The 144,179-nt window shown below is 42.2% G+C and overlaps 1 protein-coding gene across 2 annotated transcripts; it reads right to left on the reverse strand.

The window, feature by feature from the left end:
- Window positions 1-16,238: 16,238 nt before the first annotated feature.
- On the reverse strand, window positions 16,239-98,721 carry LOC139413193 (protein TMEPAI-like). 2 transcript variants are annotated; one of them, XM_071160293.1, is made up of 4 exons: window positions 98,356-98,721; window positions 23,885-24,039; window positions 22,159-22,212; window positions 16,239-21,405 (listed from the first exon to the last, which is right to left on the reverse strand). In XM_071160293.1, the coding sequence occupies exons 1-4, from the start codon at window positions 98,459-98,461 to the stop codon at window positions 20,812-20,814; spliced, it is 909 nt and encodes a 302-aa protein (XP_071016394.1). In that variant the 5' UTR covers window positions 98,462-98,721; the 3' UTR covers window positions 16,239-20,811. The 2 variants fall into 2 exon arrangements, with proteins under 2 accessions (XP_071016394.1, XP_071016393.1); XM_071160292.1 differs by having other exon boundaries at window positions 20,739-21,402; window positions 98,356-98,684.
- Window positions 98,722-144,179: the final 45,458 nt, after the last annotated feature.

Below are 144,179 nucleotides of genomic sequence, written 5' to 3' on the forward strand. Positions count from 1 at the left end.
GATGTGATTTGAGAAGCTATAAGAGATAATTGTTTTTATAACTTTGCACAGTAAGTAGTCACCGTCCCTGAGTGAGGTCAAAACCGCCCCTTTCCTGCAAACTATATAAATGATGGCTTAAGAAATTAACATACCATACCAGAAAGACGTGAAGCTGCACGTTTAAATTGGTTTGAACTTTGAATCTCAACACGAGGTGGAGGCGATAAACTCCCCTCCCGGACAATCACTGTTATGGCTGATTAGCTGTCCTAAGTAAATTATATTTGAAAGAGAATTTAAGTAGGACCATCCTGTTACTCTGCTCAAACCATCGATGTGGCTGGCTAGTCTAGTCTATCTTCAAATAAACCTCTTCAAGAGTGAATGAAAGGAAAGTCAACTCTGTAGTTCTGTTCAGGACTACATGACAAGTCACCGGATACTGGAGAACTACGGAGAAGGTTGGAACCATTTTGGACAATTAAAGCCTTACAAGCGTGCCGTGAAAATGCCAACTCCCTTTCCAAGTCTGTCCTGTTCACCGAAAGAGATCCCCGGCAAACCCAGGCATTTCACGTAAATACAATCATGATTTCTTTCTCAAAGCAGGAGGTGGTTCATGTGCAAAGTATATGGTTACTGTAGGTGAGTATTTTCTGAATGTACCAATGTTAAGTGTCTATGTCCCTCTCTCTCCCTCTCCATCTCTTCTTTAACAAGCAGCCATGTTGTTGTCTTTCCGCTAGGGACCTGTTTCCAGCGTATTGTCTCCAGTCAATAACCAATGCAAAGTATGTATGTTTATCCCGTGTTCGCATTTAATTAGCTAGTAAATAAATAATTAAACCAATTTGGGTAGTACTGAATCATAAGTAAGGCTCGGGTTTTTGCAGATGGAAAGAGGTTACGACTGTTCAGAATGATGATATGATACAAGGTTATGATTAATAAGTTGACTGTTTATAGATGTGATAGGTAAAGACCTTTTAGAGTTTAATTCAGGAGATGGTAACTCTTTAAAGAACCACTCTCGTGGTGCCCCAGATCCTAATGAGTTAGTTACATGATTAATTTAATCGGGTAACAATTAAACATATTTAATTAGATAAATAATAGTCTTCAGATTAATGTTAAGGTCAAGTCACGACAGAATATTTAAAATGTTTTATCAAAAGCCGAGGGGTCAGCAGACTGTTTCCGAAGTGTAAAAGAGTCCTTAAACTTGTTATTTATTAGGTGGGGATCTATTGTTGCACCTGTAGGCATTTGAATGATGTGTTGAGCAGAGGAAGACTGGTGAAGTGGATGATAAAGCAATTCACTTGCCTTGTCACCATACTCATAGGGAGTATGTTGCGACTTATGCAGCTGCTCCTCAATTTGACCTGTTGACAAGGTATCGAATTCAGCTTGTAAAGAGAGACGATCCCTGTACACATTCGGGGATGGTGAGGTAGCGTAAGTATTGTCTAAATGCAAAATACTAATTGTCAGTTTAGAGTCTCTTTTTTCTTTCAAAACTAGTATATTTTTTATATTTTATTCATTTAATTTAACATTTATTTAACTAGGAAAATCAGTTAAGAACAAAATGTTATTTACAATTTGCCTACCCTTGGCCAAGCCCTAACCCAGATGACGCTGGGCCAATTGTGCACGAGGCTTAGTCCCACCAGCAAACAATAGCTCTAAAGTCAGAGGGGTGTTTTTTTCTCACCTTTATTTAAACAGGTAGGCTAGTTGAGAAAAAGTTCTCATTTGCAACCTGGCCAAGATAAAGCAAAGCAGTTCGACACATACAACAACACAGAGTTACACATGGAATAAACAAACATACAGTCAATAATACAGTAGAAAAATCTATATACAGGCAATAAATAGGTAAGTAATTACAATATAGCAATTAAACACTGGAATAGTAGAATGTGCAAGTAGAGATACTGGGGTGCAAAGGAGCAAGATAAATAAATAAGGTATGGGGATGAGGTAGATTGGATGGGCTATTTACAGATGAGCTATGTACAGGTGCAGTGATCTGTGAGCTGCTCATACAGCTCGTTCCAGTCATTGGCAGAAGAGAACTGGAAGGAGAGGCGGCCAAAGGATGAAATGTTTTTGGGGGTGACCAGTGAGATATACCTGATGGAGCGCGTGCTATGGGTGGGTGCTGCTATGGTGACCAGTGAGCTGAGATAAGGCGGGGCTTTACCTAGCAAAGACTTGTAAATGACCTGGAGCCAGCGGGTCTGGCGACAAGTATGAAGCGAGGGCCTGCCAACGAGAACGTACAGGTCGCAGTGGTGGGTACTATATGGGACTTTGGTGACAAAACGGATGGCACTGTGATAGACTGCATTCAATTTGCTGAGTAGAGTGTTGGAGGCTATTTTGTAAATGACATCGCCGAAGTCGAGGATGGTCAGTTTTACGAGGGTAAATTTGGCAGCAAGAGTGAAGGATGCTTTGTTGCGAAATAGGAAGACGATTCTAGATTTAATTTTGGATTGGAGATGCTTAATGAGTCTGGAAGGAGAGTTTACAGTCTAGCCAGAATCCTAGGTATGTGTCGCTGTCCACATATTCTAAGTCAGAACCGTCCACAGTAGTTATGCTGTACGGGCGGGCAGGTGCAGGCAGTGATCGGTTGAAGAGCATGCATTTAGTTTTACTTGCATTTAAGAGCAGTTGGAGGCCACGGAAGGAGAGTTGAATGGCATTGAAGCTTGTCTGGAGGTTAGTTAACACAGTGTCTAAAGAAGGCCCAGAAGTATACAGACTGATGTCTGCGTAGAGGTGGGTCAGAGAATCACTAGCAGCAAGAGCGACATCATTGATGTTTACAGAGAAAAGAGTCTGCCCGAGAATTGAACCCTGTGGCACCCCCATAGAGACTGCCAGAGGACAACAGGCCCTCTGATTTGACACACTGAATTCTGTCTGAGAAGGTGTTGGTGTACCAGACGAGGCAGTCATTTGAGAAACCAAGGCTGTTGAGTCTGCCAATAAGAATGTTGTGATTGACAGAGTCGAAAGCCTTAGCCAGGTCTTTGAATACAGCTGCACTGTACGGTCTCTTATCGATCTTAACAGTACCACCGGGAAACGAATATCCACAGAGCTGTGAATGCAATGACTGACAGTCCATGAGATCAAAATTATAGTTTTAAACAGATTTTGAAGCAATATATTTTATTTACAAAGACTCAAATGACAACAAAAATATTAATGGAAGTATACAACTTTTGGTTTAGGGTTACGATAGCCTTTAAGAATCACCGGTATATTGTCAATATGGCATAGACTAAGGTACAGTAGAATAGGACAGGATACAGTATATGAAATGAGTAATGCAAAATATGTAAACATCATTTAAGTGACTAGTGTTCCAATTGTTAAAGTGGGCAGTGATTTCATGTCTATGTATATAGGGGTGAAGCCTCTAATGTGCTAGTGATGGCTATTTAACAGTCTGATGGCCTTTCCAGTCTCTCGGTCCCAGCTTTGATGCACCTGTACTATCTCACCTTCTGGATGATAACGGGGTGAACAGGCAGTGGCTCGGGTGGTTGTTGTCCTTGATTATATTTTTTGCCTTCCTGTGACATTGGGTGCTGTAGATGTCCTGGAGGGCAGGTAGTTTGACCCAGATGATCCGTTGGGCAGACTGCACCACCTTCTGGAGAGCCCATGGTTGTGGGAGTTGCAGTTGCCATACCATGCGGTGATACAGCCCGACAGGAAGGTCTCAATTGTGCATCTGTGAGGGTTTTAGGTGCCAAGCCAAAATTCTTCAGCCTCCTGAGGTTGAAGAGGCGCTGTTGCACTATCTTCACCACACTGTGATGGTGGACCATTTCACTTTGTCAGTGATGTGTACGGCGAGGAAATTGAAGCTTTCCTCCACTGCGGTCCTGTCGATGTGCATAGGGGGGTGCTCCCTCTGGTGGTTCCTGAAGTCCACCATCAGCTCCTTTGCTTTGTTGACTTGGGTGAGAGGTTATTTTCCTGGCACTACACTCCCAGGGCCCTCACTTCCTCCCTGTAGGCTGTCTCGTCATTGTTGTTAAATCAGGCCTACTACTGTTGTGTAGTCAGCAAACTTGAAGATTGAATTGGAGGTGTGCGTGGCAACGGAGTCATGGGTGAACAGGGAGTACAGGCGGGGGCTGAGCACACATCCTTGTGGGGCCGCAGTATTGAGGATCAGCGAAGTGGAGGTGTTGTTTCCTACCTTCACCACGTGGGACGCCCCGTCAGAAAGGTTCAGACCCAGGGCCTCAAGCTTAATAATGAGTTTGGAGGGTACTATGGTGTTGAATGCTAAGCTGTAGTCAATGAACTGCAGTCTTACATAGGTGTCTAGATGGAATAGGGCAGTGTGTAGTGCGATGGTGATTGCATCGTCTGTGGATCTGTTGGGGCGGTAAGCAAATTGAAGTGGGTCTAGGGTGTCAGGTAAGGTAGAGGTGAAATGATCCTTGACTACTGTCATGACTTTGGCCTGGGGGGTAGGTTTATGACAGTCATAAATACCTCTTCCCCCCTTTTTCCTCTCCACCCTACTGAGGTTACATTTGCAAAACCCTTGGTTAACATAGAGATTCTGGGAACGTCAGAATGTGGGGGGAAATGAACTATATTCTGGTAATCCGAACAATTGAACATATGCGGTGGTACTTAAACCCTCTTGCGACGAGCAATCCCGTATCCGGGAGCGTAATCATAGCCTCAAATGCATTAGCATAACGCAGCGGACATAAATACCCCTAGAAACTTTTCCTATTCATGAAAATCACAAATGAAATGAAATAAATATATTCAAACACAAGCTTAGCCTTTTGTTAACAACACTGTCATCTCAGATTTTCAAAATATGCGTTACAGCCAACGCTAGACAAGTATTTGTGTAAGTTTATCATGGCATAATGCTATGCTAGGCTCTGCTGGCAGCAGGCAACATTTTTACGGAAATAAGAAAAGCAACCAAATTAAATCATTTACCTTTGAAGAACTTCAGATGCTTTCAATCAGGAGACTCCCAGTTAGATAGCAAATGTTCCTTTTTTCCCAAAATATTATTTTTGTAGGCGAAATAGCTCCCGTTTCTTCATCATGCATGGCTGAGAAATCGACCGGAAAATGCTACAACTATAAAGCCAAACTTTTTTCAAGATTTGCTCCATAATATCGACAGAAACACGGCAAACGTTGTTTAGGATCCATCCTCAAGGTGTTTTTAACATATATATTCGATAATATATCCGTCGAGGCAATTGGTTTCTCATAAGAAGCGATTGGAAAAATGGCTACCTCAGTATTTTACGCAAGATTTTCTGCGGGAGACACCATGTGACCACATGCTATATATGGTCCCTTACAGCCATTCTTCAATGGAAATGCCTAAAAAGATGTCACAGTGCTGTAGACACCTTGGGGAATACGTGGAAAACGTAAGCTTATTCGTAGCTCATTCACAGCCATATAAGGAGTCATTGGCATGAGGCGGTTTCAAAAGATACGGCACTTCCTGGTTGGATTTTTATCTGGGTTTCGCCTGTAACATCAGTTCTGTGGCACTCACAGACAATATCTTTGCAGTTTTGGAAACGTCAGAGTGTTTTCTTTCCAAAGCTGTCAATTATATGCATAGTCGAGCATCTTTTCGTGACAAAATATCTTGTTTAAAACGGGAACGTTTTTCATCCAAATTTTTAATAGCGCCACCTAGTCGCAAGAAGTTAATGAATATTCGGTTGTCATCGGTTGTCAATATTCTGTTGTCATCTCATCAATGATAAGATGACATAAACTCTACAGTGGAAAGTCTACACATCAGAGTTATCGGATTCACATGGAATTGTTGTTCAATTTAAATGTTTGAATATGAAATTATTTGTGATGGGATGAAATGTGATTTTAGCTTCTAAAATGTGAGATGTGGGTTTTCATACGATATTGCTGCTCACTCAGTGGCCCGCCCATGTGAAGAGACAGAGGTTGTAAACTATGACACACACCCCTTTTCTCCCTCCCTATATAAAGGCTTGACGACAACATAACTTCCTGTTCCGATGAGGTAGGATGACGGTCCTATGTCAGAATGGTTCAGATAATAACTACAGAACGAAGCCAACATCAGCATGAGCTTTGGTTGCGAACTTTGAACTCTTATTCACTATAGAAGTGATACCTCCTAGCTGTTGAGTTAGCGACCGCAGCTGCTAACGCAGGTTAGGAAGGAACAGACAGAGTATCCCGTCTATCACACAACGACGTTACTAGAACGTATTCAGTTGACACCAAGGAACATTCTTCAGAGACCTCGGTTTGACAACACGGCCTTCCATCTACCACCCACCTACTGAAGCGCAGCTCAGAGTAAATATTTATTGCAATTCCTTTTCCAAATGGGCGGTAACTTAGAATGCATAAGATACTGTATTTACGATAGCACAGCTTCGCCTTTGTTCCTGTCTTCCCGCTCTTTCACTCAACCCAGCCCCTTTTCCTTTTTGTAACTAGCTGTCTTATCTGTTCCGCCCGCTAGGGACGTTTTCCTTTATGACGTAATTTGTAATCAAGTTATGATTAATTGTGTGTATGTGAATTCTGTGCGATTAGTTAGGTATTTAGTAAATAAATTATTAAACCCAATTTTGTTTTGCTGATTCAACTTGTTAGCCAAGGTTCTTGCAGATAACCAAGAATTTTCAACTTTCAGATGAGACTGAAGTAAGATTAATGTTGACTGCTATTAATGTAAAATATTACTAGGTCTTTATTCGGAGTTTATTCGGAAGATAACAGCTCTATAAATATTATTTTGTGGTGCCCGACTCTCTAGTTAATTATATTTACATGATCAGCTCAATCAGGTGATATTAATTAATTATTTTATAGAATAGCATGTCATATCACTTAATCCGGCATAGCCAAAGACACGACACTAGTCTCTCAAAGCACTTCATGACAGACGAGAGCGCTATGGGACAATAGTCATTTAGTTTGGTTGGCTGGGGAGCAGGGGCTACAGGTCAATTTGGAATATAATCCTTTGTCTCTGTGTAGGCTACTGTGTGTGGTCTATTTATAATAATACATTATAAAAGCCTACCTACCTTCTGTTGGATACTGAGCATCAATGCCTACACCAGAGAAAAAGAGGCAAAACGAGAGGGATAACTGTGCCCAAAATCTGTCTTCTCCTGCAGGTGGCGTTTAAAACAAACGTTTCGCTTACCAATCAAGCAGTTTTTGTATGGTCAATGAGAGTCAAATTTTGTAAACAAAAAATGTAATCGCTTATTTGCCAAGTGTGGCTTATTTAATCAAATATACGCTTCGTTATGCTTAAGTTGTTACGAGTGTACTGATATAAGTAGGACACGTGACATCCCGGAAACTTATCACACTTGTATCTACCCTCTCATTGAGGGTCCCACCTGATCTTGCTTCCTCCCGACTGGCTTTTCATTGTTAGAACGGCCAATGGTGTATCTGGTCAACAAAATTGATAATCTGTATCTACACAAGCATGGTGGGAAAGCTGCAGTGGAGTAATACTCCAACAAATGTGTATGACTGCCATCTTGTGGTAGTACATTTTCACATTTTAGTCATTTAGCAGACATCTTTGAAGATAGCTACAGTAGGTGAGACAACCACATACCACAGAAAAGACAAGTGTGCAAGTATTTTTTTGTAGTATTTACTATCACTATTAAATGAGCAAGACTTTTATTAAACAGGTTGAGTAAAGGACTTTACTTATATTCTATAGCGTCTGAACAGTGAAATGCAACCTGTGAAATTGTCAGCCCATTCGAATAATTTAAGAATTCTTATATGGGTACTCCTGCAACATGTAGTAAGAACCATAACTGGTATATGTCTTAAATGAAGTAGGCCACATTCATACACAGCCATAATATAAGAACCATATGTTTTCCTTATAATGTTATCACATATACAGTGAGCTCCAAAAGTATTGGGAGAGTGACAACTTTGTTGTTGTTTTGGCTCTGTACTCCAGCACTTTGGATTTGAAAGGATACAATGACTATGAGGTTAAATGTGTCACTCTCCTATTACTTTTTGAGCTCACTGTTATGACAAACATAGGAATTGCATAATAATCATATGTTGTGTTTTCTTATAGAAAGACATAATCATAACATTTACTTTATAAAAATATATGTGAATTCTTTCCATAAGGGAGGTTGTACATTGACATTATGCGTCATAAGAAATTGTGTAGTTGTGGACTAATGTATGTATTTTACTCTTCATGGTCAGTGAGAGAGTAAAAAGACAAGCAGACAGTTTTTATAAAATGTTTTTATTTGTTTAATTGTGGTATAATTGAAATGTATCAGATTCATAGCATGTTCTGTAATAGACATTGTGTCTTGTTCTTATCAAATATAGATACAAACCCAGCAACACTTTAAGGATCCAATATGCAGTACCAGTCAAAAGTTTGAACAGTTTGGACATACTCATTCAAGGGTTTTTATTTATTTTTTAAAACTATTTTCTACATTGTAGAATAATAGTGAAGACATAAGAACTATGTAGTAACCAATATATTTTAGCGTCTTCAAAGTAGCCAGCCTTTGCCTTGATGACAGCTTTGCACACTCTTGGCATTCTCTTAACCAGCTTCACCTGGAATGCTTTTCCAACAGTCTTCAAGGAGTTCCCACATATACTGAGCACTAGTTGGCTGCTTTTCCTTCACTCTGCATTCCAACTCATCCCAAACCATCTCAATTGGGTTGAGGTTGGGTGATTGTGAAGGCCAGGTCATCTTGTGCAGCACTCCATTACTCTCCTTCTTGGTCAAATAGCCCTTACACAGCCTGGTGGTGTGTTGGGTCATTGTCCTGTTGAAAAACAAATGATAGTTCCACTAAGCACAAATCAGATGGGATGGTATATCGCAGCAGAATGCTGTGGTAGCCATGCTGGTTAAGTGTGCCTTGAATTCTAAATAAATCATTTAAAGTGTCACCAGTAAAGCAATCTCACACCATCACACCTCCTCCTCCATGCTTCACGTGGGAACCACACATGCGGAGATCATCCGTTCACCTACTGTGCATCTCACAAAGACACAGCGGTTAGAACCCAAAATCTAAAATTTGGACTCATCAGACCAAAGACCGGTTTAATGTCCATTGCTCATGTTTCTTTGCGCAAGCAAGTCTCTTCCTCTTAATGGTGCCCTTTAGTAGTGGTTTCTTAGCAGCAAAAAGTTCTTGAAATTTTCCGGATTGACTGACCTTCACGTCTTAAAGTAATGATGGACTTAGTCTTTTACCAAATAGGCCTATCTTCTAGATACCACCCCTTCCTTGTCACAACGCAATTGATTGGCTCAAAGAAGGAATTACATTCCACAAATTCACTTTTAACAAGGCACACCTGTTAATTGAAATGACTTCCTTATGAAGCTGGTTGAGAGAATGCTAAGAATGTTCAAAGCTGTTATCAAGGCAAAGGGTGGCAACTTTGAAGAATTCAAATATAAAATATATTTAGATTTGTTTAACACTTTTTTGTTTACTAATGATATTTACTTTGATGTCTTCACTATTATTCTACAATGTAGGAAATAAAGAAAACCCTGGAATAAGTAGGTGTGTCCAAACTTTTGACTGGTACTGTATATTAAATTAAACAATGTTGATACACGTAAGCAATTATTGTCGACAATTGTAGGACCTACTTATTTACTGCAATACATCTCGGCATGGAGCTTGTTATAGAATAGAACTGATTTTATATTGACAGTATAGCATTACCTCTTCATCAGTACAGAAAGCGTCATAACAAAATAACCACCAGGATCGTACGTTTTTCTGTACAGTTAATACATTGCTTAAGAGTTTTATAAATATGCTTATACTGTAACCATATGTTTTTAAAAAAAATCAATCATCACTCATTTTTTAAGATGTATTTATATATTTAAAAGTCGCAAAGCAACACTGATTTGAAGGGCAAAACAAACAAAGCAACACTGATTTGAAGAGCAAAACAAACAAAGCAACACTGATTTGAAGGGCAAAACAAACAAAGCAACACTGATTTGAAGAGCAAAACAAACAAAGCAACAGAACAGTTAAAAAAGGGTCAAAACAAAGGAAAAGAGGACAGCCCAAAAGGTTCTGGTTAGGTTTATACAAACAAAGCAACAGAACAGTTAAAAAGGGTCAAAACAAAGGAAAAGAGGACAGCCCAAAAGGTTCTGGTTAGGTTTATACAAACAAAGCAACAGAACAGTTAAAAAGGGTCAAAACAAAGGAAAAGAGGACAGCCCAAAAGGTTCTGGTTAGGTTTTTATTCCTTCTTTGAAAATGCCTTTTTTTTCACTCAAACCCTCAACAGTAACTTATTGAAAGAAATAATGCAAATAACAATCTAAAACAGATGATTAAGTAAAACATGTTATAATGCAGTAGAGGGACATGTATTGTATACTAAGACAAGTTCTGTTTGCTATGTTCTACTGTATATTCATAGAGCTGGGCCCTTAGGAACCTGTCCATCCCATGTTTCTCCCTTTTGGTTTACTTTAGTGCTTCAAATTTGACATTTACTTTTATCGGTATGTATGCAGTAGAGTTGGAAATTATCATCTTATGATAGAACATGGAGTCAATTCTTTATTGTATTTTTTTTGGTATTGCAAATAAGAAGGGTGATTTGTTACATGTGAAAAAGCAAATGAATCCAGAGCCCAAAAAATTGCACTATAACGCATTACAAAAATAGTCTCAACCACAGAAGGCACACATCTAGAACTGAGCATGTGGTGGAGAAGGGAATCTATAGCGATTTGGGTATGTAGACCATTGGGTAATATGGCAGATTTGAACCCAGTCAGGTCCACTCTACAGTGTCAATATTAGGACAGCCTCAATCTCTGCTGTCCTAATATGGACACCGTACCGCTCACACTGGTCAAGAAGAATGTAGTTGGAAGGTAAAATAAAGTTCTTACCCAGGGTGATGCCTGGTTTCTCTTCGTACTCATTTTCAAAATGGTGCCCCCAAAAGCTAGAGAAACACATTCCACATTAAAAAGTACAGGGCATGTTGACGACAACTTAAGGGTGAATAGAAGCAAAGGCATCCTTCTGGCACCTGATCGATCACCTAATAGTACTTCCCATCAACTCTACCAGTTTGACTTAAGTGCAGAAACCTGTGGTCCTGGATACATTGAAACAAAGTGATGCCCAACCTGGTTTGGGCCATTGTCTCCAAAGCCTGACTCACTATGGTAGACAGTATTGCTTGTGAAGACACCTAGTGGTCAAATCATGGAATACATGTTCTGTTATTAATTTGCGAGTTATACAGCAAAACCCTCATATGCATGTGCAATGAATTGGAGCAAAATGTATATATTTTTTTTGAAAACAATCATTACTGACTACATTATCAAAAGGCAAAGATTAGGTATATTGCAACGCTCTCCATGACACCTCTATCAACATTATCATCATTGTTATCATCAACTATAAGTCTCTGTCAATATGTGAATCAGTCTAGAGCCAGTTTAGTCAGATTGATAGTTCAGACAGAGCCCAATCTGTCAGCACAGGCAGGCACACAAACACTGAACATTTTCAATGGGACCGACAGCCAGCCTATGGCAGCACAAGCTGGTCTGTGTGGGACTCCCTCATTAAACACAGGCATCTCTATGGAACAGGAAGAGCTCATTACAGACAGGGAATCGAGTCAACCCAGACAGGGTGATCGAGTCAACCCTAAAGGCACACCATTTGAAATCTTTGGGATTATCTGTTTTGTCTGAGTGGTTCTGTTTTGCTTTCATCTGAGCACCCGGTCTAGACGGTACAGTTCATTAGCGGGGCAAGACAGCGTACATGACCAATGCAAACAAACATGTTATGGGAGAATGAAAAACATTGGATCTTGCAATGACTTAAATTTCTCAATTAAGTACATTGTATTAGCAGATATGTTGAAAAGTTAAGTTCTTAGGAAAAAGTTGCTCTTTACTTGATGCAACTTGACATGATACCCACATTATGTTGTTTTCATTAACATTCCTTAACGTCTGTTGTCATTATCCATGACATTTCATTTCAAGTACCGAAAAAAAGGTTGTTGTAATGAACAGTCATACAATGTTACGACGGGCATAATGCCAAGTGTTATGTCAAGATTACAAAGCAGTATGGTTTGGTATGCCAATAGTGGCTCCTCCTTCTTCATTTCTAATGGGTAAATTCCCACCCTGCCTGCATAGTTATCAGTCAGCACTGGTTTCCCTGAAGAAAAGACTGGAATCCAACCAGGAAACCTACACAAGCTCCCCTCTGAGGTCATTAAACTGCATCATGAGATGTCACCAGGGGTCAGAAGTCAAAGAGCCACACCCCTTAGATCAATCCTTTAGCTGCTTGCGTCAGACATATTTTTTTTTGATTAAGGTATTTGTCCTCAAATTGAATGTAAAGATACAGTGCAAAATAAATTAAGCAGGGCCAATGGGAAGAAAGCGAGAGGGGCGAGTGGACCGCCTTGTCTGGTGTTTTTTTTCGTCAACCTCTGTCCTCTCTTCCCTCCCTCTCTCTTCTTTGCTGTGATATAAGCTTAAGTTGGGATCCCTTGCAGCTTGAGTCTAGCCTCAGAGGAAGAAGTTGAATCATGTCAATAGAGAAGTGCGACCAATGCTGACAGAGGGAGATTGTGGCTCTCTCATTCTTAATTAAAGTGCTAAGAGATGCCTGTTGGAGAGAAGCCCAGACAGTAGGCGGATGTGTCCAGCGTACAGTTGCCTGCTAATCTCTCTCCCTCTCCCTTTATTTTCCTTTCCTCACTACTTCTCTCCCTCATCAGCATCTTGGGGCAATTTCACCCTACTTCTGGTCAGACCATCTGGGCTCTCTGCAGATAAAGGACTTGAACTCGAGTTTAAAGGTTGATGGCTCTGTCATTCATGATCACACATGTACACAAAACTCCAGGAACCTCATTTATAAACATTGTGCGTGTACAAAATACGCATGCGCCAGTTTTCAAGCAAAAGTTGGCATTCATAAAAACTGAACTTGACAATTGAATGTGCTTATCCTGCCACAAACTGTAGACCGTGGGTAAGCACAGTTTTTAGTGGTTGAAGTATTGCATTGCAAGAAGGCAAATGTACCCTAGTAGTCTTGTGCAAATTGGGAACACATAATGACTTATTCATAACAAAAAACCGGTAGCTAAATATAATAATAAGATGCAATCATTTGCTGTTAGTGAGAAGAGCAAAATTCAATTTATTTAATCTTTGCCTTCTAAAATAATCTGAAATCTATTTCCGATTATTTATTTAGTTCCCATGATAATTGCAGAATAAATTTCTCACCTTTTCTGACTGATGGTTTCATACTAGCGAAATAGCCTATAGGTCTACAACAAGATAGGATGGGCTACCATTCGTCCCATCTCTCATTTAATTGGACCACTTCATAATAGTAAAAAGATAAGCTTCCGGTACTTAAAGTATTTTGCTCTATTCGATCTGATGTGCAGTTTAACAGTAGAAGAAGGCTCACCTTTTTCATTGATGTTTGAAGGCTATGTCTGAATACTGTAATGTCAAATTTCTCGAGCAGCTTAAACAATATTTTATTCGTAAAAATGATGCATAATATCATAACGACTGCACCTTTTCTGGCCATGATAGTTCATATTTGTAGCAATACAACAAATGACCATGCACATCTCTCATTTAATTGGGCCTATTAAAAAGGCTATTATAATTTCATTTTTTTATATGTTTTTGCTCAATGCAGCCGAAATGGAGCGCAGTTTATAACATACAGTAGAATTTAACAGGTGAACAGACAGTTAATATTTTGCATTGAAGTGTGTAGGCTACCACTGTAAGTAGGCCTGTACTGTAATGTAAATGTTTTTCAGAATTTGTGGACATTTAGGTTCGGGCGAAAGTAAATGCAAAACATTATTGAATAAAAACGATCTGTTTACAAGTCCACAACAATTTGGAATTGTTTTTGTGTTTCAGAAATGGTCAAACATCAAATGTCACTGGAAAAAAATAAATTTTTGGCAACACCTCCAAAGACATTTGATCAAGTACACAAATGTAGATTTCCTTTAGATATAATGTATTGGCCTAATTTCAATACTATCTAATTATACAGCAAATAAGGCTATTAATGTCACGATAAAAGGTGAATGATGGGTGTTATTCAGGCGCAGTTATAATGCTCGTTCACATGTGCACAGTTTTACGACAGGTCTGATTTTTAATGGGAAACATGCGCATGTATGGTGTCCTCCAAGTGTATAAATCTCAATATTTTTTTCTGAAATAGAGAACCCAGCTATTGAGAGTAAAATGTACGCAACGGTTATAAATGAGGGCCCCACGTTTCCTTGACAATAGAGGTGAAATTTTATTTCTCGTTCCATTTCATTGTAATAACAAATAGTGCAATTCTTTTTAACAATTAGACTATATAAATAACTCTAAAATTGCCATTTCTAAGTTAGTTTATTTGTTTCCATATACGTATATACAGTGGGGCAAAAAAGTATTTAGTCAGCCACCAATTGTGCAAGTTCTCCCACTTAAAAAGATGAGAGAGGTCTGCTATTTTCATCATATGTACACTTCAACTATGACAGACAAAATGAGAAAAAGAATTCCAGAAAATCACATTGTAGGATTTTTTATGAATTTATTTGCAAATTATGGTGGAAAATAAGTATTTGGTCACCTACAAACAAGCAAGATTTCTGTCTCTCACAGACCTGTAACTTCTTCTTTAAGAGGCTCCTCTGTTCTCCACTCATTACCTGTATTAATGGCACCTGTTCGAACTTGTTATCAGTATAAAAGACACCTGTCCACAACCTCAAACAGTCACACTCCAAACTCCACTATGGCCAAGACCAAAGAGCTGGCAAAGGACACCAGAAACAAAATTGTAGACCTGCACCAGGCTGGGAAGACTGAATCTGCAATAGGTAAGCAGCTTGGTTTGAAGAAATCAACTGTGGGAGCAATTATTAGGAAATGGAAGACATACAAGACCACTGATAATCTCCCTTGATCTGGGGCTCCACGCAAGATCTCACCCCGTGGGGTCAAAATGATCACAAGAACGGTGAGCAAAAATCCCAGAATCACACGGGGGGTCCTAGTGAATGACCTGCAGCGAGCTGGGACCAAAGTAACAAAGCCTACCATCAGTAACACACTACGCCGCCAGGGACTCAAATCCTGCACTGCCAGACGTGTCCCCCTGCTTAAGCCAGTACATGTCCAGGCCCGTCTGAAGTTTCGTAAAGAGCATTTGGATGATCCAGAAGAAGATTGGGAGAATGTCATATGGTCAGATGAAACCAAAATATAACTTTTTGGTAAAAACTCAACACGTCGTGTTTGGAGGACAAAGAATGCTGAGTTGCATCCAAAGAACACCATACCTACTGTGAAGCATGGGGGTGGAAACATCATGCTTTGGGGCTGTTTTTCTGCAAAGGGACTAGGACGACTGATCCGTGTAAAGGAAAGAATGAATGGGAAGATGAAGATGAAACGTGGCTAGTCTTTCAGCATGACAATGATCCCAAACACACCGCCCGGGCAACGAAGGAGTGGCTTCGTAAGAAGCATTTCAAGGTCCTGGAGTGGCCTAGCCAGTCTCCAGATCTCAACCCCATAGAAAATCTTTGGAGGGAGTTGAAAGTCTGTGTTGCCCAGCAACAGACCCAAAACATCACTGCTCTAGAGGAGATCTGCATGGAGGAATGGGCCAAAATACCAGCAACAGTGTGTGAAAACCTTGTGAAGACTTACAGAAAACATTTGACCTCTGTCATTGCCAACAAAGGGTACATAACAAAGTATTGAGATAAACTTTTGTTATTGACCAAATACTTATTTTCCACCATAATTTGCAACTAAATTCATAAAAAATCCTACAATGTAATTTTCTGGATTTTTTTTCTTCTCATTTTGTCTTTCATAGTTGAAGTGTACCTATGATGAAAATTACAGGCCTCTCTCATATTTTTAAGTGGGAGAACTTGCACAATTGGTGGCAGACTAAATACTTTTTTGCCCCACTGTATATATATATATATATATATATATATGTATATACACATATATATATATAGTTGAAGTCAGAAGTTTACAAAAACTTAGGTTGGAGCCATTAAAACTAATTTTTCAACCACCACAAATGTCTTGTTAAAATTAAACAAACTATAGTTCTGGCACGTCGGTTAGGACATCTACTTTGTGCGTGACACAGGTCATTTTTCCAACAATTGTTTACAGACAGTTTATTTCACTTATAATTCACTGTATCACAATTCCAGTGGGTGAGAAGCTTACATACACTAAGATGACTGTGCCTTTAAACAGCTTGGTGTTCTTCAGCTTGCAAGTCTCCCCCTTTTTCCTCCAAACATAACGGTGGTCATTATGGCAAAACAGTTCTATTTTTGTTTCATCAGACCTGAGGACATTTCTCCAAAAAGTACGATATTTGTCCCCATGTGCAGTTGCAAACCGTAGTCTGGCTTGTTTATGGTGGTTTTGGAGCAGTGGCTTCTTCCTTGCTGAGCGGCCTTTCAGGTTATGTCGATATAGTGCTCGTTTTACTGTGGATATAGATACTTTTGTACCTGTTTCCTCCAGCATCTTCACAAGGTCCTTTGCTGTTGTTCTGGGATTGATTTGCATTTTTCACACCAAAGTACGTTCATCTCTAGGAGACAGAACACGTCTCCTTCCTGGCTGCGTGTTCGCATGGTGTTTATACTTGCGTACTATTGTTTGTACAGATGAACGTGGTATCTTCAGGCATTTATAAATTGCTCCCAAGGATGAACCAGACTTGAATAACGGTCAAATTACTTGTCATGCACAAAGAAGATGTCCTAACCGACTTGCCAAAACTATAGTTTGTTAACAAGAAACTTGTGGAATGGTTGAAAAACGAGTTTTAATGACTCCAACCTAAGTGTATGTAAACTTCCGACTTCAACTGTATACACACAGTACCAGTCAAAAGTTTGGACACATCTACTCATTCAAGGGTTTTTCTTTATTTTTTATATTTTCTACATTGTGGAATACTAGTGAAGATTTCAAAACAATGAAATGACACATATGGAATCATTTAGAAAGCAAAAAAGTGTTACAAAAAAATCGAAATATATTTTAGATTCTTCAAAGTAGTTACACCTTGATGACAGCTTTGCACACGCTTTGCACTCTCTCAATCAGCTTCACCTGGAATGCTTTTCCAACAGTCATTGTGGCATCTTCATAATGCCAAGAGTGTCCAACTCATCCCAAACAATCTCAATTGGGTTGAGGTCAGGTGATTGTGGCGGCCAGGTCATCTGATGCAGCACTCCATCACTCTCCTTCTTGGTCAAATAGCCCTTACACAGCCTGGAGGTGTGGTGCGTCATTGTCCTGTTGAAAAACAAATGATCGTCCCACTAAGTGCAAACCAGATGGGGTGGCGTATCACTGCAGAATGCTGTGGTAGCCATGCTGGTTAAGTGTGCCTTGAATTCTAAATACATTACTGACAGTGTCACCAGCAAAGAACCCCTACACCATCACACCTCCTCCATGCTTCACGGTGGGAACCACACACACACAGAGATCATCTGTTCACCTACTCTGCGTCTCACAAAGACACGGCTTTTGGAACCAAAAATCTCAAATTTGGACTCATCAGACCAAAGGGCAGATTTCCACCTAATGTCCATTGCTTGTGTTTTTTGGTCCAAGCATGTCTCTTCTTATTATTGGTGTCTTTTAGTAGTGGTTTAATTGCAGCAATCGACCATGAAGGCCTGATTCACACAGTCTCCTCTGAACAGTTGATGTTGCAATTTCTGAGGCTGGTAACTCTAATGAACGTATCCTCTTCAGCAGAGTTAACTCTGGGTCTTCTTTTCCTGTGGCGGTCCTCATGAGAGGCAGTTTCATCATAGCGCTTGATGGTTTTTGCGGCTGCACACCACCCCTACCTTGGCACAACACAACTGATTGGCTCAAACGCATTAAGGTAAGAAATTACACAAATGAACTTTTAACAAGGCACACCTGTTAATTAAAATGCATTCCAGGAGACTACCTCATGAAGCTGTTTGAGAGAATGCCAAGAGTGTGCAAAGCTGTCATCAAGGCAAAGGTTGGCTACTTTGAAGAATCTCAAATATAAAATATATGTAGTGTTTTTAAACACTTTTTGGGTTACTACATGATTCCATATGTTGTTTTGATGTCTTCACTATTATTCTACGATGTAGGAAATAGTAAAAATAAAGAAAAACCTTTGAATGAGTAGGTGTGTCCAAACTTTTGACTGGTACTGTTTATAGAACACACACACACATACATTGATACATATATAGTCATGTCTAAAATGATTGGCACATTTGATAAAGATGAGCAAAAACCTTAGTAAAATAAATAATACAAATAATACAAAAATACAAAAAAAATTGGGAAATTACATTATTTTATATTAATACAATTGCTCAGAGATGCAAGATAGGTGTCAAAATTATTGTCACCCCTGTTTTCAATACTCCGGCACCCTGTTTTATGAGGCTGGAGAACACATTGGGAGGGATCTTAGACCATTCCTCCATACAGAATCTTTCCAGATCCTTGATATATCTTGTCTGTGCTTATGGACTGCCCTCTAATTCAAACCATAGGTTTTCAATGGGGTTCAAGTCCGGAGACTTTTATTTCCATTGTAAAATTTAGATTTTCTGGTCAATTAACTACTTCTCTGTGGATTTTGATTCGTGCTTGGGGTTATTGTCTTGCTTGAATGTCCACTTGCGGCCAAGTTAACGTCAAAGGCCCACCACCATATATTACAGTAGGAATGAGGTTATTTTCTGTATATGCATCCTTCTCTCAATGCCAAACCACCACTGGTGTGCTTGGCCAAAGAGTTCTATTTTCATGTCATCTGACCATAGCACAGGTACGATTCTGTGACAATGCCATTTAGAAAATTCCAGGCGTTTACATTTGTGGGTTGCTTGCAATAAAGGCTTTTTTCTAGCAACCCTTCCAAAGACATTTTGGCATGGAAGTGGCATTTAATTGTAGATACGACTAAGTTTTGTAATTCTCCAATTTTGGCATTTAGATTGTTCATTGCCTCCTAAACCATCTTCCTCACTGTGCATGGGGACAAGATACACATGCATCCAATACCAGGCAAGTTTACCATTGCTCCAGTGGTTTTAAACTCCTTAATTGTTTCCCTAATAGTGGTAAGTGGTATATTTGTTTTTTGTACCCACTGCCTGATTTATGCAGGTCAACAACCATTTGTCTCTTTTCATTTGTGAGTTCTTTGCCTTTCCCCATGGTGATGGATGACAAAAGAATTTTACATGCGTGTTACCTCATTTTTATACCCCAGTGAAACAGGAATTCATGGAAGGCCATAATAAAGTTCCATAAACTGAGATTAATTTTAAAAAAGTAGAATGATATAACAGATAAAATGTTGTTTGTTTTTACTTATTTGCTTATCTTTATCAGGGTGCCAATAATTTGTATATGTATAGATAGCACAAAGTTAAACACGTTTGAGTTGGCACACCAACAGATTACTGTTTCTACCTTTTCTTCTAGAGCAGGCAAAACATTTAAAAAAAAAAAAAATCTTTAGAATCCATTTGTTTACAAAAATACCGCTGCTCTCCTCTCTTATGATACATATTGCAGATTGATTTTCTTTTTCTCCAGATAAACAGTCTTGAATCTTGTGCAAACATCTCTTTAAAAAAGATCATAATAAAAAAAACAAGAAGAGTATTCGCACACAGGAACTCCTGAACTTGTCTGGCCAAAGACCCACAGACATAACTAAACACGAATAGACAAAGAACTAAAGTACAGTACTAACCTCAGATGGGTCTAGATAGTACAGCACGGTGGATATATATGACTTCAGTGGGCACAGTGCTGAACTCAATTGACCCAGACTCAGGACTCTACTCCAGTACTCATGTTGACACACATGGCCTGACATCACAAACCCAGTCAGCTGTCAATCATGTGTTTCCATAGATGCCAACGTTGACCACCGCACCCTCTGATGCGGATTGACGGGGAGTGATGGGGATCTGTCGGGCAGTGAGGCTAACTGGGTCATGAGCTGAGAGGCTAACTCGGGCTAACGTATGAATCTCAATCTTGGATCCCGTGAGAGCCTGAAACTGTCAACCTGTTACAAGAGTGCTATCTATGCCCTCCCTGTACAAGCCAGGTACACGGACAGTATTCAAAGCCAGAAAGGGGTTCGGGGGAGACTCACTAAAATAACCATCTGCATCTCAAAAAAAGGAAGACCTGGTCATTCTGAAAGACTTCCGGAGGAACTAAGGATAAACTACGAGGAGATAAGTAACTAGAAATTATGCAGACAAAACAAAATCAACCTAAATACTTGGAGAGAATTTTGTTTTGTTGTTTTTGCATTTGCCTGTACAGAAAAAAAGCTGTAAGCAAGGAAAAAAAACAAGTAAATATTTATACAACGTAAGTTTAGGGGTGGCGGGTTTCAGTAAGACGGTGACCGGGGGTAAAGTTAAGAGGGGAGTGCAGTCCTTTTTCTTTGTGCGCCTGTCCCCCACCCCCCCCCCCCCCACCACTGCATGTCACCCTCTCCAACCCTGCTTGCCACCAACAGTTCAGCTAAAGTGCGCGGAGAAGGAGAAAGCAGCCTCGGAAAACAATGCCCGAGACCAACACTGTCGTCACACCTCTTCAGGAGTCTGCTTCTCCTTTTTGTTGCGCACATTCCTGCTCTCCAGGCTGCTCAGGTGGGCCTGCTTGAGAATCCCGTGGAGTAGCAAGGACGGCGACGAGGGACCCGGGGCTCCTAACCTGACTTCACGCCCTGCGCCCCTGGAAGTCTGGTGGTGGTGCCTGGGTAGTGAAGAGGGGTGGTAGTAGTGCCCTATCACCTCGCTATAAGTTGGTGGTGCCCCTTCCACTCGGCTGGAGTAGGCCTGGGCAGCCGTGGCTACCGTGGTAGTGCTGACCCCGGAGTTGAGGCTGGGCGGTGGGCACAGGGAGGTGTCGAGGAGGTGGCTGTCATAGACTGTGCGGTTGGGGGGCGCGCGCACCGACTCCCTGTTAAGCTCCATCTGCTGCTCGGGGTCGCGGAGCTGCAGAGTGCAGGGGCCCTGGTAGGGAGGAGGCTCTTCGCCGTCCGACAGTGAGATGGTGGGCGGCAGGTCAATGATGGGGTGGGGCAGGTAGGGGTACGTGGGCTGGAAGCGGGCCAGACGCTCCCTCTGCAGATAGGAGGAGACGCGGTCCGGAGGACGCGTGGTGTACACCTGCTGCTAAAGGGAGGAGGACAGGAAGAGTTAGCGCACACATTTATATTTGGTCATTTATCTTTGTGAGGACAACACACGAAAAAAGTTTAACAATGTATTCCCATTGTCAGAACCCTCTTTTATCCACAGTGACTTAGTGTGAAGGTATATTGATACAGCACCATTGTTGTCATCGCTATGCTATGAACGTCAATAAACACTCATAGCCCATCTGCTCTAATATCCAAGGACGAATCCATAATTAATTTCCGGACAAACACAAGTAGTGTTCCCGGGATCCTGGGTAGGTTCTTCAAGTCTAGGGTTACGGCCCAAATGGCACCCTATTGCCTATACAGTGCACTACTTTTGGGGCACCGGTCAAAAGTAGTGCACTTTAAAGGGAATAAGACCTAGACTAGGTCCCTGTGCAGGTCCCTGTGTTTAGGGATGACCCCTATAGACCTAAAGCAGGGGTGGGCAAATATTTTGGCTCGAGGGCCACATTGGGATTTTGAAGTTGGACGGAGGGTGGCAAAGATTGTTTTGGTAACGATATGTTAGTCAAAATCAATTTGCTGTCAGAAAATGTGCAGTTATTTAAAAATATATAGGTCCATTATCATTCCTACATACTTACTATCTAGTTTTAAATGTTCAAGAGTGGCTTGGTATGTTTTTTTGCCCATTATAATCATTCCCCCCCAAAACAAAAACTCCTGTGGGACGAATTGAATGGGCAGTAGTTTGCCCACTCCCACCCATAATCCACTTTACCTCGCTCATTCCACTGGCGGGCCCTGGGCCATCTGAGGACCACAGACTCCCATCCTGTGAGGAAGAGAGACAGAGAGCATGTATCACGTCTATGGATACCATGTTGTGCCACTAGGTGGAGGTCTTCCCTTTCCAGCCAAAGAGCCAACCACAGAGCATAGGGTGGGGGAGATGAGATTAATCCCTGAGCCAATTTGTCTGAACCCAATGGCTAATACTGGAGGACTTCCTGTCCTTTCATTCCTAGCCATGTTCTTTCCACATAGATGGGCTACATGTAGTATTAAAGTGCTCTTCACAGAAGCAATCCCAGACAAACACACAGACTGACACTGACCGAGAGAGAGAGAGAGAGGCGCTCTGTCATCTATGACTCATACCCCCTCCTGCAGAGTACACAGACTTCTGCATAGCTCAAAGGGTTGTGCTCAATTCAGAATTGAATGCCTCATAAATTCCAATTACATTCTTGAATTTGAATCGAAGCAGTAAACAGGATACAAAATTGTAATTTGAATTAAAGGAAATATAATTGAATTCAGTGAAATTCAAATGCCTAGTCTATTCCACATTACGTGTAAGCCTATTGTATTGAAAATTTTGAATATTCTAAGTTATTATATTTCACAAATCACTTAACTTTTGTTCAATATGGGGGAAAGACTACATTTCCCGGAATGCATTAGTTCAGCCCTCAAGTTGACCCTAAAGCCTTCAAAATGAAGCCAAACCAATTAAATTAATGGTGGAAAATTAAATGTACTTTTCTAAGCACTGAGGTTTAAATAATATTTGAACATTGTTTTTGGAGTAAAGTGATATATTATTTGGTTTCTTGAAGTGTAACCTGTCAGATTCAATGAAACTCTCATGTTGTATAACTGAGTGGAATTTCATTGAATTGCACTGAATTCAATTCTATGTCCTGTCGCTTAAACTCAAATTCTACATCCTGTGGGGTGTGGCCAATGCAATTCATGAGTTGAATGGGAGTCAATTCCACAATTATGAATTAAACACAAACCTGATAACACACGCACAGCATCCTGCCCCATATTTCAGATGAATACCGGGATAGGTGATTCAGCAGCAGTATGTGTTTGTGTGTGATTCAGAAAGCAGCAGTGCAGTCATATGGTTCTGGAATCTCCAGATCACTGCACTGAGCGATGTGGCAGACATGTGGCAGACAACCCGTCTCCAGTGAGCCTCTGTCTCTACTGTACATAGTATACAGGTCCAACTGAATACCATTGTCTGCTTATCATATGTGTTTGCATTAGTAAAAAATGATCTGCTTTTCTGACATGGCTAGTTTGGGCCTGCCATGATGTCCAAATAGGACCCTGTACTATGGCTTGCCTATTTCCAAGTAGAAACAAGGGTGGTTTTCGTTTCATATTAAGTCTATGCCCTGGTTTGTGTGAAGGCTGTAAAGTAAAGTCTATGTCCTGGTTTGTGTGGAGGCTGTAAAGTAAAGTCTATGTCTTGGTCTGTGTGGAGGCTGTAAAGTAGTCTACACCCTGGTCTGTGTGGAGTAAATGCTGTAAAGGAAAGTTTACTTCCTGGTTTGTGTGGAGGCTATCAAATAAAGTATATTACCTGTAAAGATGTGTGGAGTGCTTCTAAAGACTGTAACATCTATGTCCTGGTCTGTGTGGAGGCTGTAAGTCTGCATGAAGACTATAACGTTAGTTTACAGCCCTGGTCAGGGTAGAGTACTTACAGAGGCCAGTGGTAGGTGGCGTCTGCGGGCCTGGCTGTCCCTGGAGATGAAGGAGCGTTCTGACAGGCGGTAGTGGTTGAGCAGGCAGGTGATCACTACCACCATCACCATCATCACCACAACGATCACCAGGATCTGCACAAACTCCAACTGGGCTGGAGAGAGAAGAGAGAGAGGGGACAGGTTAGAACTAGTGGAAGACGTTCTGATTGTATCACCTAAGCTTCATCAAAATATCAAATTTTGGAGCTGAGAACCCAAGAGGACAGATACAAGGATGTGCACATTGCACAGTTTATTGTGAAAGGGTGTTTGGGTCATGACGACTTAATCCGATGTTACGAAACGCAACTAGCATAGCAACTAACTCGTTCTTACTGATTGCATAGAAACCGATATTGTAGAAATGATTTTGTAGCAGGCCATGAGTTTTCACAACTGAAATGTAGGCACGTATGGCCAACTCATTCATAATCTGTCTCAGTTCATTGTATGTTATAACTTGTTGTAGGTTTAGCTACATCAATTACAACTACGTAATAAAGCATGAACTAGAGTCAATGTCCGCAACCAGATGGAAAACAAATTAGCAAAAGTAAACATGTCTGTTTAAGCTGTTTTTTTGCATGGGCTGCTTCTCAATCCACCACATTCGTCAGCCTTCTGTGGTGGAATGTGGCAGAGCTACAGTGGTGTTTTTCAGACCATGAGACATCCCGAAAATCAGTCGAACGGTTTAGGCTACAAACTAATACCCCACTATGGAAAGCTGAGACTCTCACAAACACGATGGTCTTTTCCGTGCTCTACGACCCCTACAAGCGTCACGGGACTCGTCAGAAGTTGGTACAGCCGACGTGCCAACTTCTGTCTGTAGAATCCGCACGGTTTGGGCTACAGACTAGAATGGCCCCACCATGGAAAGCTGAGACTCACAAGCACGTACATGTCGGTTGTTTTGCTCTATGACACCCAAAAGCTTCAGAAGACTAGTCTGAAGATAACCCAGTATCGGTTTCAAAAATGTATGGAAGTAAGGCAATAGTTTTTTAAATATGGGTAAATCATTTATAAAAACTATTTCCTGAGCTTTCTTATATTTCACTTCAAAATATACTTTCTTTTGAAATTTTATTTGACTGACTATCTGTTATGCCATATATGAATATGTTATTCAATGCATTTCTATGGGCTAATAACAGCAGTAAGGCCAAATTCAATGTTTCATTAAATATATATACTGTTAATACACTGAGTGTACAAAACATTAAGAACACCTTCCTAATATTGAGTTGCACCCTCCCCCCTTTGCCCTCAGAACATCTTCAATTCATCGGGGGCATGGACTCTACAAGGTTTCGCAAACGTTTCACAGTGATGCTGGCTCATGTTGATTTCAATGCTTCCCACAGTTTGTCAGGTTGGCTGGATGTCCTTTGGATGATGGACCATTCTTGACACACATGGGAAACTGTTGAAAGTGAATAACCCAGCAGAGTTTCAGTTCTTGACACAAACCATACCCCGTTCACCCTCTGAATGGCACATATACACAATCTACGTCTCAATTGTCTCAAATCTTAAAAATCCTTCTGTTTCCTTCCCTCCATCTACACTGATTGACGTGGATTTAACAGGTGACATCAATAAGGGATCATAGCTTTCACCTGCATTTACCTGGTAAGTCTATGTCATGGAAAGAGCAGGTGTCCTTAATGTTTTGTACACTTGGTATGACCATCTTAAAACAATTCCTTATGTTATCTTTGCAGACTCTAGGGCAGGGATGGGCAACTGGTCCGCAGATCAATTTCCAAAGGGGCGGGGGGGGACTCAGTCGGGGTCTCAACTTAATGTTACAAATTTGAACAGTAGTGCATCAGCAGTTGTTTTCTTACGTCAGTCACTGACAGTCACTCAATGAGCCTATGTCAGCAACAACAACAAAAGATTGATAAGTTAGTCTAGCGGCCAGATATCTAAACTTGTAGTAATCATGGTTGAATTACTGACCGGGGGCCCCCATTGATTTTGTTAGTCACTCTCACACTGATATCATGTTAAGAACTGCTAACATTTATCAACACCTACTGGCAAAATGGCTGCCGTTTTACGGGCTCCTAACCAAATGTACTATTTTGTTTGTTTATTTCTCTTTGTTTGTAACTCAATTTGTACATAATGTTGCTGCTACCGTCTCTTATGACCGAAAATAGCTTCTGGACTCTAGAACAGCAATTACTCACCTTAAACTGGACAAAGATTTTTTCTTTAATGAGTCCGACGCGAAGGATATACTGCTTTGTCAAGACAAGGCCCAAATCCCAGTCATCAGCGTCAAGAAAAGATGGAGAAAAAAGGGAAGAATGGCGGGGTGCATTGTAAGAATTCACAGACCAGTAGGTAAACCACCACCCTCTGTATTATTGGCCAACGTGCAATCATTGGAAAACAAACTGGAGAATCTATGATTAAGACTATCCTACCAACAGGACATTAAAAACGGTAATATCTTATGTTTCACCGAGACGTGGCTGAAAGACGACATGGATAATATAGAGCTGGCTGGCTTCTCGGTGCATCGGCAGGACAGAGCAGTTACGTCTGTTAAGACGAGGGGCGGGGGGGTGTGTCTATTTGTCAATAACTGCTGGTGTGCAATGTTTAATATTAAAGAAGTCTCGCAGTATTACTTGCCTGAGGTAGAATACCTCATGATAAGCTGTAGACCACACTGCCGGGGCAGCAGCATAGCCTAGTGGTTAGAGTGTTGGACTAGGAACCGAAAGGTTCAAGAAATTGCTCATCCAGAAGCGGCGCTCCTAGTGGCCGGGGACATTAATGCAGGCAAACTTAAAACCGCTTTACCTAATTTCTACCAGCATGTCATATGTGCAACCAAAGGAAAAAAAACTCTAGACCACCTTTACTCCACACACAGAGATGCATACAAAGCTCTCCCTCGCCCTCCATTTGGCAAATCTGACCATAATTCTATCATCCTGATTCTGCTTAAAAGCTAAAACTAAAGCAGGAAGTACCAGTGACTTGCGCAATACGAAATTGGTCAGATGACACGGATGCTACGCTACAGGACTGTTTTGCTAGCACAGACTAGAATATGTTCCGGGGTTCATCCAATGGCATTGAGGAGTATACCACCTCAGTAACCAGCTTCATCAATAAGTGCATTGACGGCGTCATCCCCACAGTGACCGTACGTACATTTCCCAACCAGAAGCCATGGATTACATACAACATCCGCACCGAGCTAAAGGCTAGAGCTGCTGCTTTCAAGGAGCGGGACACTAATCCGGACGCTGATAAGAAATCCTGCTACGCCCTTGGGCGAAACAACAAACAGGCAAAGCGTCAATACAGGGCTAAGATTGAATCCTACTACACCGGCTCTTGACGCTCGTCGGATGTGGCAGGGCTTGAAAACTATTTCGGACTGCAAAGGGAAAGCCGTGAGCTGCCCAGTGACGCAAGCCTACCAGATGAGCTAAATGCCTTTTAAACTTGCTTCAAGGCAAGCAACACTGCATAAGAGCACCAGTTGTTCTGGACGACTGTGTGAGCTAGACCTTTAAACAGGTCAACATTCACAAAGCTGCGTGGCCAGACGAATTACCAGGACATGGACTCAAAGCATGCGCAGAACAACTGGTAAGTATCTTCACCGAAATGTTCAACCTCTCCCTGACCAAGTCTGTAATACCTACATGTTTCAAACAGAGTCTGTAATATCTACATGTTTCACGCAGCTTTGTGAATGTTGACATAGTTCTTGTGCCCAAGAAAGCGAAGGTAACCTGCCTAAATGATTTCCGCCCCATAGTACTCACGTCGGTAGCCATGAAGTGCTTGAAAAGGCTGGTCATGGCTCACATCAACACCCATCATCCCAGAAACCCTGGACCCACTCCAATTCGCATACCGCCCCAACAGATCCACGGATGACGCAATCTCAATTGCACTCCACTCTGCCCTTTCCCACCTGGACAAAAGGAAGACCTATTTGAGAATGCTGTTCATTGACTACAGCTCAACGATCAACACCATAGTACTCACAAAGCTCATCACTAAGCTAAGGACCTGGGACTAAACACCTCCCTTTGCAACTGGATCCTGGACTTCCTGACGGGCCGTCCCCACTGGTGGTAAGGGTAGGCAACAACACATGTGCCACGCTGATCCTCATCCTGGGCCCCTCCTGTGCTTAGTCTGTATACTTCTGGCCCTTCTTTGGACACTGTGTTAACAAACCTCCAGACGAGCTTCAATGCCATACAACTCTCCTTCCGTGGCCTCCAACTGGTGATTCTCTGACCCAACTCTACGCAAACGACACCATTCTGTATACTTCTGGCCCCTCTTTGGACACTGTGTTAACTAACCTCCAGACAAGCTTCAATGTCATTCAACTCTCTGGTCACCATAGCAGCACCCACTCGTAGCACGCGCTCCAGCAGGTATATCTCACTGGTCACCCCCAAAGCCAATTCCTCCTTTGGTCGCCTTTCCTTCCAGTTCTCTGCTGCCAATGACTGGAACAAACTGCAAAAATCACTAAAGCTGGAGACTCATATCTCCTTCACTAGCTTTAAGCAACAGCTGTCAGAGCAGCTCACAGATCACTGCACCTGTACATAGCCCATCTGTAAACAGCCCATCTATCTACCTCATCCCCATTCTGTATTTATTTATATATCTTGCTCTTTTGCACCCCAGTATCTCTACTTGCACATTAATCTTCTGCACATCTACAATTCCTTATGTTTAATTGCTATATTGTAATTACTTCGCCACCATGGCCTATTTATTGCCTTAACTCCCTTATCTTACCTCATTTGCACTCACTGTATATAGACTTTTTGTTTTCTTTTTTTCTACTGTATTATTGACTGTATGTTTTGTTTATTCCATGTGTAACTCTGTGTTCTTGTATGTGTCAAATTGCTATACTTTATCTCGGCCAGTTCGCAGTTGCAAATGAGAACTTGTTCTCAAGTAGCCTACCTGGTTAAATAAAGGTGAAATATATATATATATATTTTTTAAATATATTAGTCGCCAAACCCACTGGCTCCAGGTCATCTATAAGACTTTGCTAGGTAAATCCCAGCCTTATCTCAGCTCACTAGTCACCACAGCAGCACCCACCCACAGCACGCGCTCCAGCAGGTATATTTCACTGTTCACCCCCAAAGCCAATTCATCCTTTGGCCGCCTTTCCTTACCTTCCTCTGCTGCCAATGACTGAAACGAATTTCAAAAATCACTGAAGCTGAAGACTCATATTTCCCTCACTAACTTTAAGCATCAGCTGTCAGAGCAGCTTACAGATCGTTGCACATAGCCCATCTGTAAATAGCCCACCCAACTCCCTCATTCCCATATTGTTATTTATTTTTTGCTCCTTTGCGCCCCAGGATCTCTACTTGCACATTCATCTTCTGCACATCTATCACTCCTGTGTTTAACTTCTAAATTGTAATTATTTTGCCACTATAGCCTATGTATTGCCTTACCTCCCTTATCCTACCTCCTTTGCACACACTGTATATATACTTTTTATATTGTATTATTGACTGTATGTTTGTTTATTCTCTGTGTTGTTTATGTCGCACTGCTTTGCTTTATCTTGGCCAGGTTGCAGTTGTAAATGAGAACTTGTTCTCAAATGGCCTACCCGGTTAAATAAAAAAATATATAACATTAGTCCCTTCCTGTACTCCCTGTTCACCCACGACTGTGTGGCCAAGCAGGACTCCAACGCAATCATTATGTTTGCTGACGACAACAGTTGTAGGCCTGATCACCGACAACAATGAGACGGCCTATAGGGAGGAGGTCAGAGAACTGGCAGTATGATGCCAGGACAACAACCTCTCCCTCAATGTGAGCAAGACAGAGGAGCTGATCGTGGACTATATGAAAAGGAGGGCCGAACAGGCCCCCATTAACATCGACTGGGCTGAAGTGGTGCGGGTCGAGAGTTTCATGTTCCTTGGTGTTCACATCACCAACAAACTATCATGGTCCAAACACACCAAGACAGTTGTGAAGAGGGCATCTGACCATAAGGCGCTACAGAGGGTAGTGCGTATGGGCCAGTACATCACTGGGGCCAAGCTTCCTGACATCCAGGACCTATATACTTGGCGGTGTCAGAGGAAGGCCCAAAGAATTGTCAAAGATTCCAGTCACCCAAGTCATAGACTTTTCTCTTTGCTACCGCATGGCCAAGTCTAGGACCAAAAGGCTCCTTAACAGCTTCTACCGCATAGCCGTAAGACTGCTGAACAATCAAATGGCCACCCGGACTACCCCCTGTATATAGCCTCGTTACTGTTATGTAAATCTTGTGTTACTTTTTGATTTTATTACATTTTTATTTATTTTGTTTATTTTGTAAATATTTTCTTAACTCTATTTCTTCAACTGCATTGTTGGTCAAGGGCTTGTAAGTAAGCATTACACGGTAAGGTGATATTCAAACGTAAGCATTTCACGATAAGGTCTACACCTGTTGTAATTTGATTGGCTGCTTCCAGTGAAAAGTTTGTTATTTACTTCCTGGAAAATACCAACAGAATCCATTAAAATCAAAGCAAATGTATTTGTCACATGCGCCGAATACAACAGGTGTAGACCTCACTGTGAAATGTTTAATGTCTTATGTTTGAATATCACCAGTGATCATCACCATAGTGATACACTCCAAAAGGTGTTTGTGTACAGTGTGTTTGTGCCTGTGCGTCTCTGTTTGTCTTTCTGTCTGTGCATGTGAAGTGAAAAGAGTGAAGTTAGTGGTCCGCTTAGAGGCTCTATTGATCCTGAGGCAATGGGAGCTCTTTTCCCCAGCAGAGTTCACAACAGTGTCGATGCAGACAGACAGAGCAATCTTTGTTTGGAGACAGGGCAGGACAGCCTGACCTTCCCCTCCCCCATGTGACCCCAGACAGACGGAGCATGCACACACACACACACACACACACACACACACACACACACACACACACACACACACACACACACACACACACACACACACACACACACACACACACACACACACACACACACACACACACACACACACACACACACACTCTTTCTAACTCAGACACACTTTGCTTTGTGACACTTCAGCAGTCAGAGAGAAAGAGTGAGAGAAAGTTCACGGACAGCCCTACATAAAAAACCCAGCAGGGACATTTGCCCCAAGCAACTACTTCCATCAAACACAGACAGCCTAACTAAACAGATAAGCAAAGCATAAGATAACACAGTAGCTTCCGCTGTGAAACAGTCTAACCTATTCTATTCAAGATGACAAAGAGACCAAGCTATGCAAAGAGTGTGCACATAACCCAGATACTGAAATGCTCTCGCAGGCTAGACAGACTTGATAATAGTTTGTTGCAAAATTCCATAACTCTTACCAGCAACTATTACACAACGTTGTCTGACTTTCAGCTGTATTCAAGGAGAGTTTGCCATCCTCAGATATCAACAAAGGCTTTTATCACAGTAGCTAAACACAGACAACCACACAATTGGAGAATAAACTGAAATTCGAGAAAGTCTAGAAAATGAGCACAAAGACTCATCGCGTTACACTTTTGACTTGGGAATAAAAACTACAAATGCATTATGAACTTTACACAATCATTAAAATAGAAGATACACAAATATTAAAATCCCAAATCCAAGAATGCACAACTCACCGCTACATGGAGTTTGAACACAGTTATAGTGGTGGGGGTGACCTCCTGAAACCGGCTGCATCGTGTTACCTACTAAGACCTGAACTTTGGTGAGCGAGACGACACACACACTGCGACTCACAAAGGTCTGCAGCCTTGTCCCCACTTTTTCTCACACACATTCCTCGACAGACACAACAGCTGACTTCCTGCAACCCCCCTCCCTCTCGCTCACAAATATGGGGGGCAAGTAGAGGGAGGAGGCAAGGAAAGAGAACAAACAGACCTAGTTTTCCAGAGGGAGAGAGCGGGTTAGGGGGAGTGGTAGGACAGACCACAGAAAGACAGATGGGTCAAAGATGGAGGGGATAATGATATGAGAAAGACTGAAAGAGAGAGGGATGAGGAGGGTGAAAAAAGGAGAGCTCCAATGTGGCCCAAGCCATTGAGTCTAGCCTCTTTTTTTTGATTGAGTTAATTTTACCTGAAATATGAGAGAAAGGAAATTACCAGAATTACCACTGCAAAGCACATTCCTATATATTTAATAATTTACTGTAAATTACACTTCTTCATAACACATTTATTTACAACCTTAAATACACAAACCTGCGGAAAATACAAAAATATGTTACTAGAATTCCTCAAGTTATTAAAGTCAACAGTTATGGAAAAGAAACACAAATACAGTTCATTCATAAAGTTTGTCCACATTTTGTTGTGTTACAGCCTGAATTTAAAATGGATTCAATTGAAATGTTGTGTCCCTGACCTACACACATTACCCCATAAGGTCAAAGTGGAATTATGTTTTTACAATTAAATAAAAGACGAAACGCTGAAATGTCTTGAGTCAATAAGTATTCAACACCTTTATGGCAAGCCTGACAATTTGCTCAACAAGTCACATAATAAGTTGCATGGACTCACTCTGTGTGCAATAATAGTGATTAACATTTTTGAATGACTACCTCATCTCTGTACCCCACACATACAATAATTGTAAAGGTCCCTCAGTCGAGCAGTGAATTGCAAACACAGATTCAACCACAAAGACCAGGGAGGTTTTCCAATAAAAGGCACCAATTGGTAGATGAAAAAAGAAGACAAAAACAGACATTGAATATCCCTTTTAGCATGGTGAAGATATCAATACACCCAGTCACTACAAAGAAACAGGCTTCATTCCTAACTCAGTTGCTGGAGAGGAAGAAAACCATGAGGCCAACGATGACTTTGAAACAGGGATAGGAGAAACACTGAGGCTGGATCAACAAGATTGTAGTTACTCCACAATACTAACCTAAATGACAGAGTGAAAAGAAGGAAGCCTGTACAGAATACAAATATTGCAAAACATGCATGATGTTTGCAATAAGACACTACAGTAAAACTGCAGAAAAAAATTGGCGAAGAACTTAACTTTGTCTTTATTACTTTATTTATTTAACTTTATGTCCTCAGAACAAAGCGTTATGTTTGGGGCAAATCCAACACAACACTGAGTACCACTCTTCATATTTTCAAGCATGGTGGTGGCTGCATCATGTTATGGGTATGCTTGTCATTGGTAAGGACTATGGAGTTTTTTAGGATAAAAACAAAGATAATGGCTCGGTCTGCTTTCCACCAGACACTGCGAGAGAAATTCACCTTTCAGCAGGACAATAACATAAAACACAAGGCCAAATATATACTGGAGATGCTTACCAAGATGATATTGAATGTTCCGGAGTGGCCTAGTTATAGGACCACATCGCAGTGCCCACTGGCTTGCTTTCTCCCTTTCTTCACCCCCCTCCCTAGGCCCCCTCTCTCCCTATCCAGCTGGGCTTCAGCTCTCCAGCCCAAACACTCACTCTCCCCTTGGGGGTTCCATAGACAGAGCCAAATGTCTGGTTCCACTGACATGTCTATTTGGGATATTATATTATGTAGAATCCAGGGACATGGTGTTATTGGGTACCCTATATCATCGGCTAGGCTTACATCATATCAGCGGCTATATATCAAAGCAACATTGAAGCCAGCTACTTTGTCTACAACCAACATTGTGTCTTGTGAGAAGTCTTTTTGTGTTGGTATTAAATGATATTTTGATTTGATTTATTACGAACCCCATTAGTCGATACCAATGGAGACAGCTAGTCTGTCTCACTGGGGTCCAACACATAACGAAAAAGACATTACAGACAAAATACTTGACAACCGACATACAATAATGCACTTCCAGTAGTCCATTTTCTATCTATCGTTTCTGGATCATTTGAACAGACGAACCATTGCATGAGAGAAGTAATATTGTTATGAGAAAGGCAAGCGAAATGGAAGTTATTCATCTTATTGTTGATTCAGCCGCGCTCCCCTTCATGCTCATGAATGGCTTATCTTGAGGAATGCAAATGCAAATGTTTTTGGAGTCTGGTCCAGGAATGGTTGTTATCCCATAATATTCGGGTGCAGTTGGACCTGCAAACTGTATTGCTGGGGATTTGAAGGACCACAGTCAGTCAATGGGAAATATCATTGTGCTCTTGGGTAAAAATGATATTTTTAGGGTTTATTTTTTCAGAATAAATGTTGCAGATGGGGAGGTGTGAGTCTCTAGTAAGACACCATGGGAGAATGGAGGGATGTATTCCGAGAGGAAATGGTAGAATGACGATTTATTGGGAAACATGGGTTGATCTGTGGCTGTCTGAAGGGTGGAATTGAAGAGTGTTGGAATAATTATATAAATGAATGTACAATATCAATGTTTGAGTTCCTCTAAATCAGGAGTGAGGGTGGGGATGGGAATATTGTATGTTTTGCTTTCGCTATTTATGTTTTATGGTTTGGTTTCATGCTGTGAGCGGTCTGTCTTCTGGTCATGGTAGTTAAGGGTGCGCTCGCTTCCATGCCGGCCCGGACGACGGGTGGAGCTTGGTTTTCCCCTACCTTAGAAAATCCCTTTGGGCTGGGAGCAGGGCCTTGCTTTGCCGGCATCTCTGGGAAGGTGGGAGCGAGCGCTCACCCTGACCAGAACACCTACGGATGGGAGCGGATATTTTTATTGTATGTGTATTGTATAGTATTTTATTGTTGTTTTAAGAATATTAAATAAATAATATTACATATACAGTGCCTTCTGAAAGTATTCAAACACCTTGACTATTTACGCATTTTGTTTCGTTACAGCTTCATTTTAAAATAAATGTCAAAGCAAAAACAGGCTTTTAGAAATGTTAGAAAATGTATTAAAAATAAAAAACATAAATGTTATTTACATACAGTACCAGTCAAAAGTTTGGACACACCTTCTCATTCAAGGGTTTTTCTTTGTTTTTACTATTTTCTACATTGTAGAAAAACAGTGAAGACATCAAAACTATGAAATAACACACATGGAATAATGTAGTAACCACAAAAGTGTTGAACAATGGCAAGAAGAGCTCAAATATGAAAAGAGAAACGACAGTCCAATATTACTTTAAGACATGTAGGTCAGTCAATCCTGAACATTTCAAGAACTTCTGAAAGTGCAGTCGCAAAAACCATCATGATGAATCTGCCTCTCATGAGGATCGCCGAAAGGAAGAGAGTTACCTCTGCTGCACAGGATAAGCTCATTACTAGCCTCAGAAATTGAAGCCCAAATAAATGCTTCAGAGTTCAAGTAACAGACACATCTCAACATCAACTTTTCAGAGGAGACTGAATGAATCAGGCCTTTGTGGTCGAATTGCTGCAAAGAAACCACTACTTACCCTAGTAAAACTGACTTTCCTCCCGATCCTCGACTTCGGCGATGTCATCTACAAAATAGCTTCCAAAACTCTACTCAGCAAACTGGATGCAGTTTATCACAGTGCCATCCGTTTTGTTACTAAAGCACCTTATACCACCCACCACTGCGACCTGTATGCTCTAGTCGGCTGGCCCTCGCTACATATTCGTCGCCAGACCCACTGGCTCCAGGTCATCTACAAGTCCATGCTAGGTAAAGCTCCGCCTTATCTCAGTTCACTGGTCACGATGGCAACACCCCCCCGTAGCACGCGCTCCAGCAAGTGTATCTCACTGATCATCCCTAAAGCCAACACCTCATTTGGCCGCCTTTCGTTCCAGTTCTCTGTTTCCTGTGACTGGAACGAATTGCAAAAATCGCTGAAGTTGGAGACTTTTATCTCCCTCACCAACTTCAAACATCTGCTATCTGAGCAGCTAACCAATCGCTGCAGCTGTACATAGTCTATCGGTAAATAACCCACCCAATTTACCTACCTCATCCCCATACTGTTTATATTTATTTACTTTTCTGCTCTTTTGCACACCAGTATCTCTTACCTGTACATGACCATCTGATCATTTATCACTCCAGTGTTAATCTGCAAAATTGGAATTATTCGCCTACCTCCTCATGCCTTTTGCACACAATGTACAGTGGGGCAAAAAAGTATTTAGTCAGCCACCAATTGTTTAAGTTCTCCCACTTAAAAAGATGAGAGAGGCCTGTAATTGTCATCATAGGTACACTTCAACTATGACAGACAAAATGCGAAAAATAATTCCAGAAAATCACATTGTAGGATTTTTAATGAATTTATTTGCAAATTATGGTGGAAAGTAAGTCAGAGGCCGAGCCTTCTCTTGTCTCTACTCCTCCTGTTACGGGTCTGAGACGCCAAAGCTTCCCACCATTAGCTCTGACAAATTGAAAACCCTAGTCATTGGGGACTCCATTTACCCGCAGTATTAGACTTAAAACGAATCATCCAGGGGGCAGGGCTACTGACGTTAAGGCTATTCTGAAGATGGTGCTGGCTAAAGCTAAAACTGGCGAGTGTAGAGAGTATAGAGATATTGTTATCAACGTCGGCACCAAGCGCAACATAGCTTCAGCCTGTAAATCAGCTAGAAAGATGTGTCGGCATCGAGTAATTGTCTCTGGGCCCCCTCCCAGTTAGGGGGAGTGATGAGCTCTACAATAGAGTCTCACAACTCAATCGCTGGTTGAAAACTGTTTTCTGCCCCTCCCAAAAGATAGAATTTGTAGATAATTGGCCCTCTTTCTGGGACTCACCCACAAACAGGACCAAGCCTGGCCTGTTGAGGAGTGACATACTCCATCCTAGCTGGAGGGGTGCTCTCATAACTCCTCTAGCTCCACAATGAAATAGGGTGCAGGCCAGGCAGTGGAGTCTGCCAATTGCACAGTCAGTGTAGTCAGCTCAGCTATCCCCATTGAGACCGTGTCTGTGCTCGACCTAGGTTGGGCAAAACTAAACATGGCGGTGTTCGCCTTAGCAATCTCACTAGAATAAAGACCTCCTCCATTCCTGCCATTATTGAAAGAGATCGTGATACCTCACATTTCAAAATAGGGCTACTTAATGTTAGATCCCTCATTTCAAAGGCAGTTATAGTCAATGAACTAATCACTGATCATAATCTTGATGTGATTGGCCTGACTGAAACATGGCTTAAGCCTGATGAATTTACTGTGTTAAAATGAGTTCTCACCTCCTGGTTACACTCGTGACCATATCCCCCGTGTATCCCGCAAAGGCGGAGGTGTTGCTAACATTTACGATAGCAAATTTCTATTTACAAAACCCCCCCGACGTTTTCGTCTTTTGAGCTTCTAGTCATGAAATCTATGCAGCCTACTGAATCACTTTTTATAGCTACTGTTTACAGGCCTCCTGGGCCATATACAGCGTTCCTCAATGAGTTCCCTGAATTCCTATCAGACCTTGTAGTCATAGCAGATAATATGCAAATTTTGGTGATTTTAATATTCACATGGAAAAGTCCACAGACCCACTCCAAAAGGCTTTTTGGAGCCATCATCGACTCAGTGGGTTTTGTCCAACATGTCCCTGGACCTAGATTTGTCCCATGGAATAAATGTTATGGATCTTAATGTTTTTCCTCATGTTCCTGGACTATCGGACAACCATTTATTACGTTTGCAATCGCAACATATAATCTGCTCAGACCCCAACCAAGGAGCATCAAAAGTCATGCTATAAATTCTCAGAAAAGCCAAAGATTTGATGCCCGTCCAGACTCTCTCTGCCTACCCAAGGACATCAGAGGACAAAAATCAGTTAACCACCTAACTGAGGAACTCAATTTAACCTTGAGAAATACCCTAGATGCAGTTGCACCCCTAAAAACTAAAAACATTTCTCATAAGGAATTAGCTCCCTGGTATACAGAAAATACCCAAGCTCTGAAGCAAGCTTCCAGAAAATTGGAACGGAAATGTCGCCACACCAAACTGGAAGTCTTCCGACTAGCTTGGAAAGACAGTACCGTGCAATATCGAAGAGCCCTCACTGCTGCTCGATCATCCTATTTTTCCAACTTAATTGAGGAAAATAAGAACAATCCGAAATGTGTTTTTGATACTGTCGCAAAGCTAACTAAAAAGCAGCATTCCCCAAGAGAGGATCGCTTTCACTTTTCACAGCAGTAATAAAATCATTAGAAAGCAAATTATGGACTCCTCTTTAAATCTGTGTATTTCTCCAAAGATCAGTTGTCCTGAGTCTGCACAACTCTGCCAGGACCTAAGATCAAGAGACACTCAAGTAGTTTAGTACTATATCTCTTGACGCAATGATGAAAAAAATAATGGTCTCTAAACCCTCAAGCTGCATACAGGACCCTATTCCAACTAAACTACTGAAAGAGCTGCTTCCTGTGCTTGGCCCTCCTATGTTGTACATAATAAGCGGCTCTCTATCCAACGGATGTGTACCAAACTCACTGAAAGTGGCAGTAATAAAGCCTCTCTTGAAAAAGCCAAACCTTGACCCAGAAAATATTTAAAAAGCTATCGGCCTATATCAAATCTTGAAATCCTCTCAACATTTTTAGAAAAGCTGTTGTGCAGCAACTCACTGCCTTCCTGAAGACAAACAATGTATACGAAATGCTTCAGTCTGGTTTTAGACCGCATCATAGCACTTTTGAAGGTGGTAAATGACCTTTTAATGGCATCAGACCGAGGCTCTGCATCTGTCATCGTGCTCCTAGACCTTAGTGCTGCTTTTGATACCATATATCCCCACATTCTCTTGGAGAGATTGGAAACCCAAATTGGTCTACAGGGACAAGTTCTGGCCTGCATTAGATCTTATCTGTCGGAAAGATATCGGTTTGTCCTCTGACAAATCAACTGTACATTTCGGTGTTCCTCAAGGTTCCGTTGTAGGACCATTTTGCTTTCACTATATATTTTACCTCTTGGAGATGTCATTCGAAAATATAATGTTAACTTTCACTACTATGCGGATGACACACAGCTGTACATTTCAATGAAACATTGTGAAGCCCCAAAATTGCCCTCGCTAGAAGCCTGTGTTTCAGACATAAGGAAGTGGATGGCTGCAAACTTTCTACTTTTAAACTCGGACAAAACAGAGATGCTTGTTCTAGGTCCCAAGAAACAAAGAGATCTTCTGATGAATCTGACAATTAATCTTGATGCTTGTACAGTCGTCTCAAATAAAACTGTGAAGGACCTCGGCGTTACTCTGGACGCTGATCTCTCTTTTGACGAACATATCAATGAAAGCTCTTTTCCATTTCCGTAACATTGCAAAAATCAGAAACTTTCTGTCCAAAAATGAATCCATGCTTTTGTTACTTCTAGGTTAGACTACTGCAATGCCCTCCTTTCCGGCTACCCAGATAAAGTGCTAAATAAACTTCAGTTAGTGCTAAATACGGCTGCTATAATCCTGACTAGAACCAAAAAATGTGATCATATTACTCCAGTGCTAGCCTCCCTACAATGGCTTCCTGTTAAGGCAAGGGCTGATTTCAAGGTTTTACTGCTAACCTACAAAGCATTACATGGGCTTGCTCCTACCTATCTTTCCGATTTGGTCCTGCCGTACATATCTACACGTACGCTACGGTCACAAGACGCAGGCCTCCTAATTGTCCCTAGAATTTCTAAGCAAACAGCTGGAGGCAGTGCTTTCTCCTATAGAGCTCCATTTTTATGGAATGGTCTGCCTATCCATGTGAGAGACACAAACTCGGTCTCAACCTTTAAGTCTTTACTGAAGACTCATCTCTTCAGTGGGTCATATGATTGAGTGTAGTCTGGCCCAGGAGTGTGAAGGTGAACGGAAAGGCTCTGGAGCAACGAACTGCCCTTGCTGTCTCTGCCTGGCCGGTTCCCCTCTCTCCACTGGGATTCTCTGCCTCTAACCCTATTACAGGGGCTGAGTCACTGGCTTACTGGTGCTCTTCCATTCCGTCCCTAGGAGGGGTACATCACTTGAGTGGGTTGAGTCACTGACGTGATCTTTCTATCTGGGTTGGCGCCCCCCTTGGGTTGTGCCGTGGCATAGATCTTTTTGGGCTATACTCGGCCTTGCCTCAGGATGGTAAGTTGGTGGTTGAAGATATCCCTCTACCCGCAAAGTGGGTGGGGTTATATCCTACCTGTTTGGCCCTGTCCGGGGGTATCATCGGATGGGGCCACAGTGTCTCCTGACCCCTCCTGTCTCAGCCTCCAGTATTTATGCTGCAGTAGTTTAGATGTCGGGGGGCTAGGGTCAGTCTGTTATATCTGGAGTACTTATCCTGTCTTATCTGGTGTCCTGTGTGAATTTAAGTATGCTCTCTCTAACTCTCTCTTTCTTTCTTTCTTTCTTTCTCTCTCTCTCTCTCTCTCTCAGAGGACATGAGCCCTAGGACCATGCCTCAGGACTACCTGGCATGATGACTCCTTGCTGTCCCCAGTCCACCTGGCCGTGCTGCTGCTCCCGTTTAAACTGTTCTGCCTGTGGCTATGGAACCCTGACCTGTTTGCTGGACGTGCTACCTGTCCCAGACCTGCTGTTTTCAACTCTCTAGCAACAGCAGGAGCGGTAGAGATACTCTCAATGATCAGCTATGAAAAGCCAACTGACATTTACTCCTGAGGTGCTGACTTGTTGCACCCTCGACAACTACTGTGATTATTATTATTTGACCAAGCTGGTCATTTATGAACATTTGAACATCTTGGCCATATTTTGTTATAATCTCCACCCGGCACAGCCAGAAGAGGACTGGCCACCCCTCATAGCCTGGTTCCTCTCTAGGTTTCTTCCTAGGTTTTGTCCTTTCCAGGGAGTTTTTCCTAGCCACCGTGCTTCTACACTGTAACGGAATTCCTCTTCTTCAGAGGAGGTGTAGCAAGGATCAGACCAATGTGCAGGGTGGTAAGTGTCCTTTACGATTATATTTAATAAATCAACAGAACAATCAACAAAAATAACAAAAGTACAAACAAACAACCGAAACAGTCCTGTATGGTGAAAACACTAACACAGGATACAACCACCCACAAAACATAATAGAAAACAGGCTACCTAAATATGGCTCCCAATCAGAGACTGACACCTGCCTCTGATTGAGAACCATACTAGGCCAAACACATAGAAATATAACAACAGAACAAAACATAGAAAAACAACATAGAATGCCCACCCCAACTCACGCCCTGACCTACTAAAATAAAGACATAAAAAAGGAACTAATGTCAGAACGTGACATACACCTGCATTGCTTGCTGTTTGGGGTTTTTGGCTGGGTTTCTGTACAGCACTTTGAGATATCAGCTGATGTAAGAAGGGTTATATAAATCAATCTGATTTGATTGTTAAGGGCAGCATTTATTCCAGTTCAAAATAGTTTGGCAAAACACTTCCATCAGATTGTGCTGCTTTCCCCTCTTGTAACAATTGCTCAACGAGTCTATGACCACAGTTGCATGATTTTTTTGTTGTTGTTTTGAATCACACGGCCACCAAAAGGTCTATGCACTTCTCATCCAAAACAGTTTGGAACAGAAAGTACATATATTATGAAGACATTTTGTGAAGTTATGTTCATTTTGGTCTTTGGCAAGGTTTTTTTTCAGCTGTTCGTGCAGAAAATCTACACCCCTTCCTTGGTCATTGGTCAACAGTCTTTAAGTGTTTGTTGTCATTCAACAATAGATGACTCGTTTTACATTTTAGTTTGATGAAAAATTGTATGACTAAGATCTCCTCAGTAAAAAACAGATGGACAAACAGTACCTTTTCTCATTTTTCAAACAAAAGTATTTTAAGGGAGTAAGCGAGCACTCGTTCGGTGTTAGGTGCCTGCCAAACCGAAGCATGCAGAGACTAAGAGGCCTTTAGTCGTGGGAAGTTGGGAGTGGCCAGATAGCAGATTGTGTGTGTGTGTACACAAGGAAGGGTGGGGGTTATCAGTCTGTAAAACTGTCTGTTCACATGGGCAAGAAGGAGGGGTGTGTGTGTGCATGTCTGTGTGTGTCTGTGACAGAGGGGGTTGTAGATGAGAAAAGACTGTGTTGAAAGGGGTTGCAATGCTCAGAGCAGACAGGGCACGTTTGCACTGTGCAGAGTCACTGAGAAGGGCAGAGCAGCGAGAGACCTAGACAGAGAAGAGTGATAGAGAGACACAAGGGGGGGGGGGGGGGGTGACAAAGCACATCACTTTTCATTGACTTTGGAGCCACAGTCACACAACCAACAAGTGTGGGAACTTTAGACTGGGTATACTCACACTATTGATACGGGTGAGGAAAAAAAGGAGTGGCAAGTGGGAAGTTGGGCTAAGTGAATTATTTAGCTTTCGGGTGATTTCTCACAAAACTAAAAGGAAAAAAAGCCATGATGTAACAAAATGTTATCCATGGAACAGTCCTTTGGAGGAAGGATTGTTGACATATTTGTGACATTTTGGCCTTACCCAGGCCTCCTTTAAGACTTCATCTGTAGGTGCTACAAAGCAAACATTTATGTCATATGAACCTTTACCGCATGCACTGTAATATGAGTAATATTTTGATTTCAATAACAATTTTGTTTAATTACATTCATTTATGAATAACGGAAAATAAAAACATGCATATTGAAAATATATTTTTCAATATTGAAATATTAATGTAGGAAAATTGTTATTGAAATAAAAATACTCATATTACAGAGAAAGCGGTAAACACCAATCTTTCTAGAACCTACAAACATTATGGAGTTTTAATGGAGGCCTGGGTAAGGCCAAAATGTCACAAATATTTCAACTTCAATTAATTATTTCTCAATTATGTTTTAAGTTACAAATGTCAAATAAGTCAACAATCTTTCCTCCAAAGGGACCCTTCTATGGGTTACATTTTGTGAAAATCAATAAAAGCATGGTATTTTTTGTTTGTGAGGAATCACCTTTTGCCTTATATAGGGAAATTATAGCGTAGATGCTAACACTGATCTGCTCAGTCAAAAATTTGGGAACTTAGAGGTTAGTCAGTAGGGCTGGGCGATATGTCCCAAATATAATATAACAATATTTTTGTCAATTTATACTCAACCAAACTAGGAGAAAACATACAGTGAAGTAGTCTGACTTCTATAACTACATTTTTGTTGGCATTGTATCTAAACATTGTTAAACACTATATTGTAAAAATCAATACCAGTATGTGGAGCTTTCAGTGAAATTCTGAGACTACGCTTTCTCAGAAGAGCCAATTGAACTGCAAGCAAAGCATGCACCACCCAACACCCAGCTTATGGCTGGAGCTTTGGTGAACTTCATAGGTGTTTGTGAGTGTATGTTCACACATGTCTAGTGGGTTAGGTGGTGGGTGGGGGAGAGAGAGAGAGGGTGAAAAGGCCCAACGTAATGGGAAACCTTCCTGTAGTCTTTGTTTGGACAAGTCTTGGGGGGAGAAAATGTTCAATAAACAAAGCTGACTGTGCTTTAATCAAACTCAAGTTATAGTAATTATTTCAACCCAAACAACAGGGGCACGCATGAAGGAGTCTAAATGGATTTGATAGAATGAGCGGTGAGTCCAGACAACAGCTGTCGGAAAACAGGTCTAGTGGAACTATGGTTGTCATCTAGTCAGGAGGAAAGGGGACCATTAAGACAAACAAACCAGAATTGTTGCTCTTTAAAATCTCTGCCTCTGTATTTTATGTTTTCAGAAATAGCTTAACATCTCAGAGCGAGTTTCAATTGCTGCCCGTGTCTGTTACGCATTTCCAGACACAGAAGCAACCCACACCCATTCAAACACAGTTTTACTGAGCTGCTGTATATGAGACTCATAGGCCTAGTTAAGAGGCATTCACAAACACATGTTTACATAAATTATTTTGTAATTTAGCAGACGCTCTAATTCAGAGCCACGTACAGTAGTAGTGAGTGTATACATTTTTCATACTGGTCCCCCATGGGAATCAAACACACAACCCTGGCATTGAAAGTCTCACACTCTACCAACTGAGGCGAACAGGACGCACAGTATGGGAATACACACACACTAAGTGGACATAACACACACAAACACTATAAGGGAGATAAGCAGGCAGACTTGACATAATGATATGGAGTGCACACAGTGCAGTGCTTTTTCAGTTGACCTTTATTTCACCACATTTGTCCCATGAATGGATTTAAAATGTATTTCGGGCCAATATATTTTTACAAGAACGGAATTGCAAAACAGAGAGAAAAACTAAAGCCACTGCAATGAAGCACCAGGAAGGGACTCGAACCATCATTCCAGTCATGTGTGTGGAAGACACTTAGCCATCAAGATACAGGGGTTGTGGGCCCATCCATTAGGCTACACTAACCCTCATGCACTATGCCAAGTTACACCAGGGAGCACACTCTCCCAGTCCAATGAAGGGCAACAAAACTACCTCAAGAACCAAATGAATTGCAAAAAGCAACTGTTCTCCAAAGTGCAACATAGTCTGTCCACAGTAGGAACACAACGCTGTGGCTTAACTAAGAACTGATCCTAAACCAGGAATGAAGGAAATTTATAATTTGAATGTAATAACGGGACAGGTAAAGGCCTACAGACTTTGCAACTAGATAAATAGAGTTTTCTTGATTTCAAGGTACAGCTTAGAAAAAACCCACACAGACTGGTATTAGAGTCGTGCCATGACACCCACCATCACAGATTGTTCTGAAATCATTTCTGTAGTTAGAAACAGATAAGACTAGCATTCCTGCAACATTATTTTCTTTACATTTTATTTGATCTCTTGAGAAATTAAGCTAATTGTTTGCACTCAAATTGGCTCTCGTGATTTATAGGATCCATTTACTATTCACTAAATATAGTACTGAATATCCGAATTGGATATAGTACTGAACATGCGATTTGGACCAAACTTCTTCTTACCATTGGGTAAGACATTAAATTGTCAAAATCCCCATGGACCCCCCACGCCAATCCCACCCCAACAACCAGTATACAGTATTAGTTCTACATGTCTGACAAGTAGTATCGAGCTGCCGCTTGGAGTATTGCGTCTTCATCCTATGTAATGTATTCCCTGTGAATCTGGTGGGTTTTCCACCCTGTTTAGAGAAATTAACCATTGTAGTCGCTTGCATTATTTACTATAAATTATTGTGAAAGTAGGTTTTGCCCACTACAGTCGTGGCCAAACGTTTTGAGAATGAAACAAGTATTAATTTTCACAAAGTTTGCTGCTTCAGTGTTTTTAGATTTTTTTTTCAGATGTTACTATGGAACACTGAAGTATAATTACAAGCATTTCATTGACAATTACATGTAGTTGATGCAAAGAGTCAATATTTGCAGTGTTGACCCTTCTTTTTCAAGACCTCTGCCATCCGCCCTGGCATTGCTGTCAATTAACTTCTGGGCCACATCCTGACTGATGGCAGCCTATTCTTGCATAATCAATGCTTGGAGTTTGTCAGAATTTGTGGGTATTTGTTTGTCCACCTGCCTCTTGAGGATTGATCACACGTTCTCAATGGGATTAAGGTCTGGGGAGATTCCTGGCCATGGACCCAAAATATTGATGTTTTGTTCCCCGAGCCACTTAGTTATCACTTTTGCCTTATGGCAAGGTGCTCCATCATGCTGGAAAAGGCATTGTTTGTCACCAAACTGTTCCTGGATGGTTGGGAGAAGTTGCTCTCAGAGGACGTGTTGGCACCATTCTTTATTAATGGCTGTGTTCTTAGGCAAAATTGTGAGTGAGCCCACTCCCTTGGCTGAGATGCAACCCCACACATGAATGGTCTCAGGATGCTTTACTGTTGGCATGACACAGGACTGATGGTAGCGCTCACCTTGTCTTCTCCGGACAAGCTTTTTTCCAGATGCCCCAAACAATCGGAAAGGGGATTCATCAGAGAAAATGACTTTACCCCAGTCCTCAGCAGTCCAATCCCTGTACCTATTGCAGAATATCAGTCTGTCTCTGATGTTTTTCCTGGAGAGAAGTGGCTTCTTTGCTGCCCTTCTTGACACCAGGCCATCCTCCAAAAGTCTTCGCCTCACTGTGCATGCAGATGCACTCACACCTGCCTGCTGCCATTCCTGAGAAAGCTCTGTGCTAGTGGTGCCCTGATCCAGCAGCTGAATCAACTTTAGGAGATGGTCCTGGTGCTTGCTGGACTTTCTTGGGCGCCCTGAAGTCTTCTTCACAACAATTTAACCGCTCTCCTTGAAGTTCTTGATGATCCGATAAATTGTTCATTTAGGTGCAATCTTACTGGCAGCAATATCCTTGCCTGTGAAGCCCTTTTTGTGCAAAGCAATGATGACGGCACGTGTTTCCTTTTAGGTAACCATGGCTGACAGAGGATGAACAATGAGTCCAAGCACCACCCTCCTTTTGAAGCTTCCAGTCTGTTATTCGAACTCAATCAGCATGACAGAGTGATCTCCAGCCTTGTCCTCGTCAACACTCACACCTGTGTTAATGAGAGAATCACTGACATGATGTCAGCTGTTCCTTTTGTGGCAGGGCTGAAATGCAGTGGAAATGTTTTTTTTGTGATTCCGTTCATTTGCATGGCAAAGAGGGACTAATTGCAATTCATCTGATCACTCTTCATAACATTCTGGAGTATGTGCAGATTGTCATCAAACTGAGGCAGCAGACTTTGTGAAAATTAATATTTGTGTCATTCTCAAAACTTTTGGCCACGACTGTAGATGTCTGCCACACCTTATTATCAATATTGTTAGTCTCTTGTGTTTATTAAATGGATCACAACATTTTCTTTGCAACTTTGGGTAGTATAATGAAATTCAATTATATGGGCACCCTCACAAATCAAGGCATTCCTCCATGAAAGCAATTCAGTTTGTCCTTCTCTTAGGCTTAACCCATGTCCAGGAAACAGCTCCTCTAAGTGTTGTTAATGTCCTTTAAAAAAGGTTTGGATTAGTTAAACCATTAGGCTACAGCAGTTCTAATAGTTTCAATGTTGGCCGCTTCAATGGTAAAAGCACAATCTGAGATCCTCTTCTGCTTTTTGAGGTGGAATGACCCATAAGGAAGAAAATGTTTGTTCCAGTGCACAGCTTGTGCTAACCCACTTTCGATCTGTGACTGTGGCCGACGCTTGTCTGAATCGGTCAGGCTTTGAAGAGTGAATTTTCTTTGGGGGGGCGGACTCGAGTCTCGTCATAACCAGGTCAAGGTGCCAGGGGCAAAACAAGACACCCATGCCATCTTTACCATATTCAGCATGTCTGTGCCCCTTCAAACTCGAGAAATATGTCTGGGACTCACCACTCGCTGACAGTTTGCGTCAGAGGATAAACAAAATAAACACATATTTTCTCTCTCATCTCGGATTCGTCCCAAGGGAGATGTCGCCCCCTCCCCATCCTCTCCCAGACTAGACAGACCTGGCAGCTTCAGGGAATCCTAGACTACATCCCCCATCTTCCGCCCCACCTAATTTCGCCCCTAACTCCCCACCCCATCTATTAGAAGACACGCTGAGGCCTGGCTGGCAAATTACTGAAACAAACAAGTGAGGGGAAGGACAAAGGATGAGCCGGGCTAGTGGATTAACTTGACTACTTCTACAAGAGTGTCCTAAAGCAAATAGGAGTTGGATGGGTGAAAGAGCCCTGGAAATGGGAAGAATAAGGCTGCTTGATTCTGTGGCTACAGTACAGAAAGACCATGGGTTGGAGGGAAGGTTGCCGGTTAGCGCCTTTATAGTCTGGGGTTGTGTGTGTGTACTGTAAGGTATAGTCATACAGTACATACCCTCCCTGTGATTCACCACCCTTGAAACATGGATGAATAGATATCAACATCGCAATATGGAGCTGACAATAGTGGTATTAAACAGACACAAATAACCATCTATTCCTAAAGATTGAAAAGGGAAGCTTAAGAGCTGTCTGCCACGTCTGCTCCCTATGTTTTAAAAGCATCATGGCGGAATCTCAAATGGAGTTTCCTCCTCTGTGCCATCCTTCACAGCTCAGCGGACGATTAGTGCACAAGCACCTCTGCCCACCGCAGGCACGAGTCTGCCTCACCTGCCGGCAGGTACGCACGGACCTAGATGTCTGAAGCGTATGAAAATCTAACCTTGTTATCAGCTGGCCTGTCGCTCATTGTCATTCTAGCCAAAGGGAGCTAGCCCTCGGTTCGCCTTCCCCGGTCCCAGGCTCACCACCTAATTTATCTGTTGTCACCAAGGGCACACATCCGCACCCCCCTTCATTTGAATAAGATAAAAGAAAAGCCAGACTGGGGAGCAAAGAGCAAGTCATCCAGCGCTTGGCTAGCTCCAGCACCCCTCGCTCTGTCTGACAGTCACTCCCGTTTGGGGTGGTGCTAGACATAATTATTATATTGGCTACAGTCTGAATAGGGTGGATCTGCTTTGTCTCCCCTAACAACATCCATACACATAGACATCCAAACCCAAAACCTGTCCACTGTGAGTGCCTCCCTACAATAAATCTTTCCAACGGGTGTCCAGACATAAGACATGACAGGCCTATTGCAGGGAAAACATACTATTACTACTTATATAACCTGGTGTCACACCCTGACCATAGTTTGCTTTGTATGTTTCTATGTTTTGTTTGGTCAGGGTGTGATCTGAGTGGGCATTCTATGTTACATGTCTAGTTTGTCTATTTCTATGTTTGGCCTGATATGGTTCTCAATCAGAGGCAGGTGTTAGTCATTGTCTCCGATTGGGAACCATATTTAGGTAGCCTGTTTGGTGTTGGGTTTTGTGGGTGATTGTTCCTGTCGCTGTGTTTGCACCAGATAGGGCTGTTTTGGTTTTCACATTTATTGGTTTTGTTAGTCTATTCATGTGTAGTTTCTTTATTAAAGCTGCGTTTTGGTCCGCCTCTCCTTCGACTCAAGAAAACCGTTACACCTGGCCATATAAAGGAAGGGATTCTTATGAGAATAGAAAGTTCAAGACTTCAAGTGAAAATGTTTCACTTTCCCTCTGATTATAAAACCCAACAGTCTGCTCTACTGTTGACTTTAAAAGCTTGTTGGAACAGAACAACTAATGACTGCATGGGCCTAAAATGCTGATTAAGAGAGGCCATTTCCAGGTGCTGCTACAGGTGCTAGGTTTTATGTTCCAGGTCTGCGCTGTGTAAACTGTCTCTTGGAGGGAACACAGACGTTTGCTAGCATGGCAGCCTCATCTATAAACAGTTGGCTGCCAAGTTTCTCCAGCGCTGAAAAACGTGCCATGCCTGTCAGCCACAGCTGCAGACAGACTCAACATTTGTCCAGACATAACACTGTGTCTAGAGCGAGAACACCACCACTACAGTCAAACTCGTCTAACTACAAGAGCCCTGGCAGGAATCCGGTTAGTTTTCGTCTGGGGCGGGAACTAGACAAAACAAACCTAAACAAAAACCAAACAAACCCAAACTCCACTAAATTAATGTACACTATAAAAATGAATCTACAAAAATATGGGTAACACAGTAATATTACTGAGTATATTTAATTTCCTGTTTTTTTTATTATTTAAAAACATAAAGTCCAGAGAAATAATAATAGCCATGTTGGATTTACTGATAATATGATTAAATATGTTGATGTAACATAAATATTTAGTAAAAACACAATGTTTAACATTGTTTATTGTATTCAATAATTTGGCATTTAAACTAGTGCAACAATTGTAGAATAAAAATGAAAAACAAAATGAAAAACAACAAACTTTGAACATAAACATTTAACTCTGAATCCCAGTTACCTTTTTAGTTTCCAACATTTTGAGCCAGATTTTTACAGGTCTCCTTTTAAACCAAATATGCTCATGAATATAATTATATATACTCCATGGTTGACTGTTGGGGATAAATTCATTAAGCGCTAATCTATTGACTTCACATGACTGTTGGTCACAGTTACCTTAAAGAAATGGTAGGGGCGTGGATCAGAAAACCAGTCAATATCTGGTGTGACCACCATTTGCCTCATGCAGCACAACACATCTCCTTTGCTTAGAGTTGATCAGGCTGTTGACTGTAGCCTGTGGAATGTTGTTCCACTCCCCTCAATGGTTGTGCTAAGTTGCTGGATATTGCCCGGAACTGGAACACGCTGTCATACACATCGATCCAGAGCATTCCACACATGCTCAATGGATGACATGTCTTGTGAGTATGCAGGTCAAGGAAGAACTGGGACATAGTCAGCTTCCAGAAATTGTGTACAGATCCTTGCGACATGCTGAAACATGATGTGATGGCGGAGGATGAATGGCATGACAATGGTCCTCAGGATCTCGTCACGGTATCTTTGTGCATTCAAATTGCCATTGATAAAATGCAATTGTGTTCATTATCCGTAGCTTATGCTTGCCCATACCATAACCCCACCGACACCATGGGGCACTTTGTTCACAACGTTGACATCAGCAAACTGCTCGCAATCACAACGCCATATACACTGTCTGCCATCTGCCTGGTACAGTTGAAACTGGGATTAATCCGTGCATGGTCCCTAAAAACTCGAGATATCTGTGATGTTGTATTATGTGACACAAATGCAGATTTTAGAGTGGCCTTTTATTGTACCCGCACAAGGCGCACCTGTGTAATGATCATACTGTTTAATCAGCATATTGATATGCCACGCCTGTCAGGTGGATGGATTATCTTGGCAAAGAAGAAATTCCCACTAACTGGGAAGTAAACAAATTTTTGCACAACATTTGAGTGTATGGAACATTTCTGGGATCTTTTATTTCAGCTCTTGAAATATGGGCCCAACACTTTACATGTTGCGTTTATATTTTGGTTCAGTATAATATCTTAAATGCGACTAATTTCCTGAAATCATATTTTAATTTAATTTGTCTTTAATTACAAGTCAAGTCATTAAATGTCATGTGCCTTTTACTGAGGAGTGGCTTCCGTCTGGCAGTCTATCATAAAGGCCTGATTGATGGAGTGATGCAGAGATAGTTGTCCTTCTGGAAGGTTCTCCCATCTCCACAGAGGAACTATGGATCTCTGTTAGAGTGACCATTGGGTTCTTGGTCACCTCCCTGACCAAGGCCCTTCTCCCTCGATCGCTCAGTTTGGCCTTGCGGCCAGCTCTAGGATGAGTCTTGTTGGTTCCAAACTTTTTCCATTTAAGAATGATTGAGGCCACTGTGTTCTTGGGGACCTTCAACGCTGTAGAAATCTTTTAGTACCCTTCCCCAGATCTGTACTTCGACACAATTCTGCCTCGGAGCTCTACGGACAATTCCTTCCACCTCATGGCTTGGTTTTTGCTCTGACATGCACTGTCAACTTATATAGACAGGTGTGTGCCTTTCGAAATCATGTCCAATCAATTGAATTTACAACAAGTGGACTCCAATCAAGTTGTAGAAACATCTGAAGGATTATCAATGAAAACAGGATGCACCTGAGCTCAATTTAGAGTCTCATAGCAAAGGGTCTGAATACTAATGTAAATAAAGTATTTCAGTTTTTTTGTTTTTATACATTTGAAAAATTGTATTGTGTGTAGATTGATGAGGAAAAATGTGTATTCAATCCCTTTTAGAATAAGGCTGTAACATAATAAAGTGTGTATAAAGGGTAGGGGTCTGAATACTTTCCGAATGCACTGTTAAATCGGACAGACCCAGCTGTTTCCTATTTAGAGGTTAGGTAAAGGAGACACACCCCTTTTTATGGGGCCACACACACAAACACACACACACACATTAACATTCAGCACCAGTTTGCTGCATTGTTTACTGCATGCATCAGCAAGAACACCCAGTCGGCAGCCAGTCTAGACAAGGCAGCTAACAATGACCACTTCAGACCAGAGGGTAGCCCCAGCACACACCATCACCAACATAAACATTCAACATTTTCACCACCTCTTCCCTCCCCCTCACAGCCAACTATTAACAGGCTTTAAGATGTGTGTATGTGCTACTATGCTTACCAGGCAAAATGTCAGCTAGATGACAGCAGCCAAACTCTTAAAAAACGATGTAAAATCAACAACGTTTGATTAAAGTATGAAGTTAAATGTTTTACTTCACAGAGGGAACAGGAGTGATACATGCATTGACTTGATTCAATTGACTTCAAATTCAAAATCAATCAACCAGAAAGCAACAACAACCAGATCTAAACTTCTCTCCCTTTGTGACTGTCTGGAAAGTCTATTATAGTTGGCCACAACACAGACTAAGCGGCTTAAAAGTGAGGGGAAATAAGTACTCGATACAACAAGCTTCAGGCCTCCGTCTGCACAGTTATTTAGACATGAAAGTCAAAAGACATAATAAAACCAGGAAAAATACATTTAGAGAGATTGCTTCCTAAATAAACATGCTGTATAATGTTGTCAGCTTTTTAATAAGTTTGAGAGGAAAAAACAGGATGGGGAACTTTACCTTACTTACGCCAACCTCTTTAGGTCGCACATTAGCTGCTGATGCTAAATGCAGACAGCCTAATGATAATTAAAAAGGAAATTCATTTAGACAAAGCCGGCTGTGCTAAAAGAAACATAGATAATAAATGTACAGTTGTCAAGCTAGGACATCGGAGAGCCGGTGCCGTGCAAAAATGATTATATTTGCCATTTCAGAGGACATTATCCTTGGGCGGTTTGAACAACAGTGTTGCACTTAATAAATAATGCAGGGTTAAAGGTTCACACAAGTCGCTTCCTCCAATAGTTTTGAGCAAAGATTTTTTTTAAAAAGGCAATTTGGTCAAAATATAAAGGGTCGTGGTTTTGTTGCATCACTGGAAAGAGAGCAAACCTTCACAAATGGTCAAAGTACACTACCCAAGTGAATCCCATGTACATGTGTATGACTATTGCTAATGAGATTGATCTGTCACACTGGACACAGCCAGCTAAGCATGCTGTTCAGTTGCACTCTGTACAATGTCCCAGTTGGGAGGTTAGGAGCTGGGACATAGACACTCCCACACACAGACATGGACACACACACACACACACACACACACACACACACACACACCTCAGCCCCGCTCTGGAGGCACATCAAGCAGTTTTCAGGAAGAGCACATCAGACCCAGAGGACTGCTTCCTGGGTTTCTACTTTTATAGCGTCATTTGAGCGGAGGAGAAAAAGGGGCTTTACTTTCAACTCTGTCAGCGCCTGAGACTCAGGTTCAGATTACTTTAGTTTTGATGGTGGGAAGTTGGGGCAAAACTTGAGCGACTGACACCAAAATCCTCATATCTCTCGCAGACTAGTATCGAGGAACACTTGGTCCCATGTCATGTATAACTGGCAGCCATTGGGAGGACCAAACCGAAAGGGGCATTTAGTGTGGGGGGGAAGACAGAATGCCTTTTAAATTAGAGTATGTCTGAAATGACGCCGCAATTGTGAGTGCGATATTAATAACAGGGGTAAAAAATGGATGGTGTGTGGGGGTTGTAGGGTTGATTTCAGGCTAGCTCTGTTGTCTTGGGGCAACTGTAACTACCCCCACCACACCAGCACTGCTTGCCCCCACCCCCAGTCTTTGTGACAATGAACCCTTTGCTTTGTGTGCAGGGGTGCCACCCCTTAATAACCAATGACCTTTCCCCTCTGACCTTCACCACTCAGACACCGCCAGGTTGCCGGGAGACTCCAACCGGCCCGTTCCATCTCCCTGCAGATGCACGCCAAGCCTGGTTTCATATGCAAAACCGGATTTACATAAATCTGAATTCCAATCATTATAGTGGGGATGGTGGATGGGACTGGGAGGTGTAACCTGGGGGCCTCCACGCTGGTCTTTGTGACCAGCTGGGTTTTATTAGGTGACAGCCCACAGCCACACATAGGAGAAGAATGTTCACAGCCTACTACACCATATCAGAGTGCTGTAAAACTGGATAGGCCTTATAACTCTCATCTATATGTGTTATATGTGTTATTACTACCATTTTGAGTTACAAGTACAGAAGAACGTGGCATGTACGGGCACACCACTGGAAAATGGATATGTCCTGTGGACTCTGTACATCTTATATACATTCATACAAAGTTATAATACAAAAGAAAAACAGAATTGTAGTAGTTCTGTGTGTGGAGCCAGTTAAAATGAGAGTCGTAACATGTTTTGGACCTCAGTAGTTGTTCTAATCAGGGATCTAAATGAACATGTTTAGGAGCACCAGGAGATATACAAAAATAGTATTGATTGAGATAGAGCATATTGGGCCTATATGAACTGCAGTTACTTTTGAAGGACATGCTGTGCTCTAGAAACAAATATTTAACCCTGTAAAGACATTCGCTTATTATAAAAAGCTAAAATGTTGATACAAAAACCTGTAACTGAAAATACAAAGTAATTTGTGGAATATTAGGCTTCCTGCGACATGGCTGAACAGGGCCTAGAAACAAATGTTTTGGTCCACTAGCCAGATAAAATCTACCAAACAATCATTTTATTCACCATAATAACACCAAAAAACACAGGATTTTTTATTTTTTTTCCCAGGAGTCTTTTTTATAGCTTTTCACTCTCAAAATCAAATTTTCTTAAATTGAAAAACAACTAAATCGAATGATGTAAGTCCACAACAATTCTTAAACCAGGTCAGGAGACACCTTTTGAGGTCAGGGGAAGAAAAAAAAATTGTGCACCTCAAGAGACTGGTGTTTGGCTGGTGGTTTTTCTGTACTGCATGCTCAACAGTAGTTTGCAAAACAAAAGACCACCTGATTGATACAAATCTTCATAAGATCATATCATTCCGCCAGGTAAACCTACTTTGGAGTTAACATTTAATTTGGAAAGTGACTGTTTCGGCATCGCTAACTGGCTACGCAAAAGTGGTAGACACAGGCCATGCCGTTACGTCTTCAGAAAGAAATGCAAATCACTGATGCATTCTTTAATATTCTTTACATATAGGCTTTGGATTAAACAGATCTGCACTCATTTTTTTCTTTAGGGCACTCTGAAACAACTGCACAGTGAAGCCTATCATTACAACAACTTATCCGGGGGATTTTTCATTTTTTTAAATACAAAAATATTTAGGAGCATATGCAGCAAAATGGTTGCACTTTAGCAGGCACGTGCACAGATAGGAGTCCACCTGTGCCCGAGCAGCTGCCGCTTTGCCCTCCCATTCACCAAGTGCCCTTTTGGGTGGTGGCACACAGTGCCTTCAGAAAGTATTTGTACCCCTTGAATTATTCCCAGTAGCAGTGCATGGGTAAAATCACCTATAACCTGTTCATATGCCTCGACACAGTGATATATAGGCCTAAGGCCGAGACAATAAGAAGACACAGTGTCAGAATAAATTAAACCAAACTATTGTTTCATCACAAAACCGGAGAGCATCATCTGTCCAGTGATGTCCTCATGTAACAAACATGACCTACAGCATGGTCAAGCAAAGTAATGTTTCCGACATTTTCATACTACTAAACTATTGAATTAGAACCATGGAGAGTTACCGCAAGTCGCAAAGAAAACAGCTGCTACCTCCACTAATTCAGCTAATACAGTTACAACAAAAGATACCAAAAAAATGTTGTCCAATCAACGTAAGCTAAATATGACGTGGTTGTCCATGCTATGGATTTCTGTCTGTGTGTGTGTTTATGTGTGTGCGTGCATGCTTGCAAGTAGAAAGAAACATGTTGACTCACCCTATTTGTAGAGAAATGCCAGCAATGCCTTTCTCCTCTATCCTGTTACCTCAACCGTCTATGACTCCATACAGTACATGCTATACGTTTTTTTTGTCCTGGGTTACCTAGCTAAAATGCTAGCCTAACTTCCTTTCATGGGCAACGACGCACCAGGCCTACTACCAGGCCTACTACCAGGCCTACTATGTTTAGCCATCCTCTCAGGCCAGGGGCACAATGTGTACATTTATGGTTGGATCAGAATCGGCGTTAAAATCATTGGCCAAATTAAGTAAAACCACAAGCCCAAATACCTATCTCCATCCATGGCTAATTTAGGCATGTGACGATTTTACCACCGGATGCAAATAAAACATGTTTTTTTGTTGTCAATGATGTTTGGATTCTGGTGATGTGATAGATGTGAAAGCTAAAGCCAAACTGGCTTCCCTTGACACTCTTTTGGGGTGAGCCAGGACCAATCACAGCTGAGCTCACTCAGTTTAGCTCAACACTGAGTGGCTATTATTTTATTGAAAAAATTATCAAGGGAGGCCAAATGCTTGCTCGCTTCCTTTGCATTCAATGCTACAGGGGGCAACAATATCATGCTCTTTTTGACCAGACAGCATCAGAAAGATGGGCTAAATATCTAATTTACACAAGTATTCACACATTTTAGAAATCACCTTTAGCAGAGATACCAGCTGTGAGTCTTTCTGGGAAAGTCTCTAAGAGCTTTGCTCACCTGGATTGTAAAATACTTGCACATTCTTTTAAAAATTCTTTAAGATCGGTCAAGTTGGTGGTTGATCATTGCTAGACAGCAATTTTCCAATCTTGCCATAGATATTCAAGCCGATTTAAGTCAAAACTGTCACTAGGCCACTCAGGAACATTCCATTTCGTCTTGTTAAGCAACTCCAGTGTGTATTTGGCCTTGTGTTTTAGGTTATTGTCCTGCTGAAAGGTCCATTTGTGTCAATGATGTGCGTACTGGGAGCGGAGTCAGGTGCAGGAGAGCAGAGAGTTGTGAACAGGCGCACAATTTATTTAGACAGAAGAAACCAACAGACGGACGCCACTGCGTCGAAACCTCCAGCCAATTGGCAAAAGTGCAAAACGCACAAACAGTCACAATAATTATGTACCAAACAAATAAACATACCTTGTGAATAAAACACGGAATAAACGCATACCAGTATAGCGCGTCACAATGGACACGTAACACAAAACAATCTCACACAAAGACATGAGGGGGAACAGAGGAATAAATACATGTAGTGTGATTGGGGAATGAAAAGCAGGTGTGCAGGGAACAAGACAAAACAAATGGATAAATGAATAATGGAGAGGCGATGGCCAGAAAGACGGTGACGTCGACCGCCGAACACCACCCAAACAAGGAGAGGAGCCGAATTCGGAGGAAGTCGTGACAATTTGTATCCCAATTTGTGTCTGTTGGAAAACAGACTGAACAAGGTTTTCCTCTAGGATTTTGCCTGTGCTTAGCTCTATTCAATTTATTTGAATCCCAAAGCACTCCCTAGTCTATGCCAATAACAAATATACCCATAACATGATACAGCCACCACCATGTTTGAAATTATGAAGAGTGGTACTCAGTGATGTGTTGTGTTGGTTTGCCCTGGACATTAAGTACATTTCTTTGCCACATTCTTTGCAGTTTTACTTTAATGCCTTATTGCAAACATGTTTTGAAATATTTGTATTCTTTACAGGCTTCCTTCTTTTTACTCTGTCAGTTATGTTAGTATTGTGGAGTAACTACAATGTTGTTGATCCATCCTTAGTTGTCTCCTATCACAGCCATTAAACTCTAACCGTTTTAAAGTCACCATTGGGCCTCATGGTGAAATCCCTGAGCAATTTCCTGCACCTCTACGGCAAATTAGTCAGGAAGGACGCCTGTATCTTTGTACTGACTGGGTGTATTGATACACCATTCAAAGTGAAATGAATAACTTCACCTGCTAAAAGGGAGAATGTTCTACCAATTGGTGCCCCATACCGAAGCCAAACATACTTACATACACTACCGTTCAAAAGTTTGGGGTCACTTAGAAACGTACGTTTTTTTGTCTATTAAAATATATTCAAATGTATCAGAAATACAGAGTAGACATTGTTAATATTAATGTAATGTATCTATATATGCGTACAAAGGCCCATTATCAGCAACCATCACTCCTGTGTTCCAATGGCAAGTTGTGTTAACTAATCCAAGTTTATCATTTTAAAAGGCTAATTGATCAATACAAAACCATTTTGCAATTAACTTAGCACAGCTGAAAACTGTTGTTCTAATTAAAGAAGCAATGAGAGTATCTGGAGCATCAGCATTTGTGGGCTTGATTACAGGTTCAAAAACAAAGCGCTTTCTTATGAAACTCATCAGTCTATTCTTGTTCTGAGAAATGAAGGCTATTCCATGTGAGAAATTGGCAAGAAACTGAAGATCTCATACAACGCTGTGTACTACTCCCTTCACAGAACAGCGCAAACTGGCTCTAACCAGAATAGAAAGCGTAATGGGAGGCCCCGGTGCATAGAATCTTGTTTCTCATGGTCTGGGAGTCTTTAGGTGCCTTTTGGCAAACTCTAAGTGGGCTGTCATGTGCCTTTTTCTGAGGAGTGGCTTCCATCTGGCCACTCTACCATAAAGGCCTGATTGGTGGAGTCCTGCAGAGATGGTTGTCCTTCTGGAAGGTTCTTCCATCCCCACAGAGGAACTCTAGAGCTCTGTCAGAGTGACCATCGGGTTCTTGGTCACCTCCCTGACCATGGCACTTCACCCTTAATTGCTCAGTTTGGCCAGGTGGCCAGCTCTAGGAAGAGACTTGGTGGTTCCAAACATCTTCCATTTAAGAATGATGGAGACCACTGTGTTCTTGGGTACCTTCAATGCTGCAGAAATGTTTTGGTACCCTTCCCCAGATCTGTGCTTCAACACAATCCTGTCTCGGCACTCTTTCGGACAATTCCTTCGACCTCATGGCTTGGTTTTTGCTCTGACATCTGTGGGACCTTAAATAGACAGTTGTGTGCCAATCAATTGAATTTACCATAGGTGGACTCCAAGTTGTAGAAACATCTAAAAAATGACCAAAAGAAACAGGATGCACCTGAGCTCAATTTCAAGTCTCATTGCAAAGATCCTGAATAGTTGTGTAAGGTGTGTTTTAAATATTTTTATACATTTGCAAAAATATCAAAAAAACTGTTTTTCCATTGTCATTATGGGGAATTGTGTGTAGATTGATAATATTTTGTTTTATATTAATCAGTTTTATAATAAGGCTGTAAGGACTGAATAATTTCTAAACATACTGTATACAATATTTATGAAATATATTTCACTCTCTAACACAGCATGCTGACAAAATGTATGTCCAGACCATACATTTAAATATATATGAGGTCCAAATAAAACTATTTGGACATTAACAATTTTTGTTGTTGTTTTGGCTCTGTACTCCATTACTTTAGATTTGAAATGATACAATGACTATGAGGTTAAAGTGCAGCCTGAATTTGAGGGTATTTTCATTGAATTGCTGGACAATTTGTACATTGACCCCCCATTTTAGTGAACCCAAAAGTATAAGCAAAAATTCACTTATGTGTATTAAAGTACTCAAAAGCTTAGTATTGGTCCCATATTCCTAGCGCGTAATGACTACATCAAGCTTGTGGCTCTGCAAACTTGTTGGATGCATTTGCAGTTTGTTTTTGTTGCGTTTCAGATTATTTTGTGCCCAATAGAATTACATGGATAGAATCTAATATGTTTCTGCAAATGCATCCAGCAAGTTTGTAGAGTCACAAGCTTGATGTAGTCTTTGCGAGCTAGGAATGAGACCAAATACTACACTTTTGACTACTTTAAAAGGTCAGTGCAGTCAAAAACTAGCATACAGTACCAGTCCAGTTTGGACACACCTACTCAAGGGTTTTTCTTTATTTGTACAATTTTCTACATTGTAGAATTGTAGCGAAGACATCGAAACTATGACATTACACATATGGAATCATGTAGTAACCAAAAAAGTGTCAAACAAATCTAAATATATTTTATATTTGAGATTATTCTAAGTAGCCACCCTTTGCCTTGATGACAGCTTTGCACACTCTAAAGTAAAAACCCAAACCAGTCTGTGCATCAATACCAGTATAAAGTCAAACATGGTATACTGCCCAGCCCTACCTGATGCTGTCTGGTCAAAAAGAGTATGACAATTTGGATTTGGCTTCACACCAATCACATCAAAAGCAAACATAATTGACAGAAACAACCTGAATTGTTGCATCTCATTGTGTCGTTGTCCTCCGGTGGATAGATAGCTAAAATTGTCCCTTTCCTATGATTATAATGGTGATTCTGATCCAACCATAAACGCATAAATTGTACCCCTGGCCTGAGAGGATGGAAGTTCAATATGTATCTCGATGTAGTAGGATAATGTTAACTAGCTGGCTCATTGTTGCCCATGAAAGGAAGTTAGGCTAACGAGCAAGCATTTTAGCCAGTTAACCTAGGACAACAAAAAATAAAAGTGTGGTCAACATGAAAGAGAGAAGGATGGCATTGGCGTTTATCGACAAGTAGGGTGAGTCAACATGTTTTTTCTACTTACACGCACACACTTCAGAACCATGGACAGTCACATCATATTTAGCTTACATTGACTAAATAGTTTTTGGTATCTTTTAGTTGTCACTGTATTAGACTAAGCCGAGGAGATTTGATGATATGGAATTGAGACTTGTGGTAACTCGCTGAAGTTCTAAATCAATAGTTGTTTAGTAGTCTTGAAAATGTCAGAAACATTAACTTTCTGTTGGTCATGAAACTGTTTGTTACATGCAATATAAACTTTGTAGACAGAGGTTGTTCTCCGGTTTTGTGATGAAACAAAGGTGTGGTTGAATTTATTCTCGTGTCTTCTTATTGTCTCTGCCTTAGGCCTATATACTGTATCACGGTAGCAAGGCATATGAACTAACCGGTTTTAGAGCAAACAACGCAATTATCACCACACATGGGTTGTAATATGTTTTTTTTCTGACTTGGCTTCCCAAGTGATTTTACATACGCACTGCTACTACTGAAATATCTGCTTGTTTTGCGTGGGTGGAATTTTGGCCTGCCAAGCGACATCACCAGGCGCTGAAATTAATAGAACAATAAAGAGGGTTTCAAACCTCTCTGCCAACAATAGGTCGTTTTCAGGTTATGTATAATTTCAAATCCAAAGTGCTAGAGTACAGTGCCAAAATAAGAACAAAAATGTTCACTGTCTAAATACTGTTCGACCTCACTGTATTTAAATATTTAAAATATTTCTAGAGATACATGAAAAGGCCAATTTCAAGTATGCTCATGTATGTTTGTACATATATTTAAATACAGTGCCTTGCGAAAGTATTCGGCCCCCTTGAACTTTGCGACCTTTTGCCACATTTCAGGCTTCAAACATAAAGATATAAAACTGTATTTTTTTGTGAAGAATCAACAACAAGTGGGACACAATCATGAAGTGGAATGACATTTATTGGATATTTCAAACTTTTATAACAAATCAAAAACTGAAAAATTGGGCGTGCAAAATTATTCAGCCCCTTTACTTTCAGTGCAGCAAACTCTCTCCAGAAGTTCAGTGAGGATCTCTGAATGATCCAATGTTGACCTAAATGACTAATGATGATAAATACAATCCACCTGTGTGTAATCAAGTTTCCGTATAAATGCACCTGCCCTGTGATAGTCTCAGAGGTCCGTTAAAAGCGCAGAGAGCATCATGAAGAACAAGGAACACACCAGGCAGGTCCGAGATACTGTTGTGAAGAAGTTTAAAGCCGGATTTGGATACAAAAAGATTTCCCAAGCTTTAAACATCCCAAGGAGCACTGTGCAAGCGATAATATTGAAATGGAAGGAGTATCAGACCACTGCAAATCTACCAAGACCTGGCCGTCCCTCTAAACTTTCAGCTCATACAAGGAGAAGACTGATCAGAGATGCAGCCAAGAGGCCCATGATCACTCTGGATGAACTGCAGAGATCTACAGCTGAGGTGGGAGACTCTGTCCATAGGACAACAATCAGTCGTATATTGCACAAATCTGGCCTTTATGGAAGAGTGGCAAGAAGAAAGCCATTTCTTAAAGATATCCATAAAAAGTGTTGTTTAAAGTTTGCCACAAGCCACCTGGGAGACACACCAAACATGTGGAAGAAGGTGCTCTGGTCAGATGAAACCAAAATTGAACCTTTTGGCAACAATGCAAAACGTTATGTTTGGCGTAAAAGCAACACAGCTGAACACACCATCCCCACTGTCAAACATGGTGGTAGCAGCATCATGGTTTGGGCCTGCTTTTCTTCAGCAGGGACAGGGAAGATGGTTAAAATTGATGGGAAGATGGATGGAGCCAAATACAGGATCATTCTGGAAGAAAACCTGATGGAGTCTGCAAAAGACCTGAGACTGGGACAGAGATTTGTCTTCCAACAAGACAATGATCCAAAACATAAAGCAAAATCTACAACGGAATGGTTCAAAAATAAACATATCCAGGTGTTAGAATGGCCAAGTCAAAGTCCAGACCTGAATCCAATCGAGAATCTGTGGAAAGAACTGAAAACTGCTGTTCACAAATGCTCTCCATCCAACCTCACTGAGCTCGAGCTGTTTTGCAAGGAGGAATGGGAAAAAATTTCAGTCTCTCGATGTGCAAAACTGATAGAGACATACCCCAAGCGACTTACAGCTGTAATCGCAGCAAAGTATTAACTTAAGGGGGCTGAATAATTTTGCACGTCCAATTTTTCAGTTTTTGATTTGTTAAAAAAGTTTGAAATATCCAATAAATGTCGTTCCACTTCATGATTGTGTCCCACTTTTTGTTGATTCTTCACAAAAAAATACAGTTTTATATCTTTATGTTTGAAGCCTGAAATGTGGCAAAAGGTCGCAAAGTTCAAGGGGGCCGAATACTTTCGCAAGGCACTGTATATGTACATAAGGCTTTATTGAGTGGCACCCCTTTTTGCCCTCAGAACAGCCTCAATTTGTGTGGGCATGATCTCTACAAGATGTGCTGGCCCATGTTGTGTCAAGTTGGCCGGATGTAATTTGGATGGTGGACACAAAGCAAACGGTTGAGCGTGAAAAACCCAGCAGCGTTGGGCACCTACTATCATACCCTGTTCAAAGTCAGTTAAATATTTTGTCTTGCCCATTAACCGTATGAATGACACACATACTCAATCCATGTCTCAATTGTCTCAAGGCTTACAATAGTTTTTTAAACCTGTTTCCTCGTCTGCTTCCAACTCACACTCTCAAACACGTAGTTCCCATGAACGCAGCTCACTTTCCAGCTCACACTCTCAAACACACAGATCCCTGAATGCAACTCACTCTCCAGATCCAGATGACCTGAATTCTGATCACCTGTTCACACACCTGTATGTCATCATCACACACTATTTAGTTCTTTGCACCCCATCATTGTGAGGTATTGTTTGTTTTGTGACACACTTCTACTTGGAGCTCTGTTTTTCCCGTAATTTAATCCTCCTGTGTTTGATAGTTTTGGCCTGCCTCACTAACGACGCCTTTTGCCTATTCCCTATCTGTACTTTAGCCTATTAGATTTCCTGTTATCAACCTATTGCCTGATCTCCCGGACGACGTTACTAGGCTTTTCCCTGCCTGTACTGTTGCCTTTTTGGACCCCCTGTGTATGACCTTCTGCCTGCCCCTGGACCCAGCTACCTGCCTCCTCCTGTGGTCCTTTACAAATACACACCTGCTGCGCCCTGCACTTGAAACCAGCTCTCTGTCTCCCATCGTGTTAATTACAGAGCTACACTGATTGAAGTGGATTTAACAGATGACATCAATAAGGGATCATAGCTTTCACCTGCACTTTCCTGGTCAGTCTGTCCTAATGTTTTGTACATTGCATTAGGAAAGTATTCACACCCCTTGCCCTTTTCCACATTTTGTTACATTACAGCCTTATTCTAAAACAGATAAAATAAATAAAAATGTCCTCAATCTACACACAATAGCCAATTGGGGCGGTAGGGTAGCCTAGTGGTTAGAGCGTTGGACTAGTAACCGGAAGGTTGCAAGTTCAAATCCCCGAGCTGACAAGGTACAAATCTGTCGTTCTGCCCCTGAACAGGCAGTTAACCCACAGTTCCTAGGCCGTCATTGAAAATAAGAATTTGTTCTTAACTGACTTGCCTAGTTAAATAAAGGTAAAATAGGTCAAATAAACAAAGCAAAGCAAAAACAGTTGTTTGTAAAAACAATGTTTGTAAATGTATTAAAAATAAAAAACTGAAATACCTTATTCAGAGTCTTTGCTATGACACAAAAAAATTCGCTCAGGTTTGTCCTGTTTTCATTGATCATCCTTGAGATGGTTCTACAACTTGATTGGAGTCCACCTGTGGTAAATTCAATTGGACATGATTTCGAAAGGTATTCTATATAAGTCCCACAGTTGACAGTGCACATCAGAGCAAAAAACAAGCCATGAGGTGGAAGGAATTGTCCGTAGAGCTTCGAGACAGAATTGTGTCGAGATCTGGGGAAGGGTAGCATTGAAGGTCCCCAAGAACACAGTCACTCTTAAATGGAAGAAGTTTGGAACCACCAAGGCTCTTCCTGGAGCTGGCCACCCAGCCGAGAAGGGCCTTGGTCAGGGAGGTGACCAAGAACCCGATGGTCACTCTGACAGAGCTCCAGAGTTCCTCTGTGGAGATGGGAGAACCTCCCAGAAGGAAAAGCATCTCTGGAGCACTCCCCAAATCAGGCCTTTATGGTAGAGTGGCCAGACTGTGATGGCTTCTGTGTGTAGCTGGTGTAGAGGAGTCAGGCGCAGGATAGCAGATATGAGTAAATAAACGTACTTTACTCAAAATTTCCAAATGCAATACAATAAAGAGAGCCCACATAAACGGACTGTACTACAATACAAACAATTACTCACAAACAGACATAGAGGAACTGAAACCAGGTGTGTAAGACAAAGACAAAACAAATGGAAAATGAAAAGTGGATCGGTGACGTCGACCGCCGAACGCCGCCTGAACAAGGAGAGGGACCGACTTCGGCGTAAGTCGTGACACAGATGGAAGCCACTCCTCAGTAAAAGTCACGTGACAAGCCCGCTTGGAGTTTGCCAAAAGGCACCTAAAGGACTCTCAGACCATGAGAAACAAGATTCTCTGGTCTGATGAAACTATGATTGAACTCTTTGGCAAGAAAGCCTAGCGCCACGTCTGAAAGAAACCTGCCACCATCCCTACGGTAAAGCATGGTGGTGGGAGAATCATGCTGTGGGGATGTTTTTCAGCAGTCGGGAGTGGGAGGCAAGTCAGGATCAAGGGAAAGATGAACGGAGCAAAGTACAGAAAGATCCTTGATGAAAACCTGCTCCAGAGCGCTCAGGACCTCAAACTAAGGCGAAGGTTCACCTTCCATCAGGACAACGATACCAAGTACGAAGACAACACAGGAGTAGCTTCGGAACAGGTCTCTGAATGTCCTTGAGTGGCCCAGCCAGAGCCCGGACTTGAACCTGATCGAACATCTCTGGAGAGATCTGAAAATAGCTGTGCAGCGACACTCCCCATCCAACCTGACAGAGCTTGAGAGGATCTGCAGAAAATAATGTGAGAAACTCCCCAAATACAGGTTTGCCAAGCTTGTAGCGTCATAGCCAAGAAGACTCAAGGCTGTAATCGCTGCCATAGTTGCTTCAACAAAGTACTGAGTAAAGGGTCTGAATACTTATGTAAATATGATATTGAAGTTGTTTTTTTAATACATTTGAAAAACATTCTTAACCGGTTTGTGCTTTTTAATTATGGGGTATTGTGTGTATATTGATTTAATATAAGAAATCCTTTTTTGAATAAGGCTATAACTTAATTAACAAAATATGGAAAAAGTCAAGGGGTCTGAATACTTTCTGAATGCACTGTATCTGTGATTTACGTGTACATAAATACATGCACATATATGTTGTTAAAATTAATTCATTACATCATTTTTCCAAATGGGTGGTCCAATTTTTTCCCCCACAACAGATGCAACGCAGTCCAAAAAAAAAAACAGGTGGGCTTTTTTTTGCTACAAAGCTCAGATACATCAAGCTCAAGTGCAAGTTGCGCAACATATTTTCATTAGGAGAAAAATGTCCCCCCATCCTTTCTCAGGACTAGTTCAAATGCAAACCAGGGCAATATGACACACACAACCCAATGCAGATGACAAAAGTTTACATAACACACAGTCGAGGAGGATTGCCTGTACTTTGTTAAGATACATCATACTTTCAATTTCATGACTCATTAAGCCGGAGTCCTAGACATTGTTCTCTGGGCTTTCCCAGAAGTGAACATATGCACTATCCAGGGCCTTTATGGCTCAATACAACACAGAGAGCGAGAGAGGGGGAGGCAGAGGGACAGACAGCTACCCCTCCCCAAACCCCACAGCCCAACCCCCGACCCTCATGCCACAGTGGTGGCAACCAGTCATGGGGAGTGACTAGCAGAATGGTCTAATGATGGCCTGGTAGGGGGGTTGGGATGGTTTGTTCTGATGGGAAGGTGCCCTCTTCTGTGCCAACATACGTCCCTTCCATCTCCACTTATTCCCATGACCCATTCCACTGTCCAGGCACCACAGTGAATAACCCCTTTGTGAGGAGAAACAACTAAGGTTTAGGATAATATTTATACAGGTGAGATATGATACCTTTTAAAATCATGTTTTCAATGAATGGCGTGACTGACCAAGATAATTTATGACCCGTTAGGAAAAATATGCAGTACACCTTTGCCAAAATCCTTGCTAACGCTAACACAACTTTGATTAGCTTAAGGGTACAACTTACAAAGACACCATACCAAAACTACAACTTAAGTTATTCGTGCCTTATCAAAGATGATGGGAATATCAAATAATATGTTATGTCTTCTTTTTCAAAAGCCTGTGCCAAAACATACCCCCAACTCCAGCCTGTAAAAACCTACTAGGTTTGCCTTCAAGTTGACTTATGGACTGTAAATCCATAGGCAAATGCCAGCATCGAGCTCAAAGTGCTGAATAGCACAGAAACAAGGCTGATCTCTGTGGATTTTTAACACGGGCTGCCAAAAACCAAAGTCACTGGGAGAACAACATATGGCTCAAGGAGGATCTACTACAACAGGGAAGGGAGAGGACGGGACAAACACTAACAGAGAGAGGGAGAAAACGAGAGAGAAAGAATAAGGGAGGTGGTGTAATGAATAAGTGCTCACAATGACGGCACCACTGGGCTCTATTTGTAACACATGGTGTTCTGTTTATAGTGGGGCTAGCTTGACTCAGGGGACCTGCAAACCACTGATTAAGAGGCCAAAGCCTTTGTGGCCGGCTAACACTCAAAGAGGGGAGCTGGAGAGTGTAGCGACACTTAGCCTAGCCATTCTAACTATATGTTACTTGCCACATGCGCCGAAAACAACATGTGTAGGCCTTACCGTGACATGCTTACTTACAAGCCCTTAAAACCAACAATGCACTTTTAAGAAAAATAAGTAAAATAAATAAATACATTTAAGTAAAAATAAAAAAGAGCAACAATAAAATAACAATAAAGAGGCTATATACAATGGAGTACCGGCACCAAGTCAAATGTGCGGAGATTAGGGTTAGTCGAGGTAATTGAGGTCATATATACATGTAGGTAGGGGTAAAGCGACTATGCATAGACAATAGATAATAAACAGCGAGTAGCAGCAACGTAAAAAAAAGGGGGGGGGGGGGGGATCAATGCAAATAGTCCGGGTAGCCATTGATTAGCTGTTGAGCAGTCTTATGGCTTGGGAGTAGAAGCTGTTCAAAAGCTTTTTGGACCTAGACTTGGCACTCCGGTACCGCTTGCCGTGCGGTAGAAGAGAGAACAGTCTATGATTACGGTGGCTGGAGTCTTTGGCAATTTTTAGGCCTTCCTCTGACACTGCCTGTTATAGAGGTCCTGGATAACAGGAAGCTTTGCCCCAGTGATGTATGCACTACACTCTGTAGCTCCTTGCGGTCGGCAGCCGAGCAGTTGCCATACCAGGTGGTGATGCAACCAGTGTGCAACCAGTGTGCAAATGCTCTCAATGGTGGGGCTGTATAACTTTTAGAGGATCTGAAGACCCATGCCAAATCTTTTCAGTCTCTTGAGGGGGAAAATGTGTTTTCGTGCCCTCTTCACAACTGTCTTGGTGTGTTTGGACCATGATAGTTTGTTGGTGATGTTGGTGTTGGACAGCGCTGAACCTGCTCCACTAAAGCCCCATTAATGAGAATGGGGGCGTGCTCGGCCCTCCTTTTCCTGTAGTTCACGGTCATCTCCTTTTGTCTTGATCACGTTGAGGAAGAGTTTGTTGTCCTGACACCACACTTCCAGGTGTCTGACCTCCTCACTATAGGCTGTCTCATCGTTGTCGGTGATCAGGCTTACCACCGTTGTGTCGTCGGCAAACTGAATGATGGTGTTGGAGTCGTGCTTTGCCACACAGTCATGGGGAAACCAGGAGATGGGTTGTTGCCTACCCTTACCACCTGGGGGCAGCCCGTCAGGAAGTCCAGGATCCAGTTGCAGAGGGAGGTGTTTAGTCCCTGGGTCCTTAGCTTAGTGATGAGCTTTGAGGGCACCATGGTGTTGAATGCTTAGCTCACATAGGTGCTCCTTTTGTCCAGGTGGGAAAGGGCAGTGTTGAGTGCAATATAGATTGTGTCATCTATGGATCTATTGGGGCAGTATGCAAATTAGAGTGGGTCTAGGGTTTCTGGGATGATGGTGTTGATGTGAGCCATGACCAGCCTGTCAAAGTACTTCATGGCTACAGACGTGAGTGCTATGGATCGGAAGTTATTTAGGCAGGTTACACAGGAACTATGGTGGTCTGCTTGGTGGTCTGCTTGAAATATGTAGGTATTACAGACTCGGCCAGGGACAGGTTGAAAATGTCAGTGAAGACACTTGCCAGTTGGTCAGCACATGCTCGGAGTACACATCCTGGTAATCCATCTGGCCCTGCAGCCTTGTGAATGTTATAGAATGCTATGGAGAGCGTGATCACATAATTGTCCGTAACAGCAGATGCGCTCATGCATGCTTCAGTGTTGCTTTCCTCGACGCGCGCATAGAAGTAATTTAGCTAGTCTGGTAGGCTTGTGTCACTGAGCAGCTCACGGCTGGGCTTCCCTTTGTAGTCTATAATAGTTTGCAAGCCCTGCCACATCCGACGAGCATTGGAGCCAGTGTAATAGAATTCAATCTTAGTCCTGTATTTATGCTTTGCTTGTATGATGGTTCGTCTGAGGGCATAGCGGGATTTCTTATAAGCGTCCGGGTTAGAGACCCGCTCCTTGAAAGTGGCAGCTCCACCCTTTAGCTTAGTGCAGATGTTGTCTGTAATCCATGGCTTCTGGGTTGGGTATGCACGTACGGTCACTGTGGGGACAATGTCATCGGTGCACTTATTGATGAAGCCGGTGACTGATGTGGTATACTCCTCAATGCCATCGGATGAGTCCTGAACATATTCCAGCCTGTGTTAGCAAAACAGTCCTGTAGCTTAGTATCTGCGTCATCTGACCACTTCCGTATTGAGCAAGTCACTGGTACTTCTTGCTTTAGTTTTTGCTTGTAAGCAGGAATCAGAAGGATAGAAAATGCTGGTCTAGATTTTTCTTCCCCTCTTGTTGCACATGTACAATGCATGGAGAAATGAAGTAAACGGATATAAGTTTCCCTGCAATAAAGTCCCCGGCCACTAGGAGCGCCGCTTCTAGATTAGCATTTTCTTGTTTGCTTATGGCTTTATACAGCTCGTTGGGTGTGGTCTTAGTGCCAGCATCGGTTTGTGGTGGTAAACAGACAGGTACGAAAAAGATAGATGAAAACGCTCTTGGTAAATAGTGTGGTCTTTAGCTTATCATGATACTCTACCTCAGGCGAGCAAAACCTGGAGAATTCCTTAATATTTGATTTTGCGCACCAGCTGTTATTGACAAATAGACACAGACCTCCACCCCTCATCTTACCGAAGGCAGCTGTTTCATCTTGCCGATGCATGAAAAACCCAGCCAACTGTTTATTATCCATGTCGTCGTTCAGCCCCGACTCGGTTAAACATAAGATATTACAGTTTTTAATGTCTCGTTGGTAGGATAGTCTTGAACGGAGATCATCCAGTTTATTATCCAATAATTGCACGTTGGCCAATAGGACGGATGGTAGAGGCGGGTTACCCACTCACTGACAAATTCTCACAAGGCACCCGGACTTGTGTCCCCTGTATCTGCGTATTCTCTTCACGCAATGACAGGGATATGGGCCTTGTCGGGTATCTGGAGTAAATCATTCGCACCCGACTCGTTAAAGAAAAAATATTTGTCCAGTTCAAGGTCAGTAATTGCTGTTCTGAAACCCTGAAGCTCTTTTCGGTCATAAGAGACAGTAGCAGAAACATTATGTACAAAGCAAGGCAAAAAAACACAACATAGTACAATTGGTTTGGAGCCTATAAAACGGCAGCCATCTTCTCCCAATTAGCCCCTAATCTACTATACTACAAGGTCCTACTTTGTGCACATAAAGCAGAAAGGATCCCTAAACAGAGATCTGCAATAGCCTACACTCAGTTTACCTATATATATCACCCCTAAACTAGTAGACATTTGTCTGATTCATTCCAGCCAGTTTCAGACAGGACCCCGGGGCTGCCAGCCTGCCAGCCACTGTGGATAATAACTAAATGACAAAAAGAGACACCACCTGTAAATGGGTATAAAAATAGTGAGGGCCCCATGTGATCTCCGTGACTTTTACACTGGGCGGCAAGAGAAGGTTAGTGTGACTATGAGTGTACGCCGTAGAGGGAGGGGTGGCAGGGAGGGGCGTTGGAGTGACAGGGGGGTTTGTATTTATAGAAAGGGGGAACCTCTGCTTAACGAGTGTGAGAACTCGTGCCAGATGGGCAGTGAAGGATCCTTTGGCTTTACATGTACAGAGAGAGGGTGGGCCTTGTCCCTTTAAAAAGGGGCACTGTATTGAATATAGGTGCCCCTGTGTCCTCATTGGTTCAGCTGCCACTCTTTCCTCATGGGGGTGCTTTTTGTGTGTCCTACAGACCTAGAATCCTTTAAACCAAGAGCCCTAGCTACACAGAATATAACAGGGCCAAAGGACTCGGAGCTCATCTGGGTTTGCAGACTAGCTTCTAAGCTAATCCTGCAGATAGTGTACTGAAAGGACTCGACTGAGCCGAAGCACTGTCAACAAACAGACACAAAAAAATTATCCTGTCGATAGTTAAATTCTTCAGGGGCCTCATTTGTAAAAAAAATATAAAAACTGAGCTTGACGTAATAATATAATTTCCTCCAAGCAAGCCATGCATACACACATCTAGTGGTTGAAGAACTGTCTTGAAAGCAGGCAAGTAGGCCTAAGTATTTTGTGCAAATGGGGGATATGATGACATGCTTATTCATTGAAACATAATAACAAGATTCAGGCATTTGCCATTAGATGATTTTTGGAATGGGTAGTCTGAAATATCTTTTCGTAAATGTGAGTGAATGTTTCAGTCCAAGAGTCTCTCTTCTCTGGCAGTGCTGCATCAAGCAGTAACACAAAAAAATCAGCTGCCGGGTGGTCCCAGAGTTGAGAGAGAACTTGGGTAAATGCATTGGCGCAATTACAAATGTGGACTGACGATTTACAAAAACATAGGCACGGTGGACTTTCGGATTGTGTCCCTCTAAAACCAGACCGAAAATAAATTCTAAATAACAAACTGGCTTTATTTACCACAGTGTGAAAGAGTGACAGACCCTCTATATAAAGTGAGTTTCTGAAATGGAATGAAAGAGAGTCCAGAGAGGATAGGGAGGGGAAAGGGTTGCCCATATATTCAAGACCTGAGCTACTTCATTTATTTATGAAATGTACTAGTTTATTTAGGCAATGTAATATACACTGCTCAAAAAAAAGGGAACACTTAAACAACACAATGTAACTCCAAGTCAATCACACTTCTGTGAAATCAAACTGTCCACTTAGGAAGCAACACTGGTTGACAATAAATGTCACATGCTGTTGTGCAAATGGAATAGACATCAGATGGAAATTATACGCAATTATCAAAGACACCCCCAATAAAGAAGTGGTTCTGCAGGTGGTGACCACAGACCACTTCTCAGTTCCTATGCTTCCTGGCTGATGTTTTGGTCACTTTTGAATGCTGGCGGTGCTTTCACTCTAGTGGTAGCATGAGACGGAGTCTACAACCCACACAAGTGGCTCAGGTAGTGCAGCTCATCCAGGATGGCACATCAATGCGAGCTGTGGCAAGAAGGTTTGCTGTGTCTGTCAGCGTAGTGTCCAGAGCATGGAGGCGCTACCAGGAGACAGGCCAGTACATCAGGAGACGTGGATGAGGCCGTAGGAGGGCAACAACCCAGCAGCAGGACCGCTACCTCCGCCTTTGTGCAAGGAGGAGCAGGAGGAGCACTGCCAGAGCCCTGCAAAATGACCTCCAGCAGGCCATAAATGTGCATGTGTCTGCTTAAACGGTCAGAAACAGACTCCATGAGGGTGGTATGAGGGCCCGACGTCCACAGGTGGGGGTTGTGCTTACAGCCCAACACCGTGCAGGACGTTTGGCATTTGCAAGAGAACACCAAGATTGGCAAATTCGCCACTGGCGCCCTGTGCTCTTCACAGATGAAAGCAGGTTCACACTGAGCACGTGACAGACGTGACAGAGTCTGGAGACGCAGTGGACAACGTTCTGCTGCCTGCAACATCCTCCAGCATGACCGGTTTGGCGGTGGGTCAGTCATGGGTGACTGGGTGTGGGGTGGCATTTCTATGGGGGGGCCGCACAGCCCTCCATGTGCTCGCCAGAGGTAGCCTGACTGCCATTAGGTACCGAGATGAGATCCTCAGACCCCTTGTGAGACCATATGCTGGTGCGGTTGGCCCTGGGTTCCTCCTAATGCAAGACAATGCTAGACCTCATGTGGCTGGAGTGTGTCAGCAGTTCCTGCAAGAGGAAGGCATTGATGCTATGGACTGGCCCGCCCGTTCCCCAGACCTGAATCCAATTGAGCACACCTGGGACATCATGTCTCGCTCCATCCACCAACGCCACGTTGCACCACAGACTGTCCAGGAGTTGGCGGATGCTTTAGTCCAGGTCTGGGAGGAGATCCCTCAGGAGACCATACGCCACCTCATCAGGAGCATGCCCAGGCGTTGTAGGGAGGTCATACAGGCACGTGGAGGCCACACACACTACTGAGCCTCATTTTGACTTGTTTTAAGGACATTACATCAAAGTTGGATCAGCCTGTAGTGTGGTTTTCCACTTTAATTTTGAGTGTGACTCCAAATCCAGACCTCCATGGGTTGATAAATTTGATTTCCATTGATCATTTTTGTGTGATTTTGTTGTCAGCACATTCAAATATGTAATGAAAAAATTATTTAATAAGAATATTTCATTCATTCAGATCTAGGATGTTATTTTAGTGTTCCTTTTATTTTTTGGAGCAGTGTATTTGCTTAGGCTTGGTCAATTTAGTATGCTATTTCACAGCATAAAGATATATTTGTCAGCATAAAAGCTGAGTGACTCACTAATTTGTGGCTTTGTATCAAAAATAAATAAGAACCAACATTTTTTCTGATGGTCTTTAAAAAATAAGTTAATCTGCACAAGTTGTGTGTTCAATTATTTGTGACATTGTGGTTACAATGAAAAATGTCAACTTAATAAATCGAATAAATTCTATTCAAAAAGAATAATCAGATGCGTGTTGTAAGATTTTATTTTATCTTTACAGACAATACAAAACATACAAATAACAACTATATCACACCTGCCCAGACCCACCTGCTCACCCCCCCCATCTCCAGCGCCCGCATCACTCTCCACCACATGGTCTCAAACTGCACCATTTTGTTGCTTTCTGTCGCCCACACACACTTTTTATTTGGATAATAAAGCATTTAAAGGCTGACATTGGTTGATTTTCAGTTTTTTAAATTATACATTTTTTAAAGATGATTGACGAGGAAGGTATCGACCAACCCATCTCACTGTACACTATTATGTCATTTCTTGAAATATGCAGACAGGTGGATTAAAAGTTAATTTCCATTGTAATACTTCTGACAGCAACATTTCTAACTCCACCCATAATGTTTATAGCATTCCCAGAAGGTATGGATTATTATAACCCAATGGAAAATGAACCTGGTAATCTAATTTAAATTTACTGCAGGGCTAAGACCTATTGGCTTAACCTTCTGAATTAATGATTTTATTGAAGATAAAAGTTCAGAGAGCCGATTTGTTACCCAACAAAATAATATCAATTTATTTAGCCTAATTGTTTTTATGACTACAGACAGTAGGCTATTATTCATATTTTCCTGCATGTCTATTCAACATTTGGATAAAAAGAAACCATACCATGAATTAAGAACAGATAAATATTTGTTTTTCACAATGCAATGTGGCACATCGACAACTCAAATCGCTTTAAAGAGCCTTCTAATATTAGACAAAACTAGAACTTCAAAAATAGTCTGGATTTCTTCAAATTGCTGTGCAGGAAAAGGATGTTCTCCACTGTGCCTGGTCATAGGCTCGCAGCTGGTTTCTCTCTGAAACCACACATCCATCTGAAGGTGATGCTTTATCCTTTGGGACCACACAATTACCAGGTGGACAGTAGGCCTCTTGAAACGATAGAGGAAAACAACAAGATCCACAAGTATTATTTCACAATAGCTGGCCTTATGTTATCTATAGTTTGGAGCTGCACTGTCCCACTTTGTGGTGGATAAAGTCCACTCTTCGTTTATGTAATGGGCTGTAAAGGCACAAGTATCCTATTTTTCAAAAATTGTCTGTCCATATGTCAAGTGTAATTGCGCCATTGTATTCACCCAAGTTCTCTCTCAACTCCGGGACGACTCACCAGCTAATTATTTTTTTTTTGTTGCTTGATGCAGGACTCTAGTACGATAGGAGAGAGTGACTGAAACATTCACACCTCCATTAATTTACAAAAGGTAGTCTAATAGCTTGTCTAGGTGTGAAAAATCCCCCAATTTGTGCCACAGTTTAGACTACCAACAGATGATGTGCTCAGAGTTGAGTCCTATTGTAAAGTGTAGCCTATTGGCCAAGAAAGGGCAAACTTGCAATGTATGCGATGCTTAAGTACTCTAAAGTTTTACATTTCTAATTCAGTATAACAGACAAGATTTACACTAACAAAAAATGCATCAACCCCTACAAATATATACATTTATTATAATCCACATAATAATTCAAACAAAATTAGCTGTAGCGAGATGAGACACTGCATGCTACAGACAATCAGAAAGAATGTGTCTTTAACCCTGCATTATAATATAACTTATTTTGAATGAAAGACAGGAATGAGTGGCTCAATCAGCCCTATGCTGTTCCTGCTTCTGTTGACTATTTGAGTGTTTGTTTAATATCCTACTGATTCTGTGATCACCAAGTCTCATGCAACCACAAAATGTTGGATAAAGCAGTTTCAAAAATCCGGCTGTTTTCAAACTACTGTGCAAGGCTTTACAATTTTGTTTCATTAGAACAGACTATGTGCTATTACTTATACTTTATTTAGTATTGTTTACACTGTTCCAAACTGGCAGATACATTATATTGTAATCTAACAGCACCAGTTTGTCATGCAACAATATCTCTTGCACTTCTGAAAATGTTTTTACATGAGACCTAATTCACATGACATGCCTAAAATACTTAAATCCACTAAGCTAATAAATAATCAAAACGTTCCTTTCAATTATTTAATTTACCTATATCATGTAATTTCAAGTTATCCCTTTGGAGCACATACAAAGCGATTTGGAGTTGTTGAACGGGAGTGACAAAATGTATTAGAATTGAATTTGAATGAACTAAATGACGAGGATGAAGAAGAAGAGAGTGATTGAATTTAGAACAATAGAGTAAGAATTGCTCTTCCTCTGTCCACTCAAAAAAACATGTTTGTACTTTGTCAGAAGAAGCTGTAACTGGACCATTGCTTATGTAACGGATGTGAAACGGCTAGCTAGTTAGCGGTGGTGCGCGCTAAATAGCGTTTCAATCGGTGACGTCACTTGCTCTGAGACCTTGAAGTAGTAGTTCCCCTTGCCCTGCAAGGGCCGCGGCTTTTGTGGAACGATGGGTAACGATGCTTCGTGGGTGACTGTTGTTGTTGTGTGCAGAGGGTCCCTGGTTCGCGCCCGGGTATGGACGTGGGGACGGTCTAAAGTTATACTGTTACATTGATGCTGTTGACCAGGATCACTGGTTGCTGTGGAAAAGGAGGAGGTCAAAAGGGGGGTGAGTGTAACGGATGTGAAACGGCTAGCTTAGTTAGCGGTGGTGCGCCCTAAATAGCGTTTCAATCGGTGATGTCACTTGCTCTGAGACCTTGAAGAAGTGGTTCCCCTTGCTCTGCAAAGGCCGCGGCTTTTGTGGAGCGATGGGTAACGATGCTTCGTGGGTGACTGTTGTTGTTGTGTGCAGAGGGTCCCTGGTTCGCGCCCGGGTATGGGCGAGGGGACGGTCTAAAGTTATACTGTTACACTTATTACTTACTAAAACTGTTGTTACACTGTAAGGTTTTTATCTAAGAGAAACGAAAAGTGTCTGTTATAGTCCATTATATTCTTCAAATATATGTGTTGACTGAATAAAGGCAAGTGATATCTGCTAAATTAACAAGTTGATGGTGAAGCCATAAAGCCTCCGCAACTAAACACAGATACAAAAAAATCTAAAAGGTTTCCCATATTTTCAAGACCTGAGCTATTTATTGTAGGTGTTTTATTTATTACATTTACTTGTGGAATGTTCCCGAATAGATAACAACAAAAATAATAATCTGATGGCATTGGTAGTCGGCTGGAGAATGGACTGAAAGTGCACTGTACTGTAAGTACGCAACAAAGCTGTGGGACAGGTGTAAATGGTTTAGCAGCCTTCCCAATAAATTGGAATACAAAAAAAGCCATCCACCCTTGATGCGCAGTCAGCAGGACCATAGACTTGCTGAGTTTAGGGACTTTAGGGACGTTCATCCATCGCTTTGCATAGCACACCATATGCATTGTTTTCTAACCACATCTGGATGGATCCATAACAAATTCATATAGGAATAAATATCACTGAATGACAGAAATATTGGAATAAATTAGACTAATGAAGGCAACAAATTGTTGCTTACTGGAACACCTAAAGTCATCCAATTGTTAGAATAGGATTTGAAGCAATAGCCTACCCGCGTGTGGTTAACTATTTCAGCAGGCCCTGGACTGGGGAACCTCGCTGGAGGCTCCGGACTGGGGACCGTCGCTGGAGGCTCCGGACTGCGGATCAATACTGGAGGCTTCGTGCCGTGGATCCTAACTGCAGGCTCCGGGCCATGGATCATTACCGGAGGCTTCGTGCCATGGATCATCACTGGAGGCTTCATGCCATGGATCATCACCGGAGGCTTCGTGCCATGGATCATCACCGGAGGCTTCGTGCCATGGATCATCACTGGAGGCTTTGTGCCATTGATCATCACCGGAGGCTTTGTGCCATGGATCTTCACCGGAGGCTTCGGGCCATGGATCATCACCGGAGGCTTCGGGCCATGGAGCAGGCACAGGACTCACCAGGCTGGGGAGGCTTCGTTCTTGGAGCAGGCACAGGACTCACCAGGCTGGGGAGACATACAGGACGCCTGGTTCTGGGAGCAGGCACAGGATACACCAGGCTGGGGAGGCTTGGTTCTTGGAGCAGGCACAGGATACCCTGGGCCGTGGAGGCGCACAGGAGGTCTCAAGCGTAGAGCCGGCACAACACGTCCTGGCTAGATGGTTTCTTTCGCCCGGCAAATGCGGGGCGCCAGTCCAGGACGCACTGGGCTGTGCAGGCGCACCGGAGACACAGTGCGCAGAGACGGTGCAGGATATCCTGGGCCGTAGAGACGCACTGGAGGCCAGATGCGCTGAGCCGGCACGATCCGTCCTGGCTGGATGCCCACTCTAGCCCGGTCGATGCGGGGAGCTGGAATATAGTGCACCGGGCTATGAGTGCGCACTGGAGACACCGTGCACATCACTGCATAACACGGTGCCTGACCAGTCACACGCTCCCCACGGTAAGCAAGGGGAGTTGGCTCAGGTCTCCAACCTGATTGTCTCAGGTCTCCAGCCAATCTCCTCGTGTACCCCCCCAAAAAAATGTTTTCGTGCCTGCTCCACTGTGCCAACTCCTCGTACTGTCGCCGTTCTGCCTAGCCGCCTCTATCTCCTCCCTTGGACTCCGATACTCTCCAGCCTTTCCCCCAGGGTCCCTTGCCTTCCAAGATCTCCTCCCATTCCTCCAGAAAACGCTGCTCCTCCCGGCCACACAGCTTGGTCCGTTTGTGGTGGGTAGTTCTGTCACGAATGTCGTCAGGGAAATGATCGGACCAAGGTGCAGCGCGGTGAGCGTACATTTATTTTTTATTGATAAATGTCGCCAACAAAAACAAGAAACAACCAAATGAACGTGAAGCTTACTAGGGCTATACAGGCCACGAACAAAGTCAACTACCCACAACTAAGGTGGCAAAACAGGCTGCCTAAGTATGATTCACAATCAGAGACAACGATAGACAGCATACCCCGCCAAAACATAGAAACCGAAAGTATAGAAACTAGAATGCCCACCCTAGTCACACCCTGGCCTAACCAAAATAGAGAATAAAAAGCCTCTCTATGGCCAGGTCGTGACACCAACACAGTAAATAGACTGGTAGCTTAAAGTATTTCTGTGCGATAGGTGCACAACACCATACACCTATTTAATCTGACAGTCTATACCAAGGGAAGACAGAAATAAAATAATTAATTGATGAACAAAATATTGAACAACAATAAAGTATGTAATTTGCATAGGGGGGCGGGCGGTAGCCTACTTTGAAATAGTTTCCAATATACAAGAATCTTGAAAAATGCAGGCACTTACTATAGGCAGCATAAATGTTTAGTTTGAAAAAGTTACAGCAAAATATAAAAACATTGTGCTCACACCTCTAGAGAAATTTGATCCAATACGTCATTGCTCTTTACTTTACTAACTGGCATGGCCTAAATCCAATAGCGCCAAATTATAAAGGCCATTATTGTCACCATGAAAGGTGAACGGGAGGGCATTTGTTTTATGCTTGTTCATAGGCGTACATTTTTATGACAGGTCTGGTTTAAAATGGTAAACGTGTATGTATGGCATGAGCAGATATTTAGTTTGAAATGTACACATCGGTTAAAAATGAAGCCTCAGGTGATTACGTTTTCATTACAAAATGTGTTGCAACAACAGTGTCTGTGTCCATCTGGCATCTTTGAAGGTATTGTTTGGGAATAATTGCAACCGAGTGATGGGAGATAAAAGAAAAACGTATCTTCTGTGAAAGTTTGTTCGTTAAAGGAAAGAAAAGCCCTTCCGTTAACGTTGATCTTTCCCAAGTTGGCAAGATGTGCTGGTGGCATTCGCTAATGCGAGCAGAAATTTTGACTCTACTCACCCAGATTGCTCGCACACACTCACAAAAGCACTGACCACTGTTATTAGTGCCAGCAGTGATGTAGTGGCAAAAAGGGGGTAAACTATAAACTCCAGATGAAAAACCATCGATATGAACCAAAATATGACATTTTGGGGGTGCTGCTGAAATTGCATTTATTTAATCATTTCTTTGCACTTTTACCCCAAAAGAATGGCGTGCTTTACTTTGCACAACATTTATTATTATTTATTTATTATTTCACCTTCATTTAACCAGGTTAGCTAGTTGAAAACAAGTTCTCATTTACAACTGCGACCTGACCAAGATAAAGCAAAGCAGTGCGACACAAACAACAACAACAGAGTTACACATGGAATAAACAAGCGTACAGTCAATAACAAAATAGGAAAAAAAGAAAGTCTATATACAGTGTGCGCAAATGGCATGAGGAGGTAAGGCAATAAATAGGCCTTAGTAGCGAAGTAATTACAGTTTAGCAAATTAACACTGGAGTGATAGATGAGCAGATGATGATGTGCAAGTAGAAATACTGGTGTGCAAATTTGCAGAAAAGTAAATAAAAACAAGATGGGGTTGAGGTAGGTAGATTGGGTGGGTTATTTACAGATGGGCTATATACAGCTGCAGCGATCGGTTAGCTGCTCAGATAGCTGATGTTTAAAGTTAGTGAGGAAAATATAAGTCTCCAGCTTCAGCGATTTTTGCAATTCGTTCCAGTCATTGGCAGCAGAGAACTGGAAGGAAAGGCGGCCAAAGGAGGCGTTGGCTTTGGGGACAACCAGTGAGATATACCTGCTGGAGCGCATGCTACGGGTGGGTGTTGTTATCGTGACCAGTGAGCTAAAACACGGCGGAGCTTTACCTAGCATAGACCTATAGATGACCTGGAGCCAGTGGGTCTGGCGATGAATTTGTAGCGAGGGCCACCTGACTAAAGCATACAGGTCGCAGTGGTGGGTGGTATAAGGGGCTTTGGTGACAAAACGGATGGCACTGTGATAGACTGCATCCAGTCTGCTGAGTAGAGTATTGGAAGCTATTTTGTAAATTACATCGCCGAAGTCGAGGATCGGTAGGATAGTCAGTTTTACGAGGGTATGTTTGGCGGCGTGAGTGAAGGAGGCTTTGTTGCAGATTTTGTTGGAGATGGTTAAAATGAGTTACCAGTCTAGCCAGACACCTATGTATTTGGCCACATATTCTAAGTCAGAACCGTCCAGAGTAGTGATGCTAGTCGGGCGGTCGGATGCAGGCAGCGAACGGTTGAAAAGCATGCATTTGGTTTTACTAGCGTTTAAGAGCCGTTGGAAGCCACAGAAGGAAAGTTGTATGGCATTGAAGCTCATTTGGATGTTAGTTAACACAGAGTCCAAAGAACGGCCAGATGTATACAGAATGGTGTTGTCTGCGTAGAGGTGGATCAGGGAATCACCCGCAGCAAGAGCGACATCATTGATATATACAGAGAAAAGAGTCGGCCCGAGAATTGATCCCTGTGGCACCCCCATAGAGACTGCCAGAGGTCAGAAAAGCATGGCCAGCTGTAGAGAAATGCTTATTGAAATTCTCGATTATCGTGGATTTATCGGTGGTGACAGTGTTACCTAGCCTCAGTGCAGTGGGCAGCTGGGAGGAGGTGCTCTTATTCTCCATGGACTTTACAGTGTCCCAAAACTTTTTGGAGTTAGAGCTACAGAATGCAAATTTCTGTTTGAAAAAGCTAGCCTTTGCTCTCACATATGGTGTCCATGGCACAGCTGGGAGCTGAGGGGGTCTGTAACAGGCGGCAAACGTGAGAGACTTATTTCTGGAGAGATTCATTTTTAAAAGTATAAGCTCAACCTGTTTGGGCATAGACCTGGAAAGTATGACAGAACTTTGCAGGCTCTCTCTGCAGTAGATTGCAACTCCTCCCCCTTTGGCAGTTCTTCCTTGATGGAAAATGTTGTAGTTGGGGATGGACATTTCTGAATTTTTGGTGGCCTTCCTTAGCCAGGATTCAGACACGGCAAGGACATCAGGGTTGGCGGAGTGTGCTAAAGCAGTGAGTAAAACAAACTTAGGGAGGAGGCTTCTGATATTAACATGCATGAAACCAAGGCTTTTTCGGTTACAGAAGTCAACAAATGAGAGTGCCTGGGGACATGCAGGACCTGGGTTAACCTCCACATCACCCGAGGAACAGAGGAGTAAGTAGGATGAGGGTATGGCTAAAGGCTATCAAAACTGGTCGTCTAGTGCGTTGGGGACAGAGAATAAAAGGAGCAGATTTCTGGCCGTGGTAGAATAGATTCAGGGCATAATGTACAGACAGAGGTATGATGGGGTGCGGGTACAGTGGAGGTAAACTCAGGCACCGAGTGATGAGAAGCGGCTGCATCTCTGGACGGGCTAGTTATGCTGTGTGAGGTCATCACATGTGTGGGAGGTGGGACAAAGGAGGTATCTGAGGCATGTTGAGTGAGACTAGGGGCTCCGCAGTAAACTAAGACAATGATAACTATCCTAAACAACAGTGTGCAAGGCATACTGACATTTGAGAGAGACAAAGCGAGGCATAAAGTTATCACAGGTGTTTATTGGGAGAGTTTGCTAAGGCAACAAAGGGTAAGACAACAACAGCTAATCAGCTAAGACAACAACAACAGGTAAAATGCGGTTCGGTTAACGACACACAAGGCCTGAGTTGGGGCCGACAGATAAACAAAATGGAGTACCGTGATTAATGAACAGTCCAGCAGGCATCAGCTATGTAGCCAAGTGATCATATGGTCCAGTGAACAGCAATAGATGGAACAGGGAAGCCGCGGGGTAGTCGTTACTACGCTAGCATGCAGGAGACACAACGTTTAAAGTTAGCAGGCCAGGGTATGTAGAAGCATCTGCTCCGACGTCCGGTGAAGGCCGGTTGAGGGGGTACCGTGTTGACAAATGGTCCATAAGGCGAAAGAGGTAATTGTAGTTGTAGTAATTTCGTTTTCTAGCTGGGAGATGCGCCTGGCTCGCGGCTAATTGGTGCTAGCTTCGGGGCAGGGGCGTTAGCCACTATAGCCATTTGTGTTTTGATGTGTAAAATGGCACATAACCTGCAAAAGTTTAAAGGGCAATTCCGCCAATTTTCAATCTCATATTCATTATCTCTAGCACAATACTCTGCTTTTTCCCAATTGAGCTGTTATCTATAGCAATAAGAAGGGTCTTAGAGCATTGTGTCACTTTATGCGGATGACATGCTACTTGCCCAGGATCTACTGAAGAAATGTGGTAAAATATCCGGGTATAAAGGGAATATACAAAAAAGTTAATTGATGCCTATTAATCCTTCAGCCGTGCAAACACATTTTTGTCATGTGCCCTTCAGAGTGAGTACATAGAAATGTAAGTACAACTAGAGATCTCGCCCCCTGGGTGGTCTAGCACTGCCGAACTTTCAATATTGCCCTGCGTCTTCTCTCTGCCTCCTCCTGTATTGCAGCTTGCCTCACCACTGTGTCACTACTCTCTTTTAAGCAGTTTAATACATGAGAGCTGTATATACATGAGATTAGGTCCAGCAGGCTGTTCCAACACAATTACATTAATTCTTACAGTGCAAAAGGCCCTTAGTTGACTCGAAAATGTCATATTCCATACCAATTTAAAAGAGAAACTACTTATTCATATTTTTGCTAAGATAACAGATTCTCTCAGGGGACCCCATTCAATTGCAGGGGATCCCACATGGGTCTCCGATCCCAAGTTTGGGAACCACTGTATTACTAACCTCTCTCTCTGCTTGCTTCCTCTCTATGTGTATCATTTGCCTCCTGCATTGCAGTCTGCCACACCACTGTCTGTCTCAATACTTTCTGCAAAGCAAAGTTATTTAGTTGAGAATTTACACTACCGTTCAAAAGTTTGGGGTGACTTAGAAATGTCCTTGAAAGAAAAGCAATTTTAGTTGTACATTAAAATAACATCAAATTGGTCAGAACTACAGTGTAGACATCGTTAATGTTGTAAATGACTATTTTAGTTGGAATATCTACATCACTCCTGTGTTCCAATGGCACGTTGTGTTAGCTAATCCAGGTTTATAATTTAAAAAGGTTAATTGATCATTAGAAAACCCTTTGGCAATTATGTTAGCACAGCTGAAAACTGTTGTCCTGATTAAAGAAGCAATAAAACTGGCCTTCTTTAGACTAGTTGAGTATCTGGAGCATCAGCATTTGTGGGTTCGATGACAGGCTCAAAAGGGCCAGAAACACATCACTTTCTTCTGAAACTCGTCAGTCTATTCTTGTTCTGAGAAATGAAGGCTATTCCATGCGAGAAATTGCCAAGAAACTGAAGATCTGGTACAGCGCTGTGTACTACTCGATTCACAGAACAGCCCAAACTGGCTCTAACCAGAATAGAAAGAGGAGTGGGAGGCCCCGGCGCACAACTGAGCAAGAAGACGAGTACATTAGAGTGTCTAGACTGAGAAACAGACGCCTCACAAGGCCTCAACTAGCAGCTTCATTAAAAATAGTACCTGCAAAACACCAGTCTCAACATCAACAGTGAAGAGGCGACTCCAGGATGCTGGCCTTCTAGGCAGAGTTGCTCTGTCCAGAGTCTGTGTTCTTTTGCCGATCTTAATCTTTTATTTTTATTGGCCAGTCTGAGATATTACTTTTTCTTTGTAACTCGGCCAGCATCCCGGAGTCAGCTCTTCACTGTTGACGTTGAGCCTCAGTTCTAACATAATTGGAAAAAGGGTTTTCTAATGATCAATTAGCCTTTTAAAATTATAAACTTGGATTAGCTAACACAATGTGCCATTGGAACACAGGAGTGATGGTTGCTGATAATGGGCCTCTGTATGCCTATGTAGATATTCCATAAACAAATCAGCTGTTTCCAGCTACAATAGTCATTTACAACATTAACAATGTCTACATTGTATTTCTGATACATTTTTAATGAATTAATTAATTAATTAATTTGATGTTGTTTTAATGGACAAGAGGGGAAAAAACAAGGGAATTTCTAAGTGACCCCAAACATTTGAACGTTAGTGTAAATTACCCTCTTTTGTAAAGACTACAGCTAGCTTAACTTCTTACGGCTGAAATCCTGTTAACGGGATCGATTTGACAACAGCCAGTGAAAGTGCAGGGTGCCAAGTTCAAACAACAGAAATCTCATAATTAAAATTCCTCAAACATACAAGTATTTTACACCATTTTAAAGATAAACTTGTTGTTAATCCCACCACAGTGTCCGATTTCAAAACGGCTTTACGACAAAAGCATACCATGCGATTGTTAGGTCAGCGTCTAGTCACAGAAAAACACAGCCATTTTTCCAGCCAAAGAGAGGAGTCACAAAAAGCAGAAATATAGATAATATTAATCACTAACCTTTGATGATCTTAATCAGATAGCACTCATAGGGCTTTATGTTACACAATACATGTATGTTTTGTTCGATAAAGTTCATATTTATATCCAAAAATCTCAGTTTACATTGGCGCGTTATTTTCAGTAATGTTTTGCTTCCAAAACATCCGGTGATTTTGCCGAGAGTCACATCAATTTACAGAAATACTCATCATAAATGTTGAGGACAATACAAGTGTTATGCATGGTATTAAAGATGTACTTCTCCGTAATGCAACCGTTGTGTCAGATTTCAAAAAATCTTTACAGCTAAAGCACACCATGGAATAATCTGAATACAGCACTCAGAGACCAAAACAAGCCATACAGATACCCACCATGTTGTGGAGTCAACAGAAGTCAGAAATAGCATTATAAATATTCACTTACCTTTGATGATCTTCATCGGAATGCACTCCCAGGAATCCCCGTTCTACAATAAATGTTTGTTTTGTTAGATAAAGTCCATCATTTATGTCCAAATACCTCCTTTTTGTTTGCGTGTTTAGTTCACAAATCCAAATTCACAAGCACTAGGTCCAGACGAAAAGTCAAACAAGTTACATTACAATTTGTAGAAACATGTCAAACGATGTATAGAATCAATCTTTAGGATGTTTTTATCATAAAACTTCAATAATGTTCCAACCGGACAATTCCTGTCTTTAGAAATGAAAGGGAACGCAGCTCGCTCTCACGGCCGCGCAAGACTTAGCTCATGGCATTCTGCCAGACACCTGGTTCAAACAGCTCTTATTCGCTCCTCCTTCACAGTAGAAGCCTGAAACAAGGTTCTAAAGACTGTTGACATCTAGTGGAAGGAAGTGCAATTGGACCCCATTTACACTGTATCTTGGATAGACAAAGACTTGAAAACCTACAAACCTCAGTTTCCCATTTCCTGGTTGGATTTTTTCTCAGGTTTTTGCCTGACATATGATATCTCTTATACTCACAGACATCATTCAAACAGTTTTAGAAACTTCAGAGTGTTTTCTATGCATATCTTAGCTATGGGCCTGAGTAGCTGGCAGTTTACTCTGGGCACCTTATTCATCCAAGCTACTCAATACTGCCCCCCAGCCATAAGAAGTTAATTTCAGACAACGCTCCTGTTGAGGTCAGGCTCCGTTTAACGTTATCTATAAACGTCATCCTTCTAGCCAGCTAGGGAACGTTAGCTAGCCAGCTAGCCTCATTCTCCGAGAGTCAGGTTTTTTTGTTTGGGGGATGTCTGTTGACAGGGCAGGAGTCAAGGGACGTTCAAGAAAAGTGCCTTAGGTCCGGCATCTCACAAGCCCACTGTCAGCGGCATCTCTACTTGCCCCTTCTCTACTTATTTTACACCTGCTACATTATCTCTCACTGGGGTCAGGGGATATAGAGAGAGGAGCAACATTCTGTTAATATTATGGATCTCTTCCAAATAGGTTGGCGAGCTTCTCCGTAGTGTTTGTGTGTGTGCAGGCAGGCTAAATAAAGCCAGAATTACAGAGCAGAGCGGCCTGTAAAACAGCTGTGTGCAGCAAGCAGAGAGCCTAGATTCCTTGGCCGGGGTGAGATTGCAAAAGTCTGTGATGTGGTTTGCGTATTGCTATATAAATATAGTAATCCAAAAAAAGAAGATGGTAAAATGGAGGCCCTAGCAGAACAATAATGTGCCGTCTCTGCACTGGGCAGGTTGAGATCTTTCTTTCTCTTTCTCAGTCTTCTTCCGTTTGGTTGTTTTGAAGAGAGAGAACTATTTCATTGAGAAAGTAGGGCTGTTATGGTGTGGAGTGGGCTGTGTTAAATGGAGAGAGAAAGGCAACTGGTGAAGCACACAAATCAGTGCTTCTCAGTGTTGTGGTTACAGTTTTGATGGAACAGTTCTGGATCCCGCAGTCACAAAAAAGGCACAAAATGTTCAGAGTGGCAAGGAAAGAGAGACAAAACGGAGGATGGTGAGTGAAAGAAGAAATTGTGTTTTTGTTTGGGATCTTTTGCAGAACGGAGAAGTACCTGTGTTTCGTGGTTGATACAGTGCTGTACCAAAATGCTTTTGTCATAAAAATTCCCAGATGGGAGTAGGATGAGCTTGAAAGGTGTGTGTGTGCAAAAGTGTGTTTTTAGAACCAGACACAATAACCTTAAATGATGTGGTCAAACAGCCCCCCCCACCCCCACCCCCCTGTTCCAACACAACCGGTTCCAGCGTGCACAAACGCACGCACAGGCACACACAAATCCTGAGGGCTCGACAGACAGACAACCTCTGACAAGCGTCTAGGCTTGCTGCAGCTGCCCTCAGCTGAGCTCAATCCTCGCACACGCACCCACATGCACACACAATTAAACAAGGTCTCTGACCCAATTCCAGCCAAGGCTGTCCATAATAATGCGCTGCTCTGCCTTTTTAACAACACTATCAACAAGGCAGGTCCTACAGGCTCTAGTTTTGTCGCACCAGGAATACTGTTCAGTCGTGTGGTCAGATGACACAAAGAGGGACCTCGGAGAATTACAAATGTCTCAGAACAGGGCAGCACATCTGGCCCTTAAATGTACACAGAGCTTCAATTAATGATATGCATGTCAATCTCTCCTGGTTCAAAATGGAGGAGAGATTGACTTCATCACTACTTGTTTTTGTAAGACGGGTTGACATGCGGAATGCACCGAGTTGTCAGTTTAAACTACGAGCACACAGCTCAGACACCCATGAATACCCCACAAGACATGCCAGCAGAGGTCCCTTCACAATCCCAAAGTTAAGAACAGACTATGGGAGGCGCACATTACTACATAGAGCAATGGCTACATGGAACTCTATTCCACATCAGGTAACTGATGCAAGCAGTAGAATCACATATAAAAAAATCAAATAAATAAATACACCTTATGGAACAGCGGGGACTGTGAAGAGACACACACACACGATAAAACACACACACGTACACATGGATTTTGATTTGTAGATATGTGGTAGTAGAGTAGTGGCCTGAGGGAACATACTTAATGTGTTGTGAAAAGTGTTATGAAATGTAACGTCATGGAATATTTGTAATTGTATATAACTGTCTTAATGTTGCTGGACCCCAGGAAGACTGCCTTGGCAGCAGCTAATGGGGATCCTTAATAAATACAAATACATCTCAACTGCACGAATTGCGTTAGCCTTGGCTTCAAGCAACCACTTCCGGGCCATTTAAAGCTCCTTAAACAAGATGGAACAGATATGAATCTAGGCATGTGCCCACTCACTCAACACCTCCACTATACATTGGACAGGCAGATCTCGAGTGAAGAGCTTCAGCACAAAGTTTCACACTGTGGATATTGAATTTTAGGAGAGTTGATAAAGGGGAACACAGTGGCATGATTCTCAAAATACAGGAGGTATTCCACAGTACATCATCGGGAGAGAGGTGATGTGTGTGAGCTAGAAGGGTTTGACTGTTAGATGTGCACTTACTGTTGAACATGTGCGCACACACACACACACACACACTTGTTCACACTCTCACTTACTAGCATGTATACTGTATACATGACGTGTGTGCAAACAAACACGTAAAATGACATGAACACACAAACATTATACACACACTGATACCCTCTCTCTCTTCTATCTGTCCCTCTTTTCCCAGAACTGAATAACCCAAATAAATGCTAACTCCTCCAAAAAAGTCTCCAGTCTGGCACTCTGGCCAGCATCAGACAACAAAGGCCATGCATGTTAGTGCCTATCCCCTAGGGAAACAACTATTATCCATACAGAGAGCTGAGACCCTTTAATATGGACAACTAGTTGGTTCCAAAGTTGTGTTTTTTCCCGCAATTGCATTTTGAAATGTTATAAAATCACGAGGGGCACATGAGAGTGGAAAGAGCATGTGAGAGGCTCGCTCATTACAGCCGCTGGCCTCAGCGAAAGAGGCAGGCGCAGCGGCAGGCCAGACACTTTTATTACAGGAATCATGAGGATAATGCACTTTACTGTTTAATAAATAGACGTTTTGATCAAGGTGACCAGGTAGAATGTGCAGCTCCCACCATGTGATACTCGCACAGACAAGTTAAAGGGTCACAAAATGCGACTAAATGGTCACATTCTGGAGCCCTACCGGGACTAGACTGATAACAACAGACGGGATGGGGGGGCAGGGTATATAAAGCATCATACATCTCGGAGCTCAAACTGCTTGCTCGCAAAGCCTAAAAATGCACCCTTATCCCTCACAGGCAAGTCCCCACATGTGCCCGATGGGACCCAAAGAGAGAGCCGTAGGGAGTTGAAGAAGAAGCAGGGCGAGGGAGTAAGTGAGTGAGTAAGGTATGCGGTCAGGACTCCCTTTGTGAAGTTTTGCTGCGAGGTTTTGCCAGGTCTTGTGACTTCACCTCATTTCCAATGCAAATGAAAGCTGCTTGGCTAGCTAGTGTGTCAGAGCAGATGAGTGAAGACTTCAAAGGGCAGAGGCCTGTGTTTTCTCTATGACTGGGAAGTGAATGGTATTGATGAGATCATCAATAATACTAGCTTAGCCTCCCGGGTGGCGCAGTGGTTAAGGGCGCTGTACTGCAGCGCCAGCTGTGCCATCAGAGTCCCTGGGTTCGCGCCCAGGCTCTGTCGTAACCGGCCGCGACCGGGAGGTCCATGGGGCGACGCACAATTGGCCTAGCGTCGTCCGGGTTAGGGAGGGCTTGGTCGGTAGGGATGTCCTTGTCTCATCGCGCACCAGCGACTCCTGTGACGGGCCGGGCGCAGTGCGCGCTAACCAAGGTTGCCAGGTGCACGGTTCAGCCTCCGACACATTGGTGCGGCTGGCTTCCGGGTTGGATGCGCGCTGTGTTAAGAAGCAGTGCGGCTGGTTGGGTTGTGTATCGGACACATGACTTTCAACCTTCGTCTCTCCCGAGCCCGTACGGGAGTTGTAGCGATGAGACAAGATAGTAGCTACTACAACAATTGGATACCATGAAATTGGGGAGAAAAAGGGGGTAAAAATTAAAAAATTATAAAAATAATAATAATACTAGCTTGCTAACCCACGGATATGTGGGGAGGTGGCTGGGAAGGGTGTGCACTCAGGGTTAAGGAGAGTGACTAAAATAATATTACCCTGCAATTACTGTACATACAAGATCAGGGATGGAGTACATTTGAAGGTATAAGCAAATAGTAATCTCCACAAAGTTACAGTCCTTCAACTTGAGTCAACGATCTAGCCTCCTAGAATGTGATATGGAAATTAGGGTTTGATTAAAAATGGTTTCCAATAAGCAGTCACAAACGCTCTAAAATGAGATGGTGCAACACCCTTACTTTCTCTCTGTCCTGCATGTTCAGATAGTACCTCCTTATTTCGACTCTCCGTTTCAGAGCGTTTTTGTAATGGGTTATTATTTTTCCGGCCAACCTGCAGCTGTTCTCTGTACTTCGCTGTTCTCAGTTCTGCGCAGACAGTCACCGGAAGTTCAGACCTATGAGAGCTAGTCAGACAGACCCGCTTCTTGCCCAGTGCTTAAATTTGTAAATCGGGAGATGCCGGAACAAAAAGTGAGCGTGAGGTGACCTGGGGAGCTCTGAGGTACAAAAAAATCCCCTTTATTATAAAGCATTGCATTTGCGTAGTGGCATAGAGCAGTAGAGTTGAGGCACTTACAGAAGTTGCACACATGGGGAACATTTTTAGTAGCCTAGGGTCCGGGAAGAATGTGGCCTTTTATAAATGCATTTCATGCAATACTATGTCATTTTCCATGACTGGCTACTTTGGCAGAATATTTTTTAATTCAGCAGAAATGATCGAAATGACAGGCCACTTTGACAGTGACAAACTGAGAATCTGAGATCAATAAAAACTACCTTGTCTCGAATCCATCAATAGCCTAGGCCTAGGTGTGTGGAGACAAGTTGTAGGCTACAATATGAGGAGGAAATTATAGTCCTAAAAATACTTTCCAGTTTCACTGACCCACTCGCTGACGCGTTTTACTTTGTAAAACAATATTTGGAAGTTGATCAAATATTTTCGTAGTCTACAGCAGAAAGATTAGTCTTCTCTTTTCTGTGGGAGTTTGTGTTTTCCCGCAATTGTATTGAAATATTGCGAAAGGCCTGTTTTGACTGCATGATACTAGAATACCTGACAGAACCTACTATTCTTAGGAATGAAGATGCACTTGGAAAATGAAGAAGTAACAAGCACCGTTTCCCCATCCTAGCTAAAGCTGCGCGCAAGTATCTTGGTGCTCCCTGTACTAGTGTGGACAGTAAGTGCCTTTTCAGTGCAGCTTCACACATTGTAGACGAAAAAAGAAACAGACTCTCTTGTGACAAAGCCGAGCAGGTCCTCTTTGTGAAGGAAAACCTCCCCCAAATGTTAAAGTTGTAAATGGAAAGTCATATTGTAACCCAGCCATCTAGAGCCACTGGAAGAATGTTTACTAAGCACAATGGCTTTTCTGTTGTTCATTCATGGCTGGTATAGGTCAAGATTTTCATTTAGTTTAAAACAAAGCAGTTGTTTGTTTTTTTCCATAATGAAAGATGAAATGTGTTGTAAATTTTCTCTCATTTTACTAGTCAAATCAGTTAAGCACATTTGAAAAGTTTGTTGTGCCATTTATAGCAGTTTATGACAGCCGAGACAGTCATTTTTTTGAAGCAGTTAAAGCTAAAATGATTAACTGCATTTTAGTTTAAACCAATATTCATTTCAAAGCATTTAAGTTTCTCTATATTGTCAAGATTGGATAGTAAGAAGAGCCACCAACAACTTAACAATCTTTGTAAGGCCCGGGCAGCTAAAATGTGTGTCTGTTGTGCGATAAAATACATTCATGGATGTGTAATTGTTCTAATTTACAAGTTATTAAACAATTTGTTCCTAACTGAACATATGACACTTTGTTTCAACTATTTAACTGTAATAGAATGCTTAAAAGGCTGCTAAAATATTAAATATCTGGGGGGTTTTGGCAAGGAAAATATCAGTTATCGGTATCGGCCAAAAATGTAATATCAGTGCATCCCTAGTTACAATGTTGCGCAAACCATAAGTCCTGGCCGACCCAACCCAAATCAACTCTTAGAATATCAGACCAGGCCTGAAAATCTACTTTTTTACATTGTTTTTTTCGGGGCAGGATAATTAACGAATGAACTTTGACCGCTTTATTTATAATTTTTACATTGAAAAAACTAAAAAATATATTTTTCATGCCACGAGATGTTCCGGATCCGGCCAAATACCAGATCCGTGGCTGGGTACGTTCCCACTTTCTGTTTTCCTGCCCACCGCCAAAGTGAGGCTGCAGAATAATGATTTGCCTGCCTGATTCCCAGCCTGGCTCACGTGTGTGTGTGTGTGTGTGTGTGTGTGTGTGTGTGTGTGTGTGTGTGTGTGTGTGTGTGTGTGTGTGTGTGTGTGTGTGTATTCTCCTTCCACAATAAAAGCCCTTGCCTTTAAAAAAAAATCCAAACTGCAGATGGAATTACAGAGGGCACAGTACTAAGTCTATTTAATTTTTGTATTATTTAGCTACAAATGATTATGCCTATCTTCACTGCACTGGAGCCATCATTTCTTCAAACTGTTGGCCGAGAATATGGACAGAACCCACAGCATATCATATTCGGTATCTAAAGTTTACACTTGATTGAGAAATTAATTTCCCTTTGAAAATAGTGAGACAACCAACCCTTGCCAAATATCCTTCCTTGTTTCTAAACCTTGGGAGCATTTAGGTGGATTTAACGTCTGTAAGCCTCATTAGCGTTGGCGAGACTGCTCTGTTGGTTTTGCACCTCCAAGGTATACACCAAACTGCTGTTAGTTAGTTGGTTGTAGAGCAGCATTTACTGTGGCTTGTACTAGAGGTCGACCGATTAATCGGAATGGCCGATTAATTGCACTCCACGAGGAGACTGCGGTGGCAGGCTGACTACCTGTTATGCGAGTGTATCAAGGAGCCAAGGTAATATGCTAGCTAGCATTAAACGTATATTTTAAAAAAACAATCAATCTTAACAATCACTAGTTAACTACACATGGTTGATGATATTACTAGTTTATCTAGCTTGTCCTGCATTGCATATAATCGATGCGGTGCCTGTTAATTTATCATTGAATCACAGCCTACTTCGCCAAACGGGTGATTTAACAAGCGCATTCGCGAAAAAAGCACTGTCGTTGCACCAATGTGTACCTAACCATAAACATCAACGCCTTTCTTAAAATCTATTTTTTTATATATTTTTGTATATATTTTTAAACCTGCATATTTAGTTAATATTGCCTGCTAACATGTTGCAAACTGTGTGAAGACCATTTCCTAACAAAGACAGTAATTAATTTGCCAGAATTGTACATAATTATGACATAACATTGAAGGTTGTGCAATGTAACAGCAATATTTAGACTTAGGGATGCCGCCCATTAGATAAAATACGGAACGGTTCCGTATTTCACTGAAATAATAAACGTTTTGTTTTCGAAATTATAGTTTCCAGATTTGACCATATTAATGACTAAGGCTCGTATTTCTGTGTGTTATTATATTATAATTAAGTCTATGATTTGATAGAGCAGTCTGACTGAGTGATGGTAGGCAGCAGCAGGCTCGTAAGCATTCATTCAAACAGCACTTTCCTGCGTTTGCCAGCAGCTCTTCGCTGTGCTTCAAGCATTGCGCTGTTTATGACTTCAAGCCTATCAACTCCCGAGATTAGGCTGGCAATGCTAAAAGTACCTATTAGAACATCCAATAGTCAAAGGTATATGAAATACAAATGGTATAGAGAGAACCAGTCCTATAATAACTACAACCTAAAACTTCTTACCTGGGAATATTGAAGACTCATGTTAAAAGGAACCACCAGCTTTCATTTGTTCTGAGCAAGGAACTTAAACGTTAGCTTTTTTTACATGGCACATATTGCACTTTTACTTTCTTCTCCAACACTTTGTTTTTGCATTATTTAAACCAAATTGAACATGTTTCATTATTTATTTGAGACTAAATTGATGTATTATATTAAGTTAAAATAAGTGTTCATTCAGTATTGTTGTAATTGTCATTATTACATATATATATATATATACAGTGCCTTGCGAAAGTATTCGGCCCCCTTGAACTTTGCGACCTTTTGCCACATTTCAGGCTTCAAACATAAAGATATAAAACTGTATTTTTTTGTGAAGAATCAACAACAAGTGGGACACAATCATGAAGTGGAACGACATTTATTGGATATTTCAAACTTTTTTAACAAATCAAAAACTGAAAAAATGGGCGTGCAAAATTATTCAGCCCCCTTAAGTTAATACTTTGTAGCGCCACCTTTTGCTGCGATTACAGCTGTAAGTCGCTTGGGGTATGTCTCTATCAGTTTTGCACATCGAGAGACTGAAATTTTTTCCCATTCCTCCTTGCAAAACAGCTCGAGCTCAGTGAGGTTGGATGGAGAGCATTTGTGAACAGCAGTTTTCAGTTCTTTCCACAGATTCTCAATTGGATTCATGTCTGGACTTTGACTTGGCCATTCTAACACCTGGATATGTTTATTATTGAACCATTCCATTGTAGATTTTGCTTTATGTTTTGGATCATTGTCTTGTTGGAAGACAAATCTCCGTCCCAGTCTCAGGTCTTTTGCAGACTCCATTCTTCCAGAATGGTCCTGTATTTGGCTCCATCCATCTTCCCATCAATTTTAACCATCTTCCCTGTCCCTGCTGAAGAAAAGCAGGCCCAAACCATGATGCTGCCACCACCATGTTTGACAGTGGGTATGGTGTGTTCAGGGTGATGAGCTGTGTTGCTTTTACGCCAAACATAACGTTTTGCATTGTTGCCAAAAAGTTCCATTTTGGTTTCATCTGACCAGAGCACCTTCTTCCACATGTTTGGTGTGTCTCCCAGGTGGCTTGTGGCAAACTTTAAACAACACTTTTTATGGATATCTTTAAGAAATGGCTTTCTTCTTGCCACTCTTCCATAAAGGCCAGATTTGTGCAATATACGACTGATTGTTGTCCTATGGACAGAGTCTCCCACCTCAGCTGTAGATCTCTGCAGTTCATCCAGAGTGATCATGGGCCTCTTGGCTGCATCTCTGATCAGTCTTCTCCTTGTATGAGCTGAAAGTTTAGAGGGACGGCCAGGTCTTGGTAGATTTACAGTGGTCTGATACTCCTTCCATTTCAATATTATCGCTTGCACAGTGCTCCTTGGGATGTTTAAAGCTTGGGAAATCTTTTTGTATCCAAATCCGGCTTTAAACTTCTTCACAACAGTATCTCGGACCTGCCTGGTGTGTTCCTTGTTCTTCATGATGCTCTCTGCGCTTTTAACGGACCTCTGAGACTATCACAGTGCAGGTGCATTTATACGGAGACTTGATTACACACAGGTGGATTGTATTTATCATCATTAGTCATTTAGGTCAACATTGGATCATTCAGAGATCCTCACTGAACTTCTGGAGAGAGTTTGCTGCACTGAAAGTAAAGGGGCTGAATAATTTTGCACTCCCAATTTTTCAGTTTTTGATTTGTTAAAAAAGTTTGAAATATCCAATAAATGTCGTTCCACTTCATGATTGTGTCCCACTTGTTGTTGATTCTTCACACAAAAATACAGTTTTATATCTTTATGTTTGAAGCCTGAAATGTGGCAAAAGGTCGCAAAGTTCAAGGGGGCCGAATACTTTCGCAAGGCACTGTATATACATATACATATACATATACATATACATATATATATATATATATATATATATATATATATAAAAATCGTCCGATTAATCAGTATCAGCTTTTTTTGGTCCCCCAATAATTGGTATCTGTATCGGCATTGAAGAATCATAATCGGTCAACCTCTAGCTTATACCCCTGATAGCATTGACATGCCTATTAAAGGCAAACTCATATTTATATTTTTGGGGAGAGAGAGAGAGAAACAGATTAAAAGAAAAGCTGAACCTCTGGCCTTCATGTTTGTATAATGGGAGAGTATCATATTACGATTAATTATAGTATCACAATGTCGATATCTCGAACTGAGGGAAGTTCTTTTGGATTCCTCTCTGAGTCTGTCTTGCTGGGAAGGAATCAGAGCCTCGACAGAATCAAATTATCATCAACAGGAATTTGTTACATCAAGAAACCTAAAAGAGGTTTTTGGTTTCTAGTCTGGGCACAGCGAAATAGCCATAAAAGGTAATAGCTTTGTATTTATGATAGACATAGACAATTTGGTATTGTGCATCAAAAGCTATTTTCCACCAGTGTTTATCATCATTGCATCAAATGAATAGGCTAAGTGTTGAGCAGTATTGGAAGCATAGACATACACTGAGTGCACAAAACATTAAGAACCCCAGCTCTGAAAGCTATGATCCCTTATTGATGTCATTGTTAAATCCACTTCAATCAGTGTAGATGAAGGGAAGGAGACAGGTTTAAAAATGATTTTTAAGCCTTGAGACAGTTGAGACATGGATTACGTATGTGGGCCATTCAGAGGGTGAATGGGCAAGACAAAATATTTACGTGCCTTTGATCAGGGTATGATAGTAGCTGCCAAGTGCAACGGTCTGTGTCAAGAACTGCAACGCTGCTGGGTTTTTCATGCTCCACAGTTTCCCGTGTGTATCAAGAATGGTCCACCAACCAAAGTACATCCAGCCAATTTGACACAACTCTGGGAAGCATTGACGTCAACATGGGCCAGCATCTCTGTGGAACACTAAAAACACCTTGTAGTGTCCATACTCCAACAAATTGAGGCTGTTCTGAGGGCAAAGGGGTGGGGGGCTATTCTCAGTGTATAGGCTAAAGCGTTACTGAATAAATTAGGGGGGAAAGAGAAGATTGTGTACTGAATAAGTGCATTGTATAGGCCTAATGTGACAAATACCATCCTGAGAAAACTGTGGGTTGCGCAATAGCTTTCACTTCTGTAATCCCAAATAGAACTGTAAATTCGACTGGTTTTCCAAATGTGTGCTCTTTAGAACGCCAGACAGCACCAAATCGAAGCTTGAGATGAGCTCCCCGCCAACCCCACCCACATAGTCAGATAATAAGCATTGAAATAGATTTTAACATATTATTTTAAATGCGCAGAGAGAGAGAAAGACAGAGAGCATTCCCAAATAGACTGAGTTTTTGGTTAACAGAGGCAAACAGAGATAATATCCTCATTCTGGCAGTGGTATTTAGATTTTCTGTTCATCTGATTTTGAAGCTTGCTTGGGCATCCACCACATCTCGTTGTTTAGGCAGGCTGTCTAGACGAAACGAAGTGACTTCACAGTGTATTTAGACATGCACTTTACAGTTAATCTCAATTGAGAATTGCCCTACCACAGAAAAACAAAGCACTTCAGACAGAATACAAGAGGGCACCTTAATTACGGGGAAGCCAAGAGCAGGACACATTCGAAATTCCATCATCTCTGCACAAGCACTAAAAATACTGACATTTTGGCTCGTTCCTTGCGGAAAATATTTATCTGGAAAAGAGGAGACTGTACGCAGAAGGAGACAGGAGCTCACAGTCCATTACTTAGCGGTATTCAAAATGTCCAGATCTTTCTCTAAGATATATAGACCGGTTGTCTCCTTTGGGAAACTTATCAAATGAGGGAGCATCTCAATCTCTCGTTTTTATCCCCTCCATCTCTAGACAAAACATCACACAGCTCTTGCAGGCAGAGCTTAGCTTAACTGTTTTTAGAGGAAATTCCTCTTTTCTCCTAAATTACTTTTTGGGACTAGAGGGTCTGTCAGAGTAATATTCATCAAAGATGATACATTAATTCCACTTGCCCCTGCCAAAATATGAGTCAATCAATAGACCACACATCATACGTCAACATGTCCAAGTTGATTTAGATGGGAAAATAATTGTATTGTTATTGTTGTTAATGTTTAATAAATGTCCCCTCGACTCTAATTACACTATTTAATAAAAACAGATTTATATTTGTTACCCTATTTTATTGGGTTTATTAATTCAATTATTAATCCGTCTGAAAAATCTATCTATTGATTTAAATATCCAAAATACCACTGTTTGCTGTCACTCCACCATTGAAGATTTTGGATCACTGTCTGCATGGTATGTACAAGATTTTACTTGTGACTAGAGCTCACTTCAATAACCTGAATTTGCTTTTATTGCCTATAGACATACACAATTAATTTACAAGGTTTGTAGTATAAAACATATTCATTGAGACACCTTTTATGGAAGTTTAATTGAACTTATTTAGGATCAATTAGTGTATATCAGAGATAGCCAGACGTCTGACCTGCACAATAATAAACTTTGTTGTGATGATCAGATAAGCTTCCGTTTCATCATGTCAAACAATGGCAGACAGTTAACGTTCAGTTGAAGAAAATCCCAATGTTAAGGACAAAAAGTTGCTTGCTGGGAGTTAACTCATGATATGGCTGACAAACGTTGCACACAAAAAAACAGGGCAGTCAGCCAGAAATTGTGCTGAATTGAAAGTATAAAGAGGTGGGATATCTAATAGTTTGCCTACCTGCCACGCAATGGAAGCCTACGCGAGCTAATAGACCCAATCAAGCTTGGTCAGTCCAAGTGGAAAAGAAACGTGCAGAAAAGTAGCAATAGTTCGCTTGAACATTACAAAAAGTACTTACTGATCTCCATGCTTTGGAATGAAGTCGAGCGTTTGCAGTTACATGTACAGGATACATTGGTCTGTATGGCCGCTGTACCGTTTATTAGACCCATGAAGTTGAACATTTACATCTGGAAATCTAAACGAAAAACGGCTCGAATATCTCTCCAGTTCACTTTTCATGCGCGCGGCGGGGCAGGAATCACAAAAAAACATACGATATTTTATTTCTCGGTAAAGTCTTCTGCGGGTGGAAGTCAGTGGTCTAGGGTCTCAGTTGCCTTCGTCCTCCCCCTCCCCCTACCCGGACCGCAGCCTGCCGTAGGTACTCCAGTATCCCTGATGTTTGTGAACAGACAGCTTGTGCTACTTTGTATCAGTCTGTCTGCTGGGCTTCTGAGCTCACCACCTCTTTCAAGTCCAAGTCGGCTGAGCTCCTATTGGGGGGTCCATGCAATCCGGGATCCTTGGGACGTCCCTTTCCCATTGACGTTTACATTTAAAAAGGTTCATGCAAGGGTTAAGGTTAGGGTTAGGTAAGGGTTATCGATATTGATATGGTTAAGGTTGGGGTCAGGTAAGGGATGGAGTTAGGGTTAGGATTTAGGGCATGGACGTCCCGAGGATCCAGAATAGCATTTTATTGGGGCGGGGCTTGGATGCAGACAGGATTACGTCAACACCAGACTTGAACAGGCAACAGTGACAGGATGTCTGGCCAATCGGATAGCAAAATCTGAAGTCGACGCAGTTTATTACCGTAGCAATTGAGGGATTTCGATTAAGTGCACCGGGCTATGGCCTGTGACATATTCGCAAAAGTGGTGAGGGAGGAGTTATCTCCTCAAATCGAACGGTAATCTACCCGCTCAGCCATGGCGTCAACAAAGCAGCACGTTGTATCGTTTTCCATAAAATATTTTTTTGAATTTTCAAACTAGTTTTCATTGGGACAGCACGTAAAGCTTTTTTTTTAATCAAAAGCAATTACCTTTGAATGTGAAAACACAGAATCTTACTCATTACTCCACGTCACTTTTCCTGAGTTCGCTGTCAGCCAAAACGGGGCACCTGGCTCACGCCCAGGAGGCAGCTCTGTTCCAAAGCGAATGCGATCAACGCTTGCCCGGTCCGCCCGGGGCATTAATCGAATCCCCTCAATCTGATCGGGAAACTGCACCAGTCAGTCATCCACTGATTTATTTAATATATTTGCAGTGTTAAAATACAGTAGTGACTTGCTCTATTTAACAATGACGTGCGGTGAGGTCTGCGGCTGGGTAAGCACTGGCTATTATCAAAGCCATATTTACTCACAAATAAACCTTGATGAAGCCCAAATTCACCATACAACAGATAGCTCCAACAACCAATGACATGGGCTATTATACGAAATGGACAACAAAAAAATGTCAATACCAATGTAGCCAAGATACACAAGCTTTCTATTGTGCCATATTTCACATAATCTGAAAAAATGACACTGCTCAACTGAGCTCAGGTCAGCCATAGACCGATGTAGCATCCAGAGTTACAAGGTGGCAGTAAAAATACCAATTTATGGACACATTTAACCTGAATAATTCGCATTGCAGACTCCATACCCTTTCACAATGGATTTACAATTCTTTCAACGTGCAGCACCTGCAAATACACAAACACGCACATAATATTGTTATGTGAAATATTATTAAAGACACATATATAATAACTAAGGATCTAATGAAATGTCCATATCAACAATCTAAATAATTGAAAAACACAGTTCAAAACATTAAAGTGTCTCATTAAAACTAAATCCTAGCTTGATGAATCAAATGCATTCGAGGGGTGCGGTCTAGTCTCATTATTTAACCGTAGAATGACCCTCAAATTGCTAAGGAAAATGCATTTAGGCCTTTACTTAAGTCCATTCTCTCTGGTGAATCTCTCGGTGAGAACGTTGTAGAAGTCACAGCAGAACCCCATGTCCATTATTTATTGTGCATGCACACAGCAGGGAGACACATTCACAAGGCCACTTTTGGTTCCATTTTCATACTGACACAAAAAGTCATTCCCATTCCATCCACAAAGCAAAAATAAATGTCCAAGATGTGTAGAAGTCCAGTTAAAAAGTATGAATTGGTAATGACGTTTCAGACAAATGTCCAGTACTCAATGTTTGCCTGCTTGACAGCTAGGGAGATGGTGGTTTCCTGTCATGTGACGTGTTGTATGTAGAGCCTCTGTTTGGGTGGCAGGTAACCTAGAGGTTAAAGCCATAGCCCGAGCTGACAAGGTGAAAAATCTGTTGATATGCCATTGGGCAAGGTACTTAACCCTAATATTACTATAGCTGGTAAAACACCACATTTCACTGCACCTATCCGGTCTATGTGGCAATAAAACATATTTTTTGCTGCCTCTGCTTCTGTCGGGTCTAAACTTTCATTATAGTTGACATTCCACTCTTCAAACCCTCAAAACGGAGCACTAAATTATTCTTGGATATTTTTTGGGGTCCAATAGTGTCCATTTGTCAGGCTGGTCTTTTTGCAGTTAGCTAGATTTGTTCAGTTAAAAGGATGCGAGCGACAAGTTATGTGGAGACACCCAAATGTGCACAGCTTACTCCACCCACACAACATTTTTAGGCAATAAGGGTGGCAGATAGCCTAGCTGTTAAAAGTGTTGGGCCAGTAAATGAAATGTTGCAAGTTGGAAAAATCTGCCGTTCTGTCCTTGAGCAAGGCAGTTAACCCCCAACAACAACTGCTCCCTGGGTGCCGGTGATGTGGATATAATTTCTTTATTGTGTGTTCCTTTTGGGAAATTTGTCTTGCATCTCAACAAACAACTGTACAGCATCACCAACAGGTGCATAAATGCATCAATAACAAGCAATAACTACAAAAAAAATACACATGTGGATACAGTTTGTAATTCAGTTCGTAACTTCTGGGGGGGGGGGGGGGGGGGGTTGAGCAGTTATTTTTTATTTATTTGACTTATACTGGTGAGCATGAATGATTTATGGGTCTCTGGTGGTTTTGTAAAGACTCTATTTCGACGGCCTGATGGTAGGAGTTGGCACTGTCAGGTCGGTGGCAATTCTCGCTTCTGCCCTCACCACGCTTTCCAAGAACAGCACTTCCATGTTCTTGAGATTAATGCCACTGATTTTGCTTGACAGCTTTACTATTTGTGTAGTTGATTTTTATTTGTGATGGATAGCTGATTGTACCAGGCTTGGAAACAGAAAGTGAGAACACTGAAAAAAGGACGTGTAGACTATGGTTGTTCTTTTATTGACCTGATATTTATTTAATCTCATGAAACACAGTCATTGTTGTCCCTTTTTGTATATCTGTTGTGTTTGCAGTCTAGGAGAGTTTTGAGTCAATTATAGTTCCAAGATATTTGTATTGCTCAACTGATTCTATTTGCTCTGAGTCAATATGGAATGGCCTGGTGTCGTCTTTTATAGTTCTGAAGTTTATTGTAATTTCCTTGGTTTTTTTTACATTAAGAATGAGTCTGTTTTCCTTGTACCATTCAGTGAAGTGTGTTATTTCTGTCCTGTCGTCATCATCTGACCCCTCTATTAGACCAACAATTGCTGTATCATCTGCATACTTTACTGTTGCACATTCTGATGTTATTTGGGTGCAACCGTTAGTGTAAAGGGTGAACAGAACTGTCGAAAAAACACTGACCTGGGGTACCCCTATATTGTTGGTTAGGGGGTCCGATGTATTCACATTGAACCACTCTTCTAACCCGACTGGTGAGAAAACACCAGATCCAATTGATGAGATGGTCATTGACGCCCGTGGTTGCAAGTTTGTTCACCAGAATATCAGGATCTAATTTGTTGAAGTCAGATGAAAAATCATCAAAACGTTTTCTGGCATATGAATGTGGTTTATCCAGACCCATGTAGATTTAATGAAGAAGGAAGAGCAGTGGATCTTAAACTCCACGGCTTGGTTTATATGCAAACAGAAAAGGGTCCAGTAGGCTCTCCGTGTGTCAGAGAAGGTGTCCAAGGACAATTATGTTCAGAGAAGGTGTCCAAGCATTTGATTATCACGAGGTCAAGCATAGTCATTCAGGTATTTGGTATTACATTTAGGTTGAATACATTCAGTTGTGCAACTGACTAGGTATCCCCTTTCCCAATACATGTGCAAAATATTAAATTGTCTCAATGCAACTAAAGAAGGCTAGACAAAGCAGCGATGTCTATGCTGACCCTGTCCATTAATAGTGACTGGACTCAGAAACGGCCTACCCTGTCTGCACGTCACTGCTATTTAATCAAGAATATACACTGAGTGTACAAAATATTAGGAACATCTTCCTAATATTGAGTCCCGACCCTCTTTTGCGCTCAGAACAGCCTCAATTTGTCGGAGCATGGACTCTACAAGGTGTCGAAAGCGTTCCACAGGGATGCTGGACCATGTTGACTCCAATGCTTCCCACAGTTGTGTCAAGTTGGCTGGATGTCATTTGTGTGGTGAACCATTCTTGATACACACTGGAAACTGTGAAATATGAAAAACCCAGCAGCGTTGCAGTTCTTGATACACTCAAACTGGTGCGCCTGGCACCTACTACCATACCCTGTTCAAAGGAACTTAAATGTTTTGTCTTGCCAATTCGCCCTCTGAATGGCACACATACATAATCTATGTCTCAAATGTCTCAAGGCTTAAAAATCCTTCTTTAACCTGTCTCCTCCCCTTCATCTACATAAGATATACATTTCCCCTGAATTCCCCTGGTCTGTCTATGTCATGGAAAGAGTAGGTGTTTCTAATGTTTTTTACACTCAGTATATACCGCATATGGGTAGGCTATGAGTAACTTTTGTTTTATCTAACTTTCCCACAGCCTCATTTGCTTCTTGTCTACTCTAAAGCCAATAGATTGTCACCTTTCTGTGGTTTTAACAATGACTGGACAACATATCAAAAGCTGCATAACAGTTCAGTAACCCAGAGAAATATTAGCTTATTTTAATTGCTATACAGTGCCTTCGGGAAGTATTCAGACCCCTTGAATTTTCCCAAATTCGGTTAAGTTGGCCTTATTCTAAAATGGATGAAAGAAAAGCAATCCTCAGCAATCTACACACAATACCCAATAATGACAAAAAACAGTTTTTTTGAATATTTTGCTAATTTATAAAAAACAAAAACAGAAATACCTTATTTACAAGTATTCAGACCCTTTGAAATGAGACTGATTGAGCTCAGGTGCATCCTGTTTTCCAGTGATCATCCTTGAGATGTTTCAACAACTTGATTGGAGTCCACCTGTGGTAAATTCAATTGATTGGACATGATATGGAAAGGGACACAACAGTCTATATAAGGCCTGTTGTGTGTTCCTTCCAAACAACTCAACGGTAGTTTCATCTGTCCACAGAATATTTTGCCAGTAGCGCTGTGGAACATCCAGGTGCACTTTTGCAAACTTCAGACTTGCAGCAATGTTTTTTTTGGACAGCAGTCTTCCGTGGTGTCCTCCCATGAACACCATTCTGGTTTAGTGTTTTACGTATTCTAGACTCGTCAACAAAGATGTTTGCATGTTCCAGAGATTTCTGTACGTCTTTAGCTGACACTCTAGGTTTCTTCTTAACTTCATTGAGCATTCTGTGCCGCGCTCTTGCAGTCATCTTTGCAGAACGGCCACTCCTAGGGAGAGTAGCTACAGTGCTGAACTTTCTCCATTTATAGACAATTTGTCTTACCATAGACTGATGAACATCAAGGTCTTATGTCTTCTGAGATCTCTTTTGTTTGAGGCATGGTTCACATCAGGCAATGCTTCTTGTGACTAGCAAACTCACATTTTGTGAGTGTTTTTTATAGGAAAAGGCAGCTCTAACCAACATCTCTAATCTCATTGATTGGACTCCAGGTTAGCTGACTCCTGACTCCAATTAGCTTCTGGAGAAGTCATTAGTCAATGGGTTCACATACTTTTTCCAACCTACACTGTGAACGTTTAAATTATGTATTCAAATAGACAATAAAAATACAAAAATGTTGTGTTATTAGTTTAAGTACACTATGTTTGCATATTGTTGTGACGACTTTAGATGAAGATCAGATGAAATTTGATAACCAATTTATGCAAAAATCCAGGTAATTCCAAAGGGTTCAAATACATTTTCTTGCCACTGGATATGGACAGGGGGACCTAGCCTCGACCTCCAGTGTACTAGGGGAGGTTCTCCGTTTTTGATTTTTTTTAATAAATTAGCAAACATTTCTAAAAAACGTGTTTTCTTTGTCATTAAGGGGTAATGTAGGTTGATGAGGGAAAAAATTCATTTAGTCAGTTTTAGAATAAGGCTGTAACCTTACAAAATGTGGAAAAAGTCAAGGGGTCTTTCCGAAGACACTGCATGTAAGACTATCATTGCAGATCGTGTTAGGTTGTAGGCCTTAAACTTGCTCAACTTAAATCTCATGAGTTACTTCAGACTAGAGGAACAACTGCCCTCCAATGGAGAATATGGAAATACAAGGTATTTACATACACAATTTCCTAAGGGGAAAATGTAATATGATGTATTTTGATCCTTAATGTGGATTTAAATGAAATGTGTAACATTTTGACTGCTGACAAAAAGTATGAATGTTTCTTACCTTTAGGCTCAGAGTATCTCCTGGGGTGTATTCAGTAGGAACCGAATGGAAGCAAATAGACCGAAATAGGGAGGGACTAATCTGAACTTTTTGATTCAAAATGTTTTCAGTTTCAAAATGTCTTGCTACGGTTTGCAATGGTGTGCACTAATGAATACACCACAGGGCCTGACACAATGAAACTCATCCAGAACGTAGCATGGCCATCCCTTTGGTTGTATAGTATTTTCTAATTGATGTACTGTATCTGTATTGCAATGCAATGGATGTCAAACCATCTCTGTCATGCCCTATTTACACACAGTATTTGCACATGCAGTATAAACAACCATTATCTCTTATATTAGGCCAGTAATGCCACAAGTCATGTCAACATTGCTTCATATTTTGGAGCAAGGAGAGCTTGCTTCAACCAACATCAAACAAAGCATTGCATAACGCATTAAAATAGCTATTTAGGGTGCCATTTGGGACGTAACCTTTGTTTAAATATGGCATATGACACACCATGTCTAGACAATTTAAATGCTTCCTCCAAACCCTGGTATTAAGTACAGTGTTTAATTTGTAGGTTTGGCTGAAATGGTCAAACACACCCCCGTGTTCCCCTAAAGGCAAACTGTTGTCTTCTTCATTAAAAATCCACTATGCATGCCAGAGATTCAAACTATTCGTACATACAGTGTATAATTGTTACAGTTCTCAATCAAGTAAGTACAAGCATTTTTGGGAACTGTGGTTAAATGTACCTATAGCAGAACAACAATGGTAAAATGCTTAAATACATTTCAGAATGTCTGATCATTTTCTTGCCTTTGTACACCGTAAATCAATGAGTTTTTTGGTGTGTATTTTATCTTATTTCCGCCATCATTTCCTATAACCAAAAACAGCTTCTGGACATCAGAACAGCGAACACTAACGTTGATTGGGATGAAGATTTCTACTTCATTGAGTCAGCAGCTGTGGATGTACTGCTAATTCCAGACCAGGCCCTAGTCCCCAGGATTCAATAGAGGAAGAGACGGCGCAAGAGAGGAAAAAGAGCGGTCTCCCTGATGAGACTACGTCAGTTAGTAAATAAACCAGCATCTACCATCTGTTCTATTGGCAAATGTAAAATCACTAGAGAACAAACTGGACGATCTCTGTTCGAAACTATCATATCAATGGGACCTGAAGAACTGTAATATCCTATGTTTCTTGGAGTCGTGGCTGAACAAGGATATGGATAATATTCTAGCTGTTTTATCTAGGCATCGGGCTCCTGAGTGGCGCAGCGGTCTAAGGCACTGCATCTCAGCACAAGAGGCGTCACTACAGTCCCTGGTTCAAATCCAGGCTGTATCACATCTGGCTGTGATTGGGAGTCCCATAGGGCTGCTGACAATTGGCCCAGCATTGTCCGGGGTAGACCGTCATTGTAAATAAGAATTTGTTTTTACCTGACTTGCCTAGTTTAATATAAATGAAATAAAAATTGTCAAGACCGGACGGCAGCTTTGTGTGAGGTGTGTGTCTCTTTGTTAACAACAGCTGGTATGCTATCTCTAATGTTAAGGAAGTCTCAAGGTTTTGTTCGCCTGAGTTAGAATACATCATGATAACCTGCAGACCATACTATTTACCAAGAGAGTTTATCTATATTTTTCATAGCTGTCTATTTACCACCACAAACCGATGATGGCGCTAACATGCTGGCCTCACCGCTCGTGTCATTATAGCCAGGCGCTAAAATATAACTTGGTTCTATTTGTGACGCTTGACTCGCTGCAAGTATCCTCATTTGTTTTTAGGAGCATATACCCACATGGGTGATTGAAAGATGAACTGAGGTCCACACTCCAGTCCAGTTGGTAGTGGTAATGCACCTTAAAGTTGGTTGTCAACCACCATATAGTCAAAAGAAGAAGAAGAAGAAGAAGCCTGAAGGAGGAGAGATTAGAAACGAAACAAACTCGGTTTACCCTTTTATCTGTGGATTAATTGTCGGAGTAGAGGATGTTGTGAATTTCAGGTAAAATAACAACCCTATGTTTATATCCCAAATTAGCTAGCAACAGCTAACTAGCTAGCTAAATTGCCATTAATGTTTAATGCTTTTCGACCTGTCCCCAAATTAATATAGTTGGTTCAGAGTTAGTTTTGATATTTCAACATGCGTGTCCTGGTATGGGTAGACAAAATCAACATGCGCTTAATGGCGGACTCACGTACGCGAGCAGTCTGGTCAGCATGTAAGGTCCCACTCAATGAGCTGTATAAGGCCATCAGCAAACAGGAAAATGCACATCAAGAGGTGACACTCCTAGTGGCCAGTGATTTTACAGTGTCTTCAGAAAGTATTCACACGCCTTGGATTAAATTGAGATTTTTTTTGGTCACTGGCCTACACACAATACCCCATAATGACACTGTCCTTCACACAATACCCCATAATGACACTGGCCTACACACAATACCCCATAATGACACTGTCCTTCACACAATACCCCATAATGACACTGGCCTACACACAATACCCCATAATGACACTGTCCTTCACACAATACCCCATAATGACACTGGCCTACACACAATACCCCATAATGACACTGGGATACACACAATACCCCATAATGACAAAGTAAAATTATGTTTTTTGATATTTTAACAAATACATGAAAGCTAAAATGTCTTGAGTCAATAAGTACTCAACCCCTCTTATGGCAAGCCTAAATAAATTCTGGAATGACACCGCTCAGGGATTTCACTATGATGCCAATGGTGACTTTAAAACAGTTTGAGTTTAATGGCTGTGATAAGAGAAAACTGAGGATGGATCAACAATATTGTAGCTACTCAACAATACCAACAGAGTGAAAATGAATCCAATACAAGACATCACTGAATACCACTCTTCATATATTCCAGCATAGTGGTGGCTGTATCATGTAAGGACTGGCGAATTTTTCAGAATAAAAATAATTTCCGGAATGGAGCTAAACATAGGAAAAATCCTTGAGGAAAACCTGGTTCAGTCTGCTGTCCACCAGACACTGGGAGATTAATTCACCTTTCAGCAGGACAATAACATAAAACACAAGGCCAAATCTACACTGGAGTTGCTTACCAAGAAGACAGTGAATGTTCCTGAGTTTTAACTTAAAAATTGCTTGAAAATCTATGACAAGACTTAAAAATGGTTGTCTAGCTGTCACATTCGTCGTATACATAATGAGCGGACCAAGGCGCAGCGTGAGTAGAGTTCCACATATTTATTAAAGTGAACCGTCAAAAAAACAACAAAGAATAAACGAACGTGAAGTTCGTACCGCACATAGACCTAAACCAAAATGAAACAATATCCCACAAATGCAGGTGGGAAAAGGACCACATTAAGTATGATCCCCAATTAGAGGCAACGATCATCAGCTGCCTCCAATTGGGAACCATATTCACACCAACATAGAAATTCAAGACTAGAACACCCCCTAGTCACGCTCTGACCAATTGCACCATAGAGAACCCCAAGAGCTCTCTATGGTCAGGGCGTGACAGTACCCCCCCACCCAAAAGGTGCGGACTCTGACCGCAAAACCTCAACCTAGATGGGGAGGGTTAGGGTGGGCAACTAGCGTCGGTGGCGGCTCCGGTGATCAGACTGAGGATCTGACCCTGAAGCCGAGCTGAATGCCATGCCCGGACTTGGCACCGGAGCAGAGGATGGCTCTGGCCATGGAGCGGGACTGGACGCCGTGCCTGGACTGGGTATCGGCGCAGATGAAGGCTCCGGCCATGGAGCGGGACTGGACGCCGTGCCTGGACTGGGCACCGGGGCAGAGGAAGGCTCCGGCCATGGAGCGGGACTGGACGCCGTGCCTGGACTGAGCACCGGTGCAGAGGAAGGCTCTGGCAATGGATCGAGACTGGACGCTGCATGGCCAGGTCATCTGATGCAGCTCTCCATCACTCTCCTTCTTGGTCAAGTAGCCCTTACACAGCCTGTAGGTGTGTTGGGTCATTGTCCTGTTGAAAAACAAATGATAGTCCAGCTAAGCCCAACCCAGATGGGATGTCGTATCGCTGCAGAATGCTGTGGTAGCCATGCTGGTTAAGTGTGACTTGAATTATAAATAAATCACAGACAGGGTCACCAACAAAGCACCCCCACAACATAACACCTCCTTCTCCATGCTTTACGTTGGGAAATACACATGCAGAGATCATCCGTTTACTCACACCGCGTCTCACAAAGACACGGCGGTTGGACCCAAAAATCTCAAATTTGGACTCCAGACCAAAGGACAAATTTCCACCGGTCTGTCTCTTGCTCGTGTTTCTTGGACCAAGCAAGTCTCTTCTTATTATTGGTGTCCTTTAGTAGTTGTTTCTTTACAGCAATTCGACCATGAAGGTCTGATTCACACAGTCTCCTCTGAACAGTTGATGTTGAGATGTGTCTGTTACTTGAACTCCGTGAAGCATTTATTTGCAATGCAATTTCTGAGGCTGGTAACTCTAATGAACTTATCCTATGCAGCAGAGGTAACTCTGGGTCTTCCATTCCTGTGGTGGTCATCATAGCGCTTGATAGTTTTTGAGATCTTCTGTATATCCCCCTACCTTGTTACAACACACCTGATTGGCTGAAATGCATTCCACAAATTAACTTTTAACAAGGCACACCTGTTAATTGAAATGTATTCCAGGTGACCTCCTGAAGCTGATTGAGAGAATGCCAAGAGTATGCAAAGATGTCACTTTTTGGGTTACTAAATGATCCCATGTGTGTTATTTCATAGGTTTGATATCTTTACTATTATTCTACAGTGTAGAAAATAGTTTGAATAAAGAAAAACCCTTGAATGAGTAGGTGGTCTAAAACTTTTGACCAGTAGTGTATCTTACCATCATATGAATATCCTTCTCTCTGACTCAAATTGGATTTCCTCAAGATTGCGCTGAGGTCCAAAATATTTCAAATCAAAATGTCTTGATATTAAAGTTACATGTATTTGAAAATATCTACATTGGTCTGCCCAAAATTGCTTTTTAATTCTGTCAAGGAAATAAATGTATTTCCTATTGCCAAGTCATTTATGGTTTCTATGCCTTTAGTTTTCCATGTGGACAAATTTGATGAATTCTGAATTCCCGATTCTTAGAGTACACGTTACAGTAAAATTGGTATAAATATAGTGTGAGCTATTAAGTTAATGTTCTTAGCTTTTTCCTTTGAAATTAGACACCAGAAAAGATTCTGTGGATCAGCATGTGTATCTTCGATATGTACATTTAACTATATATAGATGCTGCCAATTTTGCACATCTGAATGTCTAAACTCTCTGTGCGCTCCCTCAGCTGCATTCCATTTTTGTTGGATACGCTATAAAGCGCATATAGCTTGTCCATAAGTATTTAAAAATGATTGATAGCTCCCATCTCTTTTACCACATCACCTAGTGCGAGCTCAAGCCTGTGTGCAGAGCAGTTATTAGGGAAGAGGGCCTGGAGCCTTGTTGCTACTCCGCTCTTGCGTCCCAGCATGACAGACGCACCATCACATGTCCTCAGTAAACTTTACACCCTCTAATGCAGATAACAGATTACAGACAATTCCGCCAGCAGAGAAATCCTCTAGTTCCACAAGATCAGCAAAAATGTTTGCTGGTACGTCTATATCTGCGAGCTGATGTATATGAGCAAGGTACTTTTTACTCAAACTAGTAGACTCATCGAGCATTAGGCTGATTTTGGGAGAGCTCTGTACTATTCTTTCAAATAGTTTTTGTATGTTGCTGTATGTTGGAGCAAGCAACATTGAAATGGATAATTCTCCCCATGTCAAGTCCATTTAACTCCTGAGTCAATTTATTGCTCAAAATCGTGAGCAGTGACTTTTAGCCTCTTTGTAAGCTGTTAGGAAGACTCTGACTGTAGTGTCTGTTTTTATTTTGAGTGTTAACTACAACCTGTGTTAAGGTGTCCCCTTTAGCCTTGTCTACAATGCATTTTGGTGCTAAATGGGCCTTAATTTAGGCATGTTACAAAACCTTTTTTCTAACTGCTCTTTGTTGCTTTTTTACATCGGAGGCAGAGGATGTTACTGTACATTCCACCCACTCCATTGCTAGTTTAATCTCTCCAGTCTTTTCCGGGCCCAAATTCCCGATCTTTTTGCATGTTGAATCTTGCTTGAAAAGCCAGGGGTTATAATTTTGCTTAGTCTTGAACTCAGCCCCATCCAAATTGCACCTGCTTCAAAGCACTTCGTCGGTGGATGCACTTTTCTTATTCATTTTTTATTTGGCTTTCCCTCAGTTTCAAATTCAGTAAGGAGACGACTTTCCTAGGCTACGTGACATGATCACTTAGGGACCTCTTCACTAGCTGACCACCACTGCCGAGACCTGTTTCAAGGTCAGTTACTTACCTGGTCGGCCCACTCCATAACCTTGCGAAAGTATTCGGCCCCCTTGAACTTTGCGACCTTTTGCCACATTTCAGGCTTCAAACATAAAGATATAAAACTGTATTTTTTTGTGTAGAATCAACAACAAGTGGGACACAATCATGAAGTGGAACGACATTTATTGGATATTTCAAACTTTTTTAACAAATCAAAGACTGAAAAATTGGGCGTGCAAAATTATTCAGCCCCTTTACTTTCAGTGCAGCAAACTCTCTCCAGAAGTTCAGTGAGGATCTCTGAATGATCCAATGTTGACCTAAATGACTAATGATGATAAATACAATCCACCTGTGTGTAATCAAGTCTCCGTATAAATGCACCTGCACTGTGATAGTCTCAGAGGTCCGTTAAAAGCGCAGAGAGCATCATGAAGGACAAGGAACACACCAGGCAGGTCCGAGATACTGTTGTGAAGAAGTTTAAAGCCGGATTTGGATACAAAAGATTTCCCAAGCTTTAAACATCCCAAGAAGCACTGTGCAAGCGATAATATTGAAATGGAAGGAGTATCAGACCACTGCAAATCTACCAAGACCTGGCCGTCCCTCTAAACTTTCAGCTCATACAAGGAGAAGACTGATCAGAGATGCAGCCAAGAGGCCCATGATCACTCTGGATGAACTGCAGAGATCTACAGCTGAGGTGGGAGACTCTGTCCATAGGACAACAATCAGTCGTATATTGCACAAATCTGGCCTTTATGGAAGAGTGGCAAGAAGAAAGCCATTTCTTAAAGATATCCATAAAAAGTGTTGTTTAAAGTTTGCCACAAGCCACCTGGGAGACACACCAAACATGTGGAAGAAGGTGCTCTGGTCAGATGAAACCAAAATTGAACTTTTTGGCAACAGTGCAAAACGTTATGTTTGGCGTAAAAGCAACACAGCTGAACACACCATCCCCACTGTCAAACATGGTGGTAGCAGCATCATGGTTTGGGCCTGCTTTTCTTCAGCAGGGACAGGGAAGATGGTTAAAATGGATGGGAAGATGGATGGAGCCAAATACAGGACCATTCTGGAAGAAAACCTGATGGAGTCTGCAAAAGACCTGAGACTGGGACGGAGATTTGTCTTCCAACAAGACAATGATCCAAAACATAAAGCAAAATCTACAATGGAATGGTTCAAAAATAAACATATCCAGGTGTTAGAATAGCCAAGTCAAAGTCCAGACCTGAATCCAATCAAGAATCTGTGGAAAGAACTGAAAACTGCTGTTCACAAATGCTCTCCATCCAACCTCACTGAGCTCGAGCTGTTTTGCAAGGAGGAATGGGAAAAAAATTCAGTCTCTCGATGTGCAAAACTGATAGAGACATACCCCAAGCGACTTACAGCTGTAATCGCAGCAAAAGGTGGCATTACAAAGTATTAACTTAAGGGGGCTGAATATTTTTGCACGCCCAATTTTTCAGTTTTTGATTTGTTAAAAAAGTTTGAAATATCCAATAAATGTCGTTCCACTTCATGATTGTGTCCCACTTGTTGTTGATTCTTCACAAAAAAATACAGTTTTATATCTTTATGTTTGAAGCCTGAAATGTGGCAAAAGGTCGCAAAGTTCAAGGGGACCAAATACTTTCGCAAGGCACTGTATATGTACAAATAATAGAGCAGGTCTGAAATCAGTGTGGATGGATTAGGATGATTGCACAGAAGGATCACTGCACTTTTACATGATGGTTTTTCTGTGAGGTGGGAGAATTAACCAGGAGGCAACCTGATTTAACTCTGATCGTTTAAAAAAAAGACAGTGCAGACAGTGAACAAATTGTATAAATAATGCTGTGTAAGGTACCGAAGCTGGGTAAATAGGTGCGGGAACAAACAAGGTCAAATCTGAGAGGTGCTGGATCATTCACGTTTTCAGGTACTGTTCACAAAAAATGCATTCCAGGTCTTGCATAAATATGCATGTGAAATACATTTCTGAAAGTGAATATGATGAGCTAATGTTAGAAGAAGACAAATGTATCTTACCAATTGAACTGCATCTATTGCAGGATAACTCAATGTTAAAGTTGGCATAGCTGACCATATATGGATGTTCAATTTTATTTTATGGGTTGGTTATGTAGGCTTCTTCTATCCCATCGCTTTCTACTACATATAATAATACTTGATCTTCAACAATAGGACTTGGAAATGTGGAAGATTAGCCAAATTGTTTTACCTGAATTTGACCCCAAAACTAAGGATTTATTATCATGGAGGACTGAATTGGATCATTGATTTGAGTTTAAAAATAAATGTTACGCTCATTTAATGGCATGCTTTGAGCACTACTGAAAAGTGCTATTTACATGTGAAAAATGAATGCCATATGCTGCATTTGCTATAGGCCTATTGTTTACCTTTTTGTTGGTGACACTTTGATATCTTGATAATATGCAGCAGTTTAAAGGGCAAATCCACAGATAAAACAATAACAAATCGGTAAAAAAAACAAGCTTATATTTTGGGTTCTCACGGAGTGTGACAGTTGAACTAAGCTCATGAGGCATTTATAAGTTATATTCTTCTACAGTCAATGGATATAAAAACAGTTGAAGTCGGAAGTTTGCGTACACCTTAGCCAAATACATTTAAACTCAGTTTTTCACAATTCCTGACATTTAATCCTAGTAACGAGTTTTAATGACTCCAACCTAAGTGTATGTAAACTTCCGACTTCAACTATATATATATATGTGTGCTTGTGTGCTTGTCTCCTCTCCCTCCAGGTGTCACCCATCTTCCCCATTATCCCCTGGGTATTTATACCTGTGTTTTTTGTCTGTCTGTAACAGTTCATCTTGTTTTGTCAAGTCAACCAGCGTGTTACTCCGTGCTCCTGCTTTTTGCTAGGCTACCGGTTTTGACCCTTGCCTGGCTTGAACCCGCCTGCCTGACCATACTGCCTGCCCTGACCTCGAGCCTGCCTGCCACTCTGTAACTCCTGGACTCTGACCTTGTTATGATATTTTGCCTGTCCACTACCATTCTCTTGCCTGCCCCTTGGATTATATTAAATATCAGCGACTCGAACCATCTGCCTCACGTGTCTGCTTCTGAGTCTCGCCCTGTGCCTTTATAGTATGACATCTTCATAGCACAGACGTTTGTTAGTGTGTTTCTCACATTGGCTTTAGCCATGGAGGGAGCAGGTGTGCCATGGTAACTTTTGCCTAGCAACTCTTCATAGCACGACAAATTCCTAAGCCTATCCACCATTTAAAGGGATAGGACCCAGATTCCGTTCCCTGTGGCTTCCACTAGCTTTGAACAGTCTTTAGACATTGTTTCATGCCTTTATTCTAAAAAATGAGGGAGAATGAGCAGTTTCAATGAGAGTCCAGTGGAAAGTCCCCAACCTGTTTGGTGCGCAATCCCGAGGGGGCGCCTTTCTTGTTTTTCTTTTAAATTGACGACACTATTGTCCGGTTTAAATATTATCGATTATTTAGGCTAAAAACATGTTTCTACAAACTTTAAGGATACTATTTGGAATTTTTGTCTGCCTCTTGTGACCGCATTTGAGCCATTGGAATACTGAACAAAACGTGCCAACAAAATGAAAGTTTTTGGATATAAAGAGGGATTTTATTGAACAAAACGAACATTTATTGTGCAACTGGGAGTCTTGTGAGTGCAACCATATGAAGATCATCAGAGATAAGTGATTCATTTTATTGCTATTTCTGACTTTCGTGACTAATCTGCTGCTAACTGTTTGTAATGTTTTGTCTGCTGAGCGCTGTCCTCAGATAATCACATGGTGGCTGGATTAACAACAAGTGAAGCTTTATTTTGATGTATTGCACTTGTGATTTCATGAAAGTTAAATATTTATAGTAATTTAATTTGAATTTGGCATTCAGCAATTTCACCGGAAGTTGTCGAGGTGGGACGCTAGTGTGAGGAAGGTTAATGGGGTAAAGTACTGTTTACAGCTTCCTGCTGATTACAGCATTAACCTGACTTTTCATGTGTCTCTCCTCGCCTGGACCCAGTGACGCGCCATCTCCTCCTCTGGACATTGAGGGAGGTCTGGCGTACTCGGTGTTTGAAGTTCTGGATTTGAGACATCAGGCGGGGCGTCTCCAGTATCTCATCGATTGGGAGGGGCACAGCCCAGAGGAGCGGTTCCTGCAGTGGACATCCTGCACGCTTTACTGACCAGGGATTTTCACTGTCGGCTCACTGACCGACCCGTACCGCGTCCCTGTGGTCGTCCTCGAGGCCTGTCATGGACTGTCATGGATTCCCCGGGACTGCTGCTCATTCCATTCACCAGCTCCAGAGGTATACGTCACCGGCCTAGGTGTCACTGAACTGGATCATCACCACCAACCCAGGACTGTCTTGTCTCATTACACACACCTGGTTCCTATTCCTCCTGATTAGTATGTGTATATATGTTCCCTCTGTTCCGCATCGTCCTTGTCGATCATTATCCTACAGTGGTTCCTCCTTTAATAGTTGCGTCATACTGTGGCACACCTTGCAGGCTGCCACAGAATTCTGTGGAACGTCATTTAATTGTCAGACCTTTTTTCTGTTAATGAAAGTTAGTGCTAATTTGACCACCAGAGGGCATCTTTGAAAAGCATTCAATAGTTCCAGGTACGCAGTACACCAGGGTTCAATTCCCCAGACGGTTGATGAAGGAGTAGGCTGTCCTTGTAAATAATAATTTGTTCTTAACTGATTCCTTATGTGTTATAGTTGTGATGTCTTCACTATTATTCTATAATGTAGAACATAGTCTAAATATAGAAAAATCCTGGAATGAATAGGTGTTTAACTGATTCCATATGTGTTATTTCATAGTTGTTATGTCTTCACTATTATTCTACAATGTCAAAATATAGAAAAATCCTGGAATGAGTAGGTGTGTCCAATCTTTTGAGTGGTACTTGCTTAATTAAATTGTTTAATATTATGGTGTTTCTATGAAAAGTCCTCTGGGTTTCTGTTAGAATGGAATGGAAAATATGGCGCTGTACGTGATGGTCGGCAGTACAGTACTGGGCTATTTAGCTAAAGAATCCCTGTGTCATGCCGACCAGACAGGAGACCGGGGTTCAATTCCCTGACTGGGAGGAAGGAGTAGGCTGTCCTTGTAAATAAGAATTTGATGTTAACTGATTCCATATGTGTTATTTCACAGTTGTGATGGTTCTCTATTTAGGTGTGTCCAAACTTTTGACTGGTACTGGTTAAATTAATTTGATTAATATTGTGGTAAATTCGGACCGTTTCGCTCTCGGAGCGCATACTGGACATTCAGGCCGAGGAGTAGTGTTGATTTGAGCGTTCTGGCCTTACAACGGCAGTTAAGCACCCAAGCTAATGTTGGCTAGCTTGCTAGCTACTTCCAGACACAAATGAGACCACTCTGACCATTTTACTCGCCCTAGCAGAGCTGGTTAGGCAGTTTTCGTGGTAACCAGAACGTTGGTGACTGTAACTGTGCTGTTGGAAACAATTTAATTACGTTTTTTGCCGACATTTACTGACATATTCAACAGGTGTTGAGCACTCGTAAATTCATTATTCTGCGCTCTGGTACACTCAGACGAGAGTGGATAGCCAGAGCGAATTTTACGAAAGCATCCGAATGTCCATTGAGAACGCACAACGACTATACCATTTAGCTAAGCTAAGAATAGCGGGAATAATCAAGTCAATAAACATTGGGTAGATAGATAACTATGGGCTAATATACTGTCAAGTTTGATGTATAACTACTAACGTTAGGTAGATAGCTAACAGGCAACTTATAAGAAAAGTCATTACTTTATTACATTGAGTAGCAGGCTACCGCAAGGACACGCTCTATCAACTCTGCGGCTTGAGTATTTTTTTTGTGCACAGTCGATGCACAGTCGGAATTCGGGCAAGAAGGTTGAGGGTTCGAAACCTGCTCCCTGCTTGTTTCATTTGATGTCGTGCACAATTATACGTTTATTATTTGGTTTATATTGCCCATTCATTGTCAGTTAGAGACACAGTAGTGCATTGGGACCCAAAAGCATAATCAGGGCTCTCATTCCTCCTTGGTCATTAGGGCAAATCTGGTCTGTGATAGAACAGGTTTTCTTCACTCCTAGCCCGGCTATTAGACTATTCTTCAGTAAAAGTTGAATAGTCTATTGTTCAGCTATTAGCCAACTTGCAACAAATTGATGTTTTTTTGGTCGAGAGCAAAGCTTTTTTATTTTCAATCAAAAATAATTGTTCTGAAAGCAAAAACGAGGCTTCAAAGTAAAAAATAATAATTTTGCAATCAAATATTTTGTAATAGACCACAAGACGTTATGCATTTTAATCCCAAAAGATGTATTTGCTAAACAAAAATCTTGTCACGATCGTTAATAATTGGACCAAGGCGCAGCGTGCGTAGAGTTCCACATGTTTTAATCAAAGAAACTCACCAAAACAAATAATCGAACCATGAAGTAATTGCAGTGTTAACAGGCACTACACAAAAAACAAGATCCCACAAAGGGGAAAAGACTGCCTAAATATGATCCCCAACAGAGACAACGATAAACAGCTGCCCCCCCCCCCACTCCGACCGCACAACCTGACTCAATAGGGGAAGGTCCGGGTGGGCATCTACCGTCGGGGGCGGCTCTGGTGCGGGGCGAAGGACCCACTCCGCTCGTGGATACGTCATCTTCAATGGCGGCTCTGGTGCGGGGATTGTCGCTGGAAGCGAGGCACAGGACGTACTGGACTGTGGAGGCGCACTGGAGGCCTGATGCATGGGACCGGTACAGGTGGCACAGGGCTGGTGACACACACCTCAGGGCGAGTGCGGGGAGGAGGCACTGTGGAGGTGCACTGGGGACACTGTGCGTAGAGCCGGCGCAGGATGTACTGGACCCTGGAGGCATACTGGAGACCAGGAGCGCTGAGCCGGCACAACACGTCCTGGACAGATACCCACTTTAGCATGACAAGTGCGAGGACCTGGCACAGAATGCACCGGGCTGTGGATGCGCACTGGAGACACAGTGCGTATCACCGCAAAACATGGTGCCTGACCAGTCACATGCTTCCCACGGTGAGTATGGGGAGTTGGCTCTGGTTCAAACCCTTGCTCCTCCAACCACTCCGTGTGCCCCCGCCAACATTTTTTTTGAGGCTGCCTCTCGGGCTTCCGTTGTGTCCGCGAACCCTGGTTTCGTCGTTGTTGCTCCTTCGATGCTTCCGTCTGCTTCCACGGCAGGCCTTTGTATCTCTTTGTCTCTCTCCAAGACTTCCTCACAACTCTTTAATTTTGCTATCAACCACCCTCCATTTTGGCCATTTTTTGAGTGTCAGTTTGGCTACAACCAATACTGTTCAATACAGCCTTTCTTTCCGACACAAAGGAAGTCATAGCGGACACCTACGAAGGACTGTGTGATGATGGCATCTCAGGTAAGCGGCACTGGGAGTTCTTCCGTCCAACTTCTACATAGCTAGCAGTTAGCTGCTACGATTCAGTGAAGGTTCATAACATTCTACTACATTACATACATACATATCGTAGAATGATAAATCATGCGATTACTATTCTCAAGCTAACCAAAAACATTTAGCTACGAACGCCTGTTCTTGCTATTTTCAGTTGAATTCATCTAACTTTCCTCCATGGCAACTCATAAGCAGGCCATGTCCTATTTGTTTCATAGTCAATATATAATCATATTTCATGACAGTATAACGGTTAGCTTTTTGGGAATGCTATTCTGATATGTCAGATAGAGTTAGACCAGAAAGTCAGGGTCATTAAGGCAAGGATGTCCCATGCAGGCTTTAGAATGGTCAAAGGAAGTTTCCAAGCAATGGGCCATCGTGTACAATGGTGAAGAGTTAGGGAGTCTTTGCAGCGTGTAGATGGTGCCGGTATCATTTGCCAGAATGATCCAGCTTCATTGCATTGCTTGGCAAAAATACTCTGTTCCTGCTCCCCTGTCTCTCGTCCACATTGATACAAATCATAAATTGATAAGGTACTAAGATGTATAATGTCTCCATCAAATCTTAGAAGTTTTTTGAACGTTTTTATTCTTACTTATTCGTAGACACATTTTCAATGATGTATGAAATTGTAGTTGTTCATCATCAACTGGTAATACATAAAAAATTAAGCCTGTTAATAGGTTAAACTCCCTAGCATTCTTCTCGCCAATGTACAGTCTCTTGACAACAAGGTTGATGAAATCCGAGCAAGGGTAGCATTCCAGAGGGACATCAGAGACTGTAACGTTCTTTGCTTCACAGAAACATGGCTCACTCGAGAGACGCTATCGTAGTCGGTGCAGCCAACTGGTTTGTCCACGCATCGCGCAGACAGAAACAAACATCTTTCTGGTAAGAAGAGGGGCGGGGGCGTATGCTTCATGGTTAACGTGACGTGGTGTGACCATAACAACATACAGGTACTCAAGTCCTTCTGTTCACCTGATTTAGAATTCCTCACAATCAAATGTTGACCGCATTATCTACCAAGGGAATTCTCTTCGATTATAATCACAGCCGTATATATTCCCCCCCAAGCAGACACATCGATGGCTCTGAACAAACTTTATTTGACTCTTTGCAAACTGGAATCCATTTATCCGGAGGCTGCATTCATTGTAGCTGGGGATTTTAACAAGGCTAATCTGAAAACAAGACTCCCTAAATTTTATCAGCATATCGATTGCGCAACCAGGGCTGGAAAAAACATGGATCACTGCTATTCTAACTTCCGCAACGCATATAAGGCCCTGCCCCGCCCTCCTTTCGGAAAAGCTGACCACGACTCCATTTTGTTGATCCCTGCCTACAGACAGAAACTAAAACAAGAAGCTCCTGCGCTGAGGTCTGTTCAACGCTGGTCCGACCAATCTGATTCCACACTCCAAGACTGCTTCCATCACGTGGACTGGGATATGTTTCGTATTGCGTCAGACAACAACATTGACGAATACGCTGATTCGGTGAGCGAGTTCATTAGAACGTGCGTTGAAGATGTCGTTCCCATAGCAACGATTAAAACATTCCCAAACCCGAAACCGTGGATTGATGGCAGCATTCGCACGAAACTGAAAGCCCGAACCACTGCTTTTAATCAGGGCAAGGTGACCGGAAACATGACCGAATACAAACAGTGTAACTATTCCCTCCGCAAGGCAATCAAACAAGCTAAGCGTCATAGAGACGAAGTAGAATCTCAATTCAACGGCTCAGACACAAGAGGTATGTGGCAGGGTCTACAGTCAATCACGGATTACAAAAAGAAAACCAGCCCCGTCACGGACCAGGATGTCTTGCTCCCAGGCAGACTAAATAACTTTTTTGCCCGCATTGAGGACAATACAGTGCCACTGACACGGCCCGCAACTAAAACATGCGGACTCTCCTTCACTGCAGCCGATTAAACGTGTCAACCCTCGCAAGGCTGCAGGCCCAGACGGCATCCCCAGCCGCGCCCTCAGAGCATGCGCAGACCAGCTGGCTGGTGTGTTTACGGACATATTCAATCAACCCCTATCCCAGTCTGCTGTTCCCACATGCTTCAAGAGGGCCACCATTGTTCCTGCTCCCAAGAAAGCTAAGGTAACTGAGCTAAACGACTACCGGACTGAGGGGAAGCTCAGGAGTGAGAGGAAGCTCAGGAGTGAGAGGAAGCTCAGGAGTGAGAGGAAGCTCAGGCAGGTTGATGAATCTACCAGATCCTGGCTGGCTGGTGGTTTCGGCAGATCCTGGCTGACTGGCAGATCCTGGCTGACTGGCAGATCCTGGCCGACTGGCGGATCCTGGCCTCCTGGCAGTTCTGGCAGATCCCGGCTGACTGGCGGATCTGGAAGAGTCTGGTTGACTGGCAGATCTGGAAGAGTCTGGCTGACTGGCAGATCTGGAAGAGTCTGGTAGACTGGCAGATCTGGAAGAGTCTGGTTGACTGGCAGCTCTGGCTGCTCCATGCTGACTGGCTGCTCCATGCTGACTGGCAGCTCTGGCTGCTCCATGCTGACTGGCTGCTCTGGCTGCTCCATGCAGACTGGCTGCTCTGGCTGCTCCATGCAGACTGGCTGCTCTGGCTGCTCCATGCTGACTGGCGGCTCTGGCTGCTCCATGCTGACTGGCGGCCCTGGCTGCTCCATGCTGACTGGCGGCTCTGGCTGCTCCATGCAGATTGGCAGCTCTGGCGGCTCCTTGCAGACTGGCAGCTTTGGCGGCATCCTGCAGACTGGCAGCTCTGGCGGCTCCTTGCAGACTGGCAGCTCCTTGCAGACTGGCAGCTCCTTGCAGACTGGCAGCTCTATGCAGACTGGCAGCTCCTTGCAGACTGGCAGCTCTATGCAGACTGGCAGCTCTATGCAGACTGGCAGCTCCTTGCAGACTGGCAGCTCCTTGCAGACTGGCAGTTCTGAACAGGCGGGAGACTCCGGCAGCGCTGTAGAGGCGGAAAGCTCTGACAGCGCTAAACAGGCGGGAGACTCCGACAGCGCTGGAGAGGAGGAAGGCTCCGGCAGCGCTGGACAGGCGAGGCGCACTGTAGGCATGATGCGTGGTGCTGGCACTGGTGGTACTGGGCCGAGGACACGCACAGGAAGCCTGGTGCGGGGAGCTGCTACCGGAGGGCTGGGGTGTGGAGGTGGTACTGGAAAGACCGGACCGTGCAGGCGCACTGGAGCTCTTGAGCACCGAGCCTGCCCAACCTTACCTGGTTGAATGCTCACGGTCGCCCTGCCAGTGCGGCGAGGTGGAATAGCCCTCACTGGGCTATGCAGGCGAACCGGAGACACCGAGCGCAAGGCTGGTGCCATGTAAGCCGGCCCAAGGAGACGCACTGGGGACCAGCTGCGTACCCGCACTGGAGACACCGTGGGCACCACAGCATAACACGGTGCCTGCCCGGTCTCTCTAGCCCCCCGGTAAGCACAGGGAGTTTGCGCAGGTCTCCTACCTGACGTAGCCATACTCCCTGTTAGGGGAGTAATGTTTGGGGCTGACTCTCAGGCTTCCATCCGCATCGCCGTGCTGCCTCCTCATACCAGCGCCTCTCCGCTTTCGCCGCCTCCAGTTCCTCTTTGGGGCGGCGATATTCTCCAGGCTGTGCCCAGGGTCCTTTACCGTCCAAATCGTCCTCCCAAGTCCACCTCTCCAAGTAATGCAGCCTCTCCCACTGCTGCTGCTGCTCCTGCCTCTGTTCCTTCTCCTGCTGCTGCTGCCTGTTGACACACCGCTTGGTCCTTTTGGGGTGGGTGATTCTGTAACGGTTTTCTTGGTGAGAAGGAGAGTCGGATCAAAATGCAGCGTGTAGATTGCGATCCATGTTTAATGAACAACGTAAACACGAATTAACACAAACACTACAAAACAAAAGAACGTAATGAACGAAAACCGAAACAGCCTATACTTGTGTAAACTAACACAGAATAAGGACATCAAGACACTAAGGACAATCACCCACGACAAACTCAAAGAATATGGCTGCCTAAATATGGTTCCCAATCAGAGACAACGATAAACACCTGCCTCTGATTGAGAACCACTTCAGACAGCCATAGACTTAGCTAGAACACCCCACTAGCTACAATCCCCATACATACACACCACATACAAAAATCCATGCCACACCCTGGCCTGACCAAATAAATAAAGATAAACACAAAATACTTCGACCATGGCGTGACAATAAGGTAGTAGGTTTGGAATTGTTAGCTAGATTACTTGTTGGTTATTACTCGATTGTCTGAACTAGAAGCACAAGCATTTCACTACACTCGCATTAACATCTGCTAACCATGTGTATGTGACAAATAAAATTTGATTTGATTTGATTTGATATATTATTTTGTTTGCATATTGATTATTTCCCATCACCTAATGAACAACCACAATACCAGTCTGGTGTTGAACTTTCTGTGCTTTATTGACGTATCCTGAAAATGACATCTGCTGCTTTAGATTGAACGGTCGTATCTCAGTTATTGTTTTCATATCTACAAAAAATAAGCTGTTTTCTTTACTTTCAGAGTGCGAGTTGATCAAGGGGTCGAAAATGTAGATATTGCCAGATGTATGTTCACTGTCCGAGGAACACGCAGTGGAAGCTTTATTGCTAGCAGAAGTGTCCATAACCAGACATCATTAAACTGTTCTGTGTTCTTTTTCTGTCTCCCTCTCTGCCTGTCTTGTTGTACATGGAACCTGTCTCACATGCATTAATTAAAAAACCCTTAAGATGTGAGCTGCTAATTTAAGATTTGCACCACATAAACACTTAGCCATAAGACCCTGTTGCTGACAAATGTATCGTCACTAATACAGATTTGTTTATTTTGAGCGTTCCAGATTCAGCAGGTGGAGGACCTGCTTTATCAGGAGGATAATCTGGAAACACTGACAATGGGGTCATTGTTCCTGACATCCCATGCCCCCGCCTTTTTAGATGCAGTCCTCCCACACTATGTAGGATATTGTTTTAGCCCCAATGCCACTCTTGATAATGGTAAACATTTGTATTTTTTGAAGGAGGGTGAAGGATAGCAGGACCAGCTATCCAAGTGAGAGAGTAGGCTATTCTGGATAGAGCAGGAACATTTGTGTAGTCTATTTATCGTGAAGTTTTCTGTCCTCAGATAAGAGAGCTATGAAAGCCTGTCTGCAGATGAAGAGGTCCCAATGAAGAGCAGTGGTTCTCAGTCCTGGCCCTGGGGACTTAAAGGGGTTATAACGGCTTTCTTCTGTGGACGAAGGAGAGGACCAAAGCGCAGCGTGGTTAGTGTTCATCATGTTTAATAAAGACGATACACGTGAACACTACAAAATACAAACAACAAATGTGAAAAAAACGAAACAGTTCTGTCTGGTGCAGACACACGAAGACAGAAGACAACCACCCACAAAACCCAACACAAAACAGGCTACCTAATTATGGTTCCCAAACAGAGACAATGACTAACATCTGCCTCTGATTGAGAACCATATCAGGCCAAACATAGAAACGGGAAAACTAGACACACAACAGAGAATGCCCACTCAGCTCACGTCCTGACCAACACTAAAACAAAGAAAACACAAAAGAACTATGGTCAGAACGTGATAGAGGTGCACATTTGTGTTTTTGCCTTTGCACTACACAGCTGATTCAAATGATCAGGTCATCATCAAGCTTCAAGTAGTATTTATGTATTCATTTGTGACACTATCCTTGATATGATCCTGCTCTTGTCACATGCTACACATGCACATGTATCTATCCATCCAATGTTATCATGATTTGTTATAAGGGATATTCTACTTCTATCATACAGGAAATATTATTAAAGAGATGCTTGACATTGAAATACAGATAGAGATGTAGTAGTCCCAGAGCTAATGATCCAAGGTCAGTTTATATTATACAGGAAGTATTATTAAAGAGATGCTTGACTTTGAAGTACAGATAGAGAGGCAGTAGTCCCAGAGCTAATGATCCAAGGTCAGTTTTACATTTCATCTCCTGATGATTATAATGACTGACTGTCTTAGAATTAAAAAAACAAAGGTAATTCATAATCTCTCTCTATCCATCTGTCTCTCGTCTGCAGGTATGTTTTGAAGTGAGAGAGGAAGCCAGTCCCGTCATCACCACCTCACCCGTTCTTCAGATAACCTTCAGGCCGACTGGGAGCCCAAGGCTGGTTAGGAGACACCTCTCTCCCCACCTCCTCTTTCTTCCTATTTTTTTATAATGCACACCATATGTACATGGAAGTACAGATTGAACTTGTATTTATAATATAATATTACAATTATAATATTTATAATGCATGAGTTATGTATTTATAACACCTGGATAATGAACTTTCAATAAAGCATTTCACATTCACCACTGGTTGAAATTAAGTTTCTCATTGGAATACTACACCTATCCTGAGTCCTCAGATTAAAGCAGATGAAGGGAGTTAGATATGCATAGGTGTATTTCTTTATATATGAATTACAAATCAGCCTTTACTTAAACCATGTTTCTAGTCTATTGCATAGTTACAATGTGTAATCATTGATGTCCCAGGAGCAGGAGTGGTGTAAACACTGTTGAAGTGTATAATTGTAATACATACATCCAGACACAGCATCATTCAAATAATGGAGTTTGATACACCTGGTATTGGATATGACTGAAAAAGAATGTCTCACAGAGATAAATACCTGAACCGCACCTTTATTTGCCAAGGAAGAGAACATGATCAGTGAATATATTCAATGTACAGGCTACAATGTTTGGATCTCATGCGTGGTAATAACTACAGTACATGTATGTACCTATTTGAAGGTTTGTGTCGAATTTGAATCGGGATTTTAGGGCGGTGCTAAAGTGATCTTCAGAAGTAATCAGCGGCTTTTAAGAGTCATGATAGCTTGCAGTGAGGACGCAAAAAAATGACTTACTCTGTTCCTGTCCCTTTCTTGTTTTTAAATGGTGAGAGAAGTGCTACACCTGGTGGTGAGAGATTGTGGAGAGCGGCTGTAAGACAGAATTAGTTGCTTTATGCGTGCTGTATGTTACGCCATGACATGTCACAATTTAACGTACAGCGTCGGAGGGGTCCGTTTTTTAAAACTTTTCTCCAATACTATAGAGCCATTACCATGTCAATCAACACTTGAATATTAATGTAGTTCACACCCCAGATTTTGATGTCAACACAGTCGCTACAGTCCCATTAGTTTTCTTTGCAGCCTCGTTTGAATGGCGCGGTTGCGCACATTGTATGGAATGGGGTTAGCGTACGTTAGCTGGCTAATGTTAGCTAGTCAGCTAACTTGCTAAATCGCGATTTTTCGTAAATTTACTTTATCACAAAGAAATATGCACAAACATTTGTCTCTTCATTAACTAACATATTCCTCTCAATTGTTATTGTTTTGCTTTCCTCGTTATGACGTTATAACTACTTACATTTGCTTCCTTCGTAATGTTTTGTCAGACAGCTTTGCTGAAGAAAGTCACCAGGGACAGGTGGCTCGCGTCAAATTCGTCATTGGAACCACTCGATATGATTGGTCATATAAAAACCTTGGTATCCAAATGCATTATGAGTGCTCTAACTCCTTCTTGTGGTGGTCTGGAGCAATGAAGCCGTGACGCTGGGTACCTCTAAGTCACGCGTTGTAAGCTCGTAACTTTTAAAGGAGGAACCACTGTATGTCCGTTGGTCTTGTGAGTACCTGTGTGGTGTTTTGTGTATTTTTGTGCACTTGTTATTATGGGTCTCGTCCCGTGAATTATGTTAGAGGTTTACACCTCGCTCTGTGGTTTGGGGTCGAGACTTAAAAAAAAATATTACATATTCCTGCGCCTGTCTCCCATCCTTATGCTACATGACACCAACAATAACTCTTGAACTGTTTTAAGCTATAGACACTAACCCAGCTTATACATGTTCAGGCTAACCTAGCTTCAGATTCTTTAAAACTTTCATAAATTATAACTATATACATTTGCATGAACTTTACATAAAGTTGCATAAAATAACCCACCAACAGTAACTCTTGAACCGTTAGACGCTAGAGACAGACACCAAACTAACTTTCACATGTTCAGGTTATCCTAACTTCAAATTCTTAAACATTTACACTGCCTTCAGAAAGGATTCACACCCCTTTACTTGTTCCACATTTTGATTTGTTACAGCCTGAATATAAAATATATTAAATTGAGATTTTTGTGTCACTGATGTACACACAATACCCTATAATGTCAAAGTGCAATTTTGTTTGTTGTTGAAATTACTCCTTTAGAACACACAAAGGCCGTCAACAGCCTTTCTTTAAATAACTATAGCGGCCAGGAACAGCCTTATTTTTCTGACAATAATATCTGTCAATATCGCAAATGAACATGTTGTCGAATTCTGAATGAACATGTTGTCGAATTCACTTGGCGGTTGCCATCAACCAGAAACAGGGTATGCTGTTATTTGACTTTTAAATTTAAAAAAAATCACTCAATAAATCAAAATGATGGAGCCAAAGCGGCCTCGACTTTTCACTGTGGAATTTTAGTTGATGATACGAATTCGGACACGTCCTTATTGCACTTTCAAAGCAATGTTGTCAAGGTGAGTGAAATAAGTAAACATGAGATATACAGTACCAGTCAAAAGATTGGACACACCTACTCATTTAAGTTTTATTTTTTTTACTATTTTCTACATTGTAGAATAATAGTGAAGACATCAAAACAATTAAATGACACATATGGAATCATGTAGTAACCAAAAAAGTGTTAAACAATCAAAATATATTTTATATTTGAGATCCTTCAAAGTAGCCACCCTTTGCCTTGATTACAGCTTTGCACACTGTTGGCATTCTCTCAACCATCTTCATGAGGTTGTCACCTGGAATGCATTTCAATTAACAGGTGTGCCTTGTTAAAAACTTATTGTGGCTGCAGGGGCAGTATTGAGTAGCTTGGATGAAAGGTGCCCAGAGGTGCCCAGAGTAAACGGCCTGCTCCTCAATCCCAGTTGCTAATATACGCATATTATTATTAGTATTGGATAGAAAACACTCTGAAGTTTCTAAAACTGTTTGAATGATGTCTGTGAGCATAACAGAACTCATATGGCAGGCAAAAACCTGAGGAGAAATCCAAACAGGAAGTGGGAAATCTGAGGTTGGTCGGTTTTCAACCCAGCCCCTATTGAATACACAGTGGGATATTGGTTATGTTGCACTTCCTAAGGCTTCCACTAGATGTCAACTGTCTTTAGAAACTTGTTTGAGGATTCTTCTGTGAAGTGGGGGCTCATAAGGGCTGTTTGAGCCAGGTGTCTGGCAGATTGCCACAGGCTCTGAGGCGCGGTCACGAGAGAGTTAGCTCTCGTTCCATTGCTTTTCTACAGACATAGGAATTCTCCAGATGGAACATTATTGACATTTTATTTTAAAAACATCCTAAAGATTGATTCCATACATTGTTTGACATGTTTCTAAAGACAGTAATGGAACTTTTTGACATTTCTTCTGCAACTAGGGAACGCGCTTCATGACTTTGGATTTGTTTACCAAATGTGCTAACAAAAGTAGCTCTTTGGACATAGATGATGGACATTATCGAAATAAATCAAACACTTAACCTCTCTGGTATATGTGGGACGGTAGCGTCCCATATCGCCAACAGCCAGTGAAATTGCAGGGCACCAAATTCAAAACAACAAAAAACTCATAATTAAAATTCCTCAAGCATACAAGTATTTTACACCATTTTAAAGATAAAATTCTCGTTAATCCAGCCACAGTGTCTCATTTAAAAAATGCTTTACAGGGAAAGAACCACAAACGATTATGTTAGGTCACCGCCAACTCACAGAAAAACACAGCCATTATTCCAGCCAAAGAAAAGTCACAAAAAGCACAAATAGAGATCAAATTAATCACTAACCTTTGATGATCTTCATCAGATGAAACTCATAGGACTTCATATTGCACAATACATGTATGTTTTGTTCGATAAAGTGCATTTTTATATAAAAAAAATCTAATTTTACATTGGCGCGTTATGTTCAGTAGTTCTAAAACATGTGGTGATTGTGCAAAGATCCACATCAATTCACAGAAATACTCATCATAAATGTTGATGAATATACAAGTGTTATACATGGAATTAGAGAACAACTTCTCCTTAAAGCAACCGCTGTGTCAGATTTCAAAAATAATTTACGGAAAAAGCTAACCATAATCTGAGTACAGCGTTCAGACAACAAAGCAGTGAAAAAGATATCCGCCATATAGTGTAGTCAACATTAGTCAGAAATAGCATTATAAATATTAACTTACCTTTGATGATCTTCATCAGAATGCACTCCCAGAAATCCCAGTTCCACAATAAATGTTTGATTTGTTCGATAAAGTAAATAATTTATGTCCAAATAGCTTATTTTGTTAGCGCATTTGGTAAACAAATCCAAACGCGCGTTCAGGTCCAGCCGAACATCGTACGGAAAGTTATATTATAGCCCGTAGAAACTTGTCAAACTAAGTATAGAATCAATATTTAGGATGTTTTTATCATAAATGTTCAATAATGTTCCAACCGGAGAATTCCTATGTCTGTAGAAAAGCAATGGAATGAGAGCTAACTCTCTCGTGATCGTGCCTCAGAGCCTGTGGCACTCTGCCAGACACCTGGCTCAATCAGCACTCATTCCCCCCTCCTTCACAGTAGAAGCCTGACACTACGTTCTAAAGCCTCTTGGCATCTAGTAGAAGCCTTAGGAAGTGCAAATGACCCCATTTACACTGTATATTGGAATGGCAAAGAGTTTAAAAACTACAAACCTCAGATTTCCCACTTCCTGGTTGGATTTCCTCAGGTTTTCGCCTACCATATGAGTGATGTTATACTCACAGACATCATTCAAACAGTTTTAGAAACGTCAGAGTGTTTTCTACCCAATACAACTAATAATATGCATATATTAGCATCTGGGACAGAGTAGCAGGCAGTTTTGGCACCTTATTTGGGCACTCTGGGCACCTTATTCATCCAAGCTACTCAATACTGCCCCCCTGTCACCAAGAAGTTAAGACATGTAGCTAGCTAGCTAGCTAGGTAAACAATGAACCTAGCTAGGTAAACAATGTGTAAGATCATACATGTCATGTAACTTTAGGTAAACAGCTAACATTAGCTAGTTAAACAACAATGAACATAGTGCAAAATCATGTCGTTACTACCCTGCATGAATTTGCTGGGAGCTCACCAACCAGGTTCAGTGTTAGCTAGCTAACATTAGGCTCTAACTAGCATAGCAAACAGTTCTGGGATATGAATCATAACATTATACACGTAACGTTATGCAGCTCCACTACACAATCATTTAAAAAAAAGCTGCATTTGACAGGATTACCAACACAGACTGACCAGCTCAAATAGACTTCTATATGGCAGACCAATCCGAACTCATCTCTCGGCATGTCCAGTCCACTCATTACAATTTTATTTGTATTTATAGATGGCATACACATTTTTTATTAAGGCACATTAAAGTTCACATGTTCCAGAAGGCATTTCTGCCAAAAAATAAATAATGAAAGTGTCTCTCCTGTCGTGACTTGTGACATATGCCTAGTTTCCAGAAATGGGTCACCGTTAGCTTGGGGGCTTGACTGCTGTTGTGAGGTCAGAACATTCGCATCAACCCTACTCATCGGCCAGAGCGTCCACTGTGCGCTCTGAAAGCTATCATGCCACAAGGTGAAACCCAGATGCAGACACAGGAGGCAGATGGTTGGAGTCTTACAATGTTTACTAATCCAAAGGGGTAGCAAGAGAATGGTTGTGGACAGGCAAAAAGGTCAAAACCAGATCAGAGTCCAGGAGGAATGGCAGACAGGCTCGTGGTCAAGGCAGGCAGAATGGTCAGGCAGGCGGGTACAAGGTCCAGAAACAGGCAAGGTTCAAAACCGGGAGGACTAAATAAAGGAGAATTCAAAAAGCAGGAGAACGGGAAAAATGCTGGTTGCCTGGGAAACATACAAGACGAACTGGCACAGAGAGACAGGAAACACAGGGATAAATACACTGGGAAAACAAGCGACACCTGGAGGGGGTGGAGACAATAACAAGGACAGGTGAACCTGATCAGGCTGTGACAGTGGGCCAGAAGGCTGCAGGAGGCCAGAAGGTGCTTGCCATGGAGTATTGTTTTGAGCACACACAGTGCATGTGGTGACGAAGGCAGAGATGTCAGGGACCATTGTGGGCCACCAGAAACGTTGTCGAAGGAAGGCTAGTGTACGACGGGACCCTGGATGACAGGTCAGCCTGGAGGACCCGGGACCGGACTGGATTAGGGACAAACGGCCGGTTAGCCGGGCCTCCTTCAGGTCCAGGCTGGGAGCATTGTGCCTTGCGGACCAGGTTCTCCAAACCCCAATCCACAGTGGCAGCAAGGCATGAAGTAGGGAGAATGGTTTCAGAGGTCGAGGTTGTGGCAGAGGAACTGTATTGGCGGGAGAGGGCGTCAAGCTTCACATTCTTTGTCCCTGGGCGGCAGGAGATGGTGAAGTTAAATCCGGTGAACAGGAGGGCCCAGCGGGCCTGCCTGGAATTGAGGAGCTTGGCTGTACGGAGATATTCCATGTTTTTATGGTCAGTCCAGACCAGGAATGGCTGTTCTGCTCCTTCCAGCCAGTGCCTCCACTCTTCTAACGCCATCTTCACCGCCAGGAGTTCTCGGTTGCCGACATCGTGGTTCCTTACAGCAGGATTGACACGATGGGACAGGAAGGCACAGCGATGAATCTTCTTGTCCTGGGCATATCGCTGGGACAGGATGGCCCCCACTCCAACATCCGAAGCATCCACTTCCACTACAAAATTTTCGCGAGAGGTCCGGTTTGCAAAACCACGAAACCATTGCAACTGCACCCTGGAAGTTGGTTGAGGCCAATCCACCACTACTTTCACCTTTCCAGAATCCATCTGAACATTGCCTTCAGCAATGACATATCCCAGAAAGGTGAGGGTAGAGCGGTGGAACTCACACTTCTCTGCTTTCACGAACAGTTGGTTCTCCAGGAGGCGCTGAAGGACCTATCTGGCATGAAGAACATGTTCTTGTGCAGATCAGGAAAAAAACAGGATGTCGTCAAGGTACATGAACACAAACTGGTTTAGCATGTCCCGAAGCACATCATTGACCAAAGCCTGGAAAACCGCGGGGGCGTTGGTGAGTCCAGATGGCATGACCTGGTACTCATAATGTCCACTGGCTGTGTTGAAGGCTGTCTTCCACTCATCCCCCTCGCGTATCCAAACCAGGTGGTAGGCATTTCGAAGGTCCAACTTGGAAAATATGGTGGCCCCCTGGAGAGGTTCAAACGCAGAGGAGAGGAGAGATAGGGGGTAACGATTCTTGACAGTAATGTCATTAAGTCCCCTGTAGTCAATGCACGGACGCAGGGTCTTGTCCTACTTCTCCACAAAAACCCAGATGCAGACACAGGAGGCAGATGGTTGGTGTCTTACAATGTCTATAAATGCAAAGGGATAGGCAAGAGAATAGTCATGAACAGGCAAAAAGGTCAAAACCAGATCAGAGTCCAGGAGGTACAGAGTGACAGGCAGAATGGTCAGGCAGGCGGGTACAAAGTCCAGAAACAGGCAAGGGTCAAAACCGGGAAAAGGAGAATGCAAAAAGCAGGAGGACGGGAAAAACGCTTGTTGACTTCAAAACATACAAGACGAACTGACACAGAGAGACAGGAAACACAGGGATAAATACACTGGGAAAACAAGCGACACCTTGGAGGGGGTGGAGAGAATAACAAGGACAGGTGAAACTGATCAGGGTGTGACATCGAGAGCGAAACGCTCTGAATTTACGATTGTGCAATCTGAAAGCAAAGTTGCAGTCACTTATGCTCTGGTTAACATAACATTCTAACCAGCTCTGCTAGGGCGAGTAATATTCAGTGAGCTGTTCTCTCATTTGTGTCTGGAAGTAGCTAGCAAGTTAGCTTGGGTGCTTGACTGCTGTTATTAGTACAGAACGCTCGTATCAACCCTTAAAGAGATGGGTGGGCTTAAATCTGAAGAGGGTGTGAACAATGCTGAATGGGTGTAGTCAAAGAACGGCTCTCCAGTCGTAGTACCAAAACATTCAAAGGCCATTTACTCAAAAGTGAGTTTACAAGTTTATCAACTTTCAAAGCATAATTACTTCACCATTGTTCCACAACTGTAGTATACGATATACCATTTTGCACTTCCGGCGCTGACAGAGATGGCCACCTCGCATCCCGTTATTGCTTACATTGGTACCCCAGGTAATCTTAGGTTTCATAACATATAGTCGGGAGGAACTACTGAATATAAGAGCAATGTCAACTCACCATCATTACGACCAGGAATATGACTCTCCTGAAGCGGATCCTGTGTTTTGCCTTCCATTCAGGACAATGGATCAGATCCCAGCCGGCGACCCTAAACTTCAACACAGTAAAAGGGGCAAAAGAGGCGGTCTTCTGGTCAGGCTCCGGAGACAGGCACATCGCGCACCACTCCCTAGCATACTACTCGCCAATGTCCAGTCTCTTGACAACAAGGTTGATGAAATCCGAGCAAGGGTAGCATTCCAGAGAGACATCAGATACTGTAACGTTCTTTGCTTCACGGAAACATGGCTCACTCGAGAGACGCTAACGGAGTCGGTGCAGCCAGCTGGTTTCTTCACTCTTCGCACCGACAGAAACAAGCATCTTTCTTGTAAGAAGAGGGGCGGGGGGGGGGGGGTATGCCTTATGATTAATGAGACTTGGTGTGATCATAACAACATACAGGAACTCAAGTCCTTCTGTTCACCTGACTTAGAATTCCTCACAATCAAATGTCGACCACATTATCTACCAAGGGAATTATTTTTCGATTATAATCTCAGCCATATATATTCCCCCCCAAGCAGACACATCGATGGCCCTGAACGAACTTTATTTGACTCTATGTATACTGGAAACCACATATCCCGAGGCTGCATTCATTGTAGCTGGGGATTTTAACAAGGCTAATCTGAAAACAACTCCCTAAATTTTACCAGGGCTGGTAAAACCCTGGATCATTGTTATTCTAACTCCTGCAACGCATATAAGGCCCTCCCCCGCACTCCTTTCGGAAAAGCTGACCACGACAGAGACTAAAACAAGAAGCTCCCGCGCTCAGGTCTGTTCAACGCTGGTCCGACCAATCTGATTCCACGCTTCAAGACTGCTTTGATCACGTGGATTGGGATATGTTCCGCATTGCGTCCAACAATAACATCGACGAATACGCTGATTCGGTGAGCGAGTTCATTAGAGAGTGCATTGACAATGTTATACCAACAGCAACGATTAAAGCATTCCCAAACCAGAAAACGTGGATTGATGGCAGCATTCGCACGAAACTGAAAGTGCGAACAATTGCTTTTAACCAGGGCAACATGACCGAATACAAACAGTGTAGATATTCCTCCGCAAGGCAATCAAATAAGCTAAGCGTCAGTATAGAGACAAAGTAGAGTCGCAATTCAACGGCTCAAACACAAGAGGTATGTGGCAGGGTCTACAGTCAATCACGGATTACAAAAAGAAAACCAGCCCTGTTGCGGACCAGGATGTCTTGCTCCCAGACAGACTAAATAACTGTTTTGCCCGCTTTGAGGACCATACAGTGCCACTGACACGGCCCTCTACCAAAACCTGCGGACTCTCCTTCACGGCAGCCAACGTGAGTAAAACATTTAAACGTGTTAACCCTCGCAAGGTTGCAGCCCCAGACGGCATCACCAGCCGCGTCCTCAGAGCATGCGCAGACCAGCTGGCTGGTGTGTTTACGGACATATTCAATCAACCGCTATCCCAGTCTGCTGTTCCCACATGTTTCAAGAGGGCCACCATTGTTCCTGTTCCCAAGAAAGCTAAGATAACTGAACTACACGACTACCGCCCCGTAGCACTCACTTCCGTCATCCTGAAGTACTTTGAGAGACTAGTCAAGGAACATATCACCTCCACCCTACCTGACACCCTAGACCACATATGTCAGAGTCAAGGCCCGCGGGCCACATCCGGCCCGCAAGAAGGTTTTTTACGGCCCCTGGGATGATCTTGATTTATTATTAGAACCGGCCCGCAGCAAGCCGGCAGCCCGCAGATCTTTTACACGCACCAATACTACATTTCCCACAATGCAAAGGTGACGCACCGAGCAGTAGGCTGCTTCATTTCAATATTTATTGGCACAGCAGTCGTCAGCATCACAGTAAAATTAACTTTCAGATACCCATCAAAAATGGCAAAACGGAAGGTGGATACTGAGAACCGGGGGTTTCAAACAAGGTGGGAGTCGGAGTATATGTTCACGAAGGTAGCTGGAAAACCTGTGTGTCTTCTGTGTGGAGAAAGTGTGGCGGTACTGAAAGAGTATAATCTGAGACGACATTATGAAACGAAACACGCGGACAAAAACAAGAATATGGACATGGAACAAAGGCTACAAAAGGCAGAGGAATTAAAACGAGGCCTCAAATCTCGACAGGCTCTGTTCAAAAAAGCCAAATCACAAGGCCAGGCTGCTGTCAAGGCCAGTTTTATTTTGGCAGAAGAGATCGCTAAATCAGCCCGGCCATTTACGGAGGGGGATTTCAATCAAAACTGCATGATTAAAGTTTGTGACGAAGTTTGCCCAGAAAAAAGGCAACTCTTTTTAAATGTGAGTCTGAGCAGAAACACCATTGCCGAGAGAGTAGACCAGTTGTCCATCAATCTAAAAGAGCAGCTTGTGAAAAAGGGAAAAGATTTTATTGCATATTCCTTGGCTGTGGATGAGAGCACCGACATTTCTGACATTGCCCAGTTGTCAATTTTCATCCGCGGAGTGGACTCCAACCTAAGCGTGACAGAGGAGTTTTTGGCTTTACGTCCTATGCATGGCACAACTACGGGGCATGATTTGTATGAAGAGGTGTCAAGATGTGTAAATGAGATGGAGCTGCCTTGGGAAAAACTCGTGGGTTTGACAACCGACGGAGCACCTGCGATGTGTGGACACAGGAGCGGACTGGTGGCGAAGATACGGGAAAAGATGCAAGAGGAAAACGCGACAGGTGAGCTGACAGCTTATCATTGTATCATACACCAGGAAGCGTTGTGCGGTAAAGCCTTGAAAATGGAGCATGTAATGAGCATCATCACGCGCACAGTTAACTTTATCAGAGCCAAAGGTTTGAATCACCGCCAGTTCAAGGCATTTCTGACGGAGTTAGAAACGGAGCATGGTGATTTGCCTTATCACACAGAGGTGCGATGGCTAAGCCAGGGAAAGGTGCTTCAAAGATGTTTCGAGCTTCGTGAGGAGATTTGTCTGTTCTTGGACAGCAAAGGGAAAGACACAACACAACTCCGAGACGAAATGTTTCTGTGTGAAATGGCTTTTCTGTGTGACATTACGAGTCATCTGAATGCAATAAACTTGCAGCTGCAGGGTCGGGATCGTGTCATCTCTGATATGTACAGTACAGTGAAGGCATTTAAAACCAAACTGACTCTGTGGGAGACGCAGATGCGGAAAGAAAATTTGAGCCACTTTCCCAGCTGCCAGACCATGAAAGAGAAGCTCTCTACCAGTGCGTTCCCGAGCACACAGTTGGCTGATAAAATAGGTATGCTTGCCGCTGACTTTCGACGCCGATTTGCTGACTTTGAAGCACAAAAAAGCAGGTTGGAACTGCTCGGTAACCCATTTGCTGTTGACGTGGAAAGCTCACCACCAAACCTCCAAATGGAGTTGATTGACCTCCAATGCAATGATGCACTGAGGGCAAAATATGCGGCAGTGGGTGCTGCGGAGTTCGCCCGTTTCCTCCCCGGCACAATGCCCCAGCTGCGCATCCAGGCTGCTCAAACGTTGTCTATGTTTGGCAGCACATACCTGTGTGAACAACTGTTTTCTTTGATGAACCTGAACAAAACATCACACAGAAGTCGACTTACTGCTGAACACCTCCACTCAATTCTGAGGATTTCTTCAGCTCAGAGCCTTACCCCGAACATTGATGAACTTGTGGAAAAGATGGGACACCACCAAGTATCACCCTCAACCTCAAACAAGTGAACATTACTGTGCAATCACATATTTAGAGTTTTTACTCAGTTCAAGTTTAAAAGTTAAAATTTAATATTTGTTTTCACTGCATGTTACTTCTCCTTAAACAAAGTGTTGTTTTTGATTAATAGATTTTTGCACTTTATTTTTTTGTATTTCAATCCAATTATATTTTAAAAATATTTCAGTTGAGTGGATGATAGAAAATTGCTATTATTGTTTTTTCTTTGAAGTAAATTTAGCCCACTTTTGCTAAAATAGAAAATATAGTCTACTGATGGTGCCTTGAATACCGGTTTCTTTCATTTAATGTTCATGTTATGGGGATATTTATATAAAGGAAATTTGTCTTTTGTGTCTGTTGAAAATTAAAGATTACTGACAGAGCCATAAGAAAATATTGCTTTATTTATCTGATCATATTGTAATATATTTGTTAGGTTTTCAGTAGGTTCAATTAGGTTCACTAGACTATATGCGTCATTTAAAAATTTTTCAATGAACATTCGAACAGTCCGGCCCTCGTCTTGTAGCTGATTTTTTTATTTGGCCCTCCGTCCATTTGACTTTGACACCCCTGCCCTAGACCCACTCCAATTTGCTTAACGCCCTAATAGGTCCACAGACGACGCAATCGCAGCCACACTGCACATTGCCCTAACCCATCTGGACAAGAGGAATACCTATGTGAGAATGCTGTTCATCGACTACAGCTCAGCATTTAACACCATAGTACCCTCCAAACTCGTCATCAAGCTCGAGACCCTGGGCCTCGACCCTGCCCTGTGCAACTGGGTACTGGACTTCCTGACGGGCCGCCCCCAGGTGGTGAGGGTAGGTAACAACATCTCCACCCCGCTGATCCTCAACACTGGGGCCCCACAAGGGTGCGTTCTGAGCCCTCTCCTGTACTCCCTGTTCACCCACGACTGCGTGGCCATGCACGCCTCCAACTCAATCATCAGTTTGCGGACAACACTACAGTGGTAGGCTTGATTACCAACAACGATGAGACAGCCTACAGGGAGGAGGTGAGGGCCCTCTGAGTGTGGTGTCAGGAAAATAGCCTCACACTCAACGTCAACAAAACTAAGGAGATGATTGTGGACTTCAGGAAACAGCAGAGGGAGCACCCCATTATCCACATCGACGGGACAGTAGTGGAGAGGGTAGTAAGTTCCTCGGCGTAGACATCACGGACAAACTGAATTGGTCCCCCCACACAGACAGCATTGTGAAGAATCCGCAGCAGCGCCTCTTCAACCTCAGGGGGCTGAAAAAATTCAGCTTGTCACCAAAAGCACTCACAAACTTCTACAGATGCAGAATCGAGAGCATCCTGTCGGGCTGTATCACCGCCTGGTACGGCAACTGCTCCGCCCACAACCGTAAGGCTCTCCAGAGGGTAATGAGGTCTGCACAACGCATCACTGGGGGACAACTACCTGCCCTCCAGGACACCTACACCACCCGATGTCGCAGGAAGGCCATAAAGATCATCAAGGACAACAACCACCCGAGCCACTGCCTGTTCACCCCGCTATCATCCAGAAGGCGAGGTCAATACAGGTGCATCAAAGCAGGGACCGAGAGACTGAAAAACAGCTTCTATCTCAAGGCGATCAGACTGTTAACTTCTTGAGAATACTTGACACGCAGACGTCCCAAGTATGCCCCTGGAAATGCAAATGCGCTACGCTAAATGCTAAATGTACTCGTTACAACTCAATCTTTGATCAAAATTCACAAGCAGGGTATTGAATTAAAGCTACACTCGTTGTGAACCTAGCCAGCAAGTCAGATTTTTAAAATGCTTTTCGGCGAAAGCATCAGAAGCTATTATCTGATAGCATGCACCCCCCAAAATGCCAGCTCGACACGTAAACAACAGATTTTGCGATAGCCGGCGCTACCCAAAACGCAGAAATAAAATATAAAACATTCATTACCTTAGACGAGCTTCTTTCTTGGCACTCCTATATGCCCCATAAACATCACTATTGGGTCTTTTTTTCGTTTAAATCGGTCCATATATACCCAAAATAGCTTTGTATGGAAGTTGTGTCATTCAGAAAAAATCATCGTTTTTAAACGCTGCGTAATTTTTTTTAATTAAAAAAGTCGACGATAAACTTTCACAAAACACTTCGAAATCCTTTTCTAATCCAACTTTAGGTATTAGTAAACGTTTATAATCTATCAAAATGATTACAGGGCGATGTCTCTTCAATAGGTCCTCACTTCAAAAACAATGCCATCTGATCTCTCCTTAAACTGCATCCGGGTGAAGACTGGGAAACTGGAGGTCAGACAGATGTATTTTCCAACAATTAATTCAATTGAAAATTAGTACGGAATTTGTATGAGGTGCAGGCAGATTCCCATTAAATTCTGTTCTCTTTTAACAACTGGTGGAAGTGACTTATGGAAATTATTTTTTTGCTTTCAGAGAGCAGTTTTTCTTGCGTTTTTCAATGAAACACACGATCTGTTATAGTCACAGCCGTGATTTAACCAGTTTTATAAACTTCAGAGTGTTTTCTATCCACACATACTAATCATATGCATATACTATATTCCTGGCATGAGTAGCAGGACGCTGAAAAGTTGCGCGATTTTTAACAGAATTTTCAAAAAAGGTGGGGGTAGAAGTAAGAGGTTTTAAACAGCCACCACTAACTTTGAGTGGCTGCTGCCAAAATACTGATTCAACTCCAGCCACTTTAATAATGGAAATGGATGGAAATGGATGAAAAAAATGTATCACTAGCCACTTTAAACAATGCCACTTAATATAATGTCACACCCTACATTACTCACCTCGTATGTATATGCTGTACTCGATACCATCTACTGCATCTTGCCTATGTCGTTCTGTACCATCACTCATTCATATATCTTTATGTACATATTCTTTATCCCTTGGTAGTAGTTGTTGAATTGTAAAGTTAGATTACTCGTTGGTTATTACTGCATTGTCGGAACTAGAAGCGCAAGCATTTCGCTACACTCACATTAACGTCTGCTAACCATGTGTATGTGACAAATAAAATTTGATGTGATTTGATTGCTATTGCTTTTTGCCCCCATGCAGCCTTTTTAATTGTATTTTTTAATAATCACTGTATGTCTAATAAACTGCAGCGATTTTAGCATGCAAATCTTGGTGGGGCACACTCAACATTATATATATATTTTAACAGATGTGGTTTCTACTGACAAATGAGATGTAAAAACTATGGCATAAGGGAACGATGAGCAGATAAGAGGCAATCCGTAATTTCCATTAAGACATTAATGAGCGAGCTAAGATGGACGTAGTCAATATAACTATTTGTTCAGCACCTTTGGAATGTACAGCGACAGAATTCAGAACATGGGCCGTCAAGTGGAACATGGGTCTTCAAGTCCATCCACTTACACAGGCGTGGCATATCAAGAAGCTGATTAAACAGCATGATCATTACACAGGTGCAGCTTGTGCTGGGAACAATAAAAGGCCACTCTAAAATGTGCAGTTTTGTCATTCCACAGATGTCTCAAGTTTTTAGGGAGGGTGCAATTGCCATGCTGACTACAGGAATGTCCACCAGAGCTGTTGCCAGATAATTTCAATGTTAATTTCTCTATCATAAGTCACCTCCAACATAATTTTAGAGAATTTGGCAGTTCAACCAGCCTCACAACTGAAGACCGCGTGTAACCACACCAGCCCAGGATCTCCACAACCGGCTTCCTCATGGCCGTATAAACACAATGGGACCACACAGCCGTCATACCGCTCAGGAAGGAGATGCGTTCTGTCTCGTAGAGATAAACATACTTTGGTGCGAAAAGTGCAAATCAATCCCAGAACAACAGCAAAGGACCTTGTGAAGATGCTGGAGGAAACAGGTACAAAAGTATCTATATCCACAGTAAAACATTCATACTTTTTGGAGAAATGTCCTCTGGTCAGATGAAACAATAATAGAACTGTTTGGCCATAATGACCATCGTTATGTAAAAAGGGAGAGGCTTGCAAGCCGAAGAACACCATCCAACCGTGAAGCACGGGGGTGGCAGCATCATGTTGTGGGGGTGCTTTGCTGCAGGAGGGACTGGTGCACTTCACAAAATACATGGCATCATGAGGAAAGATGATGATGTGGGTATATTGAAGCAACATCTCAAGACATCAGTTAAGCTTGGTCGCAAATGGGTCTTCCAAATGGACAATGACCCCAAGCATACTTCCAAAGTTGTGGCAAAATGGCTTAAGGACAACAAAGTCAAGGTATTGGAGTGGCCATCACAAAGCCCTGACCTCAATCCCACAGAAAATTTGTGGGCAGAACTGAAAAGCATGTGCGAGCAAGGAGGCCTACAAACCTGACCCAGTTACACCAGCTCTGTCAGGAGGAATGGGACAAAATTCAGCCAACTTATTGTGGGAAGCTTGTGGAAGGCTACCTGAAACATTTGACCCAAGTTAAACCATTTAAAGGCAATACTAATTGAGTGTATGTAAACTTCTGACCTACTGGGAATGTGATGAAAGAAATAAAAGTTGAAATAAATAATTCTCTCTAATATTATTCTGAGATTTCACATTCTTCAAATAAAGTGGTGATCCTAACTGACCTGAAACAGGGAATTTTTACTAGGATTAAATGTCAGGAATTGTGAAAAACTGAGTTTAAATCTACTTGGCTAAGGTGTATGTAAACTTCCGACTTCAACTGTACTTTGTTTTGTTATATGTTTTGCATTGTATTATGTAGTGTATTATGTAGTGTGCTATTTTAGGTAATCTATTTGTTGTGTTTTGTTTCCTGTTTGAACCCCAGGAAGAGTCGCCACTGCCTTGGCATCAGCTAATTGGGAATCCAAATAAAATATAAAATACACACACACATCATACTCACAAAAGCTATAACTGCAACTACACATTAAACCATATGAGTTCACATGATAAAGATGGTTATGGCTTTGTGCAGAGTTGAAGGAATGACTGAGAGAGATAGACAGAGACCAGAGGTCTAGAAAGTGTGGGTGTGCCTGTATGCCACTGCCTTCCACTGCAGGCATGAGGTAATGTCAGCCTTTGACGTCAAACTGTGGAGCCAGTCTAGCACACCCTAAAAGAATAATAACACATCCCTCTCCTTTAACACCTCTCCATCCCTGACTCCTCCACTCTTCCTCCGCCCTGACTTTCAAAAATAAAAAAATACACAGAGTACCAGTCTACCCTCATCTTCTTCTTCATTTTCACTCTCAGCCCTCTCCCCCATCTTCTCTTTCCTCTTTCCTCTCCTCTTATTCATCACTTTCTGTGTTGCTACGTGCAGGTGAATATTTTGGAGACAGACACTCTCTTATCAAATAAATACTTGATTCATTTTGGGTCCGCGAGCTCGCTGATTTGCTGAGCTGGTCCGTAATGCTGTTATATATTTTTTGTCATAGTTGCAAGAACTGATTATTTGAAGACAATAGATTGGCACCTGTTTCAGAGGTATGATTGTAAATGGTCTGTGAACTGCCTCTTGAAAAGACGGAAAGAGGAAAAGCAGAGAATAAAATAGTCAGATAAAATTGGCCAAACTCAGGCCAGACTGAGTATGTCATCACCTTCCACACTAAAAGTGCACTCTATAAAACTAGTCCATTCAAATCCCCATAAGACCCTAACATAAACTCAATTGCTAGAAACATTTACAGTCTCAAAATGCAGTTTTGTGATATGTTTATAACACGCATGCCATCGCTCCCTCTCTCCCTCTCTCCCTCACACACACACACACACACACACACACACACACACACACACACACACACACACACACACACACACACACACACACACACACACACACACACACACACACACACACTGAAACACTCCCAGCAGACACTCAAATCTTTCCTAAAATCCCCTGGCAACCCAACAACAGAGACTCATAATTCCAGACTGCCAGCACTATCTCCTGCACATTTTGATTATTTAATGGTAGAGGGTAATCATCATAATCTGATTTGGCCGTGACAGCTTAGTTCCTCAGAATTTCCTGCACAGTCTACCCGCCTTTGGGTGGTCACAGTCCAATCCCCTCCAACACAAATCCCACACACACCACCCACCACCCTCACACACACTTTGCATAATGAGAATGCTGGCAACCAAAAAGAAACTAGCTCCAATTTCCTGCTAAACCTGGAACTTTCCTCAGTAAGTGCGAAGATCTCTCTGCCTCCGTATATTTCTCACTGGCCTCCAAGGAACACATGCGGGGCTAAACAAAATGGAGATAAGTGCAGTGAAAAGCCCCCCAAACCGGAGCTCGTCTTAATCTTTTAGTGCTTAATAAAATTGCCCGCATAAAATAGGACAGTTATTCTTCCGAAAGCATCCATAATAAGTGGGGGTTTGAAAAGACGACACTCGAGCTGAACCGAAATTATATTATGAATTCAATTTGAGGGTGTTCATGATATCCATTAGACTCTGTTGTTGTTTTTGTTGGAGCCTGACAGCCATTCATAACGAGAGAAACCTATTTGGAAGGCCTCAAAGATATTCAATTCAGTCTAGTTCCCAGAAGTTGGCCCGTTGAATGCTTTGCTTGGTATCGAGCTGTTTTCCCATTTATCCCCCCCCTGTTGTTATGGTAGCCCCAGTGTGTGACAGCTTCTGTAACCGACAGTCACCGACAGTATGACCTGAGTCTGACCTTGCCTCGGCTCCAGACAAAATGTTGCTTCGTAGACTGTGAGAGATGCCTGATTGGTGATGTCATTTGGACTATTTCCTGTGTTCAGTTAGGTCACAACAACACAAACAAACAAAAGTTGTTGTTTTCTGGTGAAGAGCAGGATGCCTTTGATGAATTTGTGTTGCCAATTGCAAAAGGACATACAAGAGAAACATGCAAATAAAAAGGGACATTTTGAAATGTGACATTGTAGAAAACAGCCAAAGATTGGGGAAAGTTAGAAACAACTACTGGTATCAAATAACATAAAATACAATTCTATTAGTCACATGCACCGAATACAACAGGTATAGATAGACCTTACAGTGAAATGCTTACTTATGAGCCCCTAACCAAAAATGCAGTTTAAAAAAAAATATGAGTAAGAATAAG

The sequence above is a fragment of the Oncorhynchus clarkii genome, chromosome 7 (assembly GCF_045791955.1).
Source record: "Oncorhynchus clarkii lewisi isolate Uvic-CL-2024 chromosome 7, UVic_Ocla_1.0, whole genome shotgun sequence".
NCBI classification, from domain to species: Eukaryota; Metazoa; Chordata; class Actinopteri; order Salmoniformes; family Salmonidae; genus Oncorhynchus; species Oncorhynchus clarkii.

Coding starts and splice junctions, on each gene's coding strand:
- LOC139413193 (XM_071160293.1), bottom strand. CDS start 98,461: ATGTTCAACTTCATGGGTCTAATAAACGGTACAGCGGCCATACAGACC. Junction 22,213..23,884: donor GCCACCTACCACTGGCCTCT/GTAAGTACTCTA, acceptor TCTTCCTCACAG/GATGGGAGTCTGTGGTCCTC. Junction 21,406..22,158: donor CCGCCAGTGGAATGAGCGAG/GTAAAGTGGATT, acceptor TCCTCCCTTTAG/CAGCAGGTGTACACCACGCG.